The following is a 114639-nucleotide window of genomic DNA, read 5'->3' as shown; positions in this document are numbered from 1 at the left end:
AAGCTGTCTCTCCCCCAGTTCCCATACTGTGTCTCAATTCTCATACATCCACACTCACATTTATTATTTTGAGTACATAAGTGTGTTCACACCGTTAATTATGGCAAAATGTGAGTATTGTGTGTACTTGGATGGTGGACTCATAATGGTGTGGAGTGGTGTGGAATTCTTGCCCTCAATGGCAACATCCCTCCTTCCTGGCGGATCCCAAGGTGTTCCCAGGCCAGAGGGATATATATATATAGTCCCTCCAGTGGGGTCTGGGTCTGGCACAGGAGGCATCCTAATCAGATACCACCTCAGCTGGCTCCTTTAGACGTGGCTTTGCTCCAAGATCCCTCCAGATGATACAACACTATCTTTCTGAAATTAGCAAACCATGCCAGGAAGTACATAGTGTACAGAGTATACTACATAGAGGGGTACCAACGGAAGTATCCAAGTTGAGACACATCTCTGGTCTTTTCCTTTTCCTTGTGTATTTGTATATCTGTGTGTCACTGGATATGGCCTTTCTCTCACCTACCTGAACACTTCACCACCTGTTCTCCACCATCAAATCAACCTCTGCAGTACTAAAGACTTGGCCAGATTGTTAAGTAACCATTGTGGTTACTTAACACCCTTTAACCAACTCAGAGATATTTGTGAACTCAATTTTTGTGTGTGCTTTTTGCTACTTTTTTTTCTCTGCCTGTGCTCCAGGATAACGCCTGTTCCACCTGCCATGCTTGACTCTATCTTGACTCTGGATCTTGCCACACCACCACCACCCTTGCACCAGCCACTGGACTTCTTCTCACCTTTATCTTCAACCACCCTGCCACATTCCACCTTTGTTTTCAAGGAAACTGTTACTCTATGATTGGTCTGAGACTGATGTTTGCATGTTGGGACTGCTAAATGTTCATCTAAACATCTTGTAGTTTAACTTTGCAAATTAAGAATATTGGCAACATCCCCCCTTCCTGGCGGATCCCAAGGTGTTTCTTTCCCAGATTCTGGACTTTTCAATAGGGCAATAGATTTGAACTTACACATCTTAAAACATGTCTGGAGGGGCTCTTTGAATGTCTCCGACACCTCATGTTTGGCCTTGTTCATTTCTAACTTCGTTCTGGTGTATTTGGGATCAGCTTTCAGACACAGAGAGGGGGAGGTACTGTATATGATACTGATACCTTTGGTGTGGTTTCCTGCTTTAGAATGCTAATCCAATGGCATTTACCCCTGCAGGTGAGACCACTAAGAGCCTGGTAGCATTGTCTTTGAGAATGTCAAGCTTAAATTAGCCAGCTAATTAACTTTCAACCCTTTTTTTGACTCCATCCCACTCACATGTACGCACAAGCAGAATGGCAAAATAGCGTAGCAGTGCTTCCTGTTGTGATATATTCATCTTCACAGCACGCCTCTGTGGGGGGTCTACTGTAATCTCATAGCTAACTCAGCTCTGTTGTGAAAATGCGACTTGGTTGTTTATATCCATTATATGCCTCAGGCATTTCTATGCCAGAGATCTGCTGGTGTATTTACACTGAGAAAGATTGACGCTACCATTAGACGTTAATAAGACTCATTTCTACATGCCACTTTAAATCTACAACACTCACTATTTCAGTAAATATCTAGAAGTTTACTAAAGTGTGAAAAAGTACACACTCCATAACTATATTCATATTTAAGCTGCCTGTCATCCACTTTCTTTTGTTTATCCTGGTGGACTCTATTTGTCTGACATGCTGCGTTTCCATTTTATTCCATTATCTAATCAAATGTGCATATGTACCTGAATTCAGAGCTGCCACCCATGCTGTAAGCTGACATTTAGAGTTTTGGGTGTGAACTCTGTAGTAGAACTCTTGTTGCCTTCCTCTCAGACAACCAAAAGCTCATCAGTGGAAATATGTTGGAGTTTTAAAGGCTTCAGCAACAGCTGTCAGGTGGCGTCTCCTGGTAACAGACCAAACTCTAACTCCAGTGTCCAGCACATGAGGCTAAAAAGCGTCTAAAGGGAGACACTTATGCTTAAGTGGTAACATCCTGTGGTAGCTGTAAATGTTTTGTGTCTGTAGGCTTGTGTCAACATGTGAGAAAACACTTTGAGAAGTGGAAGACTTTCTAATTTGGTCAGTGGTCGGGTCTGATTGCATGATAGCTTGTGGTAATGCCATTATCTTAATTATTGAACATTTTCAACTGATTAATGTTTGTATTGCCAAACTACATCACCAGGTCCATGTGTAGAAGTATAAAGTTTATAGTATTATTCGATCAAAGACAGAAAAATTTACAGCATTTACAACAAAGCAGATTTTTTATTTGACTGAAACTAATAGTTTTAACTAAAAGTATTATATATAGTAATATTCTTATGGAGACAATACTTATACAGAATGTCAGATCAGGGACATTTCAGAGAAAACCTGCTGCTCGAGTTGATAATGCATTAAAAAAAAAACATGGTTAGTCTGACCTCTATTGGAAAAACTTGGTGATTACAACTTAAATGCAGCACCAGACTCCTCATATGTCACATTGTGGTCAGTCCTAGTTACTGGTAGTTAGTGTTTAAAAAAAAAAAAGAAGCAAAAACATGATGATGTCAGTTATAGCCTGCATATCTTGCATACCTATATAAGACAATTGTTAATTTTATGCAAAATTTTAAAGCATTATGTTCTGCTTCCAGTGCTCCAGACTGCCTTAGTCTTTTGACTGACTTCTGTGCATGAAGGCCATTTTTGTGACTAAAGTTCCATTTTAAATGGCCCTGATGGTATGAAGTTAGCTGTAGTGAAACCAGACACTAGTAGTGAGTGAGGCAAAAATTTGTCTGGATCACCCTGTACAGATGCACAGCACACACACGTACATAGATTAGAATGGCACCATAATGGTTTACATAATGAGATGGAGGTATAAATAACAATAATAATGAATACTTGGGAACACTTTACTTTAAATCTATATTCAGAATTTAAACAGTAAAAAACAATATTTGCACAATCACTTCAGAGCTTTAACATTATTTGGCTGGGGCTAGAAATCATCTCTGTTTTATAGGTTGTTACTAAGGGTTGGACCCTGTGTATCTCCATGGAGACAGAGATATTATTTATATTTTGAGAGTGAATTCTTCCAAAATATGAATATATTTTCATATGTTTTATTTAGTTGGTCATTGTTTTATAATCGCAATTTTACCATCAGAAGTGCCTCTGTCCTGACTGTATCTCTGCTGTGCCAATAATGGCGGTAAAGCACATCTTCTCATGTAATATTGCATAATAAATGTACAGTACACAGTATGTCAGCAATTAAAAATCCTTCTATGGACACATATTATTACAACTGTGTTTCTATATTGTAATTTATAATCTGTTATACGTTATAAGCAGTGTTTATTGACTATTAGCCATTTGTTAAATGCTTATATACTGGTTATAAATGCTAAATAGAAGACTTAAAGGTGAATGTTGTTGAATCTTTGAATGCTTCCTGTCCACTTAATGTTTCATTGCTTGGTTGGAATAGTAATACACGTCATGGCATTTTTTCATTATCATCATTTAAAATGGTGTTAACATTAAAACTATTAAGTATTAAAGTGAGCTTCAGTGCTCTCTCTGACCTCACTTTACAGTTCTGTAGATATCATGTGGCGTACAGCTCTGACCGCTGTAGGCTGATATATGAACTGATGCAGTGGATTGTTTGCAGTTTCACATTTCTCCCACAAGGTGGCTCTACAGTGAGGCCAAGTTATGATGAGCAACAGGTGGGTTTGTGGAATATTGAGCCTCACAGTTACTGTGGATGCTGAAGGGAGGCCAGACTAAATATATGCAGAAATTCAGAGATGAAGTATAAACCTTTGACATTATCCACTTACGGTCCATTAAACAAAGCGCATGCTTCCTACATTTTCATGTGATTTGTCTTTGTGTTTTCAGACGGTTACAGGAGGGTTACATGCAAATTCTAAACTGACACTGTTCATATAAGAGCTGCCAACACTAACATCTACTCCTTATCACTGTGAGGTACCCCTTATCCTTTTATCTGTCCTATTAATAAGGCGCTAACTATCAGGAAATCAGGAAATAATCATTAATAATTGATTATCTGTAACTGTATTCAATTGGAGTTAAATTGGAGTGTGCCACTGTGTCACTTCAACAAATAGTAAATGAAATAAATATTAAATTTAATTGAAACATATTAGGAAATTGCAGACAGGGTTTCTGCTGTAATAAAGGATGAATGGATTAACATTTAAATGTTTGTCTCTATGTGCCAGCCGTCTGATGACCCCGCCTCTCACCCAGTGTCATCTGGGATTGGCTCTTTTACTCTGTGACCTTTAAAACACATGGAAATGGATGAACATTTATGTCGATTCACTGCTTTTTCTATATGAGGATATTTGACAAAGAAAGCTTGAAGAGTAACAGGAAATGTGTGGAGAGAGAGACGGGGAATGACATGCGGGAAAGACCACAGGTCGGATTCAAACCCTGGACCTGGGCCTCAGGACTCAGCCTTTGTACATGGGGCGGTTGTTCTACTGAATAAGCTAAACGACACTCCCATCTGTTCATTTTCTGTAAGCACTTATTCGTCTCAGGGTGCTGGAACCAGCTATTTTTTAATCACACAGCGTTAGTCATTCAATTTTATAATTTGTAGACAAATTTCACATTCTTTCATGTACAACGTACATGCTGTGCTCAGACTAAAGCACTATCTGGGTTGGTTTAACAATTACTGGGATTCATTAATTACAAGTGCACCAACTGAACACTGTTCATTTGTTCATTTTTTTAAATTAAGTCTCAAATCACTTCAATTCTTTTCAGAAAACATCAAGGAAATTTTTATGATCCTGAAATGACATTAAAAATAAAGTGCATCTGTTTACTCGATACAAGATGCTGGAGATTAATCTACGCCTCCCATGCTATCTTTAATTAGCCAAATGTCTTGATTCAATAAAAAGCAATGTGCCTCTCCAGACTTATAATAATAACAAATGTATAAATGTGGAGAACGAAGAGGCTGCCAAAACAGAAAGCACAGACGCACAGACGCTTGAATTAATGAGAGTAAATGAGTACTGTTGTGGTTCCCATAATCCACTTGGACAGCTAGGCTTCCACTACATGTTATTTAAACTGGCAAACAATGAACCATGCTCTGTTTATGTGTGTGTCAGTGTGTAGTAGCACTTACAGTATGTGGTGACACACATTTGCATAGAATTTTGTGTTTTACGCTGCCTTTTGAAAGACTGTTGACATTCTGCTTAAACGGATCCTGTCAGGATTAATTCACCCTCAACTACTTCCTTTTTGAACAGTTCATTCTTTGCTGTCAGAGATAAGCTGGGTAATTGACAGAGGGCACCGTGCCTACTGCGCAGCAGTGACTTGCTCTTTATGGAACACCACAGTAGAAAGGACCTCATCACAGCGGCAATCAAAACTATATCAGTTCCTTTTACATACACTGTAAAAAATAGTTGTTTTTACAGTAAAAAAAACGTATTTATGACACAGCCAAAACTCGTATCTTCGAAATGGATTCAAATCAGAAACACACAGAGTGAGAGAGGCAGAGAGAGAGAGAAAACAAGGTGTGAAATTAGATTACGGGATAATATTTCATAGTAAAGAACTTGAAATTAGGGTGATGTGTATGTATGAGTGTTTGAATTTTTAAAATGACTAAAAATGAATCAGACCTTTTTTTGTGCTATGACACCTTGTGCAGGTATCGCAGCTTTGGTTGTCACCCTGACCAACAGACAACCACAGACACTCACCAATGTGCCACTCAGACCTCATAACAAAATATAAACCCACATTCACTTTTGATTCTGGTTACATATTCTATTATACCCTATATCACATGATTCTCTTGTTTTTTATTTGCTTCATTTAAAAAAAAAAATAGTATTACTGTATAGTGTATGTATTACACAAACTGCGCATACATCATATACAGCATTAGTTCATTTATGAATATTGTAGTTATTATTCATACTTATGTGCTTATAGTGGCTATTTAAGTTGCACTACTGGTTTTCTTTTGCATTTGTGTATTTACACAATTCACTCATGTAGTCTAAGATTTTTCAAATGTAATATATTTTTTCCTGTCTCATTTCAAAGGTCTAGTGTGTAGAGTTAGTGGCATCTAGCTGTCACGTTCACCCATCAACACACACATTCATGCACTGATGTCAGGGGTGATAAAGTATTTCCCATTCAAAGCTTGATACTAAGATCTTTCATACACACACAGACAGCATGGCCGTTGGGAGCAGTTTGGAGTTCAGCGTCTTGCCCAAGGACACTTTGACTGGACCTGAGGGAGCTGGGAATCGAACTGACACCCCCAACTCAATTACTAGACATTTCTCTAAACACATGTTCTTATTGCCTCAAGGATTATTCAACCATTTTATTTGGCCTTATTTTCTATTTCTTATTTTGTTGTTGCATGCATGTTATGGCACTTTGTATTGGTGCTCGGCATGTAACTCGACTTAAAGTTTTCATTTGGTTTCATCTTAATTCATGCATCTGAATGGACAATGATACATTAAAAAGCTCAAATGAAACTTTTCTTTTTCTTAAAAAAAACAAACAAAAATCTTTAAATTCTCTTTACACAGAAGCTGGAGCACTCTCAGTGAACAAAAGCAGTTTAAATCGTGCGTATTTGTTTCTCAATAAAGTCCTTATGAGTCCATAAAGTATTTGTACTGTACTTTTTTTTAGACTTGTTTCTCTCTCACACAAAGTTACTGCGACACTAATGACTGGCTGTTCAGTAAAACACACACACACACACACACACACACACACACACGTACAGTAGTTACAGTGCGTGCTGCTGAGTGGGCCAATAATAAAAAATAAAAAAGGAGGGGGGGTCGGGTATCAACATTCCATGAAACATTCCTCTCGCGGGACTGTCCTGTCTGAAACCTCGCGAAGTTTCCTGCTTATTTTGGATTTTGGTGGCAGCAGCAGGCAGCGGACAGAGCTGTGGAGGAGGCAAGTCCAAGAAAGGTGGAGACTCCTGCTTTAACTTCCTGCACAATAATCTTGAAGCACCACCGAGAGAGAACTCGGGAGGCTGCTGCTGCTGCTTCTGCTGTGCTGCTGCTGCGAGGACGAAGACGAATGGATAAACGGCCCTCTTGGCTTTCTTTTTCTCGGCGGTGAATCGACGTGAAGACACACTTTTTGTTTTACCGCGGGCGGTGATACGCGTCTACCTGGCTGGGAGCTCGCTAGCGGCGCGGCGGCTGGAGAACACATTCCCGACGGTCGACAGCGCGAGGCGGGGTGCGCGAGGACAGGAATGGGTGAGTTTTCCATGATGTGGCGCCTGTGTTGTGTTTCACTCCGGTTTTTTTCCCCCCAAACTCAACCCACGAAGCGAGGCGAACACCCCCCGAAGCATTAAAGCGAGTGTCAGTGACATAATATCACGCCACGAGCTTTTTTTTTTTTTTTTTTTTTTTTACACCAGCGTAGACTTAAAGTTAGCCAGCCAGTTAGCTTTGGCTTAGCCTAGCCAGCCTGCTAACTGGATAACGCCACCTCCTCCTCCTCCATCCTTCTTGGATTTGGCTGCGTTTTCTAGCTAATGTTAACGCGAGCTACCTCGGTGCTGGTGTCGGTACGGCCTCTGCGAAACCACACACGGTCCTGAAACGAACTGTAGTCGCTTAAAAATCAGATTTTTTTTTAGTGGGATATGGAAGCAAAAGTTGGGAGTCTTTGCACTTTTATGTGCGTAGAAGAACTCTCCAGACAGGAAACTGCAGGGATGAAGTTAGCTTCTTATATATATAACTTCCCCTTTTTTGTACGTTTGTTTGAGGTTTTATTAAACGTTAAAGGAACTTTTTTTTTTTACCGTGCACACTGTGTTATGACATGCATTCTTTCCGTGACAGTGACGAGCTTACTGTTAGTTCACACGCCCCGTTTCCACGCAGCGCCTCTCTGGTTTCTCTCCGTGTTTATGATCCTTTAACCTCACACTGGGGTATTGAATGAACCTGTTCCTTTAGGATAACCTCCTTGCTAAACCTGAAACCCATGTGTGTTAAAGTGACTGCGTCTGGCATGCAGGAGTGAGTGCTTGCTGTTTGTTGTGATGGTCGTGCAGACGCAGAGGAAACACACTGATCTCTGCGTGCACGCTTGCAGACCTCCTGCCTGCTGAGCCTGGCTCCATGCACACTGTGTGGTTTGTGTGGGTTCGTGTGCAGTGAGGCCCTCGTTCTTGAAAACTTTGCTATGTCGTAGAACAGGTTTTAAGCTCAGCCTCGCTCTCAGCCCGTCAGATGTCTTACGGGTGCAGACTGCGGTTTTTGACATCCTAAGTCAAGAGAAGAGCTTGAAAACTGCTTTGCATGAACAGTTTGGTATTGAGCGGTGTTTGCAAGCACGTGCATGGAACCTGCACAGAAAACAGAAAAGTCAGACAACAAAAAATCTTAAACAGGCCTCCCAACTAGTCTGAGGACATGAGTTTGTACTCTTCTCTGGTATTTGGTCTTTCCTCGGGTTGCTTGGGATATCTCTGCTGTGTTTGAACATGTTCTGTGTGTGTGAGCCCCTCACAGTCTGTGTTTGCTTCCTTTTGAACGTAGCTCAGGCTGCGTTCACTCTGCCACCGGCTGCTCGACTAAAATCCACAAAGCGGGATTCAGTTTGGAAGCGTTGAGCGGGGTTTGAACTACCCGTGCTTCGCTTCCTACATCCGTGTCAGCAGCCGTCCTTCAGTCTCATTTTGTACTTTTCTGTCCTTTCTCCTTTTTCATTTTAAAAGTACAGACGAGGAAGGAAATGGAAAGAGAACGCAGTGATCGACATGCAACCAAATTCCCCAGTTAGTCATGGGCCGGAGGATAAACCCCCCCACAGGTCATCGGGATGTCCCAGACAGTCACTGTTGTGTTTTAGTGGCCAACTTCCCTGCAGGATTCCATTGAGGCTCCTAAACAAAGGCTGGACGCATGCCAAAATGTCTGATTAAATATTAACCTCACTTGCCTCAACCAATATTTACCAGCATGTGCATTTGTGTTTATTTCCCACCCTGGTGAAGGTCAGTTCAGCCTGGTTAAAAGATCATTCATTTGTTAAAGCAACCTGATATCGAGGTTATTATTATTATACTTGATGACATTTTGCATGCATTCACAAGACCAACCGTCATAGATATTAATGACCAAACACTGATTAATAAGGTGCGGCATTATCGTATGTTCACTCTTTGATCCCTGTCAACTCATCGTTCTTTATGATTATGAACTCCTCCACCTTCCACAGTTCCCCCGTCCTGTGTGAAGCTTCACAATCATTCACTGTCACGCATGTTTTTGTCACATCTCTTCCGAACCTGTTTAGACTAGACTAGTGATGCACGATATGAAAAATTTCAACCGTAACCGATAATTTCCTGCTTCTCATGGCCAATACCGATAACCGATAGATTCATATTTCAACCCAGCTTGAGATGCATGCACAATAGAGACGACCAGTGTCTGCTAGGAAGCACCAATCCTGACATGTAGCATACCAAAATAACAGGGGGGACACTCAGCTAAAAACACAAATGAAACACAGTTCAATCCTCAAGCAATTATTTGGGCATGTAACAAAAACACGAAAACGGCGCATGACCACTTTAGTGCTTCTGCTAATTTCACCACTTTAACCAAACCACACAAACATTGCGTGAAAGCAGAGACTCCGCTGATTACAAAGATAATGTCTCATCACTGTGCGATGAAAACTCGGCGAGCCAACCCCCAAAGAGTAGCAAAAAAATCCACAAAACGATACAGTATGTCTTATCTTTGCTGTTTCGTGGTCAAAAGTTCTATTCCAGCATGAAAAAACGCTGCTAATGTTTGCTGCTATGTCTCTGCTTTAGTTTGAATCAATCATGAAGGTCCTGGTTGTTTACATAAAGACAAAGGCACTTTGACAGTGAAGTGTGACCTCTTGGTGCGATATACTACCTTTGGGTTTATTTCATTCTGGATCGTCATTGGTGGGTCAAAGGTGAATGTGGGCGGTACTAATCGATTCTCCTGACTCAGGTGTCAATCATCAAAATCCGCCAATCAGGACATCCACACTCTGTGTTGTTTTAGCCGTAGCAGCACCGCTAGCTGCTACCGTGGCTGCTTCATATTCCTTTAATACCGCTTGTTTCAAACATTGCGTCGTATTAAAACTCAAAGTCTATTTTTCCTCCTCTCGGAATGCTTGCTGAACAACTTCTGCAAACAGTAATGCTGCTGTTATCTTCTGCCATCCTGGTGAAGACATGTTCATTATTAGTCTGGCAGAGACGGGGCCAGGCTTGCCTCCTGCCAATAAGGCGCCATTTCATTAATTTATCTGATCTTTTTATCGGTCAAAATGAACCTATCGGGTCGATTAAAAAATGATGTGATTTCTCCCCATATCGGCCGATATTTTATCGTTCCGATAAATATTGTGCATCCCTAGTTTAGACGTTCACATGAACTCAGCCAGACATTTCTCTGGATCCAGAATGAGGGCACATGTCAGGCGGCTTTTTAGCATGTTAACACCTTTGACCTTTACATTTTAATGTGGAAGATCCCACATGTTAACGTTAACTTTAGTAATTGCTTCAATCTGTAGATTATTTCTAGATTCATCACTTGGTCCGAAACAACAGAAACAGTGAAAACTGGACATTGTGATTCTGTAGCAGGGCTGTAACTTATAGCTGCAACCATCGAATGTTTACCAGTTTTGCACAAAAATAACTTAAATGAGTATTTAATCATAAAAAATAGATGAGTCTTCTGAGGAATGGCTCATGGTTGCAGCTTTAATTTCATCATAGATTCATATAACACTTGTTTTCTTGCTTCATTTTTTGATCACAATTTCTTAAAGCTTGGTGGGGCTCGGTGGTCTTTTCATGTTTCTCTCACCAAAAGCAAAAGAACGGTTAATATCACACAGATGAAGAAAAACATTTGAGCTATTGTAATTTTCTGTCTCACTTAGGGGTGGGCGATATATCGGATATACTCGATATATCGCGGCTTGTTCTACGTGAGATGTATGAAATGACTATATCGCGACCATCGAGTACTTGTCACGTAAATGTTTTAAGCCGTCTGCATTTAATTCTCTGGAGTTTTGCCTGTGTCACTCCTGGTGCTCCTCAAAGCATGCAGCACACCTCCCCGCCCACCCAGAAAAATCCCCTGCGTGCATGCGTACTTTTTGTTTCAAGTGAGGAGAGATGAGGCCCACTGGCCCACTCCGGAGGCTGCGCCACGGTCACCGGAGCAGATAGCTGCCAGTCTAGTCAATAAGAGCACTCACACAGGGCGCGAGCATTCCGTAGCATTTCTATTTTTTCCGCGAGCCGCTGCTAAACCTCGTAAATTTCAACAGAGCACTGCGCACCAGACAGGAAATCCGACACAGAATCAACATAATAAACTTCCGCCCCCTTTCAAAATAAAACACAATACGCAGTTCATGTCGCTTATCACAACTTCACGTCAACGTTACGTCATGACCGGTGGCACCAGGTGATCAAAGATCGATCAAAGGGTCTTAACATGAACGACGAGAGACTAATTGTTGAAGTGGAACAACACACAATCATTTATGACACAACAGATCCTTTTTATAATCTCCTCCACGTCGGAGAAGCAAAGTCAGCTGTTTGTTGTTGTTGTTTTCTTTATACACAGTTTATCGCGGGGTCTCGCGTACGTCCAGGATTCTCCCGTGAATACGGCTGGCTCGCTACACTGCCAAGACGCGCCCGGTGTGAGTTGACGCAGGGCAGAGGACGCAGCTAAAACGCGGCGCAGCCGTTACTAATCTAATAGAAGGGTCTACTTGAATCATGACTGATGTTATTTTTTGCATCAAAGGGTTAAATTTAACATTCATAGTGATTTACAGGAGAAATAAAAATATCGAGATATATATCGTGTATCGCGATATAGCTTAAAAAATATCGAGATATTGGTTATAGGCCATATCGTGCAGCCCTAGTCTCACTGATTTATTGATTCATAGTTTTGAAGAGTCTTTCAGCTTTCTGTCTGAGGCCACACAGGGATGTGTTCAGGTGCAGCACTGAGAGTAGGTAAACCTCTGTCTCACTGTAGTTTTGTGCATAAAATGGAAGAAAATGGACTGGATGCTGTGCCTTTGGATGAGGTTGAGTGTGTGTAATGCGAGTCATTCTGTCCACACGGAGAAAATCATGCAGGACACAAGGTAGTGATATCAGTGCTGTGTGTTTCTGACCTTTATCGTCTCAAGTAAACTGCGTGCTTGTCAGGCAGGTGCCCTGAGTCCAGGACAGGCCAGATAGAATATGTTCCTGATACATGTTTATATCTCTTCTTATAGATTATTAACTCACTCTGTGATCACAGTGTGCAGGGCTCCAGAGTGCGACCAATTAGAATTTTTAGTGCGACTAATCATTTTTCTAGGTTGCACTGCTGCACCTGACTCTGCCCGGGTGAAAACATCTCATCATCTCTGTGTTCTCCTGTGACCGAACTCACACTCATGGTAGGATCATATCGTGGTCTAAACCAGTAGGAGAGCTCGGGCGGGTCTTTGGCTGTGCTCCTGTTCACTGCGCTAAGTTGCGCCTGTGTTTAAAAACTGCGAGCGACCTGAGCGCCAGAGTAGCCTCACTGAAACGGAAAAATAAAAAAAAAACGCAACAAAACGAGGGAAAATGAAGAGAGGTAGAAACATTGAAAGTTTTTTCATTAAGAAGCCTACAACCAGCCCTCCTACTGTCACTCCATCCATCCCCACTACTGAGAGTCCATCCAGCCAAGACATGGAGCCCTCGGTCCCTGATAAGATGCCAAGCCCCGGTCCTTTGTCGATAGCATCAGACTCGGAACCAGAGGAGACAACCGAGTCTGAGACAGAGCCCGACCATGAGACTCAAATTAAAAAGCCCAGAATGTATTCTTTCAAACAGGACTGGCTAAAACAATTTCCCTGGCTGAGGTACGACAAAGGATGTAACACAATGCACTGCGTTTACTGTCAGGAGTGCGGTCAGAATATGGCCGGTAATAGTGCATTGGTAAGCGGGTCGACAACGTTTCGTATTGAAACTTTAAAACAACACAACACGTCTAAAAACACACATGCTGTGTGAGAGAGTGGCCCCTGTCCCGGCAGGAATAATCAGGTCCTCTAAAGAATCAGCAGTGATCATCAAATTTAATGTTGCATACAACTACTTCAAACAAAACACTTCTCTGCACCTTATAAGTCAGGCGCACCAGTGCGACCAATGCGAAGCGTCAGTCTGGAGCCCTGCTGTGACTAAGTGTCTGTGTAATTCGCGTCAGTCGTCTGGTCTCCTCTCAGGCTTCACGTCACGCTCTCTGACATTTGACAGACAGCCATTGTTTGCACACTGAACCGTATCGAACACTATTATTCAACTTATTAAACGTGTCCTGCCTCTCACATTACACCACCAATATTTCCAGGAGCAAACAGGAGGCCTGCTGCACGCTGTGTTTGGTTGTCTGCTCTCCAGGTGTTGATGTGTGGCAGGGCGCTGGTAGAGTGGCGCCGCGGGTAAATAAAGACGATCTGGAGGATTGGTTCAGAACAAACAGCTCCCTCTGTTTGATTCCTCTTAGTGACACTTTGCCCTTTATATCAGCTACCTCTCAGATCAGTGGGGAGGAATGCAGTTATGAGTTTCCTCTTTGCTGGTGTGTGTGTGTGAGAGAGGCACACAGAGCACACTGATTTCGTCTGCCTGGCAGTCAGCTCGCCTGCGTGGCCTTGACTCCCCCCTCTCCCCTCCCCACCTCCTCTTTCCTCTTCCTTCCTCCTCTCCTCTCCTCTCCTCTCCCCCCTCCCCGCCCCTCTCTCCCTCCTCTGTAACATCGTCCTGTCTGTCATTGGCTGATACTGTACAGCCTCTTTACCTGGAAGCACCGCTGCGAGGAGAGGGAAACAATAACCTGGAAATGCGGAACCTCGACCCGGCATGCCGTGCACACTCAGGAGTGTGACTTGATGACACACAGACATTAAAACATATAGAGACGTGGCTTGAAATATTAAAATGCACATGATATCAAAGTGGAGCGTCTCATCACACATCCACAAAAGTCTGAGTAAAAAATAAACGATGGTAACAAAGCATAAAAAGCAACTGATTTAGCTGTTTTGTCCATTTCTCAACACTCGTGAGTACTGACAGGAAGCTGACGAGACGCAGCAAAACTAATTTAACCACCTAAAACATCAATAATAGTTGAAGTGTGCGCTATATTTAGAACATTTTTAGTAGCTTTGCTGTCAGACGGCTCTTTAAAACAGGGAACTGAAGACGCTCTCTTCAAAACCACATTTTACCAGAATATTTTCACGTCACTCAGTTAATTTTAGGATTTACATCAACCAATCTAGAGTCTGTTATTATTACCATTAGAGCAGCAGAAAGATGCTTTGATGAGATGTGTTAACATAGCGATTAAGCTGATGTTAGTTCAGTAAAGAGAAACTTGAATTCAGAATGTGTATGACCATATTTTTCTGTTTAAAAAGGAAAACAGCTGTCAGAATATTTCCTTTTCCTCATGAGTTTATTTCTGACACAAAGTGTTGTGTTTCTTTGGCTGTTTGGTCATAAATGTCTGCGCATAAACATGCCCAAAGCCCGAATCAGGAACTTTATTTAATGAGAATATTTCAAATCTGGACTAAAACTCATCCCTAATACTGTTTTATACTTTTGTCTGCTTACTGTACACAGTAGGCTAAATGACACGGTTAGAAGGCTGCTGTGGATTTAGGTTTCCAGCGGCTTTCATGAAATTGAACAAAAGGACTTGTAAACATGTCTGGTGAAACTGAAGTTCTCAGTTTGAATGTTGGTCACAACACTGAGCGGTACATGAGTCACTCTGATGGAACAGCTCCACTGTGTGTTTAGTAAATCGACACTGTGTGGAGGAGAACCTGATAAACTCTATGTGATAAGACGGGCACGGCGCCGAGGCACGCTGAAGACACAACACGTCCACGTTTAGAACAAAGATGCACACAGACAGGAGTATTGTTTCAAGGGTTTGGTGCATAGGTGATTAATATATTAATCCTGACAGGCAATATTAAAATCAAATGGCCAGAGGGGAAGGTGAAGAGCTTCTCCCTCAAAACGGATCATCATGGAATTTTTGGATTTAAGGCAAGTGATGTTAAGCAAGAACAAACTAAGTGCAGTGTATGAGGCGAGTGTCTACACTGCAAAGCAGTACAAACCACCTGAAAACAACAAACTGCAGCCAGATCAATGCATAAAGACGTTATCAAAATTAATCCCTGTCATCGTCCAGCGTCAACTCGGACATCCAACAGTCACTGTACATCACTTAACCACATCTATGTGGTGGAAGTGAAGGCAGCGCTCTGTCGGTTTAATTCCAGATGATTTCTATCTTCTCAGAGATCTGTACATTAGCAGGACCAGCGCCGGTCCTGGCCACATTTGCGCCCTGGGCAAACCCCCCCCCCCGAGGCGAACATTTTCTCGTGCGCCCCTGGATGCGCCCCTGGAAGCGTGCGCCCCCATCGGTCTGTCCGACGCCCCCCTCTGCCTTGTCAACACGGGGCGCCCGCTCCGCTAACTTAATGAGCGGTCTCGAAAATTATCGAGGTTTTTTGCTTTTTCGGGCGTTTGTGCGCCCCCCATGGAGAATGCGCCCTGGGCGGCCGCCCACATTGCCCATAGCCAGGACCGGCCCTGAGCAGGACCGTGGCATGACATGCAAGTGATAGATGTGTGCCATAAAAATAGTTTGCCCTTAGAGTTGATGAATAATCCTGATCTCAGAATGATCATTTTGGCCATAATTGTGCAGCACTGGCTAGCATTTTAATGAAATATTCTATTGGACATGCTTCAGAGAACAAGGTATCTACACACATTAACTAGTGAGCAGAGATGTGGCTCAATAAGCTTCAGTCATTAGTTGGTCCTCTATGACACTCCTCTGGGAGCAGATCAACATTTTCTTGACAAACCAATCAATGAATTAATAGAGAAAATCTAGATCCTGGAGAGAGTCTGAAGAGTTGTTAGTTGAAGTAAATGTGAAAGTTCTGAGCCTCTGACTCACTCCAGAGGTCACCTAAAGGGTGTTATCAGTGAACCAGCTGTATTATGTAAGAAGAAATAAACCAAAGCAAAATAAAAAAACTACATTTTAATGAACTAGACTCTGTATCAGCAGACACGACATATTAAAGGGACCACGTTTGAATCAGGGGCAATGAATTAGTGTACATGTGCAGAGAAACGGTGCACACAAGGACACAGTGAGCATGTTTTGGAGCAACTCCTTTTAGCTTTTGAACGCCTCTCTGTGTGTCAGCTGCAGCAAATATGTCAGGAATCCTCAGCCACCACTCCCCAAAGCCTAGGTGTCAAGCCACTGTTCACCTAAAGATACCAAGTTTCCAAGTGTGTGTGTGTATGTGTTCCTTTCACTCCTCTCTGTCCTCACCCTTTTAACGTCCTCATCACAGATGGCTAACTTTAGTTTCCCCTTGCGGCCGGTGGTCTGTGTGAGGCAGCAACAATGTGAAGATGTGGTTCATTTTCAGACACTGTTCGTTATCTGTGCATCAGTCAGACAAACAGCGTTTACACTCGTTTTTAATCATTTCAGTCTATATCTCGAAGAAAGAAGAAAAGGCAGGGGGTTGTGGTTGGAGGGTGTCTGCATAGTTTGTTATTGGTGTCTAGAATTAGTAAGTCAAGGGTAAAAAGACTGGCTGTTTTTGTGCTGTTGACATTTCATCACTTATCCAACGAGTTTCACAAGTCGTTGAACTCTGTTCTCGATACACATTTTTACACCTCATCATGCCACGTGCAAAGAAAAGCATGTGAAGTACAAACAAGCGTGTGTTTGATATAATCAAGATGTTGATCAAAGCCCCGCTGCTGCAGGACACCCAGCACCCACATCTCCCCTCGGCTCTTGTTGTCTGTTGACTCTCGCTCTGCTCTCATCATCTGCTTGACAGTACACCATTTAGTGGACGCGCTGTCGGCCACAGCTCTTAGCCTTTTCGACCTATTTCTCCAACAGGGAACCGAACAGAAGGACTCTTGTAGCGCATCGAGGCTGCTGCTGGCCCACGCTGTGATGTTATATTTTAACACTGTAGACAGACTCGTCAGGAGTATTCGATCATTCATTTCACGTCATGTGATTCCCTTTTCCTATTTTTTTGAGGGCTCTGCCTGCACCAGTAACATAATGTTGGAGTTGTATTGTCACTGACATCCTGTAGACCATGAATAAGTCACAGACCTGCTGACCCACATCCACATTGACACACTGTTTCTCAAACGTTATACACCACGTACCTCAGAAAATGTCAGGCTCTCCACATCAGCTACAGTGTCTGCAGGAGGCAGGTTTATTCCTAATAAGAAGATTATTTATCGTCGATGTGTCGTGGGAGAGCTAATTTGGTGTAAAAGGTGTCTGAACTGTTCGTTTTACCTCCGCTCACTAGCTTGTTTTCCACATTTGATTCAAATATGCATGTATGAACGTGACTGTTTAACAGGCAGATGCCTAAGAATTACATTCCAGCAGTCTCATAATTTATTTTCAGAGATTCCTCCAAGTAGCACAACAGGGATGAGACATGCGTGCTTCCTGCTTTAGCGATGAAAGCTGTTGGCTTTCAACACCTTCATTTATTTATTACCGGCTTGCTCACATTCAAGAAGCCGTGCGATGCACTTACTCGGCTTGAAAGTCTTGACTTAAAGCCAGTATGACTGCCGCAATGGAGCTGTTTCTGGGCCAGTGGCCAGCACTGGATGAACAAGGAAACCTCAGGGTTAAACCCTGATTGAAAGACCTGATGTGAAGCTGTATGTGAAGTGTAGTTGAAGTGTAGTTGTAGTCCAGGTTACTTTGTAGTTTACTGTCATCACTCAAGAAGAGTCTCAGTTTGGCCCTGTGTGCCACTTCATAATTCAATAGAACTATTAAGGCCAGAATCCCCCTGCTGCCGCCTGACTGCAGAGAACAGGCAGGAAGTTTGCTCCACACACACACACACACACACACACACACACACACACACAGCACCTGTATGCTGACTGTATTTGGCTGTGTTTAAAGGCATTTCCTCTGAGGAACAAACCAAGAAGACTTTGTCCACTGCCCCTCTGCTGGTATTTCACAGGCCGACACCCATCCCTCAACTGCACTCATTCAGCAGCAACCGGAGTAAAAATCACTTGATGAAGAGGAGACATTTTGTTTCTACCCCCAGGACTCAGTGACTAAAAGTCTCCAAAGGAACATGATTGAGTCTGGATGGTCCAAGAATCGACGGTTACAAATCTAGACCAATGCAAGTGGAAGCAAACATTGCTGTGGCGGTCTCTCATCTTTCTACCTGAGCAATAACTAATGTCTGAATGTCTGAAAGTCTGTACAGGATGTCCTGTAGAACCCCAACCACAGTGAACGTATAGTCAACTTAAAATCAACGTTCTAATCTCCAAAACCTTTCAAGCTTCTGCATTCACATGATTCAGGCAGATGATACACAGGAAACCAGATAATGGATAAGGACAGGACTGTAAAATTAGGTTAGCACTGTCAACAGTAGACAGCATTGCTGTGCAAAGTTAAAATCTTTAAAAATCAGAGACCACATGTACAAGCAGATGTTACGTAACTCCCTCACACCAAGTGAAAACATCGTGACAATTACAGGTCATCTTTGGTAGAAAGATCTCTTGTTCCAATGTCAACCGAGAGAGACACAGAATGCTAGTTAACTTTGGAGTTAAGTTTATTTCTTAAACATATTTAATATATAAAGTAGTGAAAACCATAAGCTGTTTAAATCCTCTGTGTCGGCCAACTTGTGCTGGTGCAAGCAAGCTTCAACAGTTACCCTTTTATGGGGTGTGAGTACTTTGATTTGATCGGATACTGAATGTGTGAAGACATCTCAGTTGATTAAGTTAAATACTGCGTGTTTTCACGACAGTGCATTATTTAAAATGTACAGTGTTTTTGTGTGTTTTGACACAGACTGCCCTCTCATAAGACGCGACTACAAGCTGTGATCAACCCAAACATCTCTCGGCTTTCACCATCACAGTCTAGCTAACGGCAGCATCGCTACAGAACGCACCAATCAGCCGGCAGATTCATCTGGAATCCTGCTTCAGCTTGCCATGCATGTACAGTGACATTACACAGCTCCACCCGGCTACAGCAGTGTTCCTTTGTGAAATCCTCCAGGGTAACTCATGTTAGCTGCCAGAGTGCTGGAATAAAGCAAGTCCCATACTGTTAAATACTTAAAGGAAGTACCTCGATGGATGTATTCATAGCTGAAGGAAGGAGTGCCTCAGTGCAGATGTGTCGATGCACAGGATAGGAAGCTAAAGGACAGTTTTTAATCATCCAAATGTCCAATTTTAAAGTAAAAAAAATCATTCTTACATAATTTTAGGTTAGGTTGGACATTACTGCTAAAAAGTTTTCTTTAGGTTTTGTGCTCCGTTGGCCTGTTTTTTAAAGTACCACATTGGTTTAAAATGATGCTAAACCGCTCATAACTCTTGTGTTGCTTTTTCTCCACTGAAGATAACAATAATTTAAGTAATGCCATATCATCTGGTAGCCAAATCCCAAACCTAATGTCTGAGTAGGTGCACAGCAGTGTGTTTTTAGAAGTGATTTAAGTGAGAGCGAGTGATTCCTCATGCAGGGTGTGTTTGTGTGGTTTGCTCTGGCGCTGTAATCGGCGCAGTCGTAGAAAAGCCCCTCCGCTCCACACATCCAATCATGTGGAAGACGAGGACTGCCCTGTGTGTCGCGTTAACTCCACAGAATATGATTGTGTCTGTCAGCGCTGCCCTCTTGTTTTGTTTACTGCAGTGGACTGTATCTCTTCCTGTGGTTACACGGACAGATTGGGCCAAATTGCTGTCTGGGGTCTCAGCTGAGTTGTTTATTTGAGTATTGTGCAGCTGGTTTTGTGCTTTTTCTTCCTCCCTGCACATCATGTGTCTGGGCTGACTAGTTTATGAGCTTAAATATAGTGTTATGTACAGTTGATGTGCAGAACCGTCACCTCTAACTGTCACAGAGGCAATTTTATTATCCCGTTCATGCTACATGGTGACATGCCTGTGACCACGGTGGGACTGAGGTGTATCTTTGGGTTTGCTACGCGAGCTCGGGACAGATCTCGTGTAAGCGTTCTGTCTAAATAAAACTTTTATAGGCATGAATTTTGTATACCCAGTCCGCAGGGCGAGTCAGTGTGTTTGCATCATGTTTTTTTCATATGACAGCCTATTGCACAGTTTCACTTTTGCAGAATCATCTGCAGAAACTGCCAAAAGATTAGCTGGCGGGTCGTCTTCTGACTGCTGCAACTGCTCTGAGATCACCTGAGAGGGAGGCAGCGGATCTTTAGATCTTTAGAACTTACCAGAAGGACCAGCGAGGACCTTCCAGTTTGTCGCCCTTTTTTCTAACCTTGTTCCTACATCGTTGAATTCATTAAAGCTTTTTTTTTTTTTTTTTTTTTTTTTTTTTTTTTTTTTGTCTGCTTGCAGCGTAAATATCTCAACATATCATCTGCAGATGGTCACCCTGACAGTTGCTACATAACACTCTGAACCACAAACCATTCGCTTATCTATTGCACAAACTAGAGCAGTGATGATAACCGTGTGACCGATGATTGCCATTATCATGCTGAATCTCATCTTTTTTCCATTGTGCAAATGCATTGTGTTGAAGACTGGCCCTACGTCTTCTATGTCACCATCAGAAAGTCCACGTTTCTTCCTTGGAAGTAGAAGTTGGAGGCTGTGAACAGTTTGTTGTTATGGTGCATACATCATGACGCTAGGACAGGAACTCACGAGACAGTCTGTTGTATCTTTATTGTCAGTCTGCAGGAACCTCGGCTAGACAGGCACTCCACTCTCTCCTTCCTCTTATCCTCTTTTCAAACGCTTAAATAGTCTTTGATAAAGGGGTTGGGGCCAATCTTAAGATCATTTGTCAAGGCCAGGTTCTCCTCGGAGGTTTGGCCCAGGCTGCTGAAGCATGACAGCCAAGGTTAGTGATGTCAGATGGAAAGTAGAGCAACACACACACACACATAGCAGGAGTCAAAACTGAGCCAGGCTTAACAGCAGTCAGTCTTTCTTGACCTGCGTAGTTCAGTTTCCATGGGATGTCCTTGTGTTTGTTGGAGAGAGACACGGTTTGCAGTGTTCCCGTCATGTTTTTGTTGCGTGAAGCCAGCGGAGTCTCTTTGCTGTGAGTCATGTGTTAAAGGGCCACAGCACACCACATAGTAAATGACCTCACTACCAGTTATTCCTCTGCAGCCTGCTTATTTATAGATGCTGCCCAACCTGCTGCACTGGAAACTATCTCAGTCTGCTTCGCCCACCTCTTTGATTTACCCTTTGTTCTCTTTGTGATCAGAAATGTGTTTTTAGATAATCAGAAGATTACACACATTACTCGTGTGTGTGTGTGTGTGTGTGCGTGTGTGTGTGCGTGTGTGTGTGCGTGTGCGTGTGCGTGTGCGTGCATGATCTGGACTGCTTTTTCTGTGTAGGAGTGTGGTTTGGGCTGATGCATTTATATTTTCAGCTGTTTGACGATCAGCCAGGGAACAGAAACAGAAAAAGACAGAATGCGTGACCATTTTTCAACCATGTATTGGTAACATGCCAGTACAATATATGTAAGGCAAGTTTGTGCTGTCCTTGCATGGAGTTATCATGATACCAAAATGAGTAGCCATGATACTATACCAGACAAAGTATCACGGTTTCAGGTATTATCGTGATACTGCAGCCTTTTTTATTATTATTTTTATGAACAGCAATGCATTGGTACAAGTTATAAATACTTATTAATTACTTATAATGTTGTTTGGTGCATAATAAACATTATACTGGTAAAGTAAGAATTAGACTGAAACAAATATGTGAGTGCCACTGACGACAACATCGTGGCAGACTCGCCGCTCGGGCCTGGTGTTTCTGCCATGGTGAGTGTGTTGTCTCATGTTTGTGACTGTAAGCCATGCGAGCATCTGAGCGAGACAGAACTTTAGCTTGATGTTTGTTTTGAAGCGAGTTTCTATTGAAGCAGAGCTGTCTTCATGGAGTTCATTCTTGCCGGCAGAAACAACGAACAGCCAATCAGCTAACAGACGGGCGGACCCAGCGCATGGAAACAGCCTATCATATCCCCGGACGTCACCAGTAACAGGCAAACAGCCAATCATTCAGCAGCTGTGTAGTTTGGTTGCAGTAGTTGCCATGTCGGTTTGTTTACAAGGGAGTAGCATGCAGTGAGAAGCCGGGTGGAGAGCAGAGGCGGCCGCTATTTAGCGGAGACTGGCACCGATAGTATAGTAATCCAAGAATTTCTAGTATAGTAGGAACCGTTACGATTTGGCACCGTGGGGTATCGTGGAGCTCTAGCCTTGCATGACTAAAGTTAAAGTGTGTCTAAAGTTGCTTTTGGACCTTTTTAATTGTTCTGTAGTATTGTCTATTTTTACTAACTTTTCTAGGCGATGAGTAACTAGGGCTGAGCACCAACATCAGTGCCCTTAAAGTCACACTCACTCCAATAAAGTCCTTTTATTTAATACCTGGTGTTGAAGAAGCTGTGGACCTTGTGGACGCATTGCAGCTGTCCACCTTTCTTCATTCTTCATCACGTTGCTTGTGTTCCCAGTCTTTCCTGGATATTCTTCCACAGACTGTGTGAGGCTGCGAGCTGCAGTAGTTGCAGTAGTACTGTCACACGTTGTATTAAAGAACGCTGGCAGTGATTGGCTGCAAGCAAAATCATACACGTGGTCATTTATTTAAAATCTGGATACAAAATAGAAGTAATGCAATTATTGTTTGACTGTAGAAGTTTCATACGTCATTAAAAGGTTCTGATACTCGACCTGTGTGAAACTGACTTTAAATGTCAGGATAAAAAAGGCCAGGTTTCAGACCATCAGTCACCACTTCTTTCGCTTTGTACTATTTCATCTTTGGTCATTTTGTTGATTTCTGTAGCTGTTACCATAGAAACTAAACAGTGATTTGTGTATTACTGTGTCAGCATTTGTGCCTGATTTGGGGCAGTTTGCCATTCATTCCTTATCTTGTTCTGTTCGTGCTCATAAGAAAACATTTAGTCCAGACACACTGTTTGTGTTGGTTCAGGATGTGTTGACCTTTTACTTCCTTCAGACATTCTGAACAGTTGGAAGGAAATCAGAACTTTGAGTTTGTGTTGCGGTCGTCTGGTGTAGGACTAGACAAAGTTTTGGACCTCGTTTGTAACAACCAATAAATTTAACCTCAAATCAAATAACCGATAAGTTGATAAGTTCAGAATCTCTTTAATAACTGTGATATTTTATTGGACATTTGAACTATTGAATTTTCATACAAACTGCTGTTTCTGCAGAAATCCAGTCAAAGTCAATATTAGTAACCGCTGTTATTTTTGTATCACTTTGGAATGGATGCTGGCAGTCGCTGCTATCGTTGCTTTACGCTGTCACTTTGATGTTTTGTTGATTTCTGTCTTATTGTTTCTCCTCTCACCCCCTTCAACCCCTCTCTTCCCCTGCACTTCCCTCCTTCTCGCTCTCACCCTTCCTGCCCTTCCTACAACTGTCCTTTCCTTCTCTTTTACTCTCCCAACTTTTCACCTCCCGCTGCCTCGGTCACCCCCTTCCCCTCTCTCTCTCTTTCTGTTTCCTTCCTCAAACTATCTCACGCAGAGGTTGTGGTGGAGTATGAGTACGAGGCGCTCCATGATGACGAGCTGACCCTGCGGCTGGGCGACATCATCAAGAACGTGCGCTACATAGAGGAGGATGGCTGGATGGAGGGAGACCTCAACGGGAAGAGGGGCCTCTTCCCCGACAACTTTGTCAAGGTGAGAAGAAGACAAAGACATTTCTGTTGGTTTTGGTACAGAATAACTCTAACAGAGTTTGCTGTCTGTGGAGCAGACTGTGAACTTCCTCTGAGGTTTCAAATGCCTTTGTTGATTGTTGTTCCATTAGAGATAATCCCGCTGAAGCGGCGAGCGTTGTCAGACCGCGGCAGTCTGCGGCTCGGAGCGGAGGTCACAGGCTGCAGCAGATGTGGTCACTGATTTCTTGGAGACGCACCCACATGTGGGAGTGCTGTGTGCTTTGCAAGACAAGAAATGTGAGGCATGCTGTTCGTTGAGTCACTTAAATGTTTCTGCAGAACAGAAGAATGAAGAGAATAAGCAGGTGTTATGATTTCCAGCCCAGCGGTGACTCAGTTTTACTCTGTTTTCCATGATCTGATAAAGGCGTGCATGAATTCAGAAGAACAATCCCTGTTGCTAAGTTTCCTCTGAGGCTGCGCTAAGCACAACGATCTAAATATACTTTGACTTCTCCTCTTCTCTCAGGCTTCTCTCTGGAGGTCGAGTAAGAACAGGGTGTTTTGTGTTGCCTTTTGCTTCATTAATATTAACGAGCCTCTCTTCTGATTAGCTGTTTTCTGAGTGACACACAGCCAGGCCAACCACAGATAACGGTTTGTCGTGTGGGTGGGCTCCAAGCTGTTATGACAGCTCGTTTAAAGGTTGATAAACTCAGGCTGTGTGGATCGAGTGTTTTGATAGTTCCAGATATGTGTTTTATTATAACACTAAATCTACAACATCATATGTGTGTAAACAAACGTGCAGACATGAAGAGGCTGCCCTGCTGTTGTTGTGACTGATCAGTTCATTGATGGTGTAGGTTTCAGCTCAATGAAAGTATAGCTTGTCCTCGAATGATTAGAGAGATCTCAAATGACATTCACATATTTTCGATTATATACTCACATTTTAAGTTGAAAGTATCTGGAATGAACTTACCGCATCACTGTAAATATTGTGAATACGTATAAATCAATGAACTGTGTGAACTAACCAATTAAAGATCAACAAATTGTGTTTAGGCTCCTCCAGAAGGTCAAACGTTGAAAGTCAGATTTGATAAAAACAGCCAAGGACTGATATGAACCAACCCAGTGTTTGTGCCTTTGGAATACAAGGTCCTGATAACACCGGTGGGGAAGCACGGGTTAGTGCACTGTGATGTGAATCCTCTGGATCTCTGCTGCTCAGGCTTTAGTCAGCTGTCAGGAAAATGATATTTTAGATCAGTACAAGGCTACATGATTGTCTTCTGTTCATCATGGCTAAAAAAAAGACATTCAATGAATTCAGTCAATCCAAATTTTTATTGTTGCATGATGTGTGAAGTGTCTGCATTGTGGAAAGTTATTACAACGTGCACAAAAATGTCTGTCTTGAGTCTGTTAACGACGACATTGATTAGCACATGTGCACCTGCCACACTTTAAGGGCCTGTTTTGACCTCAGGCGTCCATCTGTCTGCAAGGGGTTCACTGGACCAGGCTGTGAATTTAACAGTTGCATCTACACTGATCACATCCCTCAGTTTATGTTCATTGATGAGACATCATCTCTGGTTATGAGTGAAGCCACAGAGGTTGACAGCGTTCATATTCTACTTTGTTCAGCCTGCCAGTAAATGCCGGCTAGCTAACGTTAGACTGATGTGAGGAAACACACTGATCATTAAAGCCGATGTCTGTGCTCTACTTAGATGAAGAATCTGCTGTGCACAGTCCAAAGCTGAACGGGATAACCTGTCATTTTAGATATGCACAACAGTGACTGGTGGCTGGTGCAGGTCTTCTATTATTCCTGCTCAGCTGTCTGCACACGAAGACCTAAAGAATAGAATTCAGTAATGTTTTTATTTTGCTGCATTTAGCAGGAAAACGTGGTGGTGAATTATGCCCAGTCCTAACCTCTGACAGAAAACTATGATGAGCAATAAAAATATTGTTTTCTGACCAAAGATGAAGGGAAATGGCATTTTTACATTCTCCAAAGTTTACGTACTCCACCTGAATCTACTTCGTCCTTTAGTGAATGCACCGTGCTGACATTTACGTTACATACAAGGCTGCAGTCAGACAGGATCAGGCACTGAGCGACCAGGTGTGTGTGTGTCTGTGTGTGTCTGTGTCTGTGTGTGTGTGTGTGTGTGTGTGTGTGTTTGTGCTGAACATAACCGCTGTCAAACAATCAGGAAATCTCTTCTTATTTCGCCAATTAAACGGCTTTTATCAACGCTGGCGCTCCCCCACTCTCATTCATTGTCTGTGTCTATCACTCCCTCTCTCTTGCAGTGTAAATTAAGAGCCAGACTCAGATTTAGAAGCTGGTACATGAAAGTCAGCACACACACACAGGTAGAGTATCAGAGTTTAGTGTATGAATCCACCTGGATGGTCTCAGTTTCAGAGACATTTCCGGCTGACTGTGGAGGGTTTGACCGGTCTGATCGTCTGATCCAGCTCAACTTCTCCACTGCAGGTTGCTACATTTTTTTTTTTTTTTTTTTGGAAGACCAAAACGCACAACCCCAACTCAAATGAATAGAAAAACTTGCATTTGTGCCACACTGCTGGATCCACACTGAATGCACCCAAAGGTCCAGTGTGTAGGATTTAGGAGCATCTAGCAGTGCAGTTACTGACTGCAGCCCACTGACTACTGTAGTAGTTCAACATGGTGGACTCTGTGGAAGAGGACCTGCTGTGTCTGTAGATATAAAAGACAGAAAATCAGTTGTATTCAGAGTGAAATGCTGACATACTGTAAATTGAGCGTGGACTGGGCTCGATGCTAAATTGAATAAATGTGATGATAGATATCGACTAAAGCATGTTTAAGCATCTGATTTCAAAGTGTTCCATCCATGTTTGAGACTCAGTGTACAGCTCATGATTACACACCGTTAAGTCTTCAGCTGCAGCTGACCAAAACATACACACAGTATGTGTGCTTTTGGTAGAGCTGAGTCACACTCTTGTCTTGTTATTACTCCGTAGTACACTTGAGGAACCCGAGCACTCCACTGTGCAATTTTCCTCTTCTGTGCTCGACGCTCACACAGCTAACACACCGTGAAATGACTCACTCCTCTCTCTCTGTGTTTTTCTCCCGTCTATAATCCTACGTAGTGAGATAGGTAATCAGCTAAGCAGCCTGGCGCAGTCACTGAGCTCGGATAGTTAATCCTCTAAGGAGCCTTGCCGGCTGTTGAACTTTGCACCCAACAGCGTTACTGTTGTCTGAGATGTTGTTCTTCCTGCTTCCTTTAATTGACGTAGCTGAACAATCGGGGGACATGAGACATGCCTGTGGGGGATATGGTAAGGAATTCAAGAGTGTTTCATTATAGTTAGTTAGTATCCTGAAAGTCAATGTAATCAATGGAAGACTGACTCGATGATAGGACGGTCTGTGTGTGTTTCTCCAACCAGTCTCTCTTGGTGTGTAAAATTGTGACGTGACTGTTTTCATGATAGATCGAAGGAGTAAGCACATGACATTTTTAAGCCGTTACATGATAATAATATATAATTAAAGTACACCTCCAGGCTACAAAATAAAGTGCCTTCAAATGTCAGTGCAGAAAAAGGAGGAACATCACGCTATTTCTGGCTGAGAAGCGCACCACCAGGCCTCTCTGTCCAAACCAACAATAAATTCCTTTGCAGCCTGTGCATACAGCTGATTATCATATACAAGCGCTCTCCCACCCTCAGTGTACACTCACTAGCACCAAGCAAGAGACAGAACTCAATTCAACACAGACTAAGTCAAAGTCCAGTATATGGCTGCACCGTGTGCGCTCAGCGCGATAAATTGTTGCTGTAATGTTTCACAAGTAGTCAGTGGTTACTAGTGTGATCAAGTGATATAATATCTTTTTCTGTAGTGGCTCCAGTGTGCCGTAAAGTGTCACATGACATGGTTAAACTTAAGATGTTGCAAGAACAAAACTTTCCACTCATAGATGTTAAGATGTTTGATTCAAAACCGAACTTACAACAGAAAATGCATGATTTCAACACTTATGCTTTCAACGTCAGGAGTATGCTTCAGTTCAAACATGCACAAAGTGTGCAAGTCAAAAATACTTCATTTCACTTCTTCTCACTGTTTACCTATTCACCACTGTCTAACTGATATGATGGAATGAAGCAAATGACAGAGACGGTAGAAAGTTATGAGCACAGCATACAGTTTGAAGTGTTTTTCTCTTTTTTATTGGAGCGTGTGCTTGAAGAATATTCGACGTAATCGATGCGTATCGATAAAGATATACATGGGAAGAAGAAGAATACTAAAGTAGGTAAATGACAGAGGTTAAAGATCACTCGTCTCGTCCACATAAGCACTGATCTCAGACACTGTAGGAGCTGAGGGCTTAAACCCATCCACTGTCACGGCTGTAACAACAAAAAGACATTCCACATCAGGACAGACTTGCATTAACTTCCATCATAGTACACACCACAGACAGCATGTTCTTTCAATTTCAGGCTCTCTGCTGACATTTTTGGGAGGATTCTGGCGGTTTGTGTCCTCAGTGTTTTTCTTTTATTCGATGCAGGATGGCGACAGTCGGCACAGACTGCAGCACTTACTCACTCACAGTGCCTGACACGTCCTTCTGTTCGACTGTGTCTGCATGCGCAGTGATCAACGTACAGAATGTGGCTGCAGTTGTAGCAAGAGAGCTGAAAATACAGTCCAATACTATGTGATGATATGAAAAGTGTTTGTGAAGCAGAGGAAAATCCCTGTGGTAATATGTGAGTCACTGTGAAGTTTACCCAGCAGACTGAGCTGTGAGTTATAAAGTGTGGGAGCAGCAGAGTAAGACGGACGAAGCAGCTCACAGCAATGTCAACGAGAAGTGTTTAAAATATATATCACAATCAAGAATCTTTAAATCTTCTGAAATCAGTGTAGGGCTCTATTCATGAGGCTGGACTACAGACACGTTGGTGGGTGCAAGAAGCAATATGAAGCCGCCATGTGCTTTCATGGAGCAGGCGGCAGGACTTAGTGGCATTGAGCTGTGCAGTGACGGATTACAACCCTCTCATTTCACGCTTCTTCCTAGCGTGAAGGAGAAAAGAGCTGCTGTTTAGTTTGTTTGTTCTGGGCTACTGTAGAAACATTCTGGACTCTGCTGTGGCATCTGTAGATATAAAAAGCTCATTTCAAGGGAACAAAAACACAACGACTCTTATTTTCAGTTCATTGCACACTAATGAAAACATAGTTATGCATATTCTACTTCATTTGTGTCATTTGCTGCAAATGGGGCCCTAAAACAGACCAGACCTTTAAATAACCCACCACTTTAACAGCAGAATAAAGCATGATTAAAGCACATACTATAAACTATATAGACGATATAAACTTGACAGTCCACACACACATATACCCACACGCTACATTGCTAGGCAACATAATTATCACTGATGTTTTGGAGAGTGAGTTAGTTGTTGGACCCCGTCTGAACGGCATTGTGCGAAATATTGTGCAGCAGTCTGCTCGAGGTTTAACGTCTCCGCTTGCCCAAAGCTGGAAGAAGCTCTGCAGCTCAGTGAAGGTGGACGTTTCTTCGCACATAGAAGTCACCGCTGGAGAATCCGCATATACCATAAATAAATACCATAAACTTATATACCATAAAATAGGCATTTTCTCTCCACATCCCAGAGGAATGGCACCCACACACGATGCTTACCGAGGTGTTTTGTTAAGTGATGCTTTGGCCATAATCCTAACCTGTATCTGTGACCGCATGGTCACACATGCAGTGTTATACTGTGTGTGTTAGCTTTGCAGATGAGGTCTAAGAGGTTGGGGTGTTGCGTGTAATGTAGATGCAATCTTTTTCTCCCTTCAGCAAAACCATGTATCCCGACAGATTTATGACTCCAGCTGTACCGAATAAGTGTTGAGCTTCAATATCAGAGGGCACCGCGCCTTCCTCATTGTGCCATCTCCTCCCTTTATTGACCTCCCCTGTTGGTGATAGAAGTAAATTTTCATTAGATGAAAGCATTACAGGATAACTGCCTCCTGGTGGATCCGCACATGGTGATTGTGAAACTGAGAGATAACCAGGCCGGTACTCGTACTCATGGAGATGTTCCATTCCCCACAATGAGAGAATACCTCTCTAAAGATCGATAAGACTCACAGCTCTTCTTGTGCTATCATGTTTGCCAGCGTAACCATAAGAAAAGAAGACATAAACACGAGAGAAAGCTCTGTCTGTTAGCCGACTGCTGGAAGACGACACGACACACACACACTTCGTTCTGTCAATTTATGCGAAATCTTGTGAACACCCAGCAAACGGAAAAACAGCTTGCGAGTGTTAGGAGTGTGTGTTTTGTATATGTGCTGATGTGTGGTCTCACTTTTTCAGCGTTTCTGAGCACAGGCTTTTTCTCACTCTTCAGCAGTGTCACACCCACTACACACACACACACACACACACACACACACACACACACACACACACACACATACACACACACACACAGTGGAAACTGTTAACTTTAATCATCATCAATCGTCTTGACCTCTGTAGCAGATTGTGTGTTACTGTTTGGTCTGTTGCCTTTGCTCTTATGTCTGTCTCAGTGCCTGGCACACACACACACACACACACACACACACACACACACACACACACACACACACACACACACACACACACACAAACTTCCTCTCCATTGGAATTGCAAAGTCAGCAGTAGTGAACCAGGAAGTGGACTGTGGGTCACTGGTTATTTTTAAGAGCTGAAATCTGCAGTCCATCTCGTTTGTTGGTGTGTTTATGTACTAATCGTTTGATAGCTAGTTTATTTTGATAATTAATAATTGGGTACTGACTCTGTGCGAAGCAGCAAAAGGCTTGGCCACCTTTTTGAGTGTGTGTCTAAAGAATGCAGGGATTGAATCTTGAAATGGCTGGAAATGGAAATGTTAAAAATATATATCATAATAAAGAAGAGCGTCTCATTAAGCACCGACTAAAATCCACCAAAAGCTGATTCTGACTCGCTTTTGACCTCTGCCTCCCTCCATCACATCTCCCAGCATCTCAAAGTAACATTAGCCAAACGTTTGTGCGACAAAACAACGTCATTTTGCGACATTATTGCTTAGCCGAATGTAAAAATCCAACAATCTGTGTTCACCTGATTATGTGCAGTGACTGCATCGCTTCAGAATGCGTGCATCTCAGAATGTACAAATTTCAACACCTCTGATGACTAGTTAGAAAGGCCTGCTCCTTTTTTAAAAGTGTGATCACATCCATCATGTGACACGCGTGCTTTGAAAAAGCTAGACCACTAAGTCACTAACGAACAAGACGGAAGAGAAAAATAATTTCTGGTGTGCCTTCTTTTTTTTTTCCAGACGTCACACACACTTACAGTTGTTGAGTCAAAATACACTTTGGGACTCCTTGCTTTAGTTTCCGTTTGTTTCCTAGAAAAGGAATCAAAGATTTCAAACCTAAATATGGATGAGTGGATGATGGTACCTGCTGGTAATGATCTGTGAGTTGAACCACTGGTAACTGATTGAAATAGCCATGAGAGCAAACAGAAGGTCATTACTGACTTTGAGTAGTGCAAGAAGAAGACTTTCAGTTTGGACAAAATGGATTGTTTAAACCACTTTAACCCCTATCAAGTGGGTTTATAGTCACCATATAGCCCGGCTTGTTCCTGCTTCGTGTCAAATAATGTCACACTCACACAGGCTGGGGCCTTTCTTGTCGAGTTAATGTGTCCTTTCTGTGTCTGCATGGGTCACCTTTCATTTCCCTCCTGAAGCCCCAAAACATGCAGATCAGGTTAGTAAATGTGGTTATTTGCCCAGATGTGTTTAGGTGATTTCTCCAATGTGTACTCCGCCTCTTCCCCAGAGCATGCTGGGATAGACTTCAGCCTTTTTAGGACCCCCCCCCCACCTCTGTGTATCCCTGTCACTGTTTAGTGAAGGTGCGATGTGGACTTTGTGCCTGTTGTCAGGGAGTTCCCCAGGCTGGGAGAATGTGGCAGCTGTTTTACAGCCTGACTCGTGACGTGTCCAGGATCATTAGCTGTAGCTAGATTTAGCATGAGTGGGCCGTAACTAGCACAATGCCGCATTGAGCGCTGACGCAGGTTGCCATAGTTATGGCTCACTTTGTGTCTCTTCAGCTCAGTGGAATGCACATCGTCACACACATCTCACTTCCTCTTCATGTTATGTGAAACTGATGCACCTTGTTTCACATGTCCACTCTCTGCATTGTGTTTGTCACTCATGTGGTTAAATGTTTCTCTGACCACATCACCACACTTGTTCCCTTTTGGACTGCTGCCAAACACACAAAGGTTTTCTGGGGTCATTATTTGTCAGAGTGTGTGTATCCTCACCTCTTTAATTGGTTCATTTGGGGTTTAAGGTCGGGGTTAGAACATTAGCGTTATGGTCAGTGGTCAGGAAACGAGTCACACCCCTGCTGAGTCACAATATTTCGAAAGCCATTAACTCATGTCTGCTACACGTGTGGATGGATGTTTGTATTCTAAAGGACAGTTTGGGATTATTTTAAGCTTCATGCCTGTGCTCCGTCTTTGAAGATCACTTGGTTACTTGGAGCTGCCCTTTCTTGTATGCACAGTAGCAGCCTTCAGCATATCTGTATGTATAAACCATTCTTCCTATTTTTTGCTGTGTGTCTGGTGGTTTTTTTTAGGAATTAAAGAAGGAATCCAAAGAGGTCAAGGAAACAAAGGCCGAGCCAAAAGAGGAGACCTCCCAGCCTCAAAAGAGAGAGAAGAGCGCGGGGAACGTGGCCCACCTGGTTCAGAGGATGAGCACCATCGGCATCCCAACCGGCGGCTTCCAGCCTCAGCCACCAGCAACGGCAAAGAGTAAGACGCTGTAGTTTGTTTGTGTGTTTGGGCAAAATGCCTCAGCATCTTATTCACGAGTGACGGTGAAATGCAGTGTGTGATGGGTGATGGCTACATTCCAACAAGTGGCAACCTCCAGTGCTGGGAAATGAAGCCAGTATGGAAGTGCTAAAAAAGTGTAATTCCTTGAGCAGCCACTTGAGACAGGCTGCAGAAGTTTTTTTGTTTACAGCCTGGTACAAAAAACAGTTTTGGTCTCTATAGTATAGTAATTTGTTTTAACGTGCCTGTTCAAAATATATTAAGACTTGCTGGAGTGTGAGGAATGTCTGGAACAGCCGGCTAAACCTGCTGCCAATGTGATCCCATCCTGGGAATTAAAAGATACATATTTCAACGCTATCACTATCATCTTGAACGGAGTAAAGAAGTCTGAAGTCTGACAGATTGAACTGTTCTGTCTTAACTACAGGCATGCCAGCTCATTTTAGGAACAGTTTGTGTACACTCTAACCGGTTCCGGATGTCTATGGATATGAAGGCTTCAGTGTACTCACACCGTCTTTACATTTCTGCCGTTCACTTACACCATCTCTCAGAGGATCCATTCCTGTGGCTCAGGGCAGGTTCAAACAAAGCTGACACCTCTTTGTGAATAATATTTCACATCATGCCTCCGCTGTGTTTGAGCTCATGTGTCCTCTCATGCGGACACGTCCGCGTGTTGCATACCTGCGCCGTGTCCAGTCTTGCTTAAAGATCCTATCATGAGCGCAGTCTTCTCTTTATCTTCTCCCACCTAGATACTGTTGCTGTGTTTCTATTCTCACACAATGCTATGTCTGTTGAGGAATCCCAAGTGTTGAGCTAGAAACATGAATGCACTGTTTAAACCCTGCAGATTTCAAATGATACACAGGATGATGTGATGATATGGCTGAGGTTCTCATCCATTACTGTTAAACATGTTTTACAGTAAGAACTAGAATAGAACATCAAAGCCTGCGACGCTCTGTGTGTTTCCTGTGTTTCCTCCAGCAGCAGCTGTCTCTGCAGTATCTGCTCTCTGCAAACTGCTGACAAGTCACGCAACATGATGTTAATAAGCATGAGAAGTGCTGCCTCTTGACTTCAGTGTGCCTTAATTAATCTGCAGAGATGTGTGAGCTACATTGGAGCAGATATAAACCTGACAAAAGCTTCATGTGAGGGCCGTACATGTGATGAAATAGCAAGCTAAGATGTTAAACTTCACACCCGCACTGTTTACGTACCTGAGAAATGTCAGCTCTATTAAACAACATCGTGTAGAAATTTGTGTTTTTGTGATTTAGCTCTCCCAGTTTCAGTGTAATGTCACTGTGGTAAACGGTGTATTTGTTGTGTTTATGTTCGTTATGATCAAAAACCAGCGAGTCAGCAACTTTGTTAACAGCCAGTAATAGGTGCAAGAACACAAGACATAGCAGCCAGCAACATGCCGATTGCCCTGGTGCAAACACTGCTCCAGTGCTTTGAGCTCACAGTCAAGGCAGCCCGGCTGCTAACAGCAGCTACAGTTGGCAGCCGTTTACTTCACTGTCCATAAGGAAACTCTGTAAATCGCAGGGAGTTGATGCAGAGCAGCCGGAGGACATCAGAGGGAAAACTAGAAAACTATGGTCCAGTTTATGTTCCAAAACAGGTGAAATGATTGGCGTGATTGGCAAGAACACAAAGTTCCATAGTGCAGAAACAGATGTAGTCGCGGAAACGTTACATAATGTTATTTTACATAGTCTACTTGTATTTTTACCATGTGGCAGTGACTGATCAGAGAATAAATGAACATGCTGTAACTTTTCTACTAGAATCTGCTTTCTAACAGAAGTTTTACTTTGCAGTTTTATAAAGACGCTCCTGGCCAGTATTTTGTGTTTGCACCTTTACATTGACACTGTTCCTCCTCTGGTTGCTCCATTCTCTGTGTGCAGCTCTGCTTGTTCAGCAGGGCGTTGTCTGCCGCCTACCACAAGATCACCTTGCGGAACAGTTGCGGAGCTCCTTGCGGGGAGTGTTCAGGGTTCACACACAACCTCTCAACTCCTCGATTTACACCTCGCTTGCTGTCTTAGTCCGTCCCCCCTCCCTCCTCTGCATTCTAGAAAAGAATTAAAAGACGTGCCCGTACACACATGGCTGCGCTCTTCCACGTTTGGTTAAAACACTCACGTGCCACATGTGAGGCCACACAGCAGGTTGGTTAAGTTAACTGTTTGTGTCTCACGCCATTCCCACAGAGCCCAAGAGGAGACGGTGCAAGGTGCTGTTTGACTATCAGCCGCTGAACGAGGATGAGCTGGAGCTGAAAGTCGGAGACATCATTGACATCAACGAAGAGGTATAAGCTTGCAAACATGTCCAACCTTTAAGTGCACCTCGTGTTTTCTTTCCAGCATCGGCCTGCGCCTTTTTTAATTGCTGACCTTTCCAGTGTTTAGGATAAACACCAGGCTTCGGCTCTCGGTGTGTAATTTGAGACATGCTGGTGGAGGTGTAATATTACAACCACTTAATGTATTTAAGCAGTGAAGACATAACAACTGTTAAGTGCTTATTTGTAGTGTTGGCAGGTCAGAGCAAGTTAGAGAAAAAAAACTGTGCAGCAGGTAGCAAAAAGTGCTAATTAATTTGTTTAAGTGTGTGTGACGGCCTTGGAACAATAAACATATTTGTATGTTACAATATAAAAATGGGCCTTAAGCATATTAATTGATACCCTAATTATAACAGACATAAAACATTTTTATTTAGAATATTGAATTTCTGAGCTACACATGTGATAGCCATCAGAAAATACAGAAAGCAGATCTCCTCTCAGTGTCCGATCTCCTCTGTGCAGGTGGAAGAAGGCTGGTGGAGCGGCGGCTTGAACGGCAAGTCCGGACTGTTTCCCTCCAACTTCGTCAAAGAGCTGGACACCGCCGGCGAGGACGGAGAGTCCAATGACACCGTAGCGGACGAGCCCGGTAAGAGGGAAGTGGCAAACAAGCAGAGCCTCATAACCACGAAGGGTGCAGCCAAACTGGAAAAACAGTGGAGACGGTGTAATGGAATTTAATGTTTTGTTAAAAAGGTTAAAGCAGGTGCTGCAGTTCAGTGAAGAGCTCTGTGTGGTGTCAACTCTCTTCTATTAGATTAAAGAAGTTTTTATGCAGTACATTTTTATTATTATTATTATTATTATTATTATTATTATTATTATTATTAATTCATTGTTTGTTTAGTAATAGAGCTGTTCAGGAGTGACTGCAGCCCAACTGAAACAAGCCTGAACAAGAAGCTCACTGTGCAGCTGGATGTTTCTAAACGTTTACCTGCTACTTAAGTGTGTGTGTGTGTGTGTGTGTGTGTGTGTGTGTGTGTGTGTGTGTGAGAGAATCCACAACTTGAGTTTGACATTGTATGACCTTATCTGTTCTTCAAACACACTTTTAGCACCCCGTGGTGGCTGATCGGGGAGTAAAACGCATTTCTGCCAAGATAAATGACGTATTCTGTCCTATGCAAGATCGCAGCAGTAAGATGAGATACATGTGGTTGAGCTCACGCTGTTGTATCTCCTCTCCAGATGGAAGTGGAATGGAAAGCACCGCCGCCCCCACATCGCCTCAACCGGCCTCAGGGAACGGAGTTATTGGGCCGCACAAGAAGATTCGAGGCGTCGGCTTCGGAGACATTTTCAGAGAAGGGTCGGTCAAACTAAAGGTTCGACTTCCGAGCCCCGAAACAGAGGAAAGGAAGGAGAGAGTAAGTGTGACGCAAACCCTGCAGGACAAGGAATGTTTTGTATATTTAGACACGTGACAAAAAGTATTAGCAACATCGGTGAAAGAAACAGACGTTAATCCCTGTGGTTCATTGTTGCATTACATAACACATAATGTGACATAAAAAAACATTAAAGTTACATTTTTAGAATATTTTTAGAGCATCTGAATCATAACAAATTTCTGACAGACACGTCTTAAAGGGCCAGTATAGTGACACTCACATCCACTTCATGAAGCGTTCAGCTGTGAGACAGAAATCTCTCCAGCTCTCTCTCTTTTTTTGTTTACTTATTGCACAGCTTTCCTGTCTCTTTCCATGTGTACAACCAGGAATGATTGTCTGAAAATGCACTCTGTTATCTCCATCGTGTGTGTGTCCCTTCACTTTAATGTCACACTTCAAAACACTGTCACATGACTTCACTCTTGTGTTTCCCTTCCATGGTCTCCTGCCCTGAAACAGTACTTTAATGTTCTTTAATGGCTCACAGCAGCTCCAGTCCACTGTGATCTGGTGAAACATCCAATCAGCAGCCAGCAATTCTTTTTTATATTCCTTTTTTTTTCTTCTTTTTCCTTTTTTTCTCTTGGTAAGAATACAACACATGGTCATGGACCTTGTGTTCATGCAAATCAGATGAGTGTCAGCCATACTTATTTACATCTGTAGTTTAAGTAAATAAAAAATGTTCATTTGCGGTAGGCTAAGTAAACACCCCCGTCATCCTCAGTAAAATATCGCAACTACATCTGTATGATGATATTTCCCGGCTCAGCTTGACACAGATTTACCCTCTACCCTGAAAGAACAAACCCAGATCCATGTAAGACTTGTGTTTGTTGTGAATACACGTGTTGTGCTGTCATCAGCACGGCATTACATTCAAGCAGGAAATGTCTTCAAACTGATTCACTCTTCTAAATTGACATCTGTACTCAGGTCAGTGACAGGTTAAGAATAACACAGACAAACAGGTGTAACAGTAAATTAATAAGTTAACTTTTATAGTTTTCTAAAACTGTCCTCTCTTTTCCTTCCTCTCTCTCACTCTCTCCTCTTCACACCAGCCCTCTCACTCTCTCACCACTAACACTGCTTCCTTCACTCTCCTCATGTCGCATGCTTTCACAACTTCTCTCCCCTTCACAGGATATCCCCATTTTGGCCACATAATCTTTTTACTGCTCTGCCTTCTGTCTGCAGTCTTTGTGTTTGTTTTTAATGTTCTGTTATACGCCTGTCTGGTACTTTTAGCTGCTCAAACCAAATGCTATAAATTTATTCCTGTTTGTGACTCACTAATCGTCACCTCTAATTTGTAACATCAGACAGTTGTAAAGCAGAAAAGATAACGAACTTTCTGTTTTCATTCTTTGCTTTCTTTCAGTATTCTTTCTTTACAACGCTGACCCGCTAACCCCATAATTAACGGCATCATTCATAAACATTTATACTTAACGGCACAGAGTTCCTCTCATTCGGTTCAGACACAAACACAAAGCCACATATCCACTCATGTACGATAAATCATTTCCATCTGTATGGTTTGCTTCATTTTAGCCAATCCCATCATTACCATCTGCTGCAAAGCCCAACATGACAGACTCGCAGAGAGCAGACGGAGACAACAAATCCAAAGGTAAAACACTGTAAAAGTACTGCATAAAAGAGAGATGCTTTGACGTGGAGAGTACCTTTAATGTCACCAGATTGTCTGTGTGAGACATTCACTTATAAAGTTAGCCTTGTTAGCATGGTTTGCATCTGTGATTTGTTTCTCTGTTTAGTTTGAATATGATGAAATATCACTTGCTAATATTAATGTTTACATTTCTACCAATTGTACACCATGTGTTGTCTGTATGTTTGTGAGATAAGACAGAATCTTTACAGCCCTGAGAAATATGTCGACTGTCTTAAAGCAACATTGTGTTGAAATTAGTATTTTTCTGCCTCCAGTTTCCGAATGTGATCCCACTGTCGTAAATATGGACAGCTGTACACGTGTGTTCTGATTATATTACTCATGGTCAAAAAGTAGCGAGTCGGTAACTTTGCTGACAGCCAAACATCAAGCAAGGTCAAAAACAGCAGACATAGCAGCCAGCTTTTCCAACGTCTTCTTGCTCTTTCACTCTCTCCTCGTCTCTCCTTAGCCTCCTCCAACAACGTCCTCTTCAGTCTAATCACCTCTGCCACTCTGTTCATATAGGCTTCTGAATTACATTGTAAGCTTGCCGAGCTCCAGTTCTTGCACGGCAGCAGTTCTGCTGTTAGCAATACCCCAGGTCCTGAGCCTGAAAACCAACTCTTTCCTGCAGTCCAAGACACGTGTTACGAAGACTAATGGCAAAACCCCACCAGGCAAGTCACGGTCGTGGCTCTGTTTTGGTCCATTCTCTTTGCAAACTTGTGGCCCCACCGGTGTTTTGCCCGCCAGACTTCATTAACTTGCTTAGATTTGGTCTTTTTTTTTTCTTGCTTCTAAACTGACATTGACTACAACGGCCGTCAGTCAGCTCCAGCAGCCGTGGCCTGGTGGAATGCATCAATTCCACTGGAATAGCTAACATTAGCTAACAGCAGTTAAAGTTTGCAACAGCTCACTTTACTGTCTATCAGGAAACTCTGAGAGTTGATGCGGAGCAGCTAGAGGACATCAGAAGGAAACCCAGAAAACATTTTCTACATAAAATGGTGTGGTGATCAAGTTACAGAGTGCAGAAACAGGCCGAGTGGGAATGACAGACACCATTCACCTGATGACATGTGAATGTAGCAACAACATGTTTTAAAATTTTATGGCGGAAAAGTTACACAATGTTGCTTTGAGACATTTGTATTTGTCTGTGTGGTTACATGAATTACAGCTAGTTGTATACATGTCTGGTTTGCTTCCTTGTTAAGACCCCATTATTTGTGTTTCCTCAGCAAAAGAGTACTGTAAGGTCACGTTCACTTTTGAGGCTACGAACGAGGACGAGCTGAGCATAAAGGAGGGCGACATCATCCACATCCTGAGCAAGGTACGTTTTCACCGCCTCGTTCCTTCAAAGTTGTGGAATTAAATGATAAAACAGCTTTTTTAAGAAGAGTGCAAAGGTTCAGTGAACTCTTCGGTGTCAGCAATGAATCTCAACCTAATAAACAGGAAGAAATGCACTGAGCCATATAATCTGACCTAACCTGCTCGATGGGTTGTCTCGCGTGTCTCTGTGTGCTCGCTCACAACTGCAGAACTTATTTAAAGCCTCTTCTGAACTCAAATGGGACAGATTCTTCAGAGTGCTCTTCTTTTGTTCGACATCATGAATCACTCCTACGCCAGATTGAACGAATTAGCCTCTCACTTAGCATCCATTTGCTCTCTGCTTCCAGTGTTCTAACTGGATAAAACGTAGTGGCAGTCAGCAACTTGCAGTGCATGGAGGCCGAATCTCGCTCCATTTAAGACCCATATCCCGATATCTTTTCATCATATTGTTTTAGCAGTGTAGTTCATTTGCAACATATCTGTCCACTCCACTACAAAATACTAAGAGAAGAGAAACCAAGTTCTGTCTCTGGGGGAAATGGTGTCAAAACAATCAAAACCTTTCTTTAACGTTTTTATGTAACACAGGCCCTTCTCCAACGTCTCCTCATGACCAGTCATTATATTTAACACAAGAGTCCCTTCAGCAAATGGAACACTATTAGAATCTGTGCCTCGATAAGAATTATTTCCTCATCTTTGTCTCTACTGTTTTTAGACACTGATAGGTACCTTTACTTAATAACAGAGCCTGTAAGCTGATATAGCCATATACCCTCTCTAAATGGAGAGATGTAGTGAGTTAGGTTATGGCTTTTCTGAACAGGACTTCAGGGTTCCCAGCAGACCTATTTGTCGAGTCTACCCTGTTGGTTTGAAAACCAACAGAACAAACTTACAGTTCGCTCTAATCATCATAAGAAGGATTATTCTAAAACAGAACAAGTTTAAAACGCTCAGCGTCTGTCTTTCAGCCTTTTTTTTAACAAAGCATTCGCCAATGACAACAAGTCGCTCCCAGTTTTACTCTTTACTCTTCATCTTCGTCCAGTAGCCTCTCGCCTCGTCACTCCCCCCGTCCTTTTCTTAGGTTCCTCAGTTAACGTCCTCTTCAGTTTTTTCGCCTCTGCCATTATGTGCCTCGACACTCAGATCTGCTCTGAGAAGATGGCCGTAATCTGTCACTCAATCTCATGTGGTATTATGGTTCATCCTATAAAATAATTCAATGTCAGTAGTTTGGCATCTTCCGGTCACACCTCTGTGTTTTTGTAAAGCCCCATCTAGTCGTCCCGGTCACTCACTCGCCACAGCTCAGATCTCATTGGGTCTTAAAGGAGGAAACCGGCCAGCACATACAGATCCTCACCCTCTGCTGGCTCAGCTCAGCTGCCTCTGACATGCTGTCGATGTATGATGACTCTGACTCTGACTCAGGGGTTGCTGTTTCACACCAGGAGACTGGTGACAAGTCACCATGCCAAGACTATTTTAGAAATCTACCACCATCTAGTGGCCACAGTTGAGAAGTGCTTGTAAATCTTTCTTCTTTTTTTTTTTATCTGAGAGACATTTTTACACCTTCCTTCCTCCCTGATGAGGTTGAAAGACTTAAAATTGTGAAGTTTTATTTATTTTCTTCATAATCTGCTTCTTGCTGCACCGGAAAGGAATAACACATATTAGACAGAAAGAGACAAAGCAAAGATTATTAAAGTGTTCACCATTCACCCTTTTTAAAAAAAAATGTATTCTCTTACAGGACACAGGAGAGCCTGGCTGGTGGCGAGGGGAGATCGGGGGAAAAGAAGGCGTCTTCCCTGATAACTTTGTCACCATTATGTCTGAGGCAGAGAAAGAGGTGAGGCCTGAAAAGGAATACAACAAACTGTTGGCAGTTATTTCCATAAGTGGTTAATCATCATGACCTTTATGACAGTGTCAACAAAAACCAAAAACTATAAACTTTTTTACATTGTGTACATTGGTGTATCTAAAGTGGCCAGTGAGTGTATTTTGAAACTGAACAACAGTATAGGGACCTTGAGGGGTCTATGGGCCAGATCTTTGACACCCTTGTAATACAGTATAATAGGAATATGAATATAGGATTTAAGGTACTAACAATACTATAGTAGTATAAAGTTAAAAAATTATAAACCATCAGTCCAACACGATGGCAGGATTTGTGACATCACAACTAGTGGACGCTATGATTGCCTCCTACTGGTGGCCAGTCAGAGTGCAATATGCAATCAAGTGAAGCAGGGAACTACATCACTGAAGGAGTATGAATAGATGTAATGTAAAGACAAATCAGACAAACGGTATCTATGTGCGGAGGAGATATCTGAATATTCTGTGCATCTGGAAATGTTATGTGGTTGTTGTGGGTGTTGTGCCTGCAATGCCTCGGCTCTGCACTGGTATGAAAAGCTTGCAAACAGAGGAAATGAAAGTGAACATTCCCACATACTTTATTGTTTTTTAATTTAAGGCAACTACATTTTTACGCAGGTCTTAAAATGTTATTTGGTGGATTGTTCCTCTGAGAGCGGAGATCAAGACGAGATCAAAACGATTGTTCCTCTGAGAGCGGAGATCAAGACGAGATCAAAACAATCCTGCACATGTACGAAATGTCAACATTTTCATTTTTTTTTTTTTTTTTTTTTTTTACTGTTTCAATAAAAAAAAAAAAAAAATTTCTGGCGTTATTAAAGATGCTGAACAAAATGCGTAAAATAAAATGTTTATTAAGTTGATGGTGAGACCATGAATCCAGCCCCACACTGCTCATTACACTCCACTCAGACACACAGTGTACCTGCTGTACCTTCCATCATCTAATGAATATTGTGGAGCAGTAAACAGCTTAACTTTTTCAAATGCACAAATCCTCCCTGAATTTCTTATGAAGGCTTTCCCTCATAATCAGCCAGATGCCATTTGGCGCAAAGACCATTTCTGAGAAACTCTTAGGCACATCTAATGATCGGTGAACCAGCATCTGAAAACAGGCTCTTAGGTCATGTTAATTATTTTTTGAGAGGACTGTGTAAGAGTTCTCTGGGTGTCAGTTCTGTATGAAGGAAAACAGATTGGTGATACTTCCTGTTTTCCATGTTCATCTAAAGGACCCTCCATGTGTCCTCAAGCAGTGATTTTCACAGATAATGATGTTTATACTCTATGTGCTTGTGCCCATATTTTAGACTCCCACGTCGAGGGTCGGGTCATTGAAATCATTACCTAAGCAGGAGTCCGAAGAGGTAAGCAGCCGGCGCCTATCATCATCACTTGCATTTTCTTAATTGCATGACCTGTACGCATTCTGAGGCTACGGCTTATCGCCACCTCTGTCCTGTTCAGTCACTGCAGTTCAGGCGACGCTCTCGTCCGTCACAAAGTTACTGTTCAGATGTAAGACACCCCCTACTCTCAGTAAATCCAGGATTGTTCCTTCTCTGTTACTCGCATTAGCATTATCTGCTCTTTCCACTCATTCAGAAGCTGAATTCACTCCCTTGTTCATTAAAACACTGTTAATTGTTTTGCCTGTTTCTTCCAAGAACCTTTTAGGATGAGATAATGCATTCGGTGACATTATCTCATCCCAAAGAATGCAACATGCTTCTTATTAACAGCAGTGCAACAGGTCAGGCAGCTTCTAACTTCTGAACATCAGCAGTACAGTATGTGTGTGTGATTTCACAGATTCATGCAGGTTGCTGAATAAAACTTAATACATAAACCACAGGCCCTCCTTGTTTTACCTCAGGCACATTTTTAACCACAGTGAGCATGACAAGCCAGAAACAGACAGAGATCAGATGTTCAGGGACAGAAACGAGGCTCAAATACCCACATATCTATCTTCATTCCCATTCGCCTCTCTCTCTCTCTTACTTAACACTGTTTATTGCAGACATGTAATCATGTTTCCATATAAACCGTGGTGATTTTCCATGCTCATCAGAATTCAGTGATTCAAGCACATTTTTCTAATGCTGATGAGAAATAAGTGTTTTTATAGGTGTGATAGTGTAGAGAAAAAAAATAGATTTGCCCTTTGGCATGATGACATTTAATTATAAAGAAAGCCTGTTCTTGTGAATGTGATATAATAGGTGTGTGAGATGAGACCCCGACGGGTTACATTCTGTAATATAATTGGATTATAGATTGCTTGCTTATTTAATGAATGTCAGCAACAGGGTAACAATTAACTGTTATCACTATTAACTACTGTGTGCTCGAGTGACTTTATACATTGAATATAGATTAAAATATTATAATAATCGTAATATCAAAATCTATAATGGTAACATTATAGACAGCACATAGTCGAATAAACACCCATTTACTGTGTGATCTTCAAGTGATGGGTTGTGCTTGTTGTGACAAAAGCTTCCATTCAGTCCATTATGAGATTTAACCAACACGTACATGAACAGTCAAATCTACTGTTATTGATGCTTCAGACACTACTTTTGTCAGATATACTGTGCATGCCTGCTGCTTAACCACAGTGCATAGTCACGCTTTGACAATACAGATGATGGTGGCAAAGGTTTTCATCCATATATGGCGTTGAGAATATGAGATGCTGGTGAGAATCAGACATTCTCATTTGTCCCGGCTCAAAGGTATTGTTGTCATAGTCATAATAAAGTGCTTAAGGTGAGATGTTAAATGAGGAAGTCTACTATAAGAATTTAAGTAAAAAAAATTTGTAGTAGAATCTAAGTGAAGGGTTTTCGACGATCGATATGAGAATGTTTTGTTTTTTTTCTCACCTGTTTAAGTGCTGAAAAAAATTTAAGTCTGAAAGTAGCACCCACCAACGTCTGCCTACCTGAGCAGATATGTGTTGCATGGTGCAGAATTGCATTGCCTGGTACATTTCTAATGACATTCTCTGTACTGTGCCTCTCCTCCCACCACTTTCCACAGTAGATCCCTTAACTGAAGAACCCCTAGAGTTTCTCGTCTGCAGTACTGCAGTAAGACCCAGGCTCCAAGTGTGGTTTGCTATTAACAGTAATAACAGTATCTGTTTTTAATGCCATATGGAGCCCTAAAAGCCTCGCATGAGACTTTCAATGTAGTTTCACTCCACTCATGCACACCCTCACCCTCCAACCTAGAATACAACAAATGCTTAAATACTTACATAAGGAAAGGCAAGTGTATCTGGATAGTACCTTTCTAAAACAAGACAATTAAAGGCGATAAAGACATACAAAGAACTGACTGGAAAACATCAGACATCAGTTGTTTAGGACCGATAAGGTGTCAATGATTTTATAAAAACTAAAAACAGGAAATGCAGCAGACTGACTGGAAATTAACTTTCTTCAAGTTTCTTGCTTTTAGAGTACAGACCCATCCTGTCAGTTTGCCATCCTTGTCTGGTGGAATGTCCCTACAAATGATAAGAAAGAAAACAACAACATTTATTTTAATTCTTGAATTGTGGACCAAACATTAGATTGCATTGGATTCAAACATAGACAGTGTGCATGTAGTGATGGCTCTGACTGCCACCATCTTGACAGTCCCTCTAATCAAAATGGGCAAAGATGTGGATGATGGGTGCAGCTGAGGCGGGTTGAATGAAGCCTGGGTGCTCAAGCAAGCACAGCAAAGGCACTCACCTGTCAATAAAAGCAGCCATGCTGTTAATTATGAATAACGTTAGGCCTTAATTCAAGTTGAGCAGACGAGTTGTATAAAAATTCACCTAAAATTAGCTATAGAGACCAAAACTGTTTTTGTACCAGGCTGTAAACATGTTTATTTCTGCTGTTAAATTGGACATTTGAACATGGGGACTCCTTCTGTCTGCCGTTTGGATTCAAGTAGCAAAGTAGTGATAGTTGTAAAGATACAGTGAAGGCTAATTTAGTAGCTTTTCCAAGTATAGCTTAGTAAGCATGTTTCAAGTCACATAAGATGATCAGGATGTCGTATTGCTGTGTAGCATTATATGATGACACATTTATAGTAAAGACATTTGGATGTTAAAACTGGGGTTGAGTTATTGGATGATTAAACTGGAGCGAACACAAACGGCTAAAAAAGTGAACTGAGACATGAGAATTGGGCGCAATGATGGTTTTCTCAAGCTACAGATTCAATGAAGAGATGAGGCCAAGATCTGAAGTTCAAGTGCACTTTAATGTGAGCTTGGATTTTTTCCCTTACAATTCTGCAAACATGAAAGGTTCCAAACATGTTCTAGCTCCTAATCTTGAATATTAGATTTTCCTAGTTTAGACCAAATCTGATTTGTTGTTCCTTCTCTTTCCCCCCTGCTTCAGGACTCTGTGTTTGAGGCCATACATGTCAGAGTGTATTAATGAACCATCATCCACTTTGATGTTACTGACCTACTTTTTATGTCCCCTTTCTCTTCCTGTCAGAAGCCGAAGAAGCCACCCCCACCATCAAAAAGCATAGGTAAGAAACACTTGACACCATCTGCCTCATTAAATGCTATCAGCGCAGTAGTAGGTGTGATGGGTTGGTACTTGCAGTGTTTTACCAGCGAAAGCTCACTTAACATTGAATACATTTACAATACACCGCTTAAGGTATGCAGAGGTATACTGATACATCCATAGTTGTAGTATTTAATTACTTGTTAGTTACAGTGTCAGCACATTTCACAGTAATTAAACATTTCACTCTCAATTAAAATGTGCTTCCACTCATCAAAGGTGATTCCAGGTGAGGCATAATGAAGTGCTTCACAATGTCCGAGTGTTATAGAGGGCTAATACTATGGGTTCATTTTGAAATATCTCAAATAGAGCAAGACCATAGAAGGATAAAAAGTTCTAAAAAAAACAACCCTGTTACACGAACGCTCCAAAACAAACAGAAAACCGCAGGCTCAGCACTGATGGACAGACTTGTTTCAGACCCTGACAGTGTTTATGAATTATGGCTGGGAGTATTTCAGAAATTATGTTAAAAGAAGGAAACATTGTGTGGCTGTCTGATGGTTGTTAAATATGAACAGTGTCACTTTTTTTAAATCACATAGCTCAGCTGCATTACAAAATCTTTTTTTTTTCTTTCATCCTCTATGACAGTAAACTTAAATATCTGTGTTGTGGACAAAACATGACATTTGAGGATGTCACCTTGGGCTTTGGGAAACAACATTTTTCATCATTTTGTGGGAACAGCTAATCAATGGACAGAGAAAATGATTCATTGATAATTAAAGTAATTGAAGCAGTAATACTACTGATCTTTTAATCCCACAGGGAATGAGATCTGAAACCTTTTTCATGATCATACCAGCCAAAAGTACGATGGAAGAACAGTATGGACCATATGAGCATGTTTTTTCAGTACTTGCCAGCAGTATATAACAGTAATTCATCCTAGTGATATTATTAACTACATACAACCTCGACCTGGCTCAGCTGCAGAAAATAGATGATGGATTAACCAATAAAAAATCTGTAATAGTTTGTGGTACTAACTGAAGTCCATTGTCTAAACAGTGCCCTTTTATTTTGTGTCTGACTGCCTCCAGTCTGATGCAGAAACATGTTGTAACTAACACGCCTTCAGCATGCAAAGAACAGAATGTCAAATGTCAGACCTTTTTAATGCACAGTGTGCTCTGTCCTTGAGTTTGAGGTTTTCTGCAGAGGAGGTGCCGTCAAGTAACCAAACGCGCTTCTTCAGAAATTGGATTACCATTGAAAACTGTCAGTAATCACATTACTTAAGTGCATTTAAACATACTGAGGTTAGCCGCACAAAGGTTTCATTCTGTTTTGTTTCTCCTGACACTAGCCCTAAAACGCAGAGTCACAATTCAGCTCGATACTTGGAAATTGTCCAAAGAAACTTCTCTTCCAGACTGACACAATGTTTACTCTGAAAATGTTTTCCTTTCACCAAACATGAAATGCAGCAGAGTTTTGTGGTGTCTGAGTGTTACTGTAAAAGCAGTGCTGCCTCACTTCAGCACCTACAGAAGATCTGCAGTTTGCAAAATGCACACTTGCATGATTGTCTTCCTGTCTGCACAGGAAGTAGCACAGTTTGCAGTCATATGCCTCTACCAGTGTGTTGTGTTTCAGTGTGTGTGTGTGGTTGTTTCTCTGTTCAGGGATTGTGTTTCTGTACACAACTTCCTGTGCAAGTTCTGTTTTGTGTGTGGTCATGTATTGCACAAACAAACACACATATAAGTGTGTGCAGATATTTATGCACAGTATTTATCTGGCATATGTGTGCCAGTTTGAGATGAAAAAATAGATCAGTGTGTGAGAAATGGTTTCTTAATACCTTGCAGTGTGTGTGTGTGTGTGTGTGTGTGTGTGTGTGTGTGTGTTTATCAGAGAGCAGTGGTTTTCTGTGTGTGTGATTGTACTTGTGGATGAGTGCGTCTTCCTTGTCGTTTATCTGCTGAGTCTTGAATCAGTCAGACAGACAGACGTGTTGACTTTCTGTGCGCCATGCTTCGTTTTACAGCTCTCAAGCCAGAAGTGCCCAGTGTGGACAAGAAGCCTCATCCCATCAGGCCAGAGGACAGAGGTAGGATGCTTCACCCTCAGGTCGCTCACAGGTTTGGGCCACACATTTTTGATTCGATTTTTTTTTTTCCAAACTTGGAAAATTCTATTCCTGTTTGTCTTCCTTCCCAGTGGTGGAAGAAGATTCTAAAAGTCCCTATAAATTAATGAATATTTGTCTATAAGTACAGAAATCTGATTGTAAAATTAACTAAAAGTATCATACGTTAAAGTACTAAAGTCCTGTAAGCAGCCTTTACTGGTTTCAGTGCTTTCAGCCTTTGTGTCAGGGTCCTTCAAAGACTCCTGAGATAAATCTGAGAGGCCAGACGATGATTAATAACAAAATAGACAAAAAAAATAGACAAAAGAACAAAAAACTAAAATTTACAGCAACACCGACCTGATTCATATTGTGGACTGGATCTTTTCAAACGCCAAAAAAACATGAAAATCACAGATTTCATCTGTATTTTTTTAAGATGATCACATAATTTTCATCTGAAAAGGAACTATTAACTCTAGCTGTCAGATAAATAATAAATGGATGATGATAATGCACTGAAACGTACAGTATTTGCAGTTTAAAGAAGGTAAAGTACAAGTACCTCTAAACTGTAAATATTATTTGTACCACTGCGTGCAGTTTTCAGCTGGAACAGGCCTGTTCATACACATCATATCAGCAACATTGCATCATTCACTGCAGTTTAAATGTCTGTGTGAAATATGTCACACACATAAAGCATAAATAAATAAATATTTTTAAATAAAAGCCCTGGAACATTTCTTTGGACAGAATCAAATCATTTGATAACAAGGCAATGGCAGCAGCTCTGTCTAAAGAGCTGTCTGAAATGAAGAGAATTTTTTCCTGTTGAAGCATTTCAACATGCCTGTGGTTGTTCTGTGATTTGGAGGAAGCACGGGCGCCTCAGGTCACTTTAATCTGGTTATGTTAACACATCAGATGTGGAGCTGTCAAGTCATTTTTGGTAAGGAGAAGGATGTTCTGTCAGTGCACTTTCTGTCTTACTAAGCCGTCTACACCCCCTGTGTGTGTGTGGGGGGGGGGGGGGGTGGGGGATGCCTGCGCTGCTTCCTCCACGTCCTATGTATCTCGCAAGAAGAGTCAAGTCTGAAGAGAAAAAAGCCATTTAAGTGAAGGTTTGTAAAACTGCGTGGCACCAATATTATTAGAACTGCATATTTATCAGCTCAGCTTCGACTGTGAATCAGCGGCACTCGTGCATAAAGTGTCAAGTACATGACAGTGGTGTAATTGAAGCCCATGTTATGTAGAAAGAAGTTTCAGCATGTTGCTGGTTTTTCAACCCTTAAATGAAATTGTCATTTTTCAGACATCACAGCCAAATCTGTCAACTTTGTTTGTGAAATGAAGCTTTTTGACTTGATTCAGACCAAATCAGATTTTGTGGTTTGACGTTTTCTTATTGATTTGAACATGGATTCTGTGTTATGGTAAAAAAAAAAAAATACTATGACCTGTGGCAGAGAAGCTCAAACTGAATCAAAGTTTTGAGAAACAACTCTGTGGTTGTCAATCTGACTGTTTAATCTTCAGACGAGATTTTAAAAACATTGAGTAACCTTGCATTTGCTAGTTGCATTTTTCTTTCCTTAAATATCTTTAAACATGTGGTTTGACTGAGTATCTGTTGAACCTCAGCAAATTGTAAAGTTGCCATTCCATTACACGAAGATGACAGAGATTTCATTTCAGTCTTCTCTTGGAGACTTGGTTCATGTTGACTGCCACTCTTTCTTTTTCCAAACTCTTGTCTTAACTGTCCCCCTTCTCTCTCTCTCTCTCAGATCACAAACCATCCAAGCCTGCAGCGCCTGTGGTCCCGCCCAAGAAGCCGGTCCCCCCTCCTGGGAAAGGCAGACCAGGAATCCTCCCACCGAAGAGGCCAGACAAGCCTCTCGCTCCCTCGCCAATCCTCAAGTAAGTCGAGCATCTATGCATCCGTACAGCCTGTCTGTCGCAGTGTTTTAAACCATTCAAAACATGCACGTGACAGTATTCTCAGCATGAAATGGCATTTTATTGAAAGGGCAAGAAAGTGCCTACTATATATAGTGGACAGTAAAGACTGTAGTAACAATAAAATGAAACGGCCTCATCGCCAATCATTGATTTTTCCCTTTTACCTGCAGGCACAATGGAGAGGTGCCTTCCACACGACCAAAGTCCGAGTTCGAGCCATCATTACCCACCAAACCCAAGACACTGTCTGCAGACTGGGGGGAGAAGACCTCGGATATGGGTATGTACAGTATGGCCCACCCTGAGCCCTGAACAGCAGGGTGCTCCGTTCTACTAATAAGATTTGCTGGTTTATTTTAGAACAACAGACGACATTCAGGATGGAATAAAATATCTTTTCTTTGAAATGAAATCAAAATCATTTTCTATCTACAATAACAGTCTTCAGTTTGTAGCACCCAGATCTGCCCTGTGTCAGTACTTTAGACTTTGTTTGCATCTGAATGCTTCATTATAAAAATGTTGCATCGTATTGTTCACCACATTGAAAATTTGGGGTTGTGGTGTCTGGAAAACATCTATCCATCATTCTCCGTCTGGCACATAAATGTCTAAGTATGCATAAATCTCTTCACACACACATTTTGTGGCTTTGTTTGTGTGAGATATATAGTATACATCTCATCACAGGAAGTCATGTATTGACACTAATGTCTGATAATGCACACACACACTGGAACAAACTGCAGTGGTAGTCCAAGCAAGTCAATTTGATTTGTCAAAAGATGATTTTTATTTGTCATTAACATTCTGTGCTGAATGGAAACAATCAGGAAATAACTTTTTATTTCTCTGATTGATGACCGCTTTATCGAGGCCAGCGTCTGTGGAGGTTTGGCCGATCTGAGTGTCTGATCGTGCTCCGTTTTCCCAAAAGTTGAACCTCTGAAATGACCTCTGTGCTTGCCTGGACGCGATGGTAAAAACAAAGAAATCTTTTAAGACAAGTTGATAGTATTTTTATTTTTTATCACCACTTATCAATTTTTTTATCCATTCTTGGGACAGGGCAAAACTTAGTAAAAGATGTGAGATGCATTTAACAGAGCTGGAGAGTGACAAAAGCCTCACAAAGGTGATAAAGAGCTGCTAAAACACTTCACACCAGAAGACCGTCTGACGCGCATGAACCCACCCAAAGAACACAAAGATTCAATCGTTCCCTCGTTGCAGCTGCAAAGTGCTGTTACACAACAGTCCCTGAAGTTAATTCTCACGGTGGCCTTTATTTTTGTCCACGTTCTCAAATCTCCCAAGTTCTTAGTTTTATGTCATGTCTGTTTTCTGGTCAGCTCACAGTAAAATTCTTTTTTTTTTTTTAAACAGAAATTCAGCTTTCAATGACAAACAGTGGTGTGGCTTTAAATCAAGAATTTGCCACTTCGCATTTAGAAAATTATTGATCCTAACCTTTTTATCATTGACTCTGATAATATGCCCAAAGAACCAGTGCACCAACACATCCTAAATATCAGCACATACATTTAGAGGCACACATTTAGTGTATTCAAATCAAATCAAATAAAATTTTATTTGTATAGCCCAAAGTCACAAAGTACATTTGCCTCAGAGGGCTTTACAATCTGTGCAGGGAGTGACACCCTCTGTCCTTAGACCCTCGGTTCGAGTGAGGAAAAACTTGCCCACAAAAAACCCTATTGAGCAGGAAATAATTATTGATCCTGCAGCGAGCAAAGGAAAAATTCTTCGAGAGGGCTACGTGACGCAGGCTATAATCCACCTGATCAACAGTAAAGGAACATTGACCTCACATGAACATGCATCGTGGGTGTGGATCACAAGTGGACAGCTCTAATTATAAGTGATCAGATCAGTCAAACTACGTGCAACGTTTCTTCAGTTTGTCGCAGTATCAATGTCAAGGTGTTTAAACTAGGGCTGTCAATCGATTAAAAAAAATTAACTAATTAATCGCAAAAAATTCTGTAATTAATCGCGATTAATCTATCAATAAATGTATCAATAAATTAAATGCATTTTTCTGAGACTTAAGCTTATAATGAATATTTATTTATGTAAAATGATCAAATTAATGTAGAATAAACACAGAGAAAGTACATTTAAATTCATTCATGTTATTGGCTTAAGGTGCACATATGCACAGTGCAAATAGAAAAAAGCCAGAATGAGGAAATATACTGACGAGTGCCACACTCCTGTAGTGTAGACTGGGTGTTTTGCTTTGAGGTGATATGTTAAAGTCGTGTTACTTCTGTGGAATTTAAATTCGGCTTTGCAAACTTTGCAAATTGCCTTGTTTTTGTCCAACGAGCCGTCGGGCAACTTTAAAATGAAATGTTCCCCCTAAAAGTCCGTCCTTATCCATCTTTCCGCCATAGACTCTCCTTTAGTTAGGATAGATCATAGACATATATACATAGACGCCTCATTGAGCAGGTTGGTCCGTTGCTGCGATACGTTACCTTGTCCGCCATATTGGATGTGGCAGATCTGCCCGTAAACTAATACAAGCAGGGCCGGTTTTAGCTGTGGGCAATGTGGGCGACCGCCCAGGGCGCAGTCTCCGTGAAGGCTTTAAGTTAATGGCTTTTATACACCCATTCACACACACACTAATATATCTGGGAAACAAAGCTCTACTTTGCCACATCCAAAATGGCGGCCGCCACCGGAAGTAAACAAAACTGCGTTAATTGCGTTAATTTCTTTTAACGCGTTAATTCTTTAAAATTAATCGACAAAATTAACGCGTTAATTTTGACAGCACTAGTTTAAACAGCATTTAAATTCAGATTTATTTCAGAAGACATTTTATTGACAGAAAACATGTCAGATTTGACAAATACAGTACAAAGTCATCAATGCAGGCTACGTCTGTGTTGCCTGAGAGAACAGAAAGTCCCCAGATTCTAAAAGAAATCTCAGTTTTGTGGGAGTTGTATTAGGAGAAACTTTGTAAAACTCCATCTACTACCAATTCTTAATTAACTGGTCCTTCAATTCATTTAGATTAAAATAGAACAAAGCCTGTAGTCTTTGCAGGCTGAAATGATCTACTGGTTTGATTGTATATGGAGGAGCGGGTGAGATCTGCTTGCGATAAGATCAGCTGCGTGACGCATGTTGATACCAGCTTTTAACGGGCTCTATGCGTGTGCAGAGTTGGTGGTTATTAAAGCCAGTTATGAGCTTCAAAACCTTTTGAACACTGGTGATGGACAGCACTCCCAAGGTACCACGAACGCTTCGAATATGGCCTTATACAACCTAAAGAGATGGAGATCAGTGGAGCTCACAGAGGCGCTACGGGATCAAAGAGGAATCTCGCCCATAGATCTCTGCCTTGTTTAACTCTTTTGCTCTCTATAGTGGCTGCCATAGTGAGCAACAGCTTGTGGGGGAATTCTGTTTTCTTCTTCACACATGGAATTACACAGGATCAAGCATCTTGAGGTCATCCTTAATGTTTGTTAAGGCATCTTGAACTCCTGTGCACTCTCTCTCAACTGAATGAACTGAACGTTGATGAACAAACTTGCCTACGACACAGCTCTTTGGTCGATGAAATAAACTTTAGTTGGAAGTCTGTGCTCATAGATACTGAGCGTTAAGGTCTGTTTACATAACCACAGAGAACACAAAAACACAACGCAACACAAAAAGTATGAGTATTTGGAAGTGTACTTTCTGCTGCTTTGTTTGCTAATACCATTAGCCGGCAGTTAATGAAGCTGCTTATCAGATTGCATTCAAATTGAATTAAATTAAATTTGAAGTGTCAGGTCAGCAGTGAATGTTTCCTTTAGTCATGGGTGAAATATTCCTCATAAACATAATTTTCTCTCCTTGTTTCTCTCTCTCTGCCTCCCTTATCTGTTCTCAACAGATCTGATGAGTTTCGATGACTTGTCGTCTACCTCGGAGAAGCTCTCTCACCCCACTGCTAACAGACCAAAGATGCCTGGCAGGAGGCTGCCTGCCCAGTTTGGTGGACACTCGGTGAGCACACACGAGCACTCGGCATACACACAGATTGCACCTGTGCCGATCAGCAAAGTATGAAGAATGTAATGGTTACCTGGTTTCAGACTTTCTTTCTTTCTTTCTGTCTGTCTGTCTGTCTGTCTGTCTGTCTCTGTGTCTGTCTCTCTCTCTCTCTCTCTCTCTCTCTCTCTCTCATGCATTTAATTATAATTTTTAATTTGTTATCAGTCAATAAAAAATATTCCTGTCAATCAAACAACAAATCAAACTCTTCCATCGCAGCCCAACAAGGACGTGAGCATTGAGAAATCCCTGAAGATGGATGAAGAGGAGCCAGCCAAACCAAAGCTAACAGAAACCAGAAAGGTGATTATACTGTAATTCAGTAATATCCTTTTAAAGAAAATACAGAACACATCATTGGGTCAATGATCCTCTTAAAACATGAAATATCTCCCGTGTCCGCTTTCCCTCTTTTGTTTTTGAGTGAATTTATTCTAGTATCTGAATCTATTCATTTCGCTTCACTTCCACAGTCAAAGCATGCTTCATGAAAGCTTTTTTCAAATCAGAGGCAGATTTAGATTCATATTGATGAGATGACAGCAACTTGAAAATCAATAATCACTCTCCCTCACATCCATCCCTGACATGTATGTTGAAGCACTTCATGTTAATGTTTTAGTCCCCTGAATCTCTGGATGTTCCCTTTTCAGTCTTTAAACTAAACTTTGGCCAACATCTGTTGTGTTGTGTCTCACTGCACTTCAGCAGAGGATTTAAACCCTCACCTGTCCTGCTGCTTCCAGTCGCCACCATTAAACCTGTATCACAAATCAGAATGACACCCTAACACTGTAATGAGGAAACGGCAAGTTAAATAATTAATTAGCCATTATCATTTTATTATTTAAAATGCAGGTCCAGCTTCTCCGATATTGATACCCTACAGTGAACTGAATATCTGGTTTGTGGAGCTGCTGACTGAGTGGAAAAACTTTTCAGCAGCTTCCGAACTGTCTCTCTAAAATCTTTGCTTCAGCAGTCGAGACATTACAAAGATTGCTCTCTCTTGATCTAACAAATAAGCAGTGACATGAAACATTGCAGTGTCGCCGTCTTTGTGCAAGAGATCAAAGCAAGGGAAAACTTCCTGCTAAGCTTCGGAAGAAATGAGTGGGATGGTTCACAGTGGGATCTCTCACCAGTGTTAAGATAATATTATAGACTAAACCACTGAAAGGACAACATGAATAAATGTGGAGCAATATGTGACATTTTCAGGTTTTCTTTGTCTGTTGACATTAAACAAGCAGTTTGAATATGTTATGGCATCGATTAATGAAGAAAATAAGTTAGTGTCTGACCTGGAACCTTAGACGCCTCCTTTATTTCATGCAGGTAACATCATTTATTTCAGTGAAATTATTGAGGCTCTGCATTTGTAACAGGGTCAGGAATGACTTCAGTGATGCGCAGGCCTATAATACATCTTGCTGAAGTGCTATCCACCTTCAACGCATGAAATAGACCCTAACCCCTGAACTGAGCGGTGCAGAGTCCTCTCCTCAGAGCAACTCACAGGGCGATCAGTCAACACCATGGAAAACAAAGGTTTTAATCCAGAATCACCCTCACAAAGCTGACCTGACAAACACAATAGGCACTTTCCAGATGGTTAGCCAGTTCTGAGTGTGAGTGTGAAGTAAACAAGAAGAGAGGGAGGACGACCACCTGCTGCTCAGTCTTCCCATTCAGCATTTCATTAATTGCCTCAGATGCTATCTAGTCCAGATTGGTCATGGTCAGCCAAGACTAATTAGTTCATTTGTGGGTACACAGCATCAGGCCCCCGTATGATTAAAAACAAGCACGCACGCACACACACACACACACACACACACACACACACACACACAGTCAGGATTGAGCCTAGCTTGAAGATGAAATCCAGGGCACGCACTCTGTCCTCCTCTTCACCCTCATTTAGTTTCAAAATGAGATTCTGACCTTTGTGGCCTTTACTCCCATGAAGGTAAAGGATGAGAGTATGTGAGCCCTCCGGGGGAGGAGGACCATTGAATTCCTTGTCAAAGCAGAATAACTGGCAGCTGAGGCACAGTGGAAGAGGTGCATTATAACGGGATAAACGAACGGTAGAACAAAATAAATTCCCCAGTACAGGCAACGATGATCTTTTTATTAGAGGGATGGTTCACAGCAGCTTTACATGCAATATGTGTTAGGATGTTAATACAGTTGAGATGAGACGGGGGAGATGAATTCAAGAAAAAACCTGAATACATACATGAAGAAACATAATAAAGGTGCACTTGAGGTTGGAGTCTATCCTAAAACAACATCCTCATATGAATGTTTAGAGGTACTCATCACTGTAATCATTCTTTCTCCCTACATTGGCCTGAAGAGATTCCTTCTTGTGCAACAGCAACATAACAGATGGTGGACAAAATCCACAATCCTCTGTCCAAACATGTTTTCTAAAGTGATGCAGAAGCTAATATGAGAAAGTTTGCCAAATATAAAGAGTATCTTTGTGTCTTGAACCAGCACCAAACCTACATGCCATTAGCAAAATGTATCCCTTCACTATGGCTCCATGAGGAAACGCTGTCCAAAGAGAGGAGTTTATAGCACCAACACTAACTTCGGAAAGCTTTGGCTGAATTTAAGAGTTTTGCACAGACGTACCTGGATTTTGTCTGTCTCATCTTACTTCATTGCCTGTAGAGACATGAGGGAATACACTTTGAACGTACAGCACATGTAGTATCGTTTAGTGCAGGGAATGTATAATCTGTGCCAGCATGTTTTATCTAAAAGTGCAAAACAAAAATGTCAAACTTGATCCCTGAAAACCATTGTCAGCCTAATTTTGTCCTCATAGGAAACTGATCTGGAATCATTAAAGGAATTGATAACGAATTGGACCAATGAACAGAATTGATTGAGCAGAATTGATAACACCACTGGTATCTGGTAAATCTTATCAACCATCCCTAATCTGGTATTGAAAAAAGATTCAAACATTACACACGCTTCACCAAACTAAAGTTTTTATTTTTCCAGCTGCCGTGTTTTCTATGTTTTTATCATGGCATATGTCATAGTGAGTTGACCTAGTTGACATTGACTTTTGACTTTTGAATCAAGGTTCATTATTGGAGCTCGGCTGGCAGCTGGTTGGCTGGATGGTTTGAGGTCAAAAGCATATACTGGACGTGTTGCTCTGGCATGCAATACAAGACATCTGTCTGATCACATGAACATATATTGTTGAGGTGAAAGGGTCTCTGTAGATCAGTTCTGGTTATTTTAAGTGATCCTCTTCATCCTGTGCTGACACCTTTCTGTCCTAGATGTAGGATTAGAATACCCAGCATGAAAGGTAACTAAGTAACTTACCCTCTGCTCTCATTTTATCTTCCACAGCCTTCCACTAACATCATATCCCACTCATCGTCATTCCACAAGCCCGCCATGCCCACCGTAACCAGTGTTGAGGCCAAGCCGAGCCCTGCGGTAGCCCCGAGCTCAGACAGCGCGTTGCTCGGTGGCAAGGCCCGCCTGGAGCCCGATGAGCCCAACTCCCAGCTGGATGAGCTGAGGAGCCAGATGAAGGACCTGCTGCTGTCTGTGGAGCTCCTGAAGGCCCAGCAAATGTAATGAAACAGAAAACTGAATGTGTCACGGAAGGATGCAAGCTTTTAGAAATCACTGAACATTAAACATGACTCGTGATTTAATGCAGCGCTTCATGCCGATACTTAGAATTTAGCATTTTAGCTTCATTTTAAATTAGTAAAGAATAAAAAAAAAAAACACATTTATTTTATCTCCAAAGAACACATAATAGTAACATCATGAGTTTTTCTGCATGCTGCAGGGGTTTCACACGTGCTAACGGGTGTGTTTGTGTGTGTGTTTTCTCCAGGAAAGAGATAGCGGAGCTACGAGGAGAGCTGGATGAGGAGAGGCTAAAGCGCGTGGCCCTTCAGGTAACATCGACCCCCACAGCAACACACGCTGGGCTGTCCACATTCATTAGTGTCATTAGTTTGTAATTGGTTTGTACGATAAACACAGTGCAGTCGTGACTTTTGCTGCCGACTGGCAGCGAATTGCAGCACAGAGAGGCTTAAGGTGGTGAGAATAGTCGACGTGGGTGGATGAAGACGGGGTTGCTTAGCTACTTCCTGCACAGAGAAACCTACACTGGGCTTTTTGCGCAGTGACATCTTAACAGGGAGAAAGAGAGGAGGGATGACATGCAACAAAGGGCCACAGATCTGAATTGAACCCTGGGCCACTGCAGCAAGGCCTGAGGCTTTGTAAATGTAAATGTTCTAGCGGTGAACCGCTTTCTTTTCGCAGCCTCGGGGCATCATCTAAGGCTAGAAACTGTAGTCTCCGTGCTGTGTGACTTTCAGTAGAGTTCAGGGTCAAGTCATTGTCTTGTTCCATGAATTTGCTGGAGACGCATCGTGCTATCTCAGCACTTTGTGCCGTCAGGCAGTGATTTCTGCCAGCCTGTGTTTCAGAGCAACTTGGTGGCTGCAGTCAGCCGCAGTGCTCCTTTTAACTTTTTTTGGCACTTCAAATAAAGCCCAGAAAACAAACACACACACACACAAACAGTCTTAACTGGTTCCATTTAGTAGCTTTCAAACCTGTCACATGATCTTCATTAGTACGCGGAGCCAGCCAAGTCGTCATGGAAATGTTAAATTTTTTTTTTGTAATAAGTCTTAATAAGTCTCACTAATTAAAGGTGCCCTGTTGAGTTTTCTTGTAAACAAACAAAAGTTCTGTTTCCATTCAGTCTTACTCACCAGAACACATTTTGTTCACACTCTAACCTGTGTCCATGTGCAAAACCTCTTCTGAATCCAGCACTGTTCACATTCATGTTTCATCGACACTGCCTTTGCCAGCACGTTAAAGCAACATCTCGGCGTGTTTCGCCACCGACTAATGATATCGCATCACCCGAGTGCACACGTGCATCCTGATGCACGGGATAAACAAACATCTCCATACTGCTGCCAGAGGACAAAACCTCGCCCGAGTTCACACATGATACACACTCGGTTTACTCGTCATGAGGACTTTAGAGAGGGTCTAATGATGCATTGTGGGAATTGTAGGATCACGTCCAAACCTAGAGACCAGAGTCAGGATTTATTGGCCACCACTTTATTTTCCTGCTGCATGGCAGCCACTGGAGCTGATCTCAGCTGTTCTAGACAATGTTTGTGGCTGCAGAATGTTTCAGAAGTGTCTCTCCGCTCTGCCACATGGAGTTAGCACAGTGTCAGGTGGGCTGCTCCTATTAGACACTTTTACAGTCCCTTTGAGATTCTGACTCCTTCCACCTCTGTGTGCCCCACCATGATCCACCATCAGGAGCCTGATCATTAGCACTATCTGCTGAAACACGGGCGTACGCCACACAGCTCTTCATAGCAGGGCATCGATTTAAATCACACATCAGAGGAGGAGAGACCCCCCACAGAGAGCTCCAGGCTTATATAGTCCAAACACACACACACACACAGCATGAATGCAGATTTGTTTAAACCCCCTATGGCTAACTTTGACTTCCACAGATATGTGGAAAGAGGTGAAGAAGATGATTTCCACCACATTTATTGTCCCTCAGAACTTTGAAGCTTTCCTTTGGGTCTTGTTTAGATATTTCCAGTCGAACTCGGAGGATTGCAAGGAAACGACTAGAATGGAGGATTCATCTTCTCCCTTTGACTTCGACAAGTCTTTTTGTTTTTCACAGCTGCCCTTCCAGTCAAAATCTCCCTTCAGTCAATAACCAGAGGGATCCATTTGGATCCTTTTTGAAACAGTGTATCAATCTTTTGGTTTAATCTTGTCTCAGCTTTGCCACCATGTGTGAGATAGACAGAGAGCTTTTCTTCTGTCCATAATCTGTGGAAGAAAAGTATGTGACTGTAGAGAAAACGTTTTGTCGGTTAAATAAAAAGCTACAGTGAAAGGTGGTTAGCTTAGCATAAAGACTAGAAAACTAGAGGGAAGCAGCTAGCCTGGCTTTGTCCAAAAGTAAAAAAAAAAAAAAAAAAGAATCCACCTACCAGCACAACTGAAGCTCACTAATGAACACATCACATCTTACCTGTTTGATCTGGGCAGAGCCAGGCTTTTCTGCCCCGTTTCAGTCTCTGTGCTAACTGCCTTCTTTCTTGTCTTCCTGAGAGTTAAGATGAATACCTTTCACATCTCTGCTGTAAGTGTTGGGTTTTTACCTTGCACTGAACTTCTTTAGTGTATCTGGGCATCAGGGACGAACAAATGAGCAACAGTCAAATAAACGGTTTGGTTATTTAACAGTTATTTAACAACCGTTTTAGATTGAAACTGTGCGATTTGATTGACAGTGTGCTGGCAGCAAGTACATCAAACTTTAACCCCTTTTCCAGAAAAGGCAAAGAACATCCAAGTGATTTGTTTCCATCCACTAATATTAGGAGCTGGTTCATGGAGATAAACAGTATTTGGTGTATTAATGTGAAGAATGTTCGTCTCTTCATCAATTTGCGCTGTCTTTTCTGTTTTTCTGTGTCTCTAATCTGTTCAGTTTGTCGACTCTGTGGTTGAGTAATAATTTACAGACTTGGTGTCCTTAGATGAGTGTGTTTGTAGTGATGCCCAGCTGTCTGAGAGATCCTGTAACCCAACAAACATAGGACCAAAGACATAACCACATTACTGGTTCATTAGTGACTCGTATATTCGAACATAAAGGGTTTGTCAAAGACGTCAGGCACTGTAGCTTTCTAATCCCTGCCTCAGCAGGACGCTTCCAGCACTGTGCTTCACATGAAGGGACGCCCTGACAGATCCAGCACTTGATATTATGCTGCTTTACTTTCCCGTGTCTTAATCTCCATTCTGTGTGTGTGTGTCCTCGCAGATGGAGATAGAAAAACTAAAGCGGACCGTGCACTCGACGTGAAGCCCTCGCTCCAATCAACAGCAAGCCTCAAGGTCAGCCGCTGGCCTGTCGACTAACCAGAGAGCAGGGGAGGGGAGGGGAGGGGGGTAGAATGAACGGAGAGAGAGAGAGGGTGGAGAATCAGACGAACCACCTGGAACACAATCCTTTTCCGTGGGGTGTACAAAAATCAACTCTCCCCACATTTGTAAGATTTACATTTTGCACATATCATTTTTTTTTTTCAAAGCTAGATGTAAGTTACAGATGTATATGTTTCTCTTTATTTCTTTTTTTTTTTTTTTATCTTGCCAACACACAACAAAAAAACAAACAAAACTGAGGCCTTACTTTAAACTACTGCGCTGGACGACCCTGCCGCTCACACTCTCTCCCCGTCACTCTGGTGTTCCTCGAACCCCTCAGGGAGGAGGTTCCCTCTCAGTACTACTGACTTTGTATAAAGCAGGGTGGGGGCGCTTGTTTTCGTTTTGTTCTTTCTTTTTCTCCTCGCCTGATTTTTCTTCTTTTTCTTGTATTTTTTTTATTTTTATGATGCACAAATAGTTGATTTTAAAAAGAGAAAGAAATGTTTTGATTTCAGTTAACATCTTTTGATCCTCACATCTGTTTTTCCTTTCCTTTTCGCGGCGCCCGTCGGCAGAACTCTCCGCTCCAGGGCGCCTCGCAGAGCTCTGCTCTCGTGTTGTTCTTCATCTTTTATATGGTTCCTAGCATTCCTATCCAGGGTAACACTACTGTGCCTGTTAAAAACAAAATTATATTAAGTGTTTGTAATGGGAGCATACATATACCATGATGGTGTCTGGAAATTTTGCAGCATGATATTGTATATCTATATTTTTTAAGTCTACTGACACGCCTAGTCAAATACTATATATAATATATATTATAGATATATATATATATATATATAGGGCCTCTTCTATGCTGGTCTCTTCTATTTTTGTCAAACTGGTTCACCCTGCTGGGAATGTCCTAACAGGGTTAGCTGGAGTTCCAGTCTGCAGGTAATGCAGACAGAATCTACATGCAAAAACAAACTCTGAAGACAAAGTAAGGAAGGAGAGACTGCGTTCATTCATTAACATAAAAAGAAACAAAAAACAAAGCCGCCTCATTCTGATCATCTCATGCAGCTTTTCTTGTTTTTAATCTGACCACCAATCCCTCTAATCCCTGTCGTGGACCATCTCTCTTCGATTCAGAGCTAATCACATGGGAAGCCTCGTCAAAATGCGTTCGGCATCGGTTGTCCCGTCATTTTACAGTCTTCTCATCTCCATATCTTCCCACATTCCAAGTACGCAACTTAAACTAACTGGAAGCAAACAGTACAGAGCAGCGATATCATGAGATCACTTCACATTCACCATCTTATTCTAACTCTGTTTGAGGAGCAGAGAGTTAACGTCCCTCTGTGCAGTCATTTCTATAATCCTAACAGTTATTCCCCCAGAAGAAATATTTGCGTAAATGAGACAATCCCCATGTAATCTCTGTCTGCCACACTAGAGTCAGAGCTCTAGAATTCGAAATCACTATCTGAAGTATCTCAATAAATTCTCGGATGGATTGATGATCCCAGAGGATGAATCCTAATCATGTCATCCCCTGAATGCCACCAACATGTCAATCATTCAATGAAATATCTTGACATACCAAAACGTTTCATGTAGTGTTGTCATCTTAAAATCTCAAAGCGACTGAACACCAAACTGGGGAGAAGTGTTACTCGTTCACGCCTGACTTCATGCATCTAACTCTGATGTCACAGTGTACTGACTCAACCTGGAGTACGCCTTCGCACCCTGGAGGTTGGCTAAAAATAAGATTTTCGGCTGGCGTCACTTTTCTAAATCCAAAATTTCACCAAATAGCTGCAAAAGAGTACATGGGTAATGACTAAACATCAATGTCTATGCTGAAATTTTGAGGCTGGTATTAATATATTAGAGTTTCAAAAATCAGATAATATATTGGCCCCTGTAAAAACAAAAATGATATTAACACACGATGTAAACATTTGATAAGGATTTCAATATATCTTTGTTATTGCATGTTAGCGTTTCATCCTACACAAGGGGGGCTTTAAAGGACCAGTGTGAACAATTTAGTGGCATCTAGTGGTGAGGTTGCAGATTGCAAATAACTGCATCCCCCTCCACTCATAAGCATGTGGGAGAAACAACGGCGGGTCATTTCTGCTGTATTTTGTAAACAGAGCCATGTAAATCTGACACACTGGACCTTTTAAGGTGAAGCTCAGAAACAGAAAAAGAAATGGCCCATTTACTTTCTGCATATTGCCGTTTTTCTTCTCAAAAGTCTTTTTTAAAATCCGAAGGTGGAGGTCCAGAGCTACAGTGAATGTAGAACATTGTTGAAGTAAGATGGTAACCGACTCTAATCTGTTGCCCCGAGCTCTCGGTGTTGAGATGCGCATCTGGCCTTTATATGGGTTAGAAGAACGTTTCAGCCCTCCATAATGGTTATAGAACTGTCTCTACTACTGTGTAGCACAAATCCAAGGACTGGTTACTGTTCTTCCTTGTTTTGTTTTGTTTTCTTTTAAATATCTTTATACATATCTCACAAATGTCTTAAGTATTACTTTTGCTTTTAAGTCGTCCTCAGGCTTCGGTGCATGTGTTTCGTTGTGTGTGTGTGTGTGTGTGTGTGTGTGTGTGTCTACTACTGTGTAGCACAAATCCAAGGACTGGTTACTGTTCTTCCTTGTTTTGTTTTTTTTTCTTTTAAATATCTTTATACATATCTCACAAATGTCTTAAGTATTACTTTTGCTTTTAAGTCGTCCTCAGGCTTCGGTGCATGTGTTTCGTTGTGTGTGTGTGTGTGTGTGTGTGTGTGTGTGTGTGTGTGTGTGTGTGTGTGTGTGTGTGTGTGTGTGTGTGTGTGTGTGTATGTGTGTGTTCATGCTTTTGTTGGCGTCCGCTCACAAACATTCAGTCTAACAGCGTCCACAATGTTAAAATCTGGACTCTAGAGAGCTCGATACTGTCTTAAGTGAGCGTCACACTCATGCAATATGATACCTAACATAAAAACCAACTTCCTTTTTAGCACAGCAGCTCTGGGCGATGAAATAATCACAGTGTGGGAGCCATGGGGGTGTGGGTGACAGCTCTTTGTGTAATAAGTGTAATGCGGCTTAACTTCCATATATTGTACATTCCAGAGTTTGACACCGAGAAAAGAAGAAATCTGTGCACATTTATAACATATTTTCAAGTGATTTTGTTTACAAGAGCTGTATCCTTGCATGAGCTGAGATTCTTCTAAAAAAAATGAATAAATATCTTTATTTACTGTCAACGACTCTCTTCTTCTTTGTTTTCTTTGAATTATTCAGAACTTCTAAGTATTTGGAGTAGAAAGAATAAGAGTCTGTTGAATATCCTGTTATAAGAGGACAAACGATAGTACTGTACTCAGTAATACTGATGTGGAGGCTCACAACAACCACTGAGAGTTTTTTACGTTCGAATCCTTCAAAACCTTCGAATTCTTGGAAACATTGAGTGGAAAATATCGACAGTTCAGAAGAGAGAGTGAGTTCCTGAGGTGATATTAGACCTGGTTGATGTGTTCCATCTATTATTCTATCTGACTTGTGTGTTGTACCAGGCTGTTATGATGAAGAGGGAGCTGAGCCGGAAGGCAAAACCTTCGATTCGCCAATCAATGAACGTTCTAAACTTAACCCGTGGTCTTGAGCTTTGGGTAGTAGCGTAGCAAAAGAATGAGGTTGAGGACACAAGCAGTCGAAATGAGTTTCCTTGTGAAGGATTCTGGGCTCAGCCTCAGGGATGGGTTATGGAGGTCAGCAGTTGGATGGAGGTTTGGGGACATCTGATCAGAATGCGTCCCGGGCACCTTCCACCAACTGACCAAAAGTAGACACAGAACACACTGAAGATGTTATACATCTCATCTGGTTTGGAGAACATCAGGTCCCCCAGGAAGAGCTGGAAGGAAGAAGTTTGCCGTGCTTTAAATAATCCAAAGTCATTCCATACATTAACATTCCAAGTTTTGCATTCTGCATGCTTGAGTAAGAGTGTATGCAGTGTTTACAAATGAGGGATAAAAATGGAGATTTATGATGACTCCAAGTTTTGCTGCAGTATTCTGCATCTGTAGAATATGTAAATAATTTGAGTCCAACAGCATGAAGGCCGTGTTCATGTAGGACTTCAATACTCATTAAGAAAATTCTCATTTCACACTGTTGTTTGAGCAAAATATTAAAACCTAGACACCATGTATTTTATGTTTTGTTTTAGGTTCTTAACCCCTTGTACATAATTTTAGAGACATTTCACCAAAATTCAGTTAGATTTGGTCTCCTTGGAAACTGAATTTAGTGGAATTTAAAGCTGCAACATTTTAGCATCCATTGTATTTAATAAACAATTCTGTAAATGTCTTGGAGAGCCAGCTAATTCTCAGCCTCAGCCTCAGTTGTGGCCTTTAGCAGCTAAATGCTCCTCTATAAAAACCCAAGCTAACTCTGTGTCTTTATACAGTGAGTTTGACAGCGTTGATGAGAGCTGTGAAACGTAAGTTAAACTGTACAGTGAAGGTCAGATCCACCACGAAATAACCCGAGTATCCAGGCTGTATCTTGTATCACTGTATTTGGTGTACTTGTTCTTGCAGATTACTGGTGAAAAAACACACAACATTGTTTTTTGAAGAAGATTCCAGTGATAAATGTTAAGTTTTAAGTCTGCGTTTTTAAAAGGTGAGAGCTTTTTCTATTGACAAATATATGTGCATCATTAAAGAGAAAAGGTATCTTAACTCAAAAGAGCCAAATGCAAAGTATCCTGAGTAGCTATTGCTTTTCTTTTTTTTTTTTAAGAAGAATCTTCTGCATGCAACACGTCTTCTCTCAAAGGTCGTTCTCTGACATGATGACAACCTTTAACCAACTTTTAACCTCACAGTACTTCCCTTGTATCTATTTCTCCATTTTGAAAAGATCACACAGGATTGGGATAAGCCAAGTCATCCATGAATGTGTGTCTGAACATGTTGGAGAAAGTTTGTTCAGATTGTAAGGCGCCTTTTGGACACATCAAAGGTCTCCTGCAGTAAATGAAACCACCTTGCAGGGGTATTAAGGCCTTCTGTGGTAGCAGTCAGTATTCTTTTGAAGTCACAAGGTGAAATCTAAATTGCCTCTTTCTCTTTTCCATAGCTTTCCTTTAATTCAGCTCTTTCTTTCAGTTTGTTTTGACCCTTTTATCAATATCATCTGACTTGCTGTTCCTCAGCCTCTTGCTTTCGCTGCTAGTCCTCATTTTGCCACAACTGAACATCTCGGGTCAGCTTCTGAGAACTGTTTTGCTAATTTGGTTTTTACGCACATTTTCAATGTGAAAAATTCACCTCATGTCATTTCCGTTACTGCAGCCTAAGTGGGCGATCACACTGAAAATAAGTTGCCAGCAAAACTTGTTTTCTTATTATACGGCGCGCCTGAGGTGCCATGTTCTAAACATGCAGATCAGAAGTTCACTGCTCAACCAAAAGTGGGACTGGAAATGCTCGTCATCCAGACACCACTCATGGAAGAGGTAGTGGTTCACTTCAGATGGTTCAGTTGGTGGCTTCTTTGAGCTCCCAGGATTCATTCAGCCCGCCTCAGCTCCACCCACGCTACATGTCTTCGCCCATTTTTGGATTAGTGGGGAGGTGTCCAGAGCCACCACACTCTTCAGAAACCTGTGGGTGACAGATACATGATTTATGTGTTATACTGTCTATTGTCATGAACCCCAAAACACTTCTTTTGGGTCCTCCTCATCAGCAACAGAAAGAGTTCGACGTCTGCTTCAATCAATTTTTTCCCCGTTCCGAGCTACATGGGCACAGTTGTTGTTTTGCCTGACAAACTTTGCCAATATTTACCCATGTGTCTTTGTCTGACTGGAAAAGCACAAGGTCATTCCATGGATATGGTATTGTATGAAATGCAGGGGCGCTTTGTAGCAAAGGCTCTCACATCATGTTGTGGAAGCCATACAGAGCCATCTGAAAACACCCATCTGCCTGGGTAGGGATGTCTGAATCACCTTTTCTCACTGATGGTTTGATAACATACAGTAGCAGCAGCCTGCACATGTAGATACACAGTAAATCCTGTCTTTGTCCAAATCTGTCTGATCTACGGGATGAAGTCTGTTTCATCTGCTGTAAGATAACGTTTGAGCTTTTCATAACTCACTGTCTGTCTTGGGGAAACCTTTTTAACTCTTTTTTTCAAGGGCGCAACAGGATAAAATGACAGTCAAGTAATGTTTCCTGTGGGTAATGCTCTTAAAATTGTTTGGTTAAAGCTGCTACAATCTGTATTTTTAACCACGTATCAAATGCCAATATGAAAACAACGTGGCAACATTTTAGCTCATTGTTTAGCTGCTTCCATTATCCAAATAATTCCCCAAATAATTCTGAAGTCTGTCATGTCGAATGGTAAAGGAAAATTCCAGACATTCCACAAGACATCACATCTGTGAGGGCAGATGATTAGGGCATTCTCGTGACCCTTGGTGGACAGCAGAACTGCACCTGTGCGCAAAACAAATGGATCATGTGTGAGTTGGCGGACGGCGGAGTACGCTATCGTTCCGGAGCGGAGCCGTTCTGCCACTGTTCCGCATGCTCTGTATTTTAGGTGTTAGACTGATGACACTGGGCTTTTGGCTCTTTTGAAGTCTGGGCTAAATCCAGGATTAATCGAAAACCAACCCTCAAAAGCCTCCTTGAGTTGATCTAGCTTTACAAGCCATTATCATACTAGTATGAGTCATCTTCAGGGGATCATGAATATGCAGCAAATCAGGACAAAAGGTTTTGGGACAGCTGGCCATAGATTACAGAGTTGGCCACAGGGAACATTTGTATATCTTTGAGACTAAGCTTGTTTACAGTCTCTCTCTCTCTCTCTCTCTCTCTCTCTCTCTCTCTCTCTCTCTCTCTCACACACACACACTCACACACACACACACACACTCACTCACTCTCACTCTCACACACACAAACATAGTATTAATGCTCATTTCTCTTTCATACAGCACAGTGCTGCCTTTCACCCTAAAGCAATGTTTGACATCAAACCATATGAATAAGGTTGTGGTTGTGTGTGTGTAACTCTTCACAAATCAAGCATGAACACATTTCTCTGACTCACTCTCTTGAAGTTTGTTTATGTGTTGCTCCCAGTGCAGACAAAGGCTCAATATTTTTTTATCTCCACAGTTAATAACATCTGAAATTTATGTCATACAAACAGTCTGTTTAATTTATTTTCATTTACTACGCCCCAAGAAATATGCGTCAAAGCAAGCTTGTTAAGGTTCTTTACTGACCTGTTGAAGCGGAAACAGTGCAGCTCTGTTTTTACAATCTGTGATAGGTTTGAGTACTGTACAATTTTTAAAATATTTGATCTGTTAAAGGATGGGTGTAGGATTTTTCCTTCTTAGTGTGAAAGGGAAATGTGGCCATAAAATGTGTGCAAACCACAAAAAAATAAATATATTTCACAGCCTGGTACAAAAAACAGTTTTGGTCTCTATAGATAATTTCCCCGTTCATGAGGGTGAATTTTTATAGAACTCACAGCATGGCCACTTTGATTGACAGGTAGGTGCCATTGCAGATGACTTGTTTGTGCATCCAGAAGCCTTCGGCCCGCTTCAGGTACATTTTGCTGATTTTAAATTAGCCAGGAGGCAGAAGAGGCAGTACAGCCAACATGACAGCGGCCAGAACCACTACACTGAGCTTCAAAATGACACTTCAGAAACCTGTGGGTGACATCACACATACGCCGTCCATTCTATATACCGTTGGTGATTAAGGCCTGAAAATCCATATGTGCAGTCACATCAACATCACAAATGAAGTATGCAGGATGAGGTTATTTCTCAAAGCTCATAATTTTTTTGCAGCAATATGAAGGATGCAATAATAATCAAAGAGGAATTGTTCCTGTTCATGCCCAGATTGATTGCAGCTGGGGTAGAGATTGACTGAAATCAGACCATCTGAGACAGAAAGAGTCATTTCAGGTGATGAAGTTTAAATTCTTGCCTCTGTCAGAGCCTCCCAGACCTGCCAGATGAGTAAGTAGACTACATAGCATATTCGTTTCTCTATTGTCTGTTTGTATGATCAGGAGTCTGCACAGGGTGTTTTATTTTGAAAATTGACCAGATTCTCTAACGTTTCTGTGTCGGATATGGTTGGTCTATTTCTGACTGAGGCCGCAAACAGAGCAGAGAGCTGCCTCTGGGATGCTTCCATAATGCAGTGTGGCGCAATCACAATTATTTGCAAAGGCCATTCACAAACCAAGATCTCCTGGTTTATGAATGAGAGGCAATGTTATAAAGCATATTATAGTCCATTAAGTATAAAGTCTATGAATGTAGAAGAGAGCAGTATAGACTTTGAATACAGACCATTTATCATGTCCGTCCTCCAACCATCCCTCTCTCTGTACACCTAAGTACCATTTCACGTTTGTCACCAAATGTGCTGCATGGTGTGTGGTTTCTTCTCATATGTCCACATAGCCACGAGCCAAACACAGCTGTATTTAAAATGATAAATCTCAGGTGTCCCACACAAAGACCAGGACCTTGAATCAAAGCATTCCTGCAATCCTGACCCAACATCAGCACTGTTTCAGGTCAGTGCACGCCAGTGTCCAGCAATCATCACATTCCCGCTGAGTGCTGACATTTCCAGAAAATCAGCAGGCTGAAAACTGATGGGTCGTCTTCTGATGTCCATCTCGCTGTAGTTTTTACACTTTGATACATTTCTAAGGAGTTTGGTGTTGGTTGTTGATATTTCTGAGAATGCAGCATGATGTCTTTGTAAGTTAATTGTCATTTTTAATCAACCGGAATTCCTTCAGGTGCATCACATGCAAATGGTGACAAAATGTGAAAGACAGGATGTGAATGTGTCAGTTATAGGACCAGTGTCAGCACATGCACTTGCAGACCATGCAAGTCAAATGACCTGTCCCACATCAACTCTTGAGTCTTGAAGGCTTGCACTTGAATTGCTTCTTTGTGTCTGACAGGAAGTCTAGTTTACATATCTTGGTTTTGCTTTGTGGTGGGAGTGTGCTTCTCTATTCCTGTTGCTACACAGTTACACACACGTTGACTCACTTGTTGAATAACAAAAAAAAATTTCAGATGACTTTGAATAAGAGGTTACAACTAGCTAGTCCCATGTGTGTTAGGATTTGCTAGTTTTGTCTGTTACCCTGTGTTTTCCTGGTGTTTCCCTGTCGGTGCAGGCTGGGCATGGCTGACCTATTTCTCTGACCACTCCCCCGTTGACCTGCACCTGCTCTACTCTCACACCTGCATCTCATCACTGCATCAAGCTCCTGCAGTATTTAACCCCGGTTCACCCTCCCACACACCAATTTGTTGTTGTACCTTTCGCAGTAACGATTTATGTAGCAGCTCTGAAAAAGCTTTCATTGAAGAATCTTTGACGTATGTTTTTTTGGATGTCTGTTCATTTGCTTTGTCTTCAGCCCTGCCACACTCACCTGCCCTCGACTACTCAACAGTCCTTGTGGTCCTTTGTGTCGTGTCTTGGAAATAAATACCTTCAAAAGCAATTCATGTTTGTGGTCTGCATTGTGGGTTCAGTGCTGTGCCAAAGCACAAGCTTAAAAATGTGTTATCATTTAAAAATCACAACTGTACATTTGCCTCACAACACTATCTTTAATCACAATGCATGTAAAATAACAATCGACTACTTACTTATGCTCTTTGATGAGCATTTGTGTATGAGGGCTTTTTTGACCATGGTCACCTCAACAGATGTCTTTTCCTCGCATGTGCTGCATTCATGAATCAGGAGTCTTTGCAGCCCTGATGCTGCACTTGTTGATCAAAGCTTTTTGACCTTAGTTTTGTCAACTGATGTCCATCCATCCAGTGTGTTACGGTGCATGATGAAAGCTGCAAGAATGAAAGAAAGCACAAATTACAATTCAATTCAACTCAACATACTATAACAGCAAACTGCTAAATGTAAACTAATTACTAAATTAATGTTGTATTATGTTATTTTTTAACATGTTGATTTACAGACTGTTCAAAGTCACATAAATCAGGCCTAAAATAAAATATCACACATTACACATTTCCAAGAATAAAACTACTCTCCTCTGTATGAACAGCAGGTCTTCCAGGTTTTATGGGAGAGTACAACATTTTAAGAAAGCTTTCAGGTTCAAAAGCTTTGGAGGATGACTGGAACCATGTGTGACTCGAGACGTGGTGATGGGGCTGGCACTGCGGGTGGCTAGCTGGAGATGGTGGGGTAGGTGGGAGGAAGATCTGTGACCACCACTATCTGTCTTTCCTATGCCGCCTCCTGGCTAATCTAAAGGCTAACTTCTTTTTTTTTTGTACCAGGCTGTAGACATGTTTATTTCTGCTGTGAAGTTGGACATTTTAACATGGGGACTAATAGAGATTGATTCGTTCTGTAGCCAGCCTCAAGTGGCCATTTGAGGAATTGCAGTTTTTAGCACTTCTGCATTTGCTTTACTTCACAGCTACAGAGGTTGCCACTTGGGAAAAACTCTTATGGAAATGCTGAACCAGAAACCCTAAACCATGACAGGTCTGGCTAATGTGTCAGCATGCTAGCTGTGTACACATCCAGCTAACATGGAATCACTGACATCCATTTGGATTTGGTACCTGAAAAATGGAGGTCTAATAGTTTCTTGTCCTTTATAGCTCTATTGCCTCCTCCAATTTAGCATAAAAAATATCTGGCTCTTTAGTTTGTTTAGCAACTTTCTTCACTTTGTCCATCTGGGAAATTCCCATCTATCTTTACTCTGTCGGTTCTTTTCTCAACCCTCCCTTAAATTCATGTCATGTGACGAATTGCAAGGTAAAGCGTGAAGCTACATCAAGCAAAATGTGAAAATGTGACACAGTGACACATTAAACAGTAGTTTTATTTTTTTTTGAGATATCACTACATGCACATTCATTTGCATTTACATTTTGCTGTTGCCTTGGTAACTAAAGCATGACTAGTTACAGCATAGTCGATTACTGTGTACAGCCAACATTTAACAACAGTTGCTGCAATTTTTAGATAGGTAGTATGTGGCTGTTTGTTGATTAATATGAAAATGTATCTCTTTCACACACATTAACATGTTGGTGTGCAGCATCTGGCAATAATTTATTGTTTGGTCTTTGTTTGGTCTTATTTTAACACTTGAGGTGCAAATGACGTACAATATGTGTAGACTACGTTTGGTGCAAACTGTATCATCTGTTCTGTTAACAGGCTGTTAAGTTTATTGGATCAACTTTGTTCTCCATGAAGATTTAAATAGCAAGAACTACCTGAAGACCAAGGAGTCCTGACTGTGATGGACTTTCCTCCACAGTCACATGACCTCAACCAAATTTAATATTTATAGAGGCACTTGAAGACTGAGAAAGCAGAGCATTCTGGGACATCACAGGCTCTGTGGAAGATTGTTAAACCAAGAGAAAAGGTCAATGAGAAATCATAAATTGGCCTTGGTTTTCAGTCAGGCAATAAATCTCCATCAGTCTGGAGCTGGAAGCTAATGTAAAGCTGAATTACGCCTCTCATACAGCGATGCTATCCAGTTTGAGACGAGACGTTAACAGTAAGTTTGGTGTTTGGGTTCAGGATTGGATGTTTAGCCATGCAACAAACGTGTCTGCCATTGTTCACTGCTTCACACAAAGTCATTGTTTCACTTTCTTATTATAAATTAGCGTCAATCTGGTTTCCACATGGAAATGCAATGATAGCTCGACCACCAAAACTCATTACGCTACTCTTTGACTGTGTACGTCACAACGTGTTGTGATTCATGTTACAGTGGGAGCCAGCTGATGGGCAGATTCATTTAATCCAGGGTACTGCATTATGGCCCTGATCTTTTGATGCCTGCCAGTGCTACCAAATAAATTATGCAGTTTAGCCAGATTCAGCTTTTGGAGAAACACAACCTGACGTCACACTGCGGTGGCCAAACTGATCAGAAAAGTTAAACCATTCAACAGTCAGCCTGAAATATCACTTAAACGTTATTTATGCACCATAACTATGACCTATGACTATGAACTATACTGTGAGCATTTTCAGATCAAATCAGGTTGTGTGGTGGAGTTGGTGCTTGGGATATGGTTGTGTTCATTTGTGATAACCATAACAGCTATGAAAAAAACGTATCAGCACATCCACTGAATCCTTTAGAACTAGTAGAAGACATAGCCGGATATTTTGGCTTCATTTTCTTCATTCATTGGGAGGAATTATGACCTATCATCCATCTTTATATGGAATTTACGGCACTGATAAAGCGTAAATATAGTTACAATTGAAAACAGGCCATATGGATTTATGCTGTGTTCACACCACATTTTGACAAGGTTGTGAAGTGCAGGTGGAAACTACACCTGTGCTATTATTGTGGGCTGCTGTTGGAACCACAGTGTTGATGGAGATGTAACTTTGTAACCCCGAGTTCTTCTGAGCAGTTATTCACCATAGCTCTATGGAGGGTGTAGAGAAAAAGAAACATGGACAAAGAAAGACACTGGACAGCCTGCTTAGAAGGAGATCTAGAGCAAAACAACAAGTGCAGGATGAGTATGTCTGATTGTGTATGTTTGTGATGTGTTTGACCCCCATGTACACATCAAGATTGGAATTCACTGAACAACTGTAAACCAATTACCTGGAAACCATGTTGGGAGACTACACTCCAACGCTCTTGTCATGAAAAATGAATGGGTCAGTAGACAGTTCATTCGCCATCCAGTAAACACATTCATTTTGAACCAATTCCATATACACCACCCTGCTGCCAATACCCACTGTATTAATCTGGAGATAAATAAGGCTAAACAAATTTCTGCTAAAAGCTACAGTGGCCAGCTGTTTCATTCAATTGTTAAACCTTTATTTGTGATCCACTCCAAAGATGTAGAGATGAAAGGGCTTTGGGTTGAGAGTCAAGACGGGGTGGGTCAGGGTAATTCAGAGTTGTTCTGTATGTATTATCGGTTTTGTCTTTTCATGGGACCTCTTGATCATTGACAATGATTGTAACTGATAAAAAAAGGATCTCCCCAGTCCTATGTTTTAGAGTTTCATGTTCCAAGTGAGTTTTTCGGTATTTTCTATTTCCCACAGGGAGAAACAATATCCATTGTCCATACACAATGGACTGTATGCAACTTGAACTATTCCTAGATCAGTGTGACATGAGTTTATGATACTCTCAGCTCCTGATCATTGTATTTTGGGTTCAATAGACCTATCTGCACTGATAGAGACCGGACGCTTTTTGACTGTAACAGCCCTACAGGTCCTCAACCATGTTCAGTTAACAGCAGATTTTGTTCATACAGCAACATTTTGCCAGTAGTCTCAAAAAGATAATTTAAAAGCATGTGTCTGAATGTCTGATTTTTGCACCTGAGCCTCAACTGATAACTGCTGTTCTCTGGGGGATTCATCATATGGATGGAGTTTGAGAGTTTGATCTAGCATTTTATCTGGGTTCCTCTCTCCCAGTTCACAGATCCGTTAAAATGATGCATAGGCTCTGAGCTAACCTGAGACTGAACCTCTGAAAGGTTCCATTAAAGGTGTTAAAGCAGGCTGGAGTGACTAAAGCGTGATTGCAGAAGGGGCCAAATGTTCTACTGTCTGATGCACCAGTGAATTCACGGGGGAAATAGACTTCTGTCACCTGCTCCCAGCTAATAGCACCTCTAGAAGGAAATGGGACAGCCAACGTGATGTGACACTGAGGGATTCTAGGGATCAAATCAAGCCTTTCAAAACCAGAACTACCATCATTCAAAGGCATACAGTTTAATCACTGCGTCAAGTGTGTCAGTTCTTTAACCACCTGATGGGGACAGGGCACAAGCAACATTTGCAATAAGCTATGAGACGGGATGAGTCACTCTGTGCCTTTCAGCACATACTGTCTTTGTAATACGTGTTGACCTCTGTTGATGTAGAATCACGCTATATATGAAACAATAACAACAAATCTTTGTTATGCAGCTGAGGAGGCAGCTAGTTTAGTTAGCAGAGGTGAAGTTGATCCCTTTGCAGTTAGCAACAGTAGTACATCTGGGGGATCTACTTTTTGTGTCTACTTTCAGAGGGACTCAGAAACAAATTGTTTCAAATTGGAAAGTGTTATGTCAAAATTTATATCAAAATTAAAGTTTATTTGCAAAGCAAATTTGGGAGACTAGCACTGCTTGTCCCACAACTAATATTTAGAAAGGCCACAAGTACGACTGACAGTTTTCTTTAGCCTCTGCAGGAAAGGATACAGTACTTTAACTTCAAGGAAAGATTAAACTGTATAGAACTGTCAGATGAACTGCAGTTTTCCTTTCAGAAATTGGCTAGAATACTAACCCTTTAACCCTGAAAGGCAACTCACAAGATTACAAGCTTGCTAAAAAAAACAACAATGCCGACTGCTAAAGAGGTTAATTTATCCGAACAAGAGCAAAGAATATCACAAAGGCTTTCCCACAGATGTTTTTGTTCTTCTTCCATTTGTCTTTGCTAAGAGTTAGGGTTACTCTTATATGGTACATTTATTTTTTTATTTTTTTGCCTTTTTGAAGTTTATTTGATAGAGACAACTGAACAATGACAGGAAATGTGGGGACAGAGAGATTGGGTGGATGCTCTACCAACTGATCTAAACGACACCCCATTAGATGGTACATTGACTTGATTGGCTGAAGTTCACCTGTGATGAGGAATCCAATCACCTGCCAAAGATTTTTTGACCATGACATCTCAGGTGACTTTATGTAACAAACCATCTGGCACAGTTAGGTAATACACATTCAGCCCTTCAGGCCTTTTTCACAGCAGATTGGCAGGAAAAGCACAAGTGTAATTAATAATACTAATGCTCCACTGTGTAAAGTGCAGGTGTGACTCAGATGTGAATTCTCCCCGTCTGTAACTTTGGTTCCTACTGTTGTTGTGTTTCCCGCTAGTTTCCATTGTCTGTTCCAGCCTAAATAATTTCACAGTCTTTGCTTGTGTATTTAGTCTCTGTGTTCTTTAGTTTCAGTGTTGGCTCATCTTCATCCAAAGTTCAAACGTTCAGTCGTTTTTCTAATTTCCACTTCTACTTTGTTTTCTTGGTCCTTGTTTGTTTCATGGACTTTAGATTTCCCCAGCGCCGTTACAGATTAGCTTGCTTGTTTGATATGCCTTTCCCTTTTTTTTCACTGAGCCTGTTTTGCAGTCCACAAGCTTTTGCACATCCACTATCGCTTAATACATCATTGATCTGCATCAGATCAGTCTGCGTTTGGGTCTTAGTCAGCTAAACCTTTAAACTACAGACACTTATTTGGCCACAGTTGTGATTATTCAGTTCCAAGAAATGTTTAAGTTTTACCAAAATGTACATTTGTTTTTACCACGGACATAACGTTCAGTGTTTTGCACATTATGACATTTGATTCAGAGAAAAGCAGCACTGATATAAACTGGCCAATAGAATCAGTTTTTGGCCAGGATTGAAAATGAGAAACTATACTGTGAAAACTATTTTGCACAAGGTAAGCTTATGATTCATTTAGGCCTTACCAAGTCTTGGTTCTGTTCCATTCAGGTCAAACAGTCATGGTGCTGCTGTGGTACATGTTGGCTAACTGGAAAGTCGACCCTGCAATAAATGGAATGGAACCTAACTAGTATCATTGGAAACACCTGCATGGACCCTGCAATTTCATGTCAGAATCACTATGGTAAAAAAAAAGATCTATCATAGCAAAATGCAAATATGGTAAATGCAGTGTACCGTAAGTACCTAGATGGTGCACCCATAACAGTCAGACACTTGAGCGTGAAATGCTGGAAACATTGGACAGTCAAATGGATTTAATGCACCATGCGGATGATAATGTTGTTATCGTCATTTATGTTAAGGACACAATGGCTGTACTTGAATTGAGGCAACATTACCCTGCTGAATGTACATAGTGTACACAGTGTACTACGTAGTAGTGCAGAACGGAAATATCCAAGTTAAGACACAGCCTTACGTTCATTAATCAAAAATCCTGTCATACTTTAAGTAAATTAAATTAAAGTAAATTAAAGTGAATTCCCTCAAAGCATCTATAAACTGGCTCTTTGTTTAACTATCTTGTTTTATATATATTTTAAACATTTCTCATATATACAATATTTGATGTGTGTGTTGGTTTGAGGCACTTGTAATAGAGCTAGGCTGAGCAGCAAGTAGAGAAAATATGCTTTCAGCACCTTTTGGCTTGATTTAACAGGATCAAGACATTAAAATCAGACTTGATGATATAATGTTATTATAATCTGAATTTGTCTGTCAAAATAATCAAATACTACTTTAGAACATTTGAGCAAAAAGTAACAGTGGGTAAATATTTTCCTGGGTGGGACTGAAGCTACTGAGGCTGCACACAGGATGTTGGTGCACTAAGCTTAGACTCTGACTATAGAAGGCTGCTAGAATAATATGATATGAGCTGTGGGTCTGCTGTAGGGAAAGAGAATGTAACATCTACTGGCTCACATCTAAATGCATTAAAGTAAACACTATAATTTAAATACATAACAATATTCTATTGAGCATCTCGGCTGACGAGGTCAACTACAGTGCATGAACATGGACATCATATTAATGAGTAATGAGTTCCTATATCAACACAGTAGGGTGGTGCTGATGAACAGGAAATGTGTCTTTATATAATGAGCAAAACAAAGAAAAAGATTGCTGTCTGGTTAGAGGTCAGAGTTCATTCTTGTTTTAACTCTACATCAACATTATTAGACTGCTATTATCAGGCCAGCGTGTTGAGTGAGAAGTATTTCCTGACTTATCTTTAACTGGCTCTCAGAATATTTTTGTATTTCTCAAACTGGGATTCACAGTCTGTGCTGTGCTCAACAGACAGCAGGGGGTCAAGTCACACATACAGAGACACAGACTTGACAGGAAATGGGAAAGTTTCTTTTTCAAAATAATGTACAATCTATATGACCTCTGCTGTAATGAGTTCGATCATCTCTAAGCATCCAAATGGTCTCAAGGCAGGTTGATCGGTGTGTTCTGCATCATGAGTAGACTTTTTACTTCAGTATGTGAATATTTCTTCACTGTGGTACTTTAGGTAAACAGTCTAAGTACTTGCCTCTGTAATATGACCTTCTTCACCTTAAATCGACCCTGGCAGGACCTTCAATGACTGAAAAATCCCACTTTAACCTGTATTAACTGGTTTATTGTAATTCAATTATAACAGCTAACCCTAACCTAAAGGGTTAGGACCCAGCTTGAGATGATCTCTTTACAGTCCCGATGTTACAGCAATAGAAAACAGTTAATACAATTATGAGATTCTTTATGTTTCTTTACGCAAGTATCAATCATTTTCATGATCAACTAATCTGTTGATTATTTTTACGATTAATCAGTGAATCATTTAGTCTATAAAAGGTCAAAAGATAGTGAGGAATGCCTGTCTCAAGCCCAGAGTCCAATGTGACATCTCTCATGGCTCATTTTGTCCCAGCAAACCCCCAAAGATGCTCAGTTTACAGTGAAACGGAACAGAAAAGCAAAACACCGTCACCTGAAAAACTAAATCCTAAACGGTGCCTGAAAACAAAGTGACATCGACATGCAAGAACATCGTATCTGCTCCAGTGCTGATCAATAAACCACTCACAGCGCACACAGACCTGCTTACTGTCACAAACATGGTCTTATCTGCAGTGACCTTCATTCTCTGAGGTCTGTTAGACCGCATTCAGATAAATGAGGTGAGTTAACATAAAAATCAACAAGATTGGCAGGCTTTTATTTTGAAAGATGTGGCCGGAAGTTGTGATTTGTTGTTGTGAGTTTTTGCCGCGTGGTGTCTCTTGACCACATATAAGAGAATGAGTAGTGGAGGCAGCCTGACAGACCTGATGGTGGAGGAGAGGAGGAGTGCTGAAGCGCAAGAGGTTCATCTCCATCTTCTTCTGGAGCACTTTTTATTTGTGGGAATTAAACTCTGCTCCGGATGACTGATGATCAAAAGGTGAGTGATGAAGATGTGTCACATGGTTAATCTCTCATATGACTGAGAAACTCCCAGTTAAACCAGTTTAAATGTTATTACGCGTCGTTATATTTGCAAGATGCGCAGATTTCTGGCGTCATGCGTGTCCTGAAAGAAAACATACATATATCATATCATATTTATTTTATTTTATGAAGTCTTTTGTTGTTTTGTCTTTTTTTACTTTTACTATTAGGATAAAAAAAAAAAGAAATTGAACCACGTATATTTTTCTCCTGCTCTTTTTAAAACAAGACATGTAGAAAAGCACTGAGGTAGTTTCCCTTCTCTTTGCCACAAACTTGCACATTTAATATTTTTAATAGAAATTATCCAAAAACACTGTTACAGCAAATAGGGGAGAAATATTTGCAGTTGTCTGTGTTAAATGTATTAACAAATATATATAAATCTCCGTTAGACCCTTTAGGGGAACAACAATTATAGAATTCAGGGGGCATTGTTGATTTCTTTATCATAACTGAGATGCTTAAATTATGAACTGAATAAATATTAAGTTCCATCCCTTACATTGACTTTCTTTTTTTGAGTGGTTTGATTTAGGATGTAATTGCTTTTGGTCTTATTTCCATAGTGCAAATTAATATTTCTTCAAAGTCTGAATAAAAAAAACAACATATGAACATATATTTTAAAGCAGGCTATATGCACTGGTAAGGTAAGAATGATGATATGCTGTGAGGATGAAGTCATTCTTTATTGATGTGATGAAGTTAGACAGCTCAGGATTATAGTTTACTTACTTTGGCAATAACAGTCTGAACCAGAGCCACGTGAATTTGTGCAAAATTGGACCGGGCAAGAAAAGTTAAGTTTGTCCAAAGCTCTCTATTACTGTATTTAAATATTACATATGTCAAGTGTGTATTGAAAACAGCATTAGAAGAAAGTGAATGTCCCCAGGTTGCATATTCCCACACAAACATGGTGTTGACATGTCTTCTGTGTCCTCAAAGCTTACGACGTCCTTTGTTAGTATTGTTAACAGAACAGGTATAAAAGTCTGATTAAACCAGCACTGCAGTCAGTAGTGTGCAAACATGTTTAATGAGCTGCTTCAATTGTTTCATCACAGGTTCAATACCTCAGATAGATAACAGAATGCTTATACATTTAGTTTTTTACAAAGTGATTAAACCTCACTGGGGACTCCATTAGCAGGTGTTATCTAGAGTTTGAGTGTAAGTATGACTCTAAAGACAAAATGATTAAAGATAAAATGGGGTCATGGATACAGACTTGGAGGGTAAGGCTGGTAATATTCTATATTTCAGTTATTTATACTTTCTGACGTCCTTACCTTCCCCATGGTTCCCGCCAAAGACGTAAATCTTCCAAACACAGCTCACAAATGTACATTTTTATAAAAAGGCTCGGTACGTTCATAAAGCAGCTGGTCGCTTTCAACCAGTGCCTCAATCAGGAAGCAACAGCGCATTTTCTGGGCACAATCTGCAGCTTTGGAGAGAATCACTTACTTGTTGTTTTTGTTTGTTTCATAGGATTTACTGATAAAATGACATCACCTTCATCACCGCAAAACAATCACCAGAATTTTTTTCCTGCCACCTTCACCAAGTGCTTGCTCATTGTTGTTGAGACTACAGTCTAGACATGCTGTACATGGAAAGTGTAACGGGAGAACTTTGGCTCTCTGTAAATAAAATGTAATTGAATTGAAATTAAACTTTTGCTTTCACTAGATCTTGATTGGGATTGTGGCTAAATAATTCAATTATTTATTGAAGACAGTGAGACAGAGAGGTATGACATAAGATGAAGATGTTTGCCAGGACTGTAATCACTGCACTTTCTGTTTCACTAAATCACTTATCTGAACTCAATTCCATGTTGTTTTCTCACTTTGTGAACCTCCAGCTGATGTGTTATGTGTCTCTTTTGTTGTTGTAAATCTCACCTGCAAAAATGCACTTCAGCATCACCTCTCTGCTTCATGATCATCTTATCACTGTTTTTATATTGCTTTGTTTTTATACCGTACCTATACTGCACTTAACATTCACAATTCTACTGCACTGCATGAACTGAATTTTAAAGATGCTTTTATCCATCACTTTTCTTTCATCAGTTATTCTGTATTATTCTCTTTACATCGTGGCCATTCTGTCTATATCTATATATTCCTCCTCAGATGTCTGATGCAGTGCTGTAGGCAATGTCTGTCTTTGTTCTGCTCTGAGCTGTTTTTTTTGTCGATTGGACCTGGTTGAGTCTGTCATTTCCACGCACAAAGTATTGACCGGTCCTCCTAAACAGACTAATTAAATCCGCACTAGAGGAGCTTTTCTCTTTTTGAAAGAGATTCCGACTTCTGACAAAACCAGCTTCTTTGATATGAATGATCATTACGGCCATCATTATGTTCCTTTTTTGTGCATTAGAATAGAGTTTGCTCTCTGTCTAATAACACTAGGTCACTCCTTCTGAAGCAAATGGAAGCCTCTTGTGAGATAATGCACCTTTTATTCATACTTAAAGACTTCTGTCATAATGGACAAGAAAGCAGTCAATTCACATTTGAGAAGTTGAAATGTATCATTGTGTGCCTGTCAGCAGATATGCATTTTTTAAATTTTTTTTAATGATAGCTGGGGAATTAAATTCTTCCCTACCATAACAGTTCCCAGGCTTCACACTTTGCCTTTGGAATGATCGGTTAGGAAGAAAGAGAGACAGAGAGATGGTTCATTTTTCTACAGGCACTAAAATTGAGTCTGTGCTCTCCCTCCTACAATAATAACACAGTTTTGACAGAAATTAAAGAAGACATACTGTTCATTGTGATGGATTACTGAAGTACATTTCTTAAACTGTAATTATCTGCTTGTCTGCTTGGAGGAAAAGTCCATCAAATCAAAAAAGCATCTGTTTGCATGCAGGTTGTCATCGATGCTGCATTTAATAATATTTTGTATTTATAATAAAGCATATTACAAAACTTAATGTGAAAGGAGAGACGTGTAGAGAGGGATCCACAGATAATTGCCACCTGCCTCTCACAGTTCTTCTCAGCTGTGTTTAAAGTCTGTTCTGGAAAATCGAATTAATGTCACTGTTCTCATCAGCAGCAGACACCTGTTTTTCTGCAAAAAGGCGGGAGATGGAGGGCATGCTACCTGCCCAATACTAATCAACAGATACACAGATAGATAGAAGTTAGCAACTAGCAAGTGGACAGTGAAAAACATCTAGCAGCTTTTATTTTGGCTTTTTTCTGATAAAGGTGTTCCACAAGGAGCCATATTGGGTCTCATGCCATTCCATAGACCAGGGGTTGGCAATTAGCGGCCCGCGGGCCAAAACTGGCCCGCCATCAATTATATCTGGCCCGCTAGATGACGTTGATTTATTTTTAAATATATATATATTTATTTGAAACCTCATGTTTCCTGTCAAATACAACAATTCCACAGATTTCACAACATTTATTGAAAAGTAGCTGATAAGTAACGTGACAGCAGCCAGAACATCCTCGCCGCCTCTTTACTTGACGCACAGGTCGGAACACTAATTGGCACGTGCGTGCGCTGTAACCTGTGGAAATAAAAGTGTCCTGTGTCCCTCTTGTAACGGACAACGTGAACAAATATGTTTCATTAAATGAAAAAAAAAACCAAACCAAACAAAGTCGGCTCAAATATCAAATATGAATGTGAATGCACATCAGCGGCAGATCTGCGCTGCTGTATACATTTTACGGCAGGTTGCTAGGGCAGGTTGCCTGTTTCATGACAGACGCAGTGGGTGTAATAACAGCACATAGAAGCAAATAAATGTTTTAAATTAAATTAAATGCATTTCTAAAGTTAAATAAAGTTTATTTTTAATATAATAGAAAAAAATAGAAGTGGTCCTCAGATAAATTTTTGAAAATGATAAAAATGTGTCAGCAGCACTTAATCAGTTGTAATTACACAGTTGGCCACTACTGTAGATAGCACCTCCAATGCAGATGCCGCCTTGTGCGTGCTTCTTCTCGAGCAGTGAGGGAGAGATGTCCAGATTAGAGCATGAAACGGGCCTTAGAAGTCAGGCCTCGTCGACCCGAGCCTGGCCCGGCCCGTTTTGATTGACAGCTTTGTAGAGCCCGAACCCATTTGCAGCCCGACGTTATTCAAATATGCGCATATCAGTCAAGAATGAGTCATTTGTGCTCTACATTTTGAACATTTTTTATCCAGGACTACAAATGTCTGAACAAGAAAGTAGCCTAGGCTAAAATAAATTCTCTGTGTGGTTCTATGTGGTCCTCTGGTAATGTCAACGAAAAATGGTGGCCCCCACCATCATTTAAGTTGCCCATCCCTGCCATAGATTCTCTTCCACGCAAGGAAGTGTACAAAACACTCTTTAACATTTATGTTTAATTTAGTTGCATATGCTTAGCATAGTCTTTTTTTCTAGGTATTGTTCTGTAACAGCAGTAACACAGAGAAAAAAAGAAAATCTGAATGTCAGACATCGTTCACAGCTCTAACCCCAGACTAATGACCAACAAGCAGCCATGTCCCTGGTGGCAAAGGGATGATTTGATGATACAGCATCACATAATAACCACCTGTTTGCATACAGGAGACTAATCAAGTGTTGCCTCTCACTCTGAGCAGCATGATTGAAAAATAGATTTCACAAACAATACCCCAGAGTGATGTATGATTTACTCATTTATGACCACAATGAGGATTCATATCCATTTCTGTCTTGTACAAGATTCATATTACTACTATGGAATCTGTGACGTAGGTTTTTAAAGCATATTGAGCTGAAAAGCTCAAAAGAGGTGGGTCATCTTCTGCAACTAGCTTTCCTGCCTGCTGGGATGTCGTGGAGGGATTGCCGACATTGTCCAGGATGACCTGCACCTTGCTTCATGTGCCTCTTTCCACCAGAGTCCTCTGTGCATCCAACATCCTCCCAGCCTTTTTCACAAGGTTTTCAAGTTGCTTGGTGACCTTGTCTGTCAAGCTGCCTCTCCAACAGATCGTATAGTAGAAAAGGACACTTGTCACCACTTGTTTTGATGATGGTGTTGGATGATGGTGTTGGATGATGGTGTTGGACTCCCACTTCAGGTGGGATGATGGTGTTGGACTCCCACTTCAGGTCCTGGGAGATTGTGAAAGGTGTCAACACCAGTCACAGTTTTGTTGGTTATGGATCCCGTCTGTATGCAGACTTGTCACCGTCCTGGATGAGGCCGATGACCGTTGTGTCGTCTGCAAACTTCAGGAGTTTAACACACGGGTCTCTAAGAATCTAGAACCTGAACTCTCAAAGAACCTAAATCTCCGTAGAGAAAAAGAGTTGGCTCTGCCATTCTCAGTAGAGGGCATCTGCTTTCTGGGACCAGTCCAGCATATTATCTAGATGCTAAAGCTAAAGGAGGCATAGTCTTGCAAAAATCCACAATCACCCCTTTGTTCTTGGAGTTGTTCAGTCAGGCACAGTTCTTACAGTATCACTCCATTCGTCAGGGCCCTGTACTGTCTTTCTAGACCATAAAATAACTCTTAACCCACATGACAGAAGGGAGTTTGAAACACATAGAAAGACCTCTGACCTCTGACTCCAAATCAGTGAATGAATGGTTGTTTATCTGTGGTTAAATTAAATGAACTGAAAGAGTGACGCATGTTGGTCTTGTGATTTCTCTGTTTAGTTCTGGACACAGGATTTCACAGCTGCTACTTTACACTTTATCAATAACCCCTAATTCTATCAAGAATGACAATACAAATACAAATAACGAAAACTTGAGAGATGAGCCCAACTTAGCAGTTTCCATCAGCTCTGAGGAGCAGTTTGGTTTCTTTCAACATTTTTTTTTTTTTTTTTTTTTTGGTTTTACAGCTCACAAATGCCACAGTCATCAATCTCAATTTTGCCCCCCAGCACAAGGGCAGACAAAGTTAGCAACTTGCTCATAGACAAACTGAAGCATTTAGCAGCTAACAGGCTGGTGGAGCCCAAAACACACTCCACATCTGCCGATTTCATACAGGCTATCTTGTGATAAGTCACACCTTATCCAGTGTAAACTCTATAGATCTTACACAGATAGCAGAGGTCAGTATAAGAATGCTAACGTATACGCTCTTCAGACAGACCAGTCTCTCTAGGAATTCAGTTTGTACAACTCTGCAGCACATGATTTAAGTGCTAACACAGGACGAAGTGTATTCTTTCTGGAGTGTGTCAATAACAAAGGATGCAGAAGTCGAATCATGAAAGAATGTTTAGTGCGTGTGATGCCAGAGTCCAGAGATTGCATATTGTCTCTTGTATCTTAACCTTAACCAATCTGACATTCACCATATAGCCCATAAATCATCCTGTAGTTGCATATGTAGATAAAAATAATAAAGCCCTGCCCAGATACAACGTTGCTTTGTGCACACAAAGGTGATGGATTGTAACTTGGACATACTGTACTGGACACAGTATTTCAGAAATCTTTGTGCTATAAAAGTCTTCTTTGTACTCGGAACTCCTGCAGACAATTGACTTCAGGCAGCATCTATCCATATATCCACACATCATATATAGGTATAGGTCCTGTTTATAATGTTACACGTTTATAAAATGGCCCATATGTCCTCTTGGCATTTCTTCATTATTATCTGGTCCTGTGGCTCCTGTCAGCTCCTGCAGTGAAATTGCTTTTGCTTTGGGATGACTTTTTGATTGGGAGGTTGGTGCTTTGAGCCGAGCTGTTGTACCAAGGACTATAAAATAGTACTGCATTCACAATTGAATTAGATTTTTGCTGTTATTGTTCAGAGTACTGAGGTACTAGAATGCAATGAAAAAAGGAATTGTTGCTCACTGAGTGTTTAAATGTGTATACAGTACACATAACGGTGTGTTCTCCCGCAGGAACTATTCTCTATTGCTATACACTTTGACAAAAGCTTGTCTTAGGGGTAGTACACTAAACAGTACTTTAGATTTTGTATCTATGCTAGTTATACCTTAAGAAGTGCAATTATGTACCCATGTCACTAAATAATACATTTAAATAAAATGTCTCATTAGGTTCTACTGTATCTAGAGCGATGTTTGTTTAGCCTCCTAAATCACGCTGGACCTTTCAATTTTTGTTTTTTGTATTAACAGCAGATCACATGACTGTACGTGTAAAAAGCATTGCTTATAGTGACAAACCTTCAGAGAATTGCAAACAAACTCTCGACAGAGCTATAGTGCTTTGCCGCGATTTGTTTTGGTTTGTTAAATAAAGTTCAAATGACCTAATTACATAAATAAACTTTATAAATTAGACAATAATTTATTTCTTTTTACTCAACAAAGTGAAGAGGCGGCTAACAGTTACTTTGCCTGTGTCCTATTAAGCCCACATAGTACCATTTACTGAATCTGAAGCAGGAATACAGCCATCATTAATGTTATTAGGTTATTTGCACCTGCACTTTTCTTACTGAGGTCAAAATATGTTCTGTGAGAGACACCTATGATGGCTTCTCTTGCTCTTATCTTTAACCTGCACAACTGAGACAAACCTAAACCACTTTAATCACATCCATCATGTCAGTCGGGAAACGTGCAAAATGTGCAGTTGGGTCTCTTCTACAGTGACATAAGATAATCTCCTGTTGATGCCTGTAGCATCTGTTTCTGATTGCTGGCTTTATAGTCATAATAGAGTGCACCGGTTTGTGAAATGTGTTCATGTGCATATGGGTTCATGACTTATTCTAAGCCTGTGGGTATGGATACTGGTGTGTGTGAACTGTTTTTAATTTGTGGAAGCAGCTTCATTATTTCATCCTTATTCTCCATTTCACAGGACATTCCCCGCTGATGACAGTGATGGAGAACGAGACGTGGCCGCACTCTTCATACATCCCCCATTATCTCCTCCGTGGTGACCCTTTTGCCTCAAAACTCTCCAGAGAGGCGGATATCGTTGCAGCTTTTTACATCTGTATCATAGGTCAGTCTGTCACTGTGATGAATGCTTTGTCTTTGGCTCTTCATAAATACATGCTACCACAATCTCATTTACTTCCACTGTCCTGCAATGATAAAGAGTCAGTTCAGTGTTTCATTTGTCATGTTAGTTGGCTGAAGTTTTCAGATGTACACATGATGAAATTTAATCATGTTCTGCAGCAGATGGAGGCAATATATAAATAGATAAGGAGGCAAAAGGCCACACAGGGGACAAATATGAGAGACGGGTAGTTGACAAAACTTGACAATTAATCTCAAATTAATAAGAAATTATATTATAAATGGACAATTAACAAAAAATGCTGCTTGTGAGCATAAATTAACATATGTCAATCAATTGTTAACTCTCATCATCCTGCCAACATATTTACATAATTATTTTATGTATTTTGAAAGAAGCCTAATGTGATGGCCCACCCAGCTGTCTTCTTGTGCTGCTCTGCTGTTCTTACAGGAGCCTGGGTGGGTCATTGGAGCCACTATTGCACCTGAGAGGTGAGAGGGGACAAAGGCACAAAGGAACTGCTTTCCTGAGCTGGGCAGCATCAACCTGTCCTCATAGCCTTCACACCTTTTTTAGTTTTAGTTTGCATCTGTTACACTCACATGTATTTATCCTTAACACTGGCTATATTGGCTAAATTTATACTTCCACACTCCATCTTATTTTTGCTGAAATTGTTGAAAACATATGCCCATGGTGTCTGAAGGTATCAGTCAGTAGGATGAGGGTTAATATACGTTTATGAAAGTCAAAGATAATACATTTTCAAGCCAAATGTACACTACATCTCCACTCTAACCAAAATCTGAATTAGAGTTATGTTAATTTAGGTTAAATTGTCCATCATCTGACAGCTTTTACCAATATATAACAATGCATTAAAAGTCAGCTAAACGGCGGCCAGTGTACAGTTAACTGATAAAACACTGGCCGATGTAGCAGTTCAACTGTTTTAAATCAAATGGATTCAAATCCATTTTTTATTCATAAAACAACTGGGTTCATACAACAGAACCTATAGGTATATAGGTTACCTATACCTACTGCTTAGAATCAGCAGGCAACAAACACCAGGACACTTATTCATATCTGCTAAACTGATGGGAGAATAGGCAAGAATTTCAAATTCAAGAGGAAACAGAGAAATTGTTGCCTCAACCATTCACAGAGATAAGAGTACATTACTCACCAATCAGACAAAGTAAATGCAGTCTTGGAAAGTATGTAGATATCAGTGTCACTTGTCTTATATTTGCTTGTAATAAAGTATACCCTTTGTATTAGTATAATTCAAAAGAACATTGTCTTAATATGCAGATGACTGTCAACTGTTCAACAGCAAATCAAATTACTGACCATGTCTGGAAACCTAATCCCACTGCAGAAGTCAAGCGTTGTTGAGACCACCTTTGGTTGGAGGTTTTGTTCAGAACCGACTGGGAAATCTACAGTAAAGGTGATCCAGTCTTATTTTAACCTCAATGAATCATGACCACATTTAATTGAGGCTTTGTTGTAACTGGGAAGAGAGGTACACATCCTATATGTAAAGCTAATTAAGAGGATTTATAGGAAATTGAGTTTTTATTCAGAAGAACAAAATAGAAAGAGAACATAAACCTTGAGGTGAAATAAAGGCCCCTCAAACACAATGAGCAGCTGCCCTTTGACCTGCTTCAGTATTTAACATGTGAACACTGATAGGAGTTTACAATTGTCATCTTCAAAATGGAAAACAGTACATATTACTTTTGCAATATTACTCTCTGTGTAGAGTAATGTGTTCCTGGTTACATTCATTCTGCATTATTTTTACCAAAAGAAAAAGCTGTGTTGTTTTATAGCAGGAAATCAAAACAAGCTTAAGTTTATTGTGGTCCATTACAAATTCAGTGGTGAGCAATGATGTATAGTTCCAGTCAAAAGTTTGGACACATCTTCACAATCAATGTTTTTTTCTTGATTTTATTATTTTCTACACAGTAGATTAACAAAGTAGATATCAAAACCATGAAATAACGCATAAGGAATTATGTGGTAAACAAACCATAAATATGTTTTATACTTCAGATTCTTCAAGGTTCTTTTCTTTGATAGTTGCTTTGCGCACATCCTCTCAATCAGCTTCATGAGGTAATCGCCTGGAAAGCTTTTTAATGAACAGAAAAGTTAATTAGTGAAATGAATTTTTGGCCTTCTTAATGTATTTACCAGCCTGAGAAATTACCAATTAATGGGACCTCAGATAAGAACCCACATAAATGCTTCACAGAGTTCAGGTAACAGACACATCTAACATCAACTTCTCGAAGAAGACTGCATGAATCATGCCTTTTTGGTTGACTTGGCTGCAAATAAACTACAATTGAGAGACAAGGAGGTGAATTGCTTGGATTAAGAAACACAAAGAATGGACTAGTGGAAATCTGAGATTATTGGTTCCAGCAGCCGAGTCTTTGTCACAAATGCCAAGAAGGTATCTGCATTTGTGGTTCCCACTGTGGGAATGATATATGATGATATGGAGGTGCTTTGCTGGTGGCAATGTTAGTGTTTTATTCCAAATTCAAGGCACAATGCCGACATGGCCACCATAGCATTCTGCACTAAACATCTGGTTTGCCAAGTTATTTCATACTTGTGATGCCTTTAGTATTAATCTACAATGTTGATAGTAAACAAAATAAAGAACAAAACAGAAAAAAACATTGAATAAGAAGGTGTGTCCAGACCTTTGACTGGTACTATATAATGAAGGCTATCCTCTGGAGACCTTTGTAAATATACATTGTAGCATTCCCTTTTAATATTTATGGTCAGTGGGGCCATTGTGGTGGCCAAGGGTTTCCACCTGGAACACTCTTAGTACCGGTCACCTGGTGTGGATTTGGCCAATATTGCAGCAAGTGATAAAATGACAACCTTGTAAGTGTAGTTTTGGCAGCGTACAGTTAAAAAGACGCCAAGCTGTTTTTAAAAACTGGTCTTAATTTCATTCCCCAACTTTATTTAAACTATATTTTGTTGGATAAATCTCCAACATCACAACATAATGTGCTCTTATATCTCTGTGTTTATAGCTGCACAACAATGCTAAAAAGTATGGTTGATATTTGACAACCTGGCAATGAGACTCAAAAACTATCTTTCTTTGATCTGGTTTCTTGCAAGGAACAGCCAGAGAAACCCATTTTTATGCATGGATTACACTGGGGAACACTGGAATTTTTGTTGAGTTAGGTCTGACAGCTGTTTTTAACAAAGAATTTTTGTTGAGTTAGGTCTGACAGCTGTTTTTAACAAATATTTGGGTGCGGAATCCAAAACTGAACTCAGTTTTTCTCTATCACATCAAGTTTTTGAACTATAGGATCCCCGTTTTCTTAAAAAAATATGAAAAATACTGTACTTAACAGTATGTGCTTGTTTTATAAAAAAAATTCAAATATTGACATACAATGAAATATGAAAGAAACAGCCATGACTGCAATGTTTGTTAAACACTATTATGTTTTTACAAAGGATATGGCTACTGTAATTATAATTTTGTGCAAGTAGTTAAGGTAAAAATGTACGTCTATAGCGCTTGTAATTGGAGTGTCCAACTTGCGGATTATTGCATTTGATGCTCCAACGATAGTCAACCATTTGTACATCCCATCTACCCTGATAACGTTCTTCCATAACCTTCAAATCTTGGTAAAATCATTGACCTTGCTCGTCGCTAACAGCACCAAGATTTTCCGGAAAGCTGGCAAGATGGGAATGCAGAAAATGTAGTTTATTACTCATGTTGCAACCAAGCACTTTGTGCAGCTGCTGAATTTGTGGACCATCAAACACACTGGCCTTGTTTTTTTCAATTGACAGTCCAGGAAATTGCAAGATGATGTACTTGAAACACGCGCCATCAGTTGGCAATGCTTTTAGAAATTGCCTCATGAGACCTGTAGCTGTAGATGAGTCCAATTGTAATCAGCTAGCAAGTCTTACTACAGCTAATCAGTGGAATTTTGCTTAACTGGAGGGTAAGCTGTGGAGAAAAAACGTGCTAGAAAAAAACTGACTGCAATTTAAAAAAAAATCAGAATGCCAATTTTAGTTTTAATCAGCATAACACACTCACTCTCATATTAAGTGCGGTTAATACGATACTCTTGAGGAGTCCTCATCAAATCAAAAGCGTCACAAGAACATCATTTCTGTGCTTGTCTATGTAAAACACACATTCGCAGGAATTCTTTATCTGGTAAAGGGCTGAGTGGTCTCATAACAGCATTGAAATGGAAATGTATTGAATGTAATCAGTGGCAGGTTTACATGCTTTCTGCTTTCAGTACAATTATCATCGGCCCTTTGTAGCCCTTGTAGCCTTGATATAAATAGGCTGTTATCACCTTTCTTTACTCTGCCCTCTGTGTCTTTGTCAGCACACCTATTTAGCCATTCTTCCTATCAGAGTAACAGATTTGAGTGTAGCCATGATTTGACTCTGAGAAAAGCCTGTCTTTGCTTAGAGTAACAATTCGACTCTCTCATATATCTAATTTTCATTCTCATTTCATTTTAAAATTTGCACTGCATTTAGATGGAAACTTAGCTACCTTATTAACGCATTAGCATTAAAGTTGACTGCTGTAGAAATGGCTGGTCCTGTATCATCACTGTTATGCAACTGCTTAGTTGTGAGATCAGTTTCAGCAGCAGGTGTACTCCTCTGCATCCCGCACAATCAGTGGAGCTGCAGATTCAGGTGATGATGAATCTCTGTAGGTTCTCTCACACTGTCACATAGTTTTCATGTCATTTGATACATTGTTTTTGTAAAAGTATTGATTCATTAAGTTCCAGCCTCAAATAGTACGTTGTCTTTGGTGCTAAGTTATTATATAAAGTTAATAGGGGGGCGGTGTTTAGCTCAGTTGGTAGAGCATGTGTGAAGGCTCAGTCCTTGCAGGGAAGGGATTCTTCCTATCAAAATAGGAATGCTTACTCATATGCAGTATACAGCCTTAGCAGCATTAGCTATATCTCTTAGCAACCCTGATTTGTGCCTTCATGGAGACACAGAGCGGAAGAACAAAAATTCACTGGGAACATATAAGCCTCAGAGTGGGGTTGGAAGAATAAATGTGTTGGCAGGGATATGTTGTGTGTGGGAACATAGTTGAGTTCAGTCACATTGTAATTGACAGTGCTAAGCGACAAACTGTTGTTCTTTGAGTGAAGCAATCAGAAGGTTAGATCAATAAAGCCTGAAGTTTACTTCTCTAACCAAGCACTTAATTACCTTATTCAACCCCCCTCACTACCCCAAGATATAATTAGATATTTGTCCTTCCAAAAAAGTCACCAAATGCCTTCAAAAACTAAAAAAGAGCTGATGTCGATAGTGTTAAATGCACTCCAGAAAGTATTAAAAGTAAATTCAAGTTGCGTTCTTCCTGATAATACGCCGGTGTGACCCATGCCTGGATCCAGAAACCTCTTGAACAAGAAAAAGCGGCAGCAACACAACAAGTTTCAATTAAACAGAAAATATCAAGAGATAAATCTGACTGATGTTTGTAGATGATGAAGTAATAACCACTGGTTTTCCTCTCTATTGTGTGCCAAGCCTCAACTCCATATCACATATTAATATCAAATAATAGAGCAGAGAAACATAGGCAGAGGACCTGATAGATTGGAGAAGTTATGCTTTAGTAGTTTTGTGATTAATTTTCTGTCAATTAATTTTTCAAAGATCTTTTTTCATTCATGATCTAAACTTTGTCTGAGAGCTTTTACTTGCTTTATTAATGGACTGGTTCAGTACATCATATGAGTGCATGGGGATAAGCTGATTCACAGTACACTTGTTGTGTTATTTATTAATTAGACTTTCCATCTTAATTCAAGTGCCCCCATAAATAACTGGAATTAATTAGATTAATCCGGCAGTGAAACAGATATTTGTGAGGATCACACAGGGTGAATGGGAAGCAGCTGACGGGCCAGCAGGACTGTGACTGAAAGATTAAATGTGAGCAAACCTGGGGACCGATTGATTTTTATTTAGAAGACTGTGGAGGAAGCTCTGCTGTGCTGGCCAGAGGTCAGATTGTTTTAATGAACAAACTCATTAATCTCCGGGCAGCTGTGCATAAAAAGGTCATGATGCATTACAATAGATTCACCAGAAGAGGTGCCATGTGCTGTATTCTGTATGAGATCGTGTTTCAGGCTAATTTCATGTGTGGTTTTACATTCACTGCACCCAACACCTCAGGTTTAGTTCAAACTGGCAGTGATTCGTCACATAATGTACATACAGCTGTGCATAGCCGACAATAATAAACACATTTTATGAGCAGGGTTGGTGCTGGATATTTTTGGTTCCCTCTGTGAGATGTCCACTGACGCTCCTAAAGTGGCTGATGTTTTGAATATTTTACATAATATATTATGTCATAGTCATCTTACAAATGTGATGTCATCTTTCACTGTCAAGTTATCAACATCATATTTGTCAGTTAGTATCTTCACATGCACTCTCGGGTCCCTGTTATGACTCACGCTGGTTGTGATCATATTAAGGATATGATAGGTGGCTGCTTTTCTTTAATCCATTAACCTTAAACTCAAACTTTATTTATTTATATAGCACCTTTTATGCATCCCAATGAATAGAAGTTGCATAAATAAATACAATTTTGCCATGTAATTAAAATGTTGTTCGAAGAGTTCGAATCCGACCTGTGGCTCTTTCCCGCATGTCATTCCCCGTCCCTCTCTCCGCCGCATTCCTGTCACTCTTCAGCTGTCTGTATCAAATGAAGCTTGAAAAGGACAAAAAAAAGTTAACAGGAATAAAAAAGTTTCAGAACCATGGCATAGAAACCCCTCCAAAGAATCACATCCTTAACATGGTGGTGGGGTTAGCACATCTCTGTGATCCTGGGAGCTGTGTTGTTGGGACAATAGCCCTCGGTTGGGTCTCCAAATTGGTCCCAGGGCAGGGATCAGACAAAATGCAATTCACAAAGACCCCCCATGAAAAGGAATTCAAGGAGCTGCAGGATCTCACCCCGACTAGGGAACCAGCCAGACCTGGGAGGGGAGCCTGTTGTTGATTGTCTGGTGGTTGAACCTTAGCCCATGTGGTCTGGCCAGGCACAGCCCAATAATATGATGTGAAGCTGCCACCCTGTGGGCCCATCAACTGCAAGGAGAGGCATAGAGGTTGGGACCTGGGCATGCTTTTACCCAGCATCACAGACTGGTCCTAGGGACTTGGAACCTCATGAAAGGAACCAGAAATGATGCAGGAGGTGGAGCGATACCAACACACACATAGCACCTGTTGCAGAACCAAAGGGGGCTTCCCTTTAGAGTTGTTCTAAAGGACAACTGAAGTGGCCTGCTAAATCTGCTTCCATCGCAACCTGATAAGCGAAAGAAAATAAGTGGATGGATGGATGGATGGATGGATGGATGGATGGATGGATGGATATCAAGGACCTAACCTGTGCCAACCTGTAACAATAAAATGTTAAAAGTAAGCTCCAATCAATTGGGTGATTGAGTTACATATTACATAGTTACATCTCTTTCCATATTATATCTCCTCTCTCTCTCTGTTATTGTCTCGAATAACTCCAAACAAACATACTTGATCCCTTAGCTTGCTCGATGTGTGACTTTCTTGACCAGCTAGTCGATAACTTTTTCTGCCCGCCATTCTTCAGTCACGTGCTGCTTTTCACAGTTTCACACCTCAGTTGCTCAACAACAGTCTATATTAAACACAACATTTCCATTGTACTGGAAGATCCGTTGGGGTCAGTGTGAAGTGAATCAAATGCCTGATGTCAGCTTCTTCATGGATGGAGAGTGTCAGACCTTTAGGTGGTGGCGATGTGTGAACAGTATGGATACAGAATGTGGATGAGGTGAAGGGATCATAATTATGGTAAAATTGTCTGGTGCTCTAGAAAGGGAGTTTTTTTTCTATTCATACTCTGTATATATACATTTACTTTCCTGTTCAGGGATGATTTGACGGCATGATGATGCCAGTTGGTGTTGACTGGCTGATGTGAAAGGTCAGCCCTGAAGCTTTTACTTGTCATGTTCCATTTCCAACATGTTAATAGCCACAGATGTACAACAGCTGCTGAATCTCAGTTTTTTCCACCACAGCATAGCCACAAAGAAAACATCAGAGGCTGACCGCACAGAGATACGTCTCCTCCTCTTGGCGAAGTGCAATGGGCAAAACAGCTGGTGTGCCTGTTGAGCGAGATGCGTGATTAACGGAATGATTCAAGCAGAAGTTGAGCTTAAGCTGTTGCTGTGCAGCTGGATGAATGAAGACTGGAGGTTCACAAAACCCAGAAAGAAAGGAAACAGTGTGGTGAATACAACCATCTCTTCCATGTGTTGAGTTGGGAGTCATGTCTAATATCATCCTCTCTGCATTTGCAGGTCTGCCACATCTAACTGCAGTTTCTGGCATGCTTTGATTGACAGCCTGAGCCAAAGGTGACATTGACGAGCAATTGATTTGTCAGGCCGGGACTCGAATGAGGACTCAGATGCAGAGTTTAGGCGGAAAGAAGCTTTTATTTGGGTCTTCAATAACCCTCGAAAGAATGAGGCTATAAAAGTAGGCCTGAATAAGGAGAAACAAAAAATCACTCCGAAGAGGAAAAACACTGAACTAGGTAAATCAAAAAATAAACAAAATCAAAATCACTCTCAACGAGGAAAACAACAAAGGGGCATAAACTAAGGACGCTCTGACAAAACTCTAAGCTAATCTCTCAGAAACAAAAAAGGGCTAGGCTAAGAAAATACAACAGAAAATCACTCTAACGAGGAAAGAAACAAAAGATCTCTGGAACTATGAAGCTAATACTAAGGCTACGAAATTACAACAAAAAATCACTCTTACGAGGAAAAACAAGAAGATCTCAAAAGCAAGGCTATGACTTTGGTTCAGGAACGAGGCTTTGGTGTACGCTGAGACAGATGAAACACTTCGGCACAGGACAAAGGGAGACGCAGACAATATATACACAGGGTAATGGGGAACAGGTGGAAACAATCAGGGCGGGGAAGACAATCAGACCGGTGACACATGAGGAAGGGCAAGTGACCTGAAACGAGAGGAGAGTTAACTATCAAAATAAAACAGGAAATGACAAGACATAACAAAAACCCAGCTTGACCTCACCGCGGTGTGACATGATTGAAAAGATGAGAATATTTGAACTTTTATGTGCATCTAAAAAGCTTCAGAAAACCTTGACATGCAGTACAAGAGAGGAGCGCACACTAGCGCATGTCATAGGAAAACACTGGTGGTCAGGCTGTTGCTGGTGCTGAGCTGCTTAGGAAGATATTTCAGACATCATAATTGCATTCTGGAGTTTGATAGGAATGATGCAGTGATGTTACACCTCAAATGAAAAGTTAAAATCAAAGAAACCTTGGATTTAAAAACGATAAAGGTGTTTATTTCTCCTTAACAGGTGTAACGTATCTAACATGAATGTGAGGGCCTGTTTTGACACTTATTATTTCTTATCACACCATTTCATGAGATTAAAAGAACTTTAGCTTACAGTATCAGCAATTCACAAAGACCCCTTCCATGAAAAGGAACTTGAAGAGCTGCAGGACCCCCTTCTGGAGCCAGACCTGGAAGGGTAGCTCACCCAATAATTTGATGTGAAGCTGCCACCCTGTGGGCCCACCAACTGCAAGGAGAGGCATAGAGGTTGGGACCTGGGCATGCTTTTACCCAGCATCACAGACTGGTCCTAGGGACTTGGAACCTCATGAAAGGAACCAGAAATGATGCAGCTTACTTGTACAGTACCAGCATCTCTGTGCCACAAACCCTCTCTCAACCCTGCTCAGGTTGAGAACTATCGTCCTGTCTCACTTCTTCCATTTTTATAGGCGATCGCTAAGCAGCTCTCAGAATTCCTCTCACAGAACAGTCTTCTTCAATCTGGTTTCAAGAGTGGTCACTTGACCGAAACTGCTCTGTTGTCTGTGACAGAAGCCTTGAAAGAAGCAAGAGCAGCAGCAAAGTCCTCTGTCCTCATTCTACTTGACTTATCAGCTGCCTTTGACATAGTTATCTCAAACATGGGCATCTCTGGTTCAGCTCTTTCCTAATTTGAATCCTACCTGTAAGGGCACCCGTTCAGTGTATCTTGGCTTGGACAGCTGTCCACCTCTCAATACCTCACCACAGGGGTGCCCCAGGACTCGGTACTAAGGGCCCCTTCTATTTGCTATCTACACCACCTCCTTGGGTCCAATTATCACTCAGCTGTATCTATCATTTCCTCCTGAGGACCCCTCAATCTCTGCACAGGTCTCTGATTGCCTCTCAGATATCGCCACATGGATGAAGACACATCACCTCCAGCTGAGCCTCTCAAAAACTGAACTGCTGGTCCTCCCAGCCAAACCTACAATACACCATCACATCAGCATCAGAATTGACTCCCTATGTCTTGCCCCCACCAGGGTGGTGAAAAACGTAGGGGTTATGATTGATGACCGACTTACCTTCTCCAAACATGTCGCCTCAGTTTCCCAGCCATGCCACTTTGCACTTTACAACATCAGAAAAATCAGACCGTACCTAACTCAACACGCTACTCAACTCCTGACATTCTGACATGATTTGTTTGGGCAGCATGAGTGTGTGTTGGCAGCCCTGTATAACCAAACATGTAAAAATAGTAATTCAAGATTTCAGCAGCAGTCAACATTCATGACTGCTGTAAACATGTTTATTTCTGCTGTGATGTTTTTAACATAGGGAACTTCTGGAGCCTGAGTTGTTTTGCAGTTCTGCAGTTTTTGGCACTTGGTTGTTTGAAAGAACTTTACAAACCACAAAACTAACTGTGACAGAAACAAAGGGCAGCAGTATGTACAGAAATAAAATGACACAGTCAAAAAGGAAACTGACACTCGCAGCACACTCACCGTGCAGCAGGGAGTGATTCAGACAATCAGGAGGAGAGCGTGAAATAAAATCCTGAAGGTTAATATACTTGACGTGACAGCAAGTGAAGTGTTAACTGCATGGGTTAACACTGTACAAAGTGCAAAGAGCAAGCAACATAGAAAGTTACACTGATTGTGTGGCCCTCTATAATGTAGCTCTAGTGTTTATGCCACTAAACTTGGAATACCCGATTCAAGCATCCACAATTGTGACTGGTCTCAGACTGGTGTCTCTTTCTCTCTCTCTGTTTTACAGGAGTCTTGTCTGCAACAGGGAATGGCTATGTCATTTATATGACCATCAAGCGGAAGACTAAGTTGAAGCCTCCTGAGCTCCTGACTGTAAATCTCGCCATCTTTGACTTTGGCATATCAGGTACGTTATTTGTGCTGTTGGTGTAGTCGACCAACAAAGTTTGTAGATTATTTGTTGTGACACAAAAGCTGACCCAGGTACATGGAGCTTTTTATAACATTGTAAAGTGTCTGTCCTTTTATTATGTGCAGGTTTACTGAAATACAAAAGGATGTTTGATATTTCAGTTTTCCTGCTAACTGCTAGCTCTGCCTAGTGCAACTCAAGAAAACAACCAATGTGACAAGAAACTGCTGCAGAGCCAGTTAATATGGCCAAGCAGAGAAACACTCTACAGCTGCCTTTTCTCATTCTCATTATCAGTAACAAATGCAACAGTCCTGAATATAAATAATATAGTGAAGTGTCAGTCAGCTCATTCAGGGCTTCTTCATACATATTTATCATGTAGAGTTATTCTGCTTTATTTTTATTGATTCCTATTCAGTGTGTCAGAGGAATGAAGTGATTTCATTTCCCATAGTTGTTTCTGCTTCTGATGAGATGCAGTTCAATCTGTTGTCTGCATTTTCTCTAACTTTCATTTCGTTTTTCTATTTCACCATAAAATCAGATATTTCTGACTCATAATCGCACATTCTTGACCTCAGAGGAATGCTTTGACATTTCCATTTTTATTCTGTCTTCTGTCATCACTGGATGCTGTCACATTATGGAACATAGGTTAACACATTTTCTTAACCTGTAAAGGTCATTTGTACCCTGTGAATGCCTCAAGAATGCCTCAATACAAGTATGATTAATGATAACAGCTCAGGTTAAATATGGCTCTACAGGCTCAGTGAGGCTGTACACATCAGAACTCTGTCTATATCTGTATATCTATGTGATGTTAGCATATTTTCACAAGTTAAATTATCTATTGATGGTGAAATCTGTCCAGGAAGTAATGTTATAATTTATCTGCAGGCTATAAATATATCAATGCAAATCATTTGGTTGCACATCAGTGTAGTTTCTCTGATTATTAGGTCTGAGTCAATACAGTATAAGACACCTACAGTACTTTTCATTCTGTCTGTACCTGTTCATTCAGTCATTTTTCATACTGCGTCTGATAATACTGATAATAATCAATAATCAGTTATTCTTTATGAGCTCTCAAAGATCATAAATATACACAAAAACACGAAAGTGATTCCACCATGAGGGTTCTAATGATCCAGGATGACAATCACCCAAACTGTCCAATCAATGACTTACTTATGGCTTTACTTATGGTTCCTTTGTAAAAGAAAAAACAAACTAAAATGCAACAATATATAACTTTTGCCCCATGGTCCAAATAAATCGGACTACAAGTGGGAAGCACAGCTCAATGCAGACGGATTTAACAATAATTTTGATTTCACCACATTTCACAGAACATTTCAAAACTGTCTCTCCGCTCTGCAATGCAGAGAATATGTAGCTGTACTGTATTACTTTTGACGAACACCATGACCAACCACGTCAAGCAGCACAGAGCAGATTGAGCTGACTGGAAGTCAGGCACAAAAGTGGCATAGCGTATCCAAAATCAAACAGACTACTTGTGGAAGCACACAAACCAAGAAAAATTACCAAATCTGAGCAGGTTAACAAAACCTGGCAGGCAAAACGCTCCGCTTCTGAATCATTCCTGCTGGGATACTACGACATCACAGTTGTGAGTTGTGCCCGGTGGGGTAAGGCAAGCTCGTTGATTGAATGTCTGCACTGACATTTGATCAGCGCACTACCTTAACTGCTCACTAACAAGGACCACGCCCGTACAGATAAAGTTTAAACATGTTTATTAGGAGTAACATTTGGGTGATATGCTGCGGGTAGCGTTTAGGGAGGGGGGGTTACAGGGGTGACAGCAGTTTTATAAAAAACTCCATCTCTGGATGCTGGTGATTGTCTGCAACAGAAATCCATTTAAGTTCTGCACACATACGGATGACCTTCGCAGAGAGGCATGATCAAAGAGGGGAAAATAGTTAGATATATACCTTCAGAGAAGCTGAAAAACATGGTTCTATTGATTGCACCTAACTTGAATGAGGTGAATGCGGTAAGACCCACGTATGTGATGAAGAAAATATTACATCTATATCTGTCTGTCACAGCTGGGCTATCCATATCAAATTAGACTTAAGTAGTGTTTTTTTTCGTAGACCAATCTAATATCAAGGCAATGTATACTTGCACAGTACCGCTTGTTCCCTTAATGTATGCATGTCAAATTCTGGTAGTGCTTGTTATTCTAAAGACATGATTTTTGTGGCGAGATGATGAAAGATGAAGGCTCGTCCACTCAAATGAGTCCTGCAGCAAAGCTTTGAGAGTAATGTCTGTCTGGCTTGCAGCTCATGCTGTGGAGACAGTATGAGGTGCTTCAATGCTGATACTGATACAAAGTCAAATAATAATGTTATATGAGTGTATGTGTGTTCGGGGTTGTGAAAAAGTGAAAAAAGAATTTCCCCGTTAAGGGATAATTAAAGTATCTCTTAGAACACAGTGTGCCAGTTTTTATTCACAATTCTTCTTATTATTAAACTGCTAAATACTAACATGTTAATGCAATATGTAATATAAGTCTATAGGGCAAGTAACAGGGCATCTTGCAGAAGATCTGGCTGTTGCAGATGGTCAAAGCATCTTTTTTTGCCATGCTAGCAGGATTAGAGGGTGGTAACTGAGGATGGTGAACATGGTAAACATTACTATTACCCAGTAAACATCAGCATGTTAGCATTGCCTTTTTGAGCATGTTAGCATGCTGCTGTTTTTGCATTTTGCTCAAAGCACCATTGTACCTAAGAGATGGAAGCTTAGCATTGTTTTCAATGTATAAGTACAGGAATATATCACAAGCCTGGATTGGATGCAGTTGGTAACAATACAGTACAGTAAGACAAAAAGTATATGTATGAATATATCAAGTTATTCAAATTATTACATCACACATACATTTAAAGTGTGAGGATGGGCATCCTCTCCTGCTGAATGTTACCACTGTACTGATGATGAAAAAAAAAGTACATAAAACAGAAAGGAAAGTGTAATTTAACATCAAATATTGATTAATAAATGAATGTGAGGATTGGTAATTTATGAAAAGTTATTAAAATGACTGTTGAAAAAGAATTTGCCTCATGGCAGTATATGTCATACATTATAATTCTACAGCACTATGACTTAATGAAATACACAAATATTGATTGTGAACTGTCAAAGCTGACAAATGTTCTGTTGAAGTAAATATATAAGTTAATCAAAGAGTGCTGTCATGTAAATACATTTTTTTTTTTTTTACCTTGCATAAAACAAGACGTCATCCTCAGTGCAGTAATCCTCACCAATCCTCACTGATGTGGCCTGTTCTCTAATTAAGCTTTCTCAAGGGACTTATGTGGACATGGTGCGCTTTCCCTGATCATCTTGAGACTGATTATAGACTAAAAATAAGTCATCATAGCAAGTCATCTTGGCAGATTACCATGAACTTTATATATTTAATATTTATGGTTGCCAAAGGTTGTTTCCAAAGTGATGTGGTGACTGCCAATCTTTCTTTAAGTATGACAACTACTCGTATGTCATCATTGCCAAGTAACATTTTGTATGTCAAAATTCTAAATGTACATTCACGACCCCTAGATGACGAGTCACTGGTGGAGTGACAAATCAGCTTTCCCCTTATTTCACCAACAAGAAAAATATTTAATTCAAGGAGCCCATCAACTCTCAGGTGAGGTGGTCAGACTGCTGGTCACTGTCTTAGTAATTTTAAGTAAAGGTAGTCAAGGATCACTTCTAGTCTCAGGGTTCCCTAGGTTTTCAGAGTACATGTAGACGCAGCTTCCTGCAGGACCATTCACCCTCATGTGTAATCAAGGAAATGGCGGAGGTTATGTGGCACTCCTCTTTCTCAGTATATTTTAGTCTTAATTTTTTAATTTTTAAAATGTTAGTATTGGCATCTTCATTTATGAAATCAACTGTGACAACTGTGACTCCTAAAGTCGGCTTCCAGCAATGTGTTTGGACTATGTAGCATTCTAAATAAATCAGCCCACTGTTGACTTTTAAAATTGGAGTTTACCTTTTAAAGGATAGGCCTGGTGTGATTTTTTTATGTTAATAATTGTCAACAAATTGCTTGGAAAGACCAAAACCTATCCGTCCATCTGTAATGATTGGTAATGTAATGATTACTAAAAATGGCGATGCCCAGGAAATCATTTAGTCTTTCTGCGATTTGAAAAGGTTTAGAGAAACCCTCAAGTTACTCTAGAAGACAATGTGGAAATGAAACTCATATGGGAAGATTGGAGAGTGACAGATTGTTGCCAGGAGTCAACTCTGTAAATATTATCCAGCAAGAATCACTTCCACGTGAACTGGAAGCCAGATAATAGCAATGGTTACCAGACCAAATGAGCCAAAGCATAACAATTGTCTGATTTGTAGAGCTATAAGTTTCTTTGTGACTTGTCCAGAGTGTATCCCACATCTCGTCCAAAGTCAGCTGGGATAGGCTCCAGCTCCACCGTGACCCTAATGAGGGTAAGCAGAATGTGTAAACGGTGTTAAGCCCCAGAACATGTGAGCAACCATGTGTGTGTACTTGCGCTGCTGGGTTTTTCAGTGATTCCAAGAAAATGTTTGGCTCATCATGTCTCATGCAACCTTGCCTCTAGAGGTTTTGATCTTTATCCCTTTTTATTTAGCTTGTGCTTTGTGTGCTGCAGTCCAGCTCACCAGGGAAAGGGGGCCATCTGACACACACACCAATAATGAGGCATGCTGTTTTTTCCCTGCTATAAGGAGTACACTTGAGCCTTTTGCTTAGCTTATTAAACCTTGTTGTGTGCGGACAGTAAAAGTAGAGGTCCAGGGCCTCCCAAGAGATACTTAACTTTTTAATTTGTGGCTAGAAATTAATGACAGTATGAAGCCGCGTGTTTCCTGTGTTTGCATGGACAATACAATGAGAAGAATTAAAGGACAAAGCTGGAGCCATGAATTTACCGTAGCATTCATACTTTCATAAGATGGGACCATGAAGCTTTACCATAAGACTATTGATTTCTGCGGTCAAAAACCTTTCTTTGTCACTTCACTTTATGCTGTGAAGTGCCATTTGTCACAAGTTGTCACAAGAGCTGTCACATGTATTCTAACTTTGTATCTTTTAAGTCAGAAATACTTTTAAAGTAGAAAGGGGCTATTGTCATGTTCACCACAAGCACTGTTTAGTTTAGTGTCAAAACAAAGGCAGCACATACTGTATGCTTGTATTGATGCAGCCATGAATGATGCATTTTCTGGTTTTGAATTATGTAACATAACTGTTATGTTATCTGTCTCTACATAATCTCCTATCAAAAGGCAAAAGTGACAAAATGTTTTGGAATAATGTCAACTTTTGCATTAGCCATTGGAACCAGCAAAGTTTTTCTATTTTCCAGATGTAATTTTGTATTTTGTTATGTGTGCTTGATTGAAATTGGCAAACTATTAATATATCTAGAAATATATTTTTGTATTTATTTATCATTATGTTTGTTTATATATAGTGTCACCTCAAAAATAAATATATAAACAAAGAGTAAAGCACATAATTCTCTTAAAAGTACAGGTTTAGTAATTTAAAAAAAATAAAAATAGCTTGTTGTATGTTTATTAGTTCAAATTGTGAACATGAAGGACATTGTGCTCGATCTTTAGTTGCAGTGTCAAGAAGTTGTAGTTCATTATTAATTTATTTATTAATATGATTGTGCCATGTGTGTCAACAGTGTTTTCATGATTCAATTTTTTCTGAGAAACTTTAACTCAAAGGTTTGATTTGTAACATATTTCACTCCATTCTCTTTTTGTTGTTTGTTTGTTTTCCTTTCTTTCTTCCTCTCACTCTGATACTCTTGCTCCTTCCCATACCTGGATGCATCTTGTTTTGTCATCCTCCTCTTCATCATCCTTGCCCTTCTCTGTCCTCGCAGTTACAGGAAAGCCCTTTTTCATTGTATCTAGTTTCTCTCACCGCTGGTTGTTTGGCTGGGAGGGTTGTCGTTTCTACGGCTGGGCGGGCTTCTTCTTCGGCTGCGGAAGCCTCTTCACGATGACTGTGGTCAGTCTGGACCGGTACCTCAAAATCTGCCATCTCAGTTATGGTACGTCAGGATTTCCTGAACATCGGAACTCCATCTACATCAATACAAACAAATCTTAAACAGATTTTTACCAGTAGCCCCAAATATGTATGTGTAGGCTTTGATTTGAATAAAACTTAGTAACTGTATGCAATATAGACCCAAACCCATGACCTATCCAATATTAGTGTGATATGTATCCAAGAACTGCCTCAAGAACTCCTAGTGGTCTCCTGACTCTCCAATAAGTGAATAATTTCATTTCTTGACTTTAACAACAGACTTGCAAGAGTAATCCCCAATATTGTAACACATAATTCTCATGCAACTAAAAGCAGCAGAAAGCAGGCACACACAGCTTCAACAATGAATGATTTCCTTCAAACTGTCTTCTTTTAATTTTTGTTCAGATTGTCACAAATGGTTGCACATAGTCAACCAGTTTGATTCAACAGATGTGATTTATGTGAACGTGTATTGCTTTTTTAGCGTAGAAAATATATATGATTTACTGCTGATTGATGGAGTGCTGTGATGTGTAGCTTCTGTTGGGTAAAAGAGTGAAGAGTGAATTTGGGGTTACTATGTTAATTGTTACTACAGGCAATCATACAGAAAATGTTATTATTTCCGTTCTTTATTCAGGGAAACCTTGACTGAGCAAATTGCTCTTTTACAGCAATGCCCTGATCACAACAAAACACAAACAATATACAATAAATAGCCCAAACGGTTGACAGTTAACAGTTAAAACAAGATCAAGTTAAAACAGGTAAAACCAGTTAAAACAAGTTTAAACAAGATCAAAAACACAGTTTAAAACAGTTTAAAGCAAGATCAGTTAAAGCAAGAACACTGTATATTTCCCATACCATGTATTAAAACTTTAAAATGGTTTACGGACACAAGTTTGTCTAGTTTCAGTGTCTCTTGCAGATGGTTCCATTTAGTGGGTGCATAAAACTGAAAAGCTAATTTGCCAGCCTCTGATCTTATTTGGGGTGTTTCTAGTGTCATAAAACCTTGTGACCTTGTGCTATATGTGCAGTGTCTAAAATGTAAAAGAGAAGTGAGGTATGATGGTAATTTGCCTTGTAGTGCTCTGTAAATGAAAAGGAGGCAATGTCTTTCCCTCCTCTCATGGAGAGAGGACCATCCTACACTCTCATATAGTTTACAGTGATGTGTTCTAAAAAGGTCACCAGTAATAAAACGTATAGCACTATGGTAAACTGTGTCAAGAACTTTCAGAGTGGATGGAGATGCATGCATGTAAATGATATCTCCATAATCTAAAATTGATAAAATGGTTGTTTCAACAATGGACTTTCTGCTCTTAAAAGAAAGGCAAGACCTGATTCTATATAAGGCACCCAGCTTAATTTTTACCTTCTTTGCGAGCTCAATCACATGTGTTTTAAAAGAAAGCTTATTGTCCAACCAAATTCCCAGATATTTATAATTTGCAACTTGCTCAATCTGGGTTCCATTTAGAGAGAAAATTCTAAAAACATTAAAATCACACACTCTTGATCTCGTAAAAAGCATGAATTTAGTTTTTGATTCATTAAGAACCAATTTAAGACTATTAAAACAATCCTGAACACATTTAAAAGCAGATTGAAGGTATAAAACAGCTTTGTCAATGGTTTCAGCACAGGCATATAGGATTGTGTCATCAGCATAAAAATGGAATTTGCAATGTTCAAGGGAACCACATATATCATTAATGTATAGAGTAAATAATAACGGGCCTAAAATTGAGCCTTGTGGGACCCCGTTTCTTAGACCTAGTGCCTCAGAAGTCAAACCATTTAACTTTACAGCCTGTGTTCTGTCAGACAGATAATTCTGAAACCATCTAAAGGAACCATCATCAAAACCCAAAAGAGAAAGTTTTTCTAGAAGGAGAACATGATTGACAGTGTCGAAAGCTTTTGACAAATCAATAAATAGAGCTGCACAATGCTTTTCAGAGTCTATGGTAGTAGCTATATCATTTATAACAGAAGTTGCAGCAGTAATGGTGCTGTGGCCAGCTCTAAAACCAGACTGATATGGGCTCAGAATATTGTTTGCAGAGAGAAACGTACCAATTTGCTCATTTACAAAAGACTCTAACATCTTGCCTAAGCAAGGTAGCTTGGAGATTGGTCTGTAGTTGTTAAGCTCATTTACACTTCCTCCTTTGTGTAAAGGGGTAACTAGCGCTGATTTCCAGGCTTTGGGAACAGAACCAGAAAAAAAGTGAGACATATTTGAAAATTAATTAGTTTGGGAGACAGGATTTCTATGGTCCAGGCACTGAGGCTGAGGTCAAAGTTAGAAAACAGGTTGAATTTAAGTTTAAAACTTGGATTTTTATTCTCTCTCAACACTATTCTTTTTCTCCACTCTTAGGCACATGGCTAAAACGCCATCATGCCTTCCTGTGCCTGGCCTTCGTGTGGCTGTATGCAGCTTTCTGGGCCACCATGCCCCTGATCGGCTGGGGAAGTTACGCCCCGGAACCCTTCGGAACCTCCTGCACATTGGACTGGTGGCTTGCACAGGCCTCGGTATCTGGCCAGAGCTTCGTCATGTCCATCCTTTTCTTCTGTCTCATCCTCCCTACAGGCATCATTGTCTTCTCCTACGTCATGATCATCTTCAAGGTCAAGTCTTCTGCAAAGGAGATTTCCCACTTTGACGCCCGCTTCAGAAATAACCACAACCTTGAGATGAAACTCACAAAGGTTGGTCAGAGGTTGGAGAAACGGTGTGAGAAAGAAAGAGAGGAAAGACAAAGCAAGTCTGCAGAGAAATGAAGGAGAAGAAGAAAACATTTCTGTAGTGCTCATAGAGGAATCTCACTAAGGACAAATCTGTCTCTATCACTTTGTGTCCTCAGGTGGCAATGCTGATCTGTGCAGGCTTCTTGATAGCCTGGATTCCTTATGCAGTTGTGTCAGTGGTGTCAGCATTTGGTGAGCCAGACTCAGTCCCCATCGCTGTGTCTGTTGTTCCTACACTGCTGGCAAAGTCCTCAGCCATGTACAACCCAATCATCTACCAGATCGTGGACCTGAAAAACTCCTCTACAGTGTCCTCCTGTTTTAGGTTCCTGAAGGAACGCAGGCATTTTAGAACGTCAAGGTAACGTCAATGGACAGTTTTATCTTTCTAGAAGTTATTCCTGTAAAGTTGCTGTGGGTGTTTTGCTGTAAGGAAACAGCCGGATGATTTTTCTGCCTCTGGCGTTGAGATGGAAACTCAAGATAAGAAGGGTCACATGAATGATCAAACTATTATGATGTATCAGTGGACATAATTAAGTTTTTTTTCATAGATATAACACAGTAACTGGAGTAGAAACTGTATTTTGAGAATAAGTTTCAGTACTTTTAAAATGAACATTTACATTCTCACCTCACAATCATTTTTATATGTACAGGAATATTCCAAGATGGTACACAAAAACTTCCTTAGGGTTCTAAATTTTCACACTGGAATCCACATTGGAGTCCTTTGCTGGCTGACTGGCTGCTTCTTTTGTAATGTTTGCACGATATGGGAACTTCCCTTTGGGCTTGGGTGCATCACAAGAGCGACATTTCAGACTGAGTGTCCTGCACTAAAATCCCCTCACAAGCCAGTGCTGCTCCTGGGGGCTTGCACGCAACATTATGCTTCTTGTTTCCATCGGTCAAAGATCAATGAAACTTCAACAACATTCAGCAGAAATAAAAGTGACGAAAAACATCAAAATTTAGATTGCATTTTAGTTTTTTGTCAAATCGTTCATGTATTGTGCCACTCATCAAATGTCAGTATTTCTACATAGCTGTGAAAACGCTTACATTTACAGTTTGCCTAATTAGCATATTTTGCTATGTCACCTTAATTAGTGTATTATAAAGTAACCATGGCAATGATGACATTGCTTGACAAACAGTTTGTCTGTTATTCTAAAGTGTCCCTCTTCTGTAGAGTCTGATTTAATACAGTAATAAGACAATGAAATAGTCTGCTATGTCTGGAGCAAAACTCAGTAAAGAGTATTTTATTTTTTAATATACCAACAATATCTGAATTCTGAGTGTTCATTTTATGGACTATGTAGTAGTAACACTTGAACGGAAAGGTAAGTGTGTCCACAGGATGTACTTAACGTCTGCAGTTGAGATCAGGGGCAGGAATTGCACTGCAGACATTACCCCTGTCTTTGATGACTCACTGCGTGTATCATCGTATATATCATATCGTATCATCATAGTGTATCATGTAGTAAATCAGTGAACAATGGAGTGAGGAATGTGGTGTCGATGCGTCTATCAATCTGTATATTTGTATATACTTTTTTTTACAAATATTAGTTAGTCTCACCCATGTACTTGTCTCTTCCTGCTTTTGGTCTCTACAGGTTCTACACTATCACTGGCTCATTAAGGGACCCTCCACCAGCCAAAGAAGCTGACAGCGAGATGTAGACAAGACACTTTAGACTTTGTGATCCTCTTACCTCTTCTGCTTTGGACAGTTTCCCTCGTTCCCTGTCCTCCGTGCCCTTCACTTACACAATCACACGCTGCCTGTCACCTGCTATGACTTCATCAACCGTGGTGGTTTCAGAGTCTCGCTACTTGTTTTTGCACCCGCGCTGGATATCTGTGCATTTCCCACAGCTCCTCACCTCCCCTTCCTCGGAAACACATCATTTCCCTACGAGGTTTTCCTTAATCTGTGGAGCTGCATTATCTTTACAGTGGTTATAACATACAAGTGACGTGTTGTGTGAGCTCTGTGACGCACTTTCTGCCAATGCTATGAAACTACACTAATACAGCTCGAACTTTGCCATCAAAGTCACGTGTCATCTAGGACATTTTGTCTATCAAAATTCTGTAAACTGCAGCACAAACACTTAATTTATGTTCGACAAGCTGAACTGCAAATTAAAAGAGAAAACCATCACCCTGACATGAGTCATATCAAATCAGGTTTGGGTGTACCAGTCAAGCTCTAAGTTGTATTTTTACTGTTTGTACAGGTTGTTGTCATTCGTATTTCCTTACCTGTGGTTTGTACGGTACACCAGAGATATACTCCAGAAGGCACTGAATCACTTAATTGCACACAAAGAAGTATTATGTGACTTTAATCAGGCAAGGTGAGACTTAAAAAAATTGCATTTACAGGGTATTAAAATTTTGCAGCCAATTAAGCTTATTTGTTCCGGAGACGAGGATTCTGAAGTGAGCAAAACCCTTCACAAGTAAACACACAAAGGATGGGTGCACTTTACATGTGCTCTTGCATTGCTACACACAGTCATTCTTTTGCAAATTGGGAGGCAGATATTCCCGAATCATTTTTTAAAATCCATTTATTGTTGGTCTGTTGTCTGTTTTTATTTCTTGCCACAACCATAAGGTTTCCATGATGCATTCAAGAAATAGTTTGACATTTTGGAAAAATATGATGAGAGCGATAACTCTGCTACAACCGGCAAGGCAAGGGTCACATGACCAACGGGGGTAACAACCACAAGCTGGCCAGTACTGGCTTCACCGTTTTCTGCCTACTTGAGTTTGCAGTGCAGAAAGTGGAATATTCAGAATTTATATAATATATTTTTTTTTTGGAGTTCAAATTTAAACAATTAGTCAAGTCTCAATTTGTCATGAAGGTAAAAGTTGTAAAATAAATAAATAAACGTGGCAGCTTTGTAGCATCTTTACCCTGGACAGAGATCTTACTAGTTTTATAAGAATACTGTTTTTTAAAGCATAACCACATAATATGCTACCTATAGAAACGTTGCCTTTATGATGTGACTGTTGCTTCGCAGGTGGTAGCATTCAGTTGACTGATCTTCTCATGTATCTCTTGGCAAGAAAGTGAAGAGATGTGTTTCCCAAATTATCAAGTGAAGATTTACTTGGTTGAATGTTTTCCATGTTGCACACACATGGGATCTCATTAATAAAAATATAATTTTATCGATGTTTAATGTTCATGTATGCACATTTCTGGAATGAAGGCAAGCAATATTTTGTTTAAATGGGCTTTGCTTATTGAAATGAGTGCTAATGTGAAGCTTTTTAAAATGTCATGTCAGGGAAGAAGTTAATAAAAAGATTGATGCTGGTTAGCTGGAGTGAAGTTGGTGGAGTGGAAAGAATCCAGTCTGAAGTCAAAGAGAAAGAGGCAGCATCAGGGTAAATTAAAGGACATGGGGGGTTCGAAAGTCTAATGTCTAGATGTCTAAAGTGGAGGCATGAAATCAAAGGACTTTGAGGGTTCAGTGTTGTGCCTAATGAAAGCACTCAGTTAGAACAAAGTGGCTCAGGTTCATAGAAGTGTGATAATCACCAAGTTCAAGTGAAGATCTGAGGGCCATGAATCCATATCAAGTTTTGTGATACAGGTTTCTTCAGTCAATACTATAGTCAAACAGTCTAACATCAACAATCTTGAATACTGATATTGGATGACTCTGCTTTCTACATTGTCTACATGTGGCAACTGCAGTATGGTTAAGGTTACCATTGCAGTACAAACAAGGTTAGTAAATGTTTATCATAACTAGCCTTCCTTTTTCCCCAGGCTCTTGGGGCTGATGAAGTCTTCGTCAACCAGGAGTTAAAGGAATTGGTAAAAGGCACTAAATTTGGTGCACTTAGTTTTTCCGTTGAGGAAAGTGACTATAGTTGAAAGGTGGTTATGGTTAAGGCTGTAGTACACGCCAACAGAACTGCCTGGCAGATGTTTGACAGTGACCAAATGACAATTTCTGTAATGTTCACACCCTGTACACGCTCTGATTTGCCAAATTATGGGTAAAAGAACGTGCTGAATCATCCGTGGACATCATTTCTATGGCTACTGGGCTTGAAATGTGTTGCTTTAAGATTTTAATACTTTGAGGGGTTGAGCGATTTGGCATTTTATATGATGACGATATGATCAACTATCAGAAATGTTTCCACCAGCACTTAGCGAGAAATATTTTTGCAGTATTGGACTAACCAAACAGATTTCCATGATAGTTATTTATTGAAAAGGATTTTACAAGAAAATATATATGTATCAATGTGTTGATATAAAAATACTTTTACTGCAATAAAAGATTTTATCACACTCACATTGCTTAGCCTTTCTTTGAAACATGAATAAATATGGCAAATATGGGCCCGGCTTCCTGGTTTCAATATAAGATAGACTTTAATGATCCCACACCAGGGCTCATATACACAAGGTTAAATTATGTAAAATTAAGTAAAAAAATATATAGAAAAAGTCATGAAGTCATGCTGGTGTTGAAGAGTCTGACAGCTGTTGGAATGAAGGACCTGTGGTAGAGCTCTTTCATACGTGGTGGGAGTAGCAGTCTGTTACTGGAGGAGGAGGAGTTGTTCATGATAGCTGTCAGCTTTGCTAGCATCCTCCTCTGAAGATGTGAATCTTCTTAATTTTATAGAATGATATGAACAGCCAAACGTCAAGCAAGTTCAGCAACACAAGACATAGCAGCCAGCTAATGTTACTTAGTAGTCCAACAGCAAGAAGCCCAGTTCTGTCTGTCCTTCAGCCTTTTATTTCACCAAGCTCTCACCAACCACTAAAAGTCAGTCCCAGATTTACTCTTGTCTTGCTTGCTCACTCTCTAAATTTCTCTTTGTAGATTCCTCTGTCTGTTTTAGTCTTTAAGCCTCTTCTTAGGTTTCTGAACATGCCCAGCCCTGGCTTTGGAAAACAGCAAACACGCTGTCCATAAAATGTGATCCTGTTTCACCAAAATCAGTGAAAACATGCAGGCGGATGGGTTTGCCTTTGTCATGCATAACAAAGTGAATCACCCACAACGCATTGTTGAAAGACCTGTCCCCAGCGCAACCACACTTCCTGCAACTGGCTGTATGCAGCCTGGGATTTTGGGAGCCATTTGGCTGATTCTCGAGTGTAATTTACAGAAGATTTGCAGGTTTCTTGTATACGTTAACATGACTACTGGGACTTTATGAGCACACCTGAAGAAGCTGCAGGTAAAACATGTTGAAGTAATTGAAATGTGGGCTGGTTCATTTTTACCTCACTCTATGTATCCCTGCAACCTACCAGCACTTGTTTATTACTCCATTATAACAGTCTGTGATTGAATACAACATGCTTGACAGTCAGCACCAACATCTTTTTTTTTGGAACTATGACACTAGTGAAGCGATGCTCCCTTGCTGTTGAAACATGGATGTCATTGTCTTGCTGAGCCTTTTGTAAACATGCCACATTGAGCCTCTTGTTTGCTTCCATGTGTCACCACTCTGACGCTGACTGTCTTAAACACCTGACACCAACCTCTATTATGACTGCTTCCCGAGTAAATCAGACACTTCACGGATTCTCCAGCAACCTTTGAATGCCACCTATCCTTTAAGTCTCAATATATAATTATTTCAATCATGTCACCATGCATAGCCACATTAATCTGGCAAAATGTTCATTCATGGTTTGCTGTAGGCTGCAATTTGATTCAAATATGTTCCCATTAAATGTGACCCCACCCATGAAAACATCTCTTGCATGCCTGAGTACAAAACAACAAAAGACACATGACGGTTGGACCTGGAATATTCCCAAATTCAGTCCAGCTTTGGCCAGATGGTGTCACTTTAAGAAGTCCTCTTACGCCGAGACAGATTTATAGCCATTTACAAAAATATGTAAAGCTAGTTCTTATTCTCAGAGGAGATCATATTGATTCCGATTGTCAATAACTATTAAGAAAGAGCAACATTGTGCTTTCTGTGGTCAACGTAGAAGAAACAATCTATACAGATAAATATAGTTCAAATATGTCATAACCTTGAAATTGCAAAAGACTAGTCTTTGCTGACCTGTCCATTAATTCTTCTCCAAATATAGAAAATGTGTGCTCATGCAAAACCCCCTAAATTTCATGAATACAGTCAATACTGTAAAAGGCCACAGTTTGTTCATAATAGGATTTTACAATCTATTATTTTACAAAATAATCTTCACAAAGCTTTTTTCTAATGTACCTGGACCTCCGTGGCTTGCTGCTTACATCTAAATACTTTGTCAATAATTATAAATGTGTTAATTCATAATATTTTTTAAAATCTTGTTTCTTGCTTCCTAGTTTGGTGGGTCAGATAATGTAATTTCAGTCAGGTCTGTGCATGGCTCACTTTTACCTCAAATTTAGACTGATACAACTAATATCACACACACAGAAATATTACAAAGGGTAGGGGTTGCTCTAAAGAAAAAAAAAAGAAATGATTTATGAAATCGTTTCACAGAATAAATATGTGAAATCCTGAAGTGTGGGTGGAGCGGCCCATTGGCCTGTTGTTGGATGGTGGAGACGGCAATGACGTCCTTTGTTTGGCATCAAACTGAA

At 40.8% G+C, this 114639-nt stretch overlaps 2 protein-coding genes across 2 annotated transcripts; both read left to right on the top strand.

Moving 5' to 3' along the window:
* Positions 1–6988: 6988 nt before the first annotated feature.
* Positions 6989–62784, top strand: cd2ap (CD2-associated protein). The gene is made up of 19 exons (XM_010745780.3): positions 6989–7381; positions 23937–24094; positions 32859–33036; positions 35298–35398; positions 35900–36026; positions 36629–36807; positions 38392–38470; positions 39763–39857; positions 41628–41726; positions 43081–43137; positions 46294–46330; positions 48371–48433; positions 50248–50380; positions 50593–50702; positions 54351–54463; positions 54731–54814; positions 57902–58131; positions 58404–58467; positions 61416–62784. Exons 1-19 carry the CDS (start codon positions 7378–7380, stop codon positions 61455–61457), a joined length of 1953 nt encoding a protein of 650 aa, XP_010744082.1. The 5' UTR covers positions 6989–7377; the 3' UTR covers positions 61458–62784.
* A 16728-nt stretch (positions 62785–79512) lies between these two features.
* opn5 (opsin 5) lies at positions 79513–112223 on the top strand. The gene is made up of 7 exons (XM_019276975.2): positions 79513–79669; positions 87540–87686; positions 98986–99105; positions 105084–105254; positions 107634–107968; positions 108124–108368; positions 109636–112223. Exons 2-7 carry the CDS (start codon positions 87554–87556, stop codon positions 109700–109702), a joined length of 1071 nt encoding a protein of 356 aa, XP_019132520.1. The 5' UTR covers positions 79513–79669; positions 87540–87553; the 3' UTR covers positions 109703–112223.
* The last annotated feature ends 2416 nt before the right edge of the window (positions 112224–114639 follow it).

Source organism: Larimichthys crocea, chromosome XI (genome assembly GCF_000972845.2).
Source record: "Larimichthys crocea isolate SSNF chromosome XI, L_crocea_2.0, whole genome shotgun sequence".
Classification (NCBI taxonomy): domain Eukaryota; kingdom Metazoa; phylum Chordata; class Actinopteri; family Sciaenidae; genus Larimichthys; species Larimichthys crocea.
This window is presented reverse-complemented; position numbering and strand designations above follow the sequence as displayed.

Coding starts and splice junctions, on each gene's coding strand:
- cd2ap (XM_010745780.3), top strand. Junction 35,399..35,899: donor TCATTGACATCAACGAAGAG/GTATAAGCTTGC, acceptor TCCTCTGTGCAG/GTGGAAGAAGGCTGGTGGAG. Junction 50,703..54,350: donor GGAGAAGACCTCGGATATGG/GTATGTACAGTA, acceptor TGTTCTCAACAG/ATCTGATGAGTTTCGATGAC.
- opn5 (XM_019276975.2), top strand. CDS start 87,554: ATGACAGTGATGGAGAACGAGACGTGGCCGCACTCTTCATACATCCCC. Junction 105,255..107,633: donor AATCTGCCATCTCAGTTATG/GTACGTCAGGAT, acceptor CTCCACTCTTAG/GCACATGGCTAAAACGCCAT. Junction 108,369..109,635: donor AGGCATTTTAGAACGTCAAG/GTAACGTCAATG, acceptor TGGTCTCTACAG/GTTCTACACTATCACTGGCT.